The following is a 143,053-nucleotide window of genomic DNA, read 5'->3' on the forward strand; positions in this document are numbered from 1 at the left end:
TGAAGTTTCCTTTTAAGTGAAAAGGCAAAATTTCTTAGGAAAAAAAATAATTTGCCAGGATTGTATAAAACTGCAAAAAGGGAGAAATTTGTGCTAATTTTACTTCTAGCTATAAAAGCTATGGCCATGGTGCATAGGTTGTTTCTTTCTTTCCCTTTCTTTCTTTTTCTTTTGGTTTTTCAAGACAGGATTTCTCTGTGTAGCCTTGGTTGTTCTGGACTAACTTTGTAGACCAGGCTGGCTTTGAACTCACAGTGATCCACCTGCCTCTGCCTCCCGAGTGCTGGGATTAAAGGTGTGCGCCACCACCGCCTGGCGGTTGTTTCTTTCTTTCTTTCTTTTTTTTTTGGTTTTTCGAGACAGGGTTTCTCTGTGTAGCCTTGGCCATCCTGGAGCCTGGCGGTTGTTTCTTAAAAACAAACACAACTAAAAAAAGAATCAACGGGAGAGGCTGGCGAGATGGCTCAGCAGCAAAGAACACTTTTTGTAGAGGTCTTGAGTTTGGTTCCCAGTTCCCATATGGTGGCTCACGACTGCCATAACCCCAGTTCCAGGGGCTGTTGCTCTCTTCAGACCTCCGAGGGCACCAGGCACACACGCAGTGCACATACCTAAATGAAAGCCAGCTACTAACACGCTAAGATTAAAAATAATAAAAAAGTAAAAATCCCGCCCCCTCCCCCCTTTGACAGAGTCTCTCTCTCTCTCTACATAACTGTCCTCGAATTTACAATATACACCAGGCTGGCCGCGGTGTCACAGTCATACACCTGCTCTGCCTCCCTAGTGCAGGGATTAAAGGCGTACTCCACTTTTCCCAGCAAAAGGAATAAATTACAAAACATTATGTGTGCATGTACGGGTATGTGCACGTGAGTGCAGTGCCCACGGTGGCAGAAGAGGGTAGCGGATCCCCTAGAGCTGAACTTACAGCAGGTTGTGTTGGGAACCGAACTCGGGATTCTCCTAAAGGGCAGAGATCGCTATTGACCGCTGAGCCGCCTCCCCATCCCTGCTTGTTTGTTTCTTTTCACTTGTGCGCCCGCACGGGACACGTATGGTATACTAGCACCGGTGTACCGCATCCCAGTTCAGAAGTGGAATCTCCAACATGCACAGGTGTGTGGCTGTACACTAACAGAGGGAAACCCCCGGTCATTGGTCCGGGGGGGGGGGGGGGGGCCGGGCAAACCGGAAGCAGGAAGTGGTGGCGGCGGCGGCGCACGTGTTGACGTCACGCCGGCGCCGGCGGCAAGGGGCGGGGGCGAAGGCGGAGCGAGCCGGGCGGCGGGGCGGCCGCGCAGTGTCCGGGATCCAGGCCTGGCGGGGGCTGTGCGCGCGGCTGGCCGGCTCTGCCAGCACCGGTGTCGGCTCCCGAGTGGGGCCTCGCTCGGCTCCCCCCATGTGACGGCACCCCGTGGAGCCTGAGCGAGCAGCGGGTCCTTGCGGAGCCGGAGGCGGGAGGAACATGACATCGCGGAGGTGAGCCGCCTGCAGGGGCCGGGCCGCGGCCTGGGTCCCCGCCGCCTCCGTGCTGCGTGGCCGCTGAGGGGTACACCGGGTCTCCTTGTCCGCCCGGCGTTCCCGCCGCTACCGCCCCGCCCGCAGGTCCCCATTCATTTCCTGCCTCCCCGAGTTCCTGCTCCCGCGGCCCGGGATGCCCGTGGAGACACTCGCGGCCCGGCTGGCCGCCGCATTCCTGACCCATTGCCTCATGAGCGTCGCCTCCCGGGGATTCCGAAATAACCCCGCGCGCTCGGGGAGGCGCCTGGGTCACCGCGGAGCCTTCACGCGGGACCCTTCCAGGTGCCCCCTTTCCGTGTGTCTTCACCCTCCCCCCCAAGTGCCAAAAGTGGGAAAACTGACGCTGTCTGCAGCCGCCGCCGGGAATGTGATCATTGCTTTGAAAGGTGGGAGGGAAGGGAATCTTATCTGGTCGTGGAATTCTTCCCTCCGGTTCCCGTTTTACGGGTGTGGAAATTGAGGTTCCGAAGTAACGCGCTCGTGACAGCGACAGGATTTGAAGCTAAGGTCGGGAGAAGGATTAGTGAGTTAATGAGCTTCTGTGAAACTTCAGGATAACAAGACTCAATTGCCGACATTGACTTTGCTCTTACTAGAAGCCAACTTAACGCATTTTGTACCTCAGTGGTATGAGGTCAGTGGTGGTCTCACCTCCTAAACACGAGCAAATTGAGTTTTCAAAATTAAGTGCATTGTCGTATGTTACCCTTGTATGTGGTGGAGACAGAATCTCGAAGTTAATTACCATGGTGCCATTATTATTTTCTAACTGTCGCTAATTATTTGTAAGCTATAATTTTGTTGCTAAACACTAGTGTGACCTCTGCTTTTATAATAAGGATGGTGCTGTTTTGTACCCCTCCCAGACCACTCTCAACACTTGTCCCATTGTCTATTCTTTTCCATGACGATTCAGTTTTATGGCCACCAACTGAGACATTTGAAAAAAATAGTTTCAAGCAGTTGGCATGTAGTTGAACAAGAGCCCTTTCAAAATATTAGCTCCTCAGAAATACACCTGAGTGGTATTCCTTCATGGTTCAGGATCCAAAAATGGAGAGGAAAACGGAAGAAAGAAAGGAAGGAAGGAAGGAAGGAAGGAAACTGAAAACTTGTAGGAAAGGAGTGTCTTGGACAGGTCACTTGGCATGTGCTTGCAGGTCCGGGTAATACCTCACTGTATTTCAGCAGAACAGTGTATGGCTTCGCATGGGAGTTTTAAAGTAACACAGTTGTCTATTCTTTAATCTGCCAAATAGTCATTCAGCCTTTTGTCCCTTTTGTCTGCACTTCCAGATTAGTAAAGATCTGCTGTTTTAGGAGACAAAAAGCTGGCGTTGGGGGTGGGGAGCAGGGCGAGGAGTATTGGACCCTGCATTGTCGAGCCTCTTGGTGGAGAAGCAGGGCAGTGTGGGCACAGCCTCAGTAGTAAGTGGTCCAGATGACAGTTTGGAATAGAGTTGTGCCTTCTCCTCAGCCAGGGTGCCCGGGTGCTCCCTGAAGACTCACTCTGTGGAACCCAAGGCACAGAAAGTGCCTGTTGTCTGTTGTTTTTAAGCAGCGAGGTTGATGGACTGCAACAGAGTCTCACTCTTACTGTTTCGGCCAGGTTAGCCTCCAGCTTACAGCCCCTATATACCGCAACCTCCTAAGGTGCTGGCATTACAGGCTGGATCACTAAAGGGCTTTGTTTTATTTAGTTTTAAAATCAGCTTTATTGCGATGGAGTTGCATCTGATTCAGCTGACAGTTTGATAAACCTTGACTTCTGTGTGCACTTGGGAGACCATCACAGCAGTCAAGAGAGTGGAGTTATCCACCACTCCTGGTGAAGTTTCCTCAGCACTCTCTTACCAGCCCTTTGTTCTCCACAGCTCTGTTATCATCACTAGTTTGCATTTCATCGAATTTTACATTAATGGCATTAGACAGATAGGGACTTATTTTTTGGGGGGGTTTCAAGACAAGGTTTTTCTGCTTAGCCTTGGCTGTCCTGGATTCCCTTTGTAGGGTAGCCTGGCCTTGAACTCACAGCAGTCCACCTGCCTCTGCCTCCTGAGTGCTGGGATATGGACTCTTTTTTTTGGTGGGGGAAGAGTCCTGATTTTTTTTTATTATTGAAGGTTTCTTCCCCCTTTTTTCACATGAATTTATTCATCGTGTGTGGGCCCGTGTCATTTGTACATCAGAGGACGACGTGTGGGAATCGGCTCTCTCTACCACACAGCTCCAGGGATTGAACTTAGGTTGTCAGGTGTGGTGACATCTGCCACCACATCCCCGCATAGCATAGGTATTTAGAGACCCATCCATGTGGTGTGTCTGACAGTTCATCACTTGTCACTGCTTAGTTGTGCAGCATCCCGTTGCAGGGCTGCTTACTTACTTACCCTTTTTGATGGGCCTTTGGCTGCTCCCAGAACTTGTCACTCACACTCACATGCTGTGAATGCTCCTGGACCGGTGTCAGCATCGTTCCGTCTCTCTTCATTAGCCATCCACAAGTTGAACGGTTGAATTTACTATTTACAGACACTTGTAGCCTGTTTGCAAAAGTGCTTTCCCTGTTTACTTTCCAGCTATACTCTATGAGAGATGCACACAAACTTGTCCATATCTTTGACAAACTTTGTACAGTCAGTCCTTTTGATCTGAGCCATTTTTGTGGAATGATATATGATATTACAGTTCTGATTTCCTTTACTTTTTTTAAATTTTGTTTCTTGAGACAAGGTTTCTCTGTAGCCTTGGCTGTCCTGGACTTGCTTTGTAGACCAGGCTGTCCTCGATCTCATGAAGACCCACCAGCTTCTGCCTCCCTAAGTACTGGGATTGCAGATGTGCACCACCACGCCTGGCTGCCTGATTTCCTTTTTGTTATTGTTGCTGTTGTTGTTTTAAGATTTATTCCCAGCACTCGGGAGGCAGAGGCAGGCGGATCGCTGTGAGTTCAAGGACAGCCTGCTCTACAGAGTGAGTTTAGGACAGCCAAGGCTACACAGAGAAACCCTGTCTTGAACCCCCCAACCTCCCAAAAAAGATTTATTTTTATGCTGGGCATAGTGGCACAGGCCTTTAATCCTAGCACTTGAGAGGCAGAGGCAGGTTGATCTCTGTGAGTTCAAGGCCAGCCTGGTCTACAAAGTGAGTCCAGGACAGCCAAGGCTACACAGAGAAACTCTGACTTGGGAGAAAAAATTTTGTTTTTATATTGCATGTATGGTGGTTTTGCAGGCATGTGCAACATGTTCCCACAGAGGCCAGTAATTTATTATTGTATAAAGTGTGGGTACCTGCTAGCTCTTTCTTCCTTCCTTCCTTCCTTCCTTCCTTCCTTCCTTCCTTCCTTCCTTTCTTTTTTCAAAACAGGGTTTCTCTGTTACATAGAGCCTTGGCTTTCCTGAGCTCTCTTTGTAGACTTATCTGGCTTCAAACTCAGAGAGATCTGCCTCCTTCTACCCCCAAGGCCGGCATTAAAGGCGGCATGTGCCCCCGTGCCCGGCAGCTCTTTCATGCAGCTGCCCAGCCTCTGCAGGTAGTCCTCCCCACTGTTGAGCACTGTCCAGCTCTTTCATGTAGCTGCCCAGCCTCTGCAGGAAGTCCTCCCTACTGTTGAGCACTGTCCAGCTCTTTGATGCAGTCTCTGCAGGTAGTCCTCCCCACTGTTGAGCACTGTCCAGCTCTTTCATGCAGTCTCTGCAGGTAGTCCTCCCCACTGCTGAGCACTGTCCAGCTCTTTCATGCAGTCTCTGCAGGTAGTCCTCCCCACTGTTGAGCACTGTCCAGCTCTTTCATGCAGTCTCTGCAGGTAGTCCTCCCCACTGCTGAGCACTGTCTAGCACTTAGATGCAGTCTCTGCAGGAAGTCCTCCCCACTGTTGAGCACTGTCCAGCTCTTTGATGCAGTCTCTGCAGGTAGTCCTCCCCACTGCTGAGCACTGTCCAGCTCTTTGATGCAGTCTCTGCAGGTAGTCCTCCCCACTGCTGAGCACTGTCCAGCTCTTTGATGCAGTCTCTGCAGGTAGTCCTCCCCACCGCTGAGCACTGTCCTCGTGTGAGTTTGTGTCTTGGCTTTGTTCTCCTCCACGCATAGTTCTCTATCTTTATGTCAGTTCCATTTTTTTCCTTCTTCTTAATTTTCTGTTTAAGTGTCAGAGGAATGTGTCAGATCCCTTGGACTTGTATTTAAGTTAAAAGTGGTTTTAAGTTTCCTCACATGAGTGCTGGGAACCAAACTTGGATCCTTTTCAAGAATAGCAAGTGTTCTTAACTGCTTAATGGTTTTCCTATCCCCATGATCTCGATTATTGACTCTTAAAAAAGTGTGTGTGTGAATGCGTGGGAGAGAGAGAGCGTGTGTGAGCGTGTGCTAGAGCATGCTGAGGGTGTGTGCTCACATGTGGAAGTCAGAAAACAGTTGTATTCTAGGGATGGAGGTCAGGTCCTTAGGCAACTGCGTTTACACACTGAGCCATCTTGCTGACCTTAGGAGCTGAGAACACTGAGTTTTGATGGGGATCCAGGGAAAGTCTTTTTGAGGAAGTGATTACAGGAACTGACACTTGAATGACAAGCACCACATTGATGTTTGTTTTACTTAATTATCACAGTAAATTAAAAAAAATTTTTTTTTGAGACAGGGTCTCATGTCACACTGGGTGTCCTAGAATTTGCTATGCAGAACAGGGTGACCTTGAGCACACTTCACCTGCCTCTACCTGGTGAGTGCTGGGATTAAAAGTGTGTGCTACCACCTCTAGTCCTAAACTAGTTCATTTTGATTAGTATCTGCAGGCTTTACTTTTTTTGTTTTGTTTTGTTTTTTTGTTTTTCAAGACAGGGTCTCTCTGTGTAGCCTTGGGTGTCCTGAACTCACGGGCTTTACATTTTTATAACATCCTGTAACCAGCATGTTGGTGTATTCAGCATGTTGCCTTCTCAGTCTTGAAGGTAGGGAAACTAAAGCACGGGATAATTAAATGACTGGTCCAGCTGAGAGAATGATGAATTTAGATGTTGAAATTGCTTTGTGCCCTATCATGCCCTCACCCAGCTGACAAAACTGCCTGTCTTCTCAAGTCTCCTTCCTTCAGTCAGCTTTTGTTCCTCCAAAAGATACATGTGATGACTTGAGCTGAGAGTGGAACGTTGAGCTTGCCATTGCAGGTCAAGTACATTTTGTCCCAGGTGCTCCATGGCAGCCTAATGTGGCTAGTTTATCTCCCGGGGGAGTAAGTAAGCTTGTGCTGCTGAAAACCAGCAGTCTCGTCAGTGCATCTCACTCTGCTTCTTTATTCCTGTCATGGCCCCACAAAGAGCCAAGGTTTGGGCTGGAGTTGCCCAAGGGCACGGGCTGTACCAATTGCTTTCCATTCTTGAACGTGCTCAATGTGTACACTGTTAGGAGATGCACATGATCTTGGCAAGGCAGGGCCAACTCATGTTTGTAATTGTCACTAGCAGGCCCTGGTGGACATAGCTAGGCAGCCACATAACAATAGGGACACTGAGCGGATTGCTCTTTGCTTTAGGAAACACAGGCAGCAGTTGGCATTTTTAGGGGAAGGATAAACACTGCTGTTTGGCAGGTACCAGGGGAGTTTTGATTATACCAGGGCTTGAGCCTCCTCAAATGGGTTCAGATTTTCTGGAGCACAGCTCAATTCAGATGGTGACTTTGTGAGTGTTTGTGTTCAGCAGAGCTGTTGTGGTGCTTAGCAGTGCTGACATGGGAGAGGGCCTGTGGGCTGTGCATCTTTCCCAGGATGGTTGAGTTTATGGAGGAGACTGACTTCTTTACCTCCATCAGATGAGTTTGATAAAACTAATACCAAGTTGAGATCTGCAGTTGGTTAGTGTGTGAAATAGCGTATAGAATACATTTGTTTGACTACATTGTGATGAACACATATATGCAATTGTATGTTTATATGTACCCAGGAAATGTGTGTGACTCTCTGTAAGAGGTCAGTGTCAGACCCTTAAGACCAAGGTTTTTTGTTTTTTGTTTTATTTTAAAAAGATTTATTTATTTATTATTTATACAGTGTTCTGCCTGTATGTGTGCCTGAATCCCAGAAGAGGGCACCAGATCTCATTGTAGATGGTTTTGAGCCACCATATAGTTCCTGGGAATTGAACTTAGGACCTTTGGAAGAACAGACAGTGCTCTTAGCCTCTGAGCCATTTCTCCAGCGCCCCCTCCCTTTAAAAACCAAGTTCTTAGCATAAAGGAGATTTATTTGCTGCAGAGAGCCAGAGGGCAGAGAATAAGAGACAAAGAAATGAGATAGAGGGTGAGGAAGAAGGGGTGGGAGCAGGGAAGAGCAAGCAGGGGCATTGTCACAGGGGACTGCCTCTGGATAGAGAGGACACCGCTGTGACCACTAGGCAAGTGTTAGTTTATAAAGGCAGAAGGGGAAACCCCATGTAAGGGTGTTTATTTTTAATTGGGCATGTTAATTAGGTAAGCCAAAGGGGGCTTTTGGTTGCTGGGCTACAATATTTTGATAGCTGGACCCTGGTAGTCAGCCTCAAGAGGAGGAAGTGGCCAAATAAGGGAGTAGACCTTGTTCCCTAGCTTTAAGAATATAAGCTAATGGTTTTGTTTTGTTTTTGTTTTTGTTTTTTAAAGCAACTCAGAGGAAATGGGGAGAAGGAAAAGGCCTGCCGGAGCTTGGCTAGAGTTCCTTCACTGTCTACACACAGTCTGTTTTAATAAATTAGTTTAGAGACAGGGTGTCTCTGTGAAGCTCAGGCTGGTCTCAAATTTAGAACCCTCCTGCCTCAGAGTCTCTGTCTTGAGTGCTGGCATTACAGGCTTGTGCTACTACATGCCACCTTGGTGTTTGTAGTGCTGGGCTTGGACCCAGAGCCTTAGCTAAGCAAACACTGTATCACCAACCTGCATCTTCAAGTCTACAGTCTTTGTTAAAGATAATTCCAGGTTTGGTGATGCACACCTATAATCCCAGCACCCAAAAGCCTGAGGCAGAAATATTGCTGTGAACTTGAGGCCGACCTAGGTATAGGTCTTAAGGAGCAAAACCAGAAACAAATGCAGTAACAAGTCCTTCTTATTGCATCAGCCCAAGTAAGTAATGAAGTGTCTGTCTGTTCACTGATGAGTTTAGTTTGTTCATTGTGATGGCTCTCATGTAGCCTGGCTGGTCTAAAACTTAGAGGTAGCAGAGGATGCCTTTGAGCTCATGATCCTCCCGCCGCTGCCTTCATAGGGATTATAGGTGTGTGCCAGTGTGCCTGGCTTATTTATTTATTTAGAGACAGGGTCTCCCTGAACCCATGCTGTTGGGACTCAAGATCTTCCTGCTTCAGCCTCCTGAATGGTGTGACTGCAGGTGTGCCCTACTGCTGGTTCACTGGACTCAGGGTGGGATCCCCAGCTCCTATGCTAGGCACTGTGCGTTCCAGGTACAAGGAAACAGTGGTGTGAAAGTGCTGAGCTGGGGAAGTCCCAGGGGTCTCTGGTGAGCAGGAGGTAGCATGTATAAGGCCTGTGGAACTGGGGATGCATGTAGGGTAGGGATTGGGCCATACAGGAATCCTTTTAAAATTTTTTTAATTTTTATTTTTTTGTAATTTTTTCCCTTTCTTGTGCTGGGGCTTCATGCACGCTCAGTCTGTGCTCTGCCACTGAGCTACACCCCCAGCCCTGTGGGGGCTCCTAAGGTCTTCAGTGTCATCTGTGCCTCAGAGCAATGAAAAACCATAGAAGGATGTGATGGGGAGTGGCATGAGGTGATCGGGTTAAAAATATCTTTCTGGCTCCTGGGAAGGCAGGATTGCAGGAGGGGTTCAGAGAGATCAGAAAAGCGAGCCTTTGAAGTGGGTGAGAAGCACTCTGTGCAAAGAGGCTTCTGGAGGCGGTTTCTTTTATTGTCTTGTCATCAGAATGGAGATGCTGACCATGAGATGCCAGAAGACAGTGATTTATCCGGACAGAGTGTCTGCTACTCCAGAAGAGCTGCTCTCATGACTTTTTGTTCGTCTTGCTTAGATTGCTCGACCCTAATGACCACCTTTCTTCGTGACATAGCCTTTCCTGTAGAGTACACACAAGGAACTAGGGAAGACGATGGATTCTTGTTATCTGCACAGAGTACTAAGCTGTAGCACTCCCTTTGCAAGAAACGTGGCTTTTCTTGGGGCCAGAGGTGAGAAGGGTAGGACAGGGTCACATATTTGCTTCAAGAAGCTGAAAGGAGGCTGTGGACCTCCAACTTTGACCCCTCTTCACTGCAGCTGCTCTTCCTGTGTCCCTGGGGGTGGGAAACACTCAGAGAGCAAATGTCAGCACTGTCATGTTGCCTGTTGTTTCATCAACATTTGTTTTTATTAAATTTTATCTATTATTGCTGTGCAGTAGCTTGGAGCTATATCCCAGCACTTGCGAGGTAGAGGCAGGAGGATCTCTGTGAGTTTGAAGCCAGCTCTCAAACTCACATAGCAAGCTCCAGGACAGCTAGGACCACATAGACCCCGGGTCAAAAAAATTGTTTTTTTTCACTTGACACAAGTTCCTAGCTACAAACAGGAGAGCCCTGTGTTTTAAAGATTTATTTATTATTATGTATACAGTACTCTGCCTGCTTGTACCTCTGCAGGCCAGCAGAGATCATTAGATCACATTATAGATGGTTGTGAGCCACCATGTGGTTGCTGGGAATTGAACTCAGGACCTCTGGAAGAGCAGTCAGTTCTCTTAGCTGCTGAGCCATCTCTCCAGCCTGAGAGCCCTGTGTTTTAATTAATTAATTAGTTAATTAATTACTTAGTTAATTAATTAATGTAGTGCTGAGGATTAGATCCATGGCCTCCTTGTGTTAGGCAAATGTTCTACCACTCACTGAGCTACGTGCCTGGTCCCTAACCCAGGATTTAGATTCTCTTTGAATTCCTTTTAAATAGTTTTGATTTGTATATTTAATTTTTAATTTTTGAGGCATAGTCTCATACAGCTCAAGCTGGCCTCAGCTTCTCCTGTGTAACTGAGGATGACTCTGGATTTCTCATTCACCTGCCTCTACCTTGTGCATGCTGGGATTATAGACATGTACTCTCATGCCAGGTTTTTTGTTTATTTGTTTTTTGTTTTTTTTCCAAGACAGGATTTCTCTGTGCATCTTTGGCTGTCCTGAACTCACTTTGTAGACCAGGCTGGCCTCAAACTCACAACGATCCGCCTGCCTCTGTCTTCCGAGTGCTAGGATTAAAGGCATGCACCACCACGCCCAGCCTTGTTTGGTGTTTTGAGACAGGGTCTCCTGTACCTCCAGCTGGCCTCCAAGACTTACTGTGCTGTGTAATGGAACTGGCCTTGAACTCATGGTTCTGAGAGCTGGGCTTCCACCTGGCTTGCGTGTAACCTTAAAGGATTCTGCCTTTTATTTCTTCAAGCCTTCCTAGCAAAGGGCTTCTGGGTAATAGATTCTGATACCTGTTTCAGATGCTGACTTGAGGCTCCTTTTCATAAGTACTTCTGCTGGGATACTTGGGTGCCCAGCCATCATGTAGCATGCCCCAGCCATCCTCAAGTGTCTTCTTGCTCACTAAGTATCAGGCACCTCATGTTAAACTCAAGTGGAGTCATTCCATGTGCCTTTCTTCTTCGGGTGATAATGGACACAGCTCCATGGTGGTGCTGGTGTGGCTGGTTTCTGGGCCAGTCCCTACTGTGGTAAATTCTGCTAGGTACAAGGTGTGAGGAAGAGCTGTTTGGAGAATTGTGTTTGTTTGTTTCAGTACTTGAGCTAGAGTCTTGGGTGGTCTAGGCGTATAATCACACAATACTTGGGTGGTAGGGGCAGGAAGATCAGGTTTGAGACTGGCTAGTTTGGGGTACGTGAACTCCTGCTTCAAAACAATAACAACAAAACCAGAAACAATCCTTCAGAACAAAAAATAAGTGCAGGGCCTTGTAGATGGTCCTGGCTGCACACGCCTGACCAGCTGAATTGCGTCCTGGCTCCCGCTGTAAAGGAGAGCACTGACTCCCAGAGTTGCCCTCTGGCCCCTGTACTGCACACTCATGGTATGCACATAATAATAAGTCAGATACTTAAAGGAGCAAAGAACTTCATGAGTGCATAGAGCCCTGGAGGCCAGCCCTGGAAATAAACATTCCTCTTAGTCCCATCCTTTCTGTATATCTTCCCAACCAAATTCTCGGCAGCAGGTTCTGTCTGCACTGCTCCTCACTAGTCAGCATCCTGCTGACCACAGAGCTGTCCTGTTACCTGTCCATGTACTGGAGGGAAGCACTTGGTCATCACAAGTGCTTTTTCAAAAAATTAGCTGAGTGTGGGGTTGAATGTCTATTCAGGCTCAAGGAGATGGCTGATGGCATGGAAACTTCGATTAGTAAAGATCTGTTTGAAATACCATAGGGACAGCCCCGGAGCCACACCGAAGCGAAGTGCCTGGAAAGCCAGTGGAAGTGAAATGACACACTAAACAGCTGTGGGAAATGATCCTAATTATGTAGGAGAGCTCTGTCCCTCAGGGCATCCACCAGGAACAACAACGGGAAACTAATGCTCATTAAACCTTTTCTCTCTTGGGCCTCTGCACTAAATACTGGTTTCTACGGTTCCCCTGAAAACAGCACTCTCATCTGCTCACTCTTAATAACAGGACAAGCATAATTATAAGTTGTAAATGAAATACTGCAGTTTACTTAATAGAAGGGTAAGGAAGGGCAACCTGCCTTATCGCCTGCTGATACTGCTGAGGGGTAAAGGGATGTTTACTGGACCTCACCTGAGGCCCGGAAGCAGCTCTCACAGCACCCCCCCAACACCTACCTCGGTGTCTATAGTGGATGCTCTAGGGAAGAGAGGAGACTGAGATAGCCAGGGTGAGGACCACCTAGTCCTGAGTTAGAAATAAGTAGAAGCCTAATGGTTAAATTTGCTTTCAGGCTGCATGTGGCTGCTGACTATAATACTAGCAGTATGGAGGCTGAGGCAGGAGGATTGCCAGTTGTAAGCTAGCCCGGTTTACACAGTGAGACTATGTCTCTAAAAACTCAAAAAGGTAAACTTTTTTCCCCCTAGGCAGTGTCTCATTGTGTAGCCCTGGCTGTCCTGGAACTCACTCTATAGACCAGGTGGACCTAGAAAAAAAGTTATAGTGTTTTAAAAATATACAAATCTGCTGTGTGTGATAGTGCATGCCTTTAATCCCAGTGCTGGGGGAGACAGAAGCAGGTAGATCTTTGTGAGTTTGAGGCTAGCCTGGTCTACAGAGTTAGTTCCAGGACAGTCAAGGTTACACAGAGAACCCCTGTCTTGAAAAACTAAACCAAAAAACCAAACCAAACCAAACCAAATAAAAAAAACTTTAGAAATTTATAGTTTATATTATTATTAAGTTTTAAAAATGTATTTTCTTTGGCATTTAATTTTGAACTTAAAAGATTTCTGTTTTTGTTTTTGTTTTTTCAAGACAGAGTTTCTCTGTATCCTTGGCTGTCCTAGACTCACTTTGTAGACCAGGTTGGCCCTGGGATCACAGTGATCCCAAGTGCTATGATTAAAGGCGTGTGCCGCCACCACTCGGCTAAGATTTTTATCTTTTTAAATTATGTGTGTGTCTTTAATGTGGTTATGTGAATGTGAGCACAGGTGCCCACAGAGGCCAGAGGTGATAGGTCCCCTGGTGTTAGCATTACAGACTGTTGTGAGCCGCCTGCTGCTTCTGTGGCTGCTGGGAACTGAACTCAGGCTCTCTGCAGGAGTAGCCCATGCTGCCCACACCTGTAATCCTGGCACTCTGGAGGCAGGCAGATCTCTGTTCGAGGCTACAAAGTGAGTCCAGGACAGCCAGAGCTGTTACACAGAGAAACTCTGTCTTAGAAAAACAAAACAAAAAAGAGTAGCGCATGCACGCAGTGGCTGAGCTCTCTCTCCAGTCTCCACAGTGTTAACAGTTTAATGCCATTTTGTTTTATCATTTCTTCTCTTCCTCTCTATGTGTGTGCATATCTACAGATGCAAAGTATATTGTAATACTTTTCTGAACATTCAGGGTAAGTTCTGTAGCTCATAACTTTTTGTTGTTTTATTTTTCAACACAGGGTTTCTCTGTGTATACTGTGGCTACTCTGTAGACCAGGCTGGCCTCAAACCCCCAGAGAGATCCACCTGCTTCTGCCTCCCTCATGCTGGGATCAAAGGCGTGCGCCACCATGCCCGGCTGCTCATAATTCTTTATTACTAAAAATACTTAATATAGTTTCCTGTTTAGTTCTGGTGCTTACTACTTAGGTGAGCTTTTTACTGTTTACCTACCTCATTCCTTTGAAATATTAAAAAAAATCATCTATGTATATGTGTTCTACATGTATGTGTATATACACATTTGTACAGGTGCTTTGGGAGGCCAGAAGAGGACATTGGTTGCCCTGGAATTGGACTGACAGATGGCTGTGAGCTGCCTGATGTGGGTACCCACATGTTAGCTACCGCGTGTGCTAGGTTTAGGAATCCAACTTCAGTCCTCTGCAAGAGTACAAATGCTCTTAACCACTGAGCTGACTCTCCAGACCCCAGGTTTTCTCAAGGTGTAATTTAACCTGTAAAGACATATTTCAATGTATATAAAAAGCAGCAATAATTCCATGGGTGTTTATTCCCAGACAGCTAGGGCTACATAGCAAGTCACCATCAAAAAAGAAAAGAAAAGAAAGGAGCTGGAGAGATGGCTCAGAGGTTAAGAGCACTGGCTGCTCTTCCAAAGGTCCTGAGTTCAATTCCCAGCAACCATATGATGGTTCCAAAAATATGCATTTTTAATTGTTAAATGCACTTAGTAGAAATAATGGCTTTTTTTCATAGTTTAAGGTCAAAGGTGAGATTTATCTCCTGTGTCTGTACTGACCTTTGGAGAACCCTTATGATGCTGTCTTTTCCCGTCCTGTTGAGCATGGTAGACCTTCCCAGTTATGTCAGAGGACCTTCCAGGCCTTTGCCATGGGATCTCTTTGGTGCTTTTCACCATGTAGCCCACTTCAGCTGCTGGTAAAGAACCTTGGCCCTGTTGTTTTAAGTCTGTATTGGTTACCAGTATACTCCACGTTACAAGGCTGGGCTTGGGACAAAACCGGGTCAAGTGCTCTTAGGATGCCAGTGTAGCAGCAGCAGAGGGAGATGGCTGAAGACTTCTCTCTACCAGCAGTGTTAGTGAAAATAGGGAGATTTGATATTCCTAATGAGAACCGTTGAACTACCTTCTAGCTTGTGCCGAGTCCTTAGATAGTCACTTTCTAAATCTGTTTTGTTTTTGATTTTTTGAGAAAGGATTTCATGTAGCTCAGGCTAGCCTCAGACTTTGTTCATACTGAGTGAGGTTGGCCTTGAATTCCTGATCTTTCTTCCCTCACACCCTAGGTTTGAGAATTACAACTATGTGCCACCACACCTGGCTGAGATGGTCTCTGCAGTGGCCTGTAGATGGGGAACTTGCATGTGTGAGCATAAGGGATGCTCTAGAGTCACCATCCATTCTCTGCCATAGTGGAGAACTGCTGGCTCCCTTGAGTACGGCACTTCTGTGTTCCAGTGCTAGGGAGACTGTGGCCTCCTGGGCTGCAAAGGGAGGCTCTGACTCCAGAGTACCTTGCTGTGTGCTAGCTCTTGGCAGGTTTTTGGGGTCCACTGAGAAAGAAGTAGCCACATCTTCAGTCCTCTGCCCCCATGGAATTGCTGGTCCAGCCTTGAACATGGCGGCTATGGTGATCTGGACTAGGCACCGAGCTGTGTGGCACCCAGGGGAAGTGCAGGGCTCATTGAGAAGCTGGGGGGGATATCTGGGGCTGCAGAGGGAAACCATGCTCAGAGGCCACAAGTATGTACGTGTTAGAGGTTACCAGAGTACAAGGGGCAGTAGGGCCCCATTAAAACCTGTGACTTCGCTTTCTCTTTAAAATTTTATTACTTTTATTTATTTTAAAATTTTGCTTATTTTATGACTGAGAACGTGAGTGTGCTTGTCTGTGTCTATCTGTCCCTGGGTGTGGCTAGAGGATAGCATTCAAGAAATGGTGCTCTCCTTCACCATGTTCATTCCAGGGCTCTAACTCTGCTTGCCAGATCAGCAGTACATGAGCTGCCTCACTGCCTTAGTATTTATTTGCTTATTAGGGGTGTGTGTGTGTGTGTGTACATGTGTGTACATGTGTGTACATGTGTGTACATGTGTGTACACACATGTTTGGGGAGGGCGCATGGGTACCATGACACATGTGAAAGTCAGAGGACAACTGTGGGCATCTTATTTTCTCCCTTCTCCATGTGTGTTCTGGGGATGATCAGCCACGATGGCAAACACCTTTACCCACTGCGCCATCTCTCCAGCCTGTGAGAGGTCTCTTCTCACTAAAATCAGTGCCTGGTTCCGACGCTGAGCCTCTGACCTGGCCTGTGCACGATGCTGTCCTTATGCTAACTCCTTACATTAACTTCCATCACATGACTGTTCACGAAGGTTCAGCTCTAAGCATGGCAGGAAACTTCAAACTCACAATGGAAAATCTTTCAAATTTAACTCATCAGGAGGAACTTCTATAGGAAAAAACAGCAGAGGAAGAGGCGGCAAAAGCAGGAGGTACCTGCCACGCTTGTAGCTAAGGACTATTTTCTGTTTATGTCACAAGCTCCTACACATTAGTAAGAAGAAACTTCAAAAGGGAAGAAAAGTCCCAGCACTCAGGGTGAAGCAAGAGGTTCAAGATTCAAGGTCATCTTCAGCTGTATAGTGAGTTCAGAGCTAGCCTGAGGCCCTGTCTCAAACAAATGAAAAGAAAGACGAGGAATTGGATGAGAAGTTGACAGCTCAGAAAGGAAATCAGCGGGCTGGAAACATGAAAAGGTGTCAAAGATGCAAATCGAGGTGGAACTGCTTTCCACTGGTCAGAGGCACAGACGGCTTGATAATTTATGCAGTGTTGGAAAAAGAGAGAGATGAAATTTCACGTAGAAGGTCTGCTTTCTCAAGGTAGTCAGCAGTATTCGTCACCATAGAAGTTAGGGGCTGGGGATACAGCTCAGTGTTTAGCACATGCCAGTGTGGTTCAGTCCAGTACCACATTTGTTCATACACAAAAGAATCCCTTAAAGTGGAGCCTGGTGGCACATGCTAGTAACTGCAGCTCTTGGAAGATGGAGGCAGGGAGATCTTTTGAGCTCAGTGTTGCCTGGCCATAGGGCAGCATGTCTCAAGACAAAAAAAAATTGAACAATTACTTACATAGGTTAAACATTTTATTGATAAATTATTTATTATTATTGTGCAGGGGAGCAGGCTTGTCATGGGGCAAGTGGAGATCAGAGGGTAGTTTTATGGAGTCGGTTCTCTACCACCTTTTTTTTTTTTTTTTTTTTTGAGACAGAGCCCCTGGCTGCCCTGGACTCTCTGTGTACCAGGCTGGCCTCAAACTCAGAGATCCACCTGCCTCTGCCTGATAGTACAGATGTGAGTAGCTACAAGCAACTGCATAAACCTCTTAGATCAAGGCTTAGAGTGCGGTGGCGCATTCTTATGGTGGAATGTTGTATACTCATGACAAAGAATATACTCCTACAGGGAGACTTTCAAGGTCAGGCTCCCACCTGTGCGTACACTGCTGAGTTTCCAACAGGCGATACGGAGAAAGCATGTCCAACACATGTGCACACATTTTCATCTTGCATGAACATGGAGATGTACGTGCACAGGCTGCTTAAGACCTTGAAACCCAATTAAAGTTATTTACTCTTATGTATTTGTGGGGGGGGGAGGGTTCAAAGAGGAGTGGATTCTCATTCCACCTTTGGGTCTGGTCCTCAGGCTTGGTGGCCTGCCTCTTCCTGCTCAGCCCTCTTCCAACCCTGACTAGTTACTTCTAACAAGTTCAATTGAGTGTCTAAAGGGACTTGTCTCTTCCTTCCTTCCTTGCTCTCTCTTTTTCTCCTTGAGACAGAATCTCACTATGACACCTTTGCTGGCCTGGAACTCAGAGAGATTCACCTGTCTCTGCCTTCCAAGTGCTGGGATTAATGGCTTGTGCCACCATGAACAGCCATCTCTTCCCTTCTCTTGTGGTACTGGGCACTGTACTAAAGGACTTGTGTATGCACGGTACTACCATGCATTACCACTGATATATGCTGATATAGTCATACAAGCATCGCCACTGATCCACAACCTGAGCTCCGTTTACATTTTCTTTTGGACAGAGTCTCATTGTGTTGCTCAGGCTGGCTTTGAACTTACTTGGAAATCTTAAACTTGGGTTCTTCTGAGTAGCAGAGTTATAGTCTTGTACCACCAGACCTATCTAGTTCCTGTCTGAGCTGTCACAAATGAATTAAAAAGATTTTACAAAGTATGTTTGTCTTCTCATTAAGATACTCAAATAGTGGTGCACACTTTTAATCCCAGCACTTGGGAGGCAGAGGCAGGCGAATCGTTGTGAGTTTGAGGCCAGCCTGGTCTACAAAACGAGTCCAGGATAGTCAAGGCTACATAGAGAAACCCTGTCTTGAAAAACAAAAACAGAAAATAAAAAATCCCCAAATATACCAGGTCTCAATGGTCAGAGGGACAGGGGCTGTGGCTGGCTCAGTGGTCTGTAGAGAGCTGTGTGTAGAGGCTGAGGGCTCAGTTCCCAGCATCATGTACACACATAGATACAAAAGCTGGCAGGGATTGGCTACCTATAACTCTAACTGCTCAGGAGGCTGAGGCTAAGGAGCAGTGCCTACGCCCAGAGTTCAGGGACAGCTTGGCAATGAGGCATAGTTTCAAAAAGGAAAAAAAAGAAGTGTTGGATAAAAGCAGTTTCTAAATTTCCCCTCTTTAAGAGCACAAGGACCTTAGTTCAACTCCCCAAACCCATGTTAAAACAAAATCTGGATGGGGGCTGCAGGCCTGGGTGAAGAGTCTTGGCAGCTCTTGCAGAGGCCTTGAGTCAGTTTCCAATGGAACATAGGAAATTACATGGCAGCTCATAACTGTCTCTAACCCCAGTCCCAGGGGATCTAACCCCCCCTTTTCTGACCTTCATTGGCCCTATGCAAAGATACAGTGCACATACACATGTAAGCAAAAAACTCATAAAGTAAAAATAAATACACCTTAAAAAGAAAAAAAGCTTGAAGTGGTGGCATGTGCTTGACGTAGCTTCAAGGTGCAGAGCCCTAGAGCTTGATGGCAGGCCAGCTGCTGACTTCTTTCGTGTAACCTGGACAAGCGAGAGAAAAGTATATGTGTGTGTGCTTACCAGTATCAGGGCTGGCGCGCGCGCACACACACAGACACACACACACAGACACATACACACAGACACACACACACACACACACACACCCTACACCCTAGAGCCATAAAGTATAGCTAGGTGGGATGAGGATTGAGATTAAATATGGATGAAAATATGATGGATTTTGCCAGCCCAGTTAATAGTACTTGAGGGTGCCATCATCGAGAGGTTGAGGGCAGAAGTCTCACTATATCACTGGTTGGCCTGGAACCTGCAGAGAGCTGCCTGGCAAATGACATTTACCAGCAAATTTCTTCCTTTGCAAACTTTAAATTTTTCTTCTTTTGGTGTGTAGTGTATACATATGTGTGTGTGCAATGTGCAGTTACATATGGAGGCCAGAGGTTGAGATCAGATGTATTCCTCTATTCCTCTCCACTTTATTTTTATTTTTTATTTTTTGTTTTTGTTTTTTAAGGCAAGGTTTCTCTGTGTTGCCCTGGCTGACCTTGAACTCAGAGATCTACCTGCCTTGGCCTCTCAAGTGCTGGGATTAAAGGCATGCCCTACAATGGCCCAGCTGTCACCACTTTATTTTTGAGACAAGGTTTCCCAGTGATTCTATAGCCCACACAAAAGAACCATCCCCACAAGGTTTTGGCTAGTGTATCTGGCCAGCAAGTTCACTGGGTCCTTCTGTCTTTACCTCTCCAGTACTAGGATCATGCCACTGGGGGATCCTTTACATGGGTCCTGGGGATCTGAACTCAGGGCGCCATGCTTGCATGCAGGCACTTTACTAAGCCATCTCTCCAGCCCTGATGTACTGGTAAACGCCCACACATATCAAATACAAGTAAGTCTTCAAAAAAAGCCCTGCTTGTAGGCTTAAGGGTAATTTTTCAAATACTGTAAGATTTTTATTTTTAAAATAGGAGGAAGAGAGGACAGTGGGGACAGCACAGGCCAGCAGGCAAATGGTGAGGCCCAGGCTGGATAACTAACTGCACAGTGAAGCAACTGCTGAGCCTGCCGTGTTCATCGCAGGAGGACTATGGGCCCTGACTCCAGAGAGCGAGGCTGGGGTTGTTTCACCACCCACATGGAGGAGGCACCATTTTCTCCTTTAATAACCTGATAATTTGGGGGCCAGAGAGGTAGCCTAGTGGTTGAGAGCAGCACTTGTTGCTCTTCTAGGGGACCTGGGTTCAATTCCCAGCACCCTTGTGCCGCTCACACCTGTCTACCTTCAGAGGACCTGACATTGTTTTTGGCCTCTGAGTGTGCTGCACATATCTGATGCAGCAGCAAAACACCATACACATAAAAATAAATCTAAACTCTCCAGTTGTAGGCGTATAGGCAATTTTTCAAACACTACTAGGATTATATCCATCATCATAATCTAAAAATAATTAGGGCAGTGAGATGGCTCAGTGAGCAAAGCACTTGACCCCGCTGACTTGAGTTCCATCCTAGGACCCACATGGTGGAAGGAGAGAACACCTCCTCCCGCTACTCTGCACATTCGTGCCGAGGCAGAACATAGCCACGTGAAAAAGTTTACAAAGAAAATTGACTCTTACTACAAACAGGAAAATTCTGCAGATCATTTAAGTGCTAAAGTGAAAGTTGAAGATGACGGCCAGAGCCAGGCATAGAGCCACACCTAGACCCAAGCACTGGGCTGCGACAGGAGGAGTTTGCGGCCAGCCTGAGCTACAAAATGAGACCGAGTCTCTAGAGAGTGAAAACAAAAAGAAGCTAGTCAGCCGCTGTGCGGCCAAAGCAAGCCGTGCCCCACCCTACTGAGCCCAACTGTTTCGGAGAGAACTTTACAGTCTAAGCCTCTGCTTAGAAAAGATGGTGGCGCACGCCTTTAATCCCAGCACTTGGAGGCAGAGGCAGGTCGATCTTCATGAGTTTGAGGTCAGCTGGACTACAGAGCGAGTTCCAGGACAGTCAGAGTTGTTACACAGAGAAACCTTGTCTCCAAAAACCAAAACCAAACCAAACCAAAACAACAACAACAAAAACAGGCAGACTGGTCCAGGAGGAGCAATCATGGCTAAGTCACACAAACAGGCAAATAGAGTCTGATCAGTTCCTGAGAACAGGACGGGCTGTGAGCACTGCACCGGAAGTATCTCGTAACCTGCAGGCAGAGAGACTGGGGCAGCCGTGCGGCTCCTTTGGTGCCTTGACTCACCCCAGACCTGTGAGAGGCAGGCCCTGTCACCCACATCATGCACATGAAGGGAGTGGAGGCGCAAGGACTGAGGAACTTGCCCAGGCTGACCTTGAGTTTCTGAGCCTCCTGCCTCCACTTCCTGAGGATCAAGGTAGGCACCTCTGTCCACCACAGGGATGGCTATGCACGGTTCTAGAAAGTTCTATACTCTGTGAACTCCATTTACTCATCCTCTCAAGTCCCTGTGCCATAGGGGACAGCTACTCTCTGCTTCATAGATGGCTTAATAGGGGTTAAATAAGTAGCTGAGGGCACTAAGCTGTTATTGAACCAAGAACAGTTGCATGAGGTTCTGGGTTTCCACCGTTGAAACTTTGCTCTCCAGTGATTTTTTTCACCCACTGGTGGTTGCATTCCACAGGGTTTCTTGTGTAGCCCTGGCTATCCTGGAACTCATTCTGTAGACCAGGCTGGCCTCAAATGAACCCTGGTCTTCTGGAATGACAGGTGAGGTGGCTTTTTTTTTTTTTTTTTTTTTGGTAATAGAAAGGATTCATACTTCTCAGGTTTAGACTACCATGCCAAGTGACCATGGTGGTTTGACAGACAGGGTTTTGTAAAAGAGAAATCAGTTGATGTAATAAGGCAAGAACGTCATCATACTTTCTGAAAAACCGAATAGCTGGAAGCCCACTGTTATCTACTTTTTGACTTCCTGGGGCTCTGAGCCCTTAGATGGGAACAAAGATTTAGGAAGTTGCAGCCAAGACCTTTGTTTTTTGAGACAGTTTCTCCGTGTAGCCCCGGAGGTCCTGGAACTCACTTAGTAGACTAGGCTGGCCTCCAACTCAGGTATCTGTTTGCCTCTGCCTCTGGGATTTGACCAGCTCTCAGAGGATAGGAAGTCAACTCTTTCATTCTTTTGACTTGAGTCTTGATCCTTTTCTCAGACATGAGGTTAGTCAGAACAGTGGTTCAAGCCCTCTGAAGCTGGTAAGATGCTGCAGTGATGTCCATGTCAGACTGCTGCGGCTTTTCAGCTCTCAGCTTGCGTGCTGTTAGAACAAAATGTGCTAATTGTGATTTTAAAGACTAGCTCCTAAATTGCTGCTTACTGAGAACAGGCACCTGAGTGACGAGCAGGCGGTTCAGTTGGCTCATGTCTTTTGCCTCACTCTTCATTCTTTCAGGCTGCTCACCAGTTGTTACTGTATTTTTTGGACCATAAGATACATTTCACCCCCAAAAGTGGGGGCGGAAATTAGGGTGCTCTTATGGTCCGATTGCTGTTTGTACTGTTTTTCTTGTTTTACTGCTCTAAAAACTGGGTGTGTCTTCTGGTCAGGTGTGTTATTTTAAAAAAATATTTATTTATTATTATGTATACAATGCTCTGCCTACATATACATCTGCAGGCCAGAAGAGGGCATGAGATCACATTATAGATGGTTGTGAGCCACCATGTGGTTGCTGGGAATTGAACTCAGGACCTTCGGAAGAGCAGTCAGTGCTCTTAACCACTTGAGCCATCTCACCAGCCCCCAGGTGTGTTTTATAGTCCAAAAAATATAGTTCCTCAGGGACTGGACATGTAGCTCAATGGGAGAACACATATTTAGTGTGTGTAGGGCCCTTAGTCTCATTCCCCCACAGACACACAAAACCCCCCCTTTTTTTTTGAGACAGGGCCTCACATAGCCTAGGTTGTCTTCCCACCACCTGTGTAGCCAAGTACGACCTCTGCTTCTGCAGTGCTGGGAATTTGGTGTGTAATGTGGTGTGGCCCAGGCCCCATGCATGCCAGGCAAGCACTCTGCTACTGGGCTCCTAACATTGCTCCTCTGAAGACTATGAGTCTCCATTAGAAATCTTAAGTATTTTATTTATTTATATATTTGAGGACAGAAGAGGGCATCAGTTCCCAGGAACCTAAGTTACAGATTGTTGTTAGCTACCATGTAGGTGCTGAGAGAAGCTAAATTCAGGTGTTTTTTTTGTTTTTTTGTTTTTTTGTTTTTTTTGGCAAGAGCAATACACACTTTTAGCCACTGAGCCATCTCTCCAGCCACATGAAGAGAACTTGCTGGAAACTGGGGAAATCCTCTGAAGTGAATGCCATCCACAGTGGCACCTTTGTCTTCTAAAGGACATTGTATTTGAAGTGTGAGATGGGGAGGCATGTGATTTGCTACCTGTAACAGGTGACGCTGCCAGCTGAGGAAGACAGTGTCTGCTGTGGGCATGCTGTTCACCTGGAGAGGCTAGAAGTGGGAGAGTCCCAGGTTCGAGGCCAGCCCTGGTACATAGTGACACCTGTTTCAAAAAATAAAAAAAATGATGTAAAATTGTTCTTCTGTGATGTTTATTGGTTGTTGTTTGTTTTGTTTTTGGAACACGTATTTTGTGGGGAGGCAGCTTACATTTATTTCTGGACGTACGTTGTTTTGTTTGTATCTTTCTTTTTCTTTTCCTTTTGCTTTCTGTTTTTTCTTTTTTAGTGTTTTGAGACAGGGTTTCTCTGTGTAGCCTTGGCTGTCCTGGACTCACTTTGTAGACCAAGCTGGCTTGGAACTCACAAAGATCTACCTGCCTCTGCCTCCTGGAGTGCTGGGATTACAGTTGTGTGCTATCACGCCTAGCTATTTTTTTCCACATATATATTAGAAAGCTGAGTTCACACAGGTGTCTCCCTTTGCAGTCTGGTACCCTGCAAGTCTTCTGGTTCTTTCTCTCCTTCTTCAGAAATGAAACCTGGCTCTTGTGGGCCTTGGTACCTGTCCTTATTCATGAAGTAGTTTGTTTGTTTTTGCCTAGTGTCTTTGCATGCAGATAATTCCTTGACTCTGTGGGTGATCTTTTGGGGCTGACAAACCCACCAGTACACTGTGTTAACAGCCCAGCCCCACTGGCCATGCCCCTCTCACACCTTCTGTGTCTTCAGGGTGCAGGATCCCAATGTCCCACCCAGGAAAGGGGGCTAAGGAGGGAAGAACAAGGGCTGGCTGTCAGCGCTGTTCTCAGGCTTCACCATGGTGGGGTAAGGGTGCTCAGTGCGCTCTGGTTCTCAATGTCCTTTTTCCTCCCTCAAGATGGTTTCATCCCAACATCACTGGTGTGGAGGCAGAGAATCTCCTGCTGACCAGAGGCGTCGACGGCAGTTTTTTAGCACGGCCCAGTAAGAGTAATCCCGGAGACTTCACTCTGTCTGTTAGGTAAGTTGAAAGGTAAATAACTCAGGGTATTTCCAGAGGAAGGGGGAGGACACATTTGTCTGTGGCGCTGTGGAGATCCTCAGGGCACAACTTGCTCCATAGACCAGGCTGACCTTGAACTCATATGGATCTGTCTGTCTCTGCCTCCTGAGTGCTGCCCAGTATTTGTTTGTTTGTTTGTTTGTTTTTTGAGATGGAGTCTCTCTGTGTTAGCCTTGGCCATCCTGGACTCATTTTGTAGACCAGGCTGGCCTCGAACTCACAGCGATCCGCCTGCCTCTGCCTCCCGAGTGCTGGGATTAAAGGCGTGCGCTACCACGCCTGGCTTATTTTTTTAAGATTTTATTTTATGGCCAGGTGTGGTGGTGCACACCTGTAATCTCAGCTCTCGGGGAGGCAGACTCAGGGCTCTCAGAGTCACAGCCTTGGGAAGTAGTGTTCACTTCCCCAGTGCTGTGCTCACAGTGATGACTGGGGATACCTTGGGAAGAGAGATGTCCCTGGAGCCTCCAGGTCTGAGTCCTGGCTCCTCACCTTTGACTTGCTTACTGTGCTTTTTTTCTGCTTTGGGTTTTGTCATGGGGAACTGGCTTTGTAGGTTCTTCACATCACTTTGCTTTGTCAAGAACGAAAACCTCTTTGAGGAAGTTGTGGTCCCCTTGAGTCCCCTGCCCAGTCCCGTTTCCCTCCTCCACTTGCCAGAGGAAGCCATTGTTTAGAGGTTGGCCTGGATCCTCCTCATGTGTTGCACACTTGACTGTCTAGTGGGCTTTTATATTCCCAGCACATTAATAGTTTTGTGCTTCATGTATAAGCTGAAGTGCTATTTGAGTTGCATGCTGGGATATCCAGCTGTTCTTTGTGATGGCTACTTGGTGGCCATATGGTACCAACACACCTGCCTCTCCATTTTTCTAATGATGCACATTGGGTGGCTTTGGTTTGTTTTAAAATGTCATGGACAGTGTGCTGCACTCTCATGGTCCCTTTGAGCAGATGTGGGAGATTTTCTAGATGACATTTTCTATGTGTGTGTTCTAGCTGTTCAAACTAAATTGTGTGGATTTGACTTTGTAGACATTAATTTTCACATATAGAGACAAATAAGTCATGTTCTTGAGAATTTATTTAGAATCCCACGGAGACTTAGGAAGTCTTTCTGTCTGTCTATCTGTTTACTTATTTGTGACATAGGATCTCACTAGGTAGCCCTGGCTGGCCTGGACATGATATATAGACCAGGTTGGCCTTGAACTCAGAGATCTACGTGCTTGCCTCCATGTTAGGATTAACAGCACACTCTACCACTTGGGCTCCTTTGAAAGAAAGTTGTAAGGACTGTGACATTTGTCCTTGAGATTAAGGAACATTCTGACCCTTATGTAGAAGAGATGCCAGTTGGACAGTATTACCTAGAGGGTGTGTGTATTAGACTTCCCTGGTAGTTCTTGCTAGTTGGGACTTTTCTCATCAGTCACTGGAGTGTGTGATATGTGTGCTTGTCAGTTCCCTCCTACTGTTACAGTTTCTGTGACTGCCAGGGTCCTGGCTTAGGTTGTCAACTTTCCTCCTGAGCCAGCTTAACATCCCCAGATTTACTTTTATTTTTAAACATTTAACATTTTCAATGTGTTAATTAAAAAAATAATTCCTTTACATTTATTTATGTGTGTGTGTGTGTGCGCGCATGCAAGTGTCATGGCATGAATGGCAGGTCAGAGGCTAGCTTTGGGAATTGGTTCTCTCCTTCCACTATGTGTGTCCTGGGGATTGAACTCAGATGTCAGATCAAGTTTGCTGGTAAACCCCTTTACCCACTAAGTTATCTCACTGGGTCCTGTTGATTTTGTTGTTGTTGGGTCTTTTTGGTTTTTTTGTGTGTGTATTTTTGAGACATGATCTCATATAGCAAAGGCTGACCTTAAACTTTTGACCTTCCTGCTGTAGCCTCCCAAGTGCTGGGACCTTAGGTGCGCAGCACCATATTCTTGAGGTGGTATTTTTATATTTAAAAGCAAATCTTTAGAAATTTATTATTTATTTTAAACATATTCTTGCTCTGAAGCCCTGTGTCTTCCTGTAGCAGCCTCTCAAGTGCCTGGCTGTTGATACATTTTTGTGGTAAATATTTTGGGTTTCTATCTTTTTATTTGCTACTTTTGAAAATCTTTTGGTACCTATTCAATTTCACTGCCTTTGAGCAAAATGATCTGAGTGGATTTGATGGATGACAAGGTGAGTGGGTGCTTCAGTTTAACTTTAACTGTGTGTCCTTAATTATTAAGGACAGTTGTTGTCACTTAACTTACACCATAAAATATGCCAGCCATTCAAAACAGAAGCGCCACAGGGCACAGGCGCAAACACTGCCATAGTTGTCGGGGTTAGTTGACCTCCGGTTTCAGGGATGGGGTAAATCTTTTCCTGGGTTTGTTCTATTGTTTGGGTGAAAACTTCTCCCGAATGTGATGCCTTTTTCCAACTATTGCTCTCTGACACCCCTCCCCACAATGGACTATTTTAGAAGAAATGGAGCCGTTACCCACATCAAGATTCAGAACACTGGGGACTACTATGACCTCTATGGCGGGGAGAAGTTTGCCACCTTGGCAGAACTGGTCCAGTATTACATGGAGCATCATGGGCAGCTGAAAGAGAAGAATGGAGATGTTATTGAGCTCAAGTACCCGCTGAACTGTGCAGACCCTACCTCTGAAAGGTCAGTGACATCTTAGTGATGCAGAGCTGCACTCCAAGGCTGCACGCTGTAAGCCTGCTTTGTGGGGCACATAGAATCCGTTTGACTCTAAAGGCTGGTGTCTGTCCCTCATGCTGTCATTTTTTTAAAAATGTGTTTTGTTTCTTTGTCACGGGGTCTGACATAGCCCAGGGTGGCCTGGAACTCATTGTGTAGCTGAGGATGACTGAACCCCTGATCCTCTTGCCTCTGCCTCCCAAGGGCTGGGGTTGCAGACATGCTTACCATGCCTGCTTATCTGGTGCAACAGACTGAGCACAGGCTTGCAGCATGGTGGGGAAGCACTCCACATGCTGAGCTGCATCCCCAGCCCCACGGTGTTCTTAAAGTAAGACCGACAGGGTCAGAGTGTTCACAGAGTGCCCTTCTCCTGCTGCAGCTGTAGTCAGTGTTCCTTGCACAGATTCTACAGGGATCCTACATTTTCTACATGTAGATTTAGGATGTGCTTTAATTGTAAGCTTTATTAACAGCTGATGAGCTTTGGGAGTCGGGAGAGAACTTGATGATAGAAATGCGGAAATGGCAACCATGCTCCATGGTGGTTGTGACCAGCTATTTAGCAGTACTACCAACAGAGGTCAGGCTAAGCCCAGAAGTGGAAAAGCAGAGGCCGGAAGGACCTGCTCTTCATCCGCTTTCTACTGTTGTCTCGGAAATGTGTGATGTCCATGTCTGTGCAGAAGTGCTCTTCCCGTCTGGTTGGAGCCCAGGAGTTGAGCTGGTGCTGGCTTTATTTGCCCTGGTATTGGCTTCTGTATTCTCCTTTCTTCTCACTGCAGATCCTGGGCCTGTATATCTTGCTTTTCCCAGCTTTCTGTCTTTGTTTCTCTGGCTACCACTGTAGCCTCCAGTTGTCTGCACCTGCTTTAGATGTGCACATTCCTTTCCAGTGGCATGTGGTTGGAAGAATGCTGTCCAGGTCTCTGGTGATGAGTGTTACCTGCTTGGATATGCCTCTTCCTTACCTAAAGCCATGGTGTTCCTGTGACTGTGTCAATTTAAGAGCTGTGTTGTCTCACAGTCAGCCATGTGATGGCCCTGGGCGGCCTGTATCTAGACTCTCGCACGCTAAAGTATGGATTTCTGGGTTCCATGTAGACTTGTCTCTCTGCTTGTGGGAGCTCACACTGTTAGGGAAACCCCTGTCCCTGCTCCAAGAAAGCGTGACTGGATAACCTAGTGTAGTTGAAGAACCAGACAGCAGATAGAGAGTCCTTTAAGATTAGCTTGGAAATACAGAAAAATCTGAAATGCTTTGAATTAATTTATTACAGAGATTGTCCTCCCACTTCCTCTCGAGACAGGGTTTCTCTTTGTAGCTTTGGCTGTCTTGTACTTAGACCAGGCTGGCCTCGAACTCAACAGAGATCCACCTGCCTCTGCCTCCCTGAGAGCTGGGATTACAAGTGTGTGCCACTGTACCCGGCTACAAAGATCCTCTTTTATCTAATGCCAAAAGAAGAGCAGATTGATGATTATTTTGTATGTTTCGTCACTTGTTGATTTGTTGTTTGAGTAAAGTCTCATGCAGGTTGAGCTGGCCTCCAAATGGCTCCTCGTCTTCTGCCTCCACTCCCCAGTGGATGGTGTCCCAGCCAGGGTTTTTATTGCTGTGATGAAATACCATGACCAAGCTGGGCGGTGGTGGCGCTCACCTTTAATCCCAGCACTCAGGAGGCAGAGGCAGAGGCAGGTGGGTCTCTCTGAGAGGCCAGCCTGGTCTACAAAGCGAGTCCAGGACAGCCAAGGCTACACAGAGAAACCCTGTCTCAAAAAACAAAAACCAAACCAACCAACCAACCAACCAACCAAAACCCAAAATACTACCATGACAAAGCAACTCAGGAAAGAAAGGGTTTACTTCATCTTACAGCTTGTGGTCCATCATCTAGGGAAGTCAGGGCAGGAACTCAAGCCAGGAACCTGGAAGCAGGAACTGATGCAGAGGCCAGGAAGGAGTGCTGTTTACTGGCCTGCCCCCTTTGTTTGCTCAGCCTGCTTTCTTATAGTATCCAGGACCACAAGCCAAAGAATAGTATTGGCAAAAGTGGGATGGGCCCTCCCCCATCAATCATCAATAATGAAAATGCATGGTAGCCTCTCCCACAGACCAGTCTGGTAGGGACATTTCCTCAGTTGAGGCTCTTTCTTCCCAAGTGACTCTAATGTCTATGAAGTTGACCTAAAACTAGCCTGCACACATGAATTATAGGCATGTGCCACCACAACCAGGTTTGTAACTCAGTGGTTGGCTCTTTTAGGGTTAGGTACTAAAAAAAAAAAGTCAAAGTGTATTTTTAAGAGATGGGAGACGTAAGAGGAAATAAGAAGCATTGAGGATATTGGTTTTGTTTGTTTGATTGATTTTGAGACAGAGTTTATCTGTGTAGCCCTGGCTGTCCTAGAACTCATTCTATAGCCCAAGCTGGCCTCGAACTCACAGATCTCTACCTGCCTCTGCCTCCAGAGTGCTGGGATTAAAGGTGTGCGCAACCATTTTCTGACTGATATTGTTTCTTTCTTTCTTATTTTTTTTAAAGATTTATTTATTTATTATGTATACAGTGTTCTGCCTACATGTACACCTGCAGGCCAGAAGAGAGCACCACATCACATCACATTACAGATGGCTGTGAGGCACCATGTGGTCGCTGGGCCTCCAACGACCTTTGGAAGAGCAGGTGGCACTCTTACCCACTGAGCCATCTCTCCAGCCCCTGACACTGTTTTCAAATGATCATGAGCTCCTTTAAAAGATTTAGTGGAGGCTAGGTTTGGTGGCAATGCCGGGGATCTCAGGAGCCTGAGGCAGGAGGATCTACACAGTCATCCTGCGTCACACAGTGAGGCTGTCTCAAATAAGGAAAATGAACTTTAATTGTCCTTTTTAACATATCTTTGTCATTTTTCTGTCTGTTTGGGATGTGGATTCTTCTGGTCAGACACTCTGCCCCTGGAGGATGTTGCCTGTTAGGAACCTGTGTTGAGAGCTGACATGAAGAAATACTGCACACTGCCGCTGAACTCAGCTTATTTCCTTTTCAAATACTAGGTGGTTCCATGGTCACTTGTCTGGAAAAGAAGCAGAGAAACTGCTAACGGAGAAGGGTAAGCATGGCAGCTTTCTTGTCCGAGAGAGCCAGAGCCACCCTGGAGACTTCGTTCTCTCTGTCCGCACTGGTGATGACAAAGGGGAGAGCAACGATGGCAAGTCCAAAGTGACACACGTCATGATCCGCTGTCAGGTAGAGCACTACGGGGGCTGTGGGTCCACTGCAGCCGCAGTTTGGGGGCTTCTTCTGAGAGAGGACTAGGTACAGGCACATACAGATTGTCCTTGGTGACTTGCTCATGGCGTTCTCCCTCTATGTGTCTCCTCATTCTGAATTACTGTCACTTTTGTTGTTTTTTTTCTTTCCTTTTGTTGTTGTGTTTTTCTGTTGGCTTTGTTTGTTTGTTTGTTTGTTTTTCTGAGATAAGGCCTCTCTATGTGTCTGTGTCTGTCCTGAAACTTACTGTGTAGATCAGACAGCCCTTGAACCTATGGAGATTTGCCCTCCTAGTTCTGGGATACAGGTGTGTGCCACCACATCCAACTTCCCCATTCTAGTTTTTCTTTTGGGTCCCTCTCTGACAGATACCTCAATGTACATAACCTCTGCTCTGTGAGACCAGTTCTGCTGAGGAGTATCACAGGCTGGTGGCACTGTGCACCTCACCCTCCATGTCTGTGGGTCCACCTGTGGTGTCAGCAGCCTTCAGAAAAGCATCCTGTGTCTGTCTAAACATGTGTAGGCTTCCTTCTTGTCACATCCCCTTGTCACATCACAGCTGTGTATGTGACATTATGTGAGCACTGGTGCTGTACTAGCCACCCTGAGGAGTCTGGAGGTGATGGGAACTGTGCTGCAGCATGTAGAGTTTACATTTGATTTTGATTTAATTAATTTTATGTCATTTCGTGTCTTTGGTCCTGTTCCACCGCTGAGCTGCAGTCTCCAGGCCCCTGCCTCACCTGCTCCATCAGCACTGTTGCTTCCTTCCCTTCACAGTACTATGGGTGTCGGGCCTACTGTTTTTGGGAGTCAGTCTCTAGGTTTCAGTTGAATACAGTTTAGTTTTTGCAGTTGGGCTGGTTACATATACCCATTACCTCATAATCCTTGAGATGCCTTACCAGCAAATCTCCAGCATGTAACACTGTTCATTGCTGTCCCCCTGCTGCTGACTGGGCTCCTGAAGCTGTTCACCATACAGAGAGGGTCTGTGTGTGTCACCAGCACCTTCCTGCCCCCAAGCCCCTCAAAGTCACCATTTGATCTCTTGTCACTGTGTTGGACTTTTATTTTTTTTGGATGCTACATATAAATTGTATGTTCCTTTCAGCACTTGGCTTATTTAATTTACTGGGAGGCCTTCCTGCTTCACCTAGTTGTCACCGATGACAAGGTTCTCTTCTCAGGGCCGAGGGTGCTCCACTGTGATGCCATGGACATAATGCATGTTAACATGATACATGTGTGTCTTGTTCTCATCATACCCTCTAGACAGATGTGTGGCTTGTTTCTGTATATAGGTTAGTGTCACTAAGAACACTGTGGTGGCGGGATGGTGGGGAGGCAGTAACCTGGCATGAGGTAACCAGGCCATCTGTTTGGTCTTGAAAGGAGCTGAAATACGATGTTGGTGGAGGAGAGCGCTTTGATTCTTTGACAGACCTGGTGGAGCATTACAAGAAGAACCCCATGGTGGAGACCCTGGGGACAGTCCTGCAGCTCAAGCAGGTTAGGAAACTGAAGCTGCCTCCACTATGGATTGTGAGAATCCTATCCTGGCATCTCCCACAGAGTGTATCAGTCAACTTCCTGTCTCCATGACAAGCTATGTGAGGACTGGCTAATAGAGGAAAGGGTTCAAGGAATCAGCCTAGTTACCTGGCCCTGCTGCTATGGGCCTGTGGAGACACGTTTACCATGGTGGGAGCACTTGGGGTTTTACCACATGGCTGAGAAACAGGAAGGGGCCCTGATCCGCTTTAGCAACCCCCTTCTTCCCCCCAGTCTTCCTCTAGGTATCCCCTACTTTCTAAAGGGTTTGCTACTTCCCAGTAGCATCTAGGGTTGGGGCCAAGCCTTCAACATGTGGCCCAAGATCCATAGTATAATGCAGAAGTAGACAGAACATTAGCCGTTCTCCTGCTGTGCCCGTCTTCAGTCACAATCAGGCGTGCAGTCTCTAGTTTCTTTACTCATGGAAACAAATTCTAGATGCTGCATCATTTCCACATCTTTGAAAGACCTCATAGAGTGTTTTGGGTTGGTGGTGAGCCTAGGACACACCACACTTGAATTCTGGGATAGATGACCGGCCTCGTTATAGAGTTTTATTTTTTCCTTCAGTGCTGGAGAATCAAACCCCAGGGCTTCATCATGCTAGGCAAGTGCTCTGCCACTCAAGCCCACCCCAGCCCACATGTGTAGACTTTTCTTAGTCTTTAGTCTTGCCATGCAGCCCTGCTAGTCTCATGACCCTCCTGCCTCAGTTCTGGGCTTACCCACATGTACCCTTTAAAAGAAGTGTTTACTACAAATTACTATTAGTTCCCTGTAAGGACTTAGACTTTTTGCTGTTTCACTTTCTGACAGTGGTCTCATCTGGAAATGATGCTCGGATGTAATTGTATAGAAATTTAGGTTTGAATTTGTACCTGCTGAGTTCCTAAAATGTTTGTAGGATACAAAGAAGGGCATTTCCTGATAGGACAGAAAAGAAAGTGAAAATACGCTTCCAAGTTTTTGGTGTTGGGCTTCAGGGTGGCTCAGGGAGAGTGCTGGTGCTTTTGAGTTCTAGCCCTGCAGCCCACCTAAACAAGGAAGAGGAAAACCATCTCTCAACGCTTGTGCGCACTCATGCACACATGGCACACTTATATACATAGGCACTCACAGGCGCACATACACAAACAAACGTGTGTGCAAACTCATGCACACTTGTACACATGGGCACACATACATGCTTGTGAAGACATGCATACTTGTATGCATAGGCATATACAGGCACACATATACACACTTGAACACACTCATGCACACAGTTATACATACACATGCTTGCGCATACTCATGTACATATAGGCATAGGCATATATGATGTGCCTTCTCTCTTTGCTTTTGTGAAGTCTTTTTCTTTCTACATTGACATTGTTTAAAACATGTTTTCTTCCTTTCCCACCACTGCTGAACACAACAGCCCCTCAACACAACTCGTATTAATGCTGCTGAAATCGAAAGCCGGGTTCGAGAGCTAAGCAAGCTAGCCGAGACCACAGATAAAGTCAAACAGGGCTTTTGGGAAGAATTTGAGGTAAGTCACTGACAAATTGTTTTTATGTGAATTATTAGATGCTGTTTTAACAGGTGAGAGAAAAGCCTTGTGCTGGGGCCTGGCTTCCTCTGTGTGTGTGGAGCGGGCTGCTGAGGGGACTTCTTTGAAGCAGAAGGACATTGTGTTCCCGAGAGCAGTTGGCAGCTGTCTCAGATGGATGAGCCAGCAGCTCCATTTGTTTCTCTGTTTGGACCACTGGCAGGACCCCAGAAAAACAAAAGGATAGGATTCCTCTGGCATCCAGGGGGCTTCATTGGTATGAGTGAGGCCAGGCCAGGAAAAGGACCCTGGGTTGGTTTTAGCTGTGAGTTCACACTGATTATTGGGGAATTAAGAGGCTAATAATGTCTGTCCTGTGCCCTGTTCAGGTGTGAACCTGTCCCGTGGCTCCGTGTGCTCATATGCTGCTGACCCCCTGTGTCCTCTGCTTTGCTTTCTTTCCTTGCTCGTTTGACCAGAGCGTTTTCACAGACCAAGCATTGGCCTCTTTGCCTCAACAGCCACGCTCCTTATGTCACTCATGCCTGCATACAGGACAAACCCACGAACGCTTGCTCATTGTCTATATTTATATTGTGTTTTTGCTTTTCAAGACAGGGCTTCTTGGGGCTGGAGAGATGGCTCAGGGATTAAGGGCACTGACTGCTCTTCCAGAGGTCCTGAGTCCAAGTCCCAGCAACCACATGGTGGCTCACAACCATCTATAATGTGATCTGGTGCCCTCTTTTGCATAATAAATAAATAATAAATAATTTTTTAAAAAGACAGGGCTTCTCTGTGTAACCCTGGCTATCCTGGAACTTGCTCTGCAGACCAGGCTGGCCTCAAACTCAGAGATCTGCCTGCCTCTGCCTCTGCCTCCCTAATGCTGGGATTAAAGGTATGCGCCACCGTGCCCAGCTTCGGGAATATTTTTAGTTTATTCTTTGATAGTTGAATATACAGCTGTCTTGCTGACTGGCACCCACCCTTCTCCATCTCCCCCTCCCTCTCCCTGCTTTCTGCTTTTTCTTTTTAATTCTTTTTTATTAATTCATTCATTTTATATCTCAATAGTTATCCCATCCCTTGTATCCTCCCATTCCTCCCTCCCTCCTGCTTTCCCCTTATTCCCCTCCCCTATGACTGTGACCCAGGGGGGGCCTCCTCCCCCTGTGTATGCTCATAGGGCCTGCTTTCTGTTTTACAGGAATGATTAGTCCAGGCTTTGGTAGGACTTGAGGACTGACAGCTATTGGTGCCACCATGTGCCAGACAGCTTTTGGAGAGAGGAGTGTGAGGTCAGAGAGGTCGTGCATATTGTCCACCTTAGCATAGACACTGATAACCCCAGCCCTGGAGATGGGTTCTTTCTAGAGTGTTCCTGGTGCTTGCTCTGCAGTGATGCATAGAAACTAGAGGTGGGTCTGGTCTCATACCAGGCATTGGGTGGGCTCTTCGAATACCAGGATGAGGGATTTCCACCATTTAGAAGTTTCTTGTGGCGAGAGGAGGAACAGGCATGTGGGTGTCAGTGAAAGTCTGATGAGAATAGAATGAGCCATGAGGTCATCTTTAAATTATTTATTTATTTATCTTGTGGATCAAATGCAGGATTTTGTGCAAGCAGAGCATGTGCTGTCCCATTAAGCAGTAACCCATTCATATTATCTTTTTCTTTTCTTTTTGGTTTTTCAAGACAGAAACTTTGTGTAGTCTTGACTTTCCTGGACTCACTTTGTAGACCAGGCTGGCCTCAAACTCATAGCAATCCTCCTGCCTCTGACTCCCTAGTGCTGGGATTAAAGTTGTACACCACTACTGCCCAGCTCTTTTTCTTTTTTTAAAATTTGAATATATCTATGAAGATGAGCCTTTCGTCACCAGTGCATCACCAGTAAATACATGCTTGGTCACCATAAAATACTGGATTCATTTCATTTTATTCAGTTTAAACAATAATGTTCGCCAGCATATTAATTACTGTAAAATAAAGGGTATTTTAATACAGACTTCAACATGAAGGTTGAAAGAAGGAGGAGCTGGGGAGATAGCTCAGCTGTTGAGTGCTGATGGCTCCTGTGGAGGCCCAACACTCTTACCTGCTGAGCCATCTCTCCAGCCGCCAGCCGTGGGTCTTCTAAGAGTTTTAGTGGTTGTCTTAGTTAGGGTTTCTATTGTTGTGATGAACACCATGACCAAAAGCAAGTTAGGGAGGAAAGGGTTTATTCAGCTCACACTCCCACATCGTAGTCCATCATTGGAGACTCTCAGGGCAGGAACTCAAGCAGAGCTGGAACCTGGAGGCACTCTGATGGTAGTGATCCCACCTTTCTCAGCGCACTCTGATGGTAGGGATCCCACCTTTCTCAGCGCACTCTGATGGTAGGGATCCCACCTTTCTCAGCGCACTCTGATGGTAGGGGTCCCACCTTTCTCAGCGCACTCTGATGGTAGGGATCCCACCTTTCTCAGCGCACTCTGATGGTAGGGATCCCACCTTTCTCAGCGCACTCTGATGGTAGGGATCCCACCTTTCTCAGCGCACTCTGATGGTAGGGATCCCACCTTTCTCAGCGCACTCTGATGGTAGTGATCCCACCTTTCTCAGCGCACTCTGATGGTAGGGATCCCACCTTTCTCAGCGCACTCTGATGGTAGGGATCCCACCTTTCTCAGCGCACTCTGATGGTAGGGATCCCACCTTTCTCAGCGCACTCTGATGGTAGGGATCCCACCTTTCTCAGCGCACTCTGATGGTAGTGATCCCACCTTTCTCAGCGCACTCTGATGGTCGGGATCCCACCTTTCTCAGTGCACTCTGATGGTAGGGAGCCCAGCTTTCTCAGCGCACGCTGATGGTAGGGAGCCCACCTTTCTCAGCACACTCTGATGGTCTTTCAAAGGAGCCTGGATTTTACAGCTTGAGTTGCTTTGGGTGCTGTTATTAGAAGGAGGTTGGAGGAGCAGGTTATGAACCCATCAGCTCTTACTTAGGACATGTTAAGACCTTTTCTTTTTGACATCTCTTCAGGCTTCAGCTCTCCCCCGCCGTGCCCACCCCCCCCCCCGGGGTTTTTCTCAGGGGTGCCTTCCCCATTCCCCATTGGAAGCTGGATACTTCTATTGTATGTATGCTTACAGATTAATCTGTGTAGGTATTGGCTTAACACACCACACATCCACAGGAACAGGTTCCTTTCGTTGTTTAGAAATGAAATCTTTCTAAAATCCAGAAGGATCCTCTCCTCTGTTGGAGGAAGGAAGTGCTTTGCCCAGATGAAGCTGCAGATACAACAAGAGGGTGGTGCATGTTCATCTAGGAAAGTGACCAGTGCAATGCGGGCCCCAGGACACTTCTGCTTGGTTCTTTGTGCCTCAGGATCCAGCAGACAGTCCCCACCTCCTGACTCCCAAGTAGGCTTCAAATAAAGTTTGTGGATGTGTTGAACCTGTGCTCCTTTAGAAGACTGCGTTGGCCTTAGACTGCTGGTCCAGACTCAGCAGAGGAGCTGCCAATGTGTGATGCTTCGGTGGTGAGGAGCAGTGTGCTGGGCTGGGCCTCACTGGCAGACTGAACCCGGGGATGTGCATAGCTGAGACTTTGAGATCCCTAGTCACACATGCCCCAGGCACTCTGATTCAGGCTCACAGGGCTGAGTTTTAGAAAGATTTTAGTTTCTGAACTCAGTGTTTCTGATCAAATCTGTAACATGGCAAAGGGGAACAAATCCAACAAAAGCCCCAGATCCCAAACAGAACCATAGACCATCTGATTTACTGGGATTGCTTTCCCCTGGGTTTTTAAACTCCTTTTCTAGAGTGCAGTCTCTTCCTGTCCTGTCTTGCAGCTCTGCTGGCCAGTGGCTGGGAGGAGCCTGGGGCCTTTAGCAGCAGCTTCCTCTGATTTCTCCTCTGGGACTCTGTCCTGCTTGTAGGCACTGTGTCTCTCCTCTGAGGCAGTCATGCTTTAAGGAAACAAGCCTTGAACTGTACCCCAGGGTGCTGTCTAGAGTGATAATTCTTACTGGTGATCTCTGGCAGACATCCTCTCCTGGTGACTAAGCAGTCAACATCGAATGACAGCCCCTAGTCAGGCTCCACTGCAGGCTCCAAATACTTTAGGTTGCAGGCTGGTGTCAGACCAGAACCTTCCCTGGAGGTCCCAGCTTGAGAAAAGAAGACCCTCTCCCAGGCAGAGCAGTGTCAGGGGCTGAGGATGCCTTCCTGAGTCTAAGCACTGTCCTGTTTCTGACACCACAGTGCTCCCTCATGTTTTTCTCATGTTTTTCTCTTGAGGGTTTTGTTGCGTGTGACTCTGGAACTACACATGCCTGTATGGTCTTTCCCTTCTGCTACCCTTTGCCATGGAGGACCTCACTGCTTCCTCTGAGGTCGTGAGTGGTCCTTCCCCAGCTTCCATTTCTTTTTAGTGCTTTTCTTCTTGAGCTGTGAGCCTAACTTGTTTAGTGTGCTGGCTCCCTGTGGACTGAGATGACACACTGGAAGGATACCACTGCAGTTTTTTGTTATTTGAGTCAAGATCTCATGTAGCCCAGGCTAGCTTCAAACTCACTGTGAGGCAGGAGAGACCTTGAACTCTTTGCTCCTTCCTTCCTTCCTTCCTTCCTTCCTTCCTTCCTTCCTTCTTTCCTTCTTTCTTTCTTTCTTTCTTTCTTTCTTTCTTTCTTTCTTTCTTTCTTTCTTTCTTTCTTTCTTTCTTTCTTGTTTTTTGAGACAGGGTCTCTCTGTGTAGCCTTGGCTGTCCTGGACTTGCTTTGTAGACCAGAATGGCCTCAAACTCAGCGATCCCCCTGCCTCTGCCTCCCAAGTGCTGGAATTAAAGGTGCACCACCATGCCCGGCCCCCTACCTTCTAAATGGCCAGTTCTTGCAGAGTTCGGGATTTGATCAAGGGCTTTGTGTGTGCTGCATCAACGCACTACCAACCAATGTGTACCCTCAGCACCTTCCCTCCTTTTTCAGTATTTGGGACAAACCTATACTGACCCGGAGCTTGCTAAGTACCAGCTTCACAGGCATTCACACACCTTGCTTTTTTTTTTATTGACAGGATTTCCCCCTCCTCCTGCTCCCCCACCCCCACCCCAGGCTAGCTCCTCATTCCTTCAGTTTTCTTGTGTCTTTCTGACTCCCCCTGCTTTGTTCCTTTCCCTTCCAGCTGACTGTCCTGCAGTTCTTGTATTCTTCTCCTGCCCCTGACCCAGCATCCCCAAGTTGCTTTGATGCTCTGACTTCATGGTTGGGTGGTTTCCCACTCTGCTGCTTATTGTCGTTGCTTTTCAGACTTGTGCCTTCCCAGCAGGTCATTTTCCTCTCGAGACCAAGTGATCCTTTTACTTCTTGTCTTTCAAAGTCCTCCATTACTCTGGAGCTTAAGGCTGGGTCTTCAGTGGCCCTTGATGCAGTTTCCTTCTCTTTATCCCATGGTAGGCATTCGAAGTCCGATCGGTCCCTCCTAGTGTCTGCCTTTCTCAGGAAGGAAGACATGTCCATCCTCTGCATCCTGCTGAACATTGGGCCTCACTGAGCTTTGAGCCAGGTGGGCATCTATTTTATCTCCAGATGCTTGGAGAGATACTGTGCCAGTGCAGGATGGCTCAGGTGGGCAGAGGATGGAGACAGGAGTGTGGCCTGAGGTTCAGGTCTCCTGCTTGAGAGGACTTGAGCTTCTTCTCTGTTGCAGCTCCTGCCTCTGTCCCTGTATGTACCCTTACAATAATGTCAGCATTTCTCACATGCCTTTCTGGTCAAGAACCCTCAGTGGCTCCTTGTTTCCTTTTGGAGATGTGGCATTTTCATTTTGAAGAGGCAAGAGTCTGACTCTCAAGAAAAGCTAGGAAAATGCCCCAAATGGTTTCGACTTGGGGACTTCTGCTTTCATGTTCCATTCCAAGTTGGCTATGCTGTGTTTCTGTCTGCTGTCCTGATTGTTGTGCCTGGTCCTCTTGGTCCTCTGCCATTTTCCCGACTTCGGTGTCTCCTCATCCTTCCTCTTCCTAGTACAGTGCCTGGAAATGCTGTCCAGTCTCACCCCTGCCCTTCTCAGTGTTGGAGTATCTAGTGTTCCCTTCAATGTTGTGTGGCTCTGTGACTTCTTCAGGAGGGCTGCCCCAGACCCAGCACAGATGAACGAATCGTTGGTGTTCACAAAACTTTTTGACTGTATGGGTGTCTTCTTTGCGTGTATGTCTGTTCCACATGTGTGCAGTACCTGGGAAGAGAATATTAGTTCCCTGGGACATTGTGAGCTGCTGAGTGAGTTCTGGGAACCAAACCCTCCTCTGGAGGAGCACCCAGTGCTTTTTGCTGCTGGGCCATCTCTCTAGTCCCCTCACCTCTGGCTCTGTTTGGACCTCTGCAATCTGTCCATCAGTTGCCTCTGCTCTTTCTGAGAGCTCATGCGTTGGTTGTAATTCCTGGGGAAATGCTGTCATCAGCTTGTGTCCCAGTTTCGCTTTTGCTGCCTGCCTTCCTCAGGACAGCTGCTGAGTGACAGTGCATGTCCACAGGCCTGTGGTGAGTGGGACAGTGCAGAACACAAACTTTGGAGTAGGGCAGGGTTACTGGGTAGAATCGGACTCATGTCCCCATTAGCCTGGTGTCCAGAAGGAAGTGGTTCTTGGCAAAGGCTAGCTGCTAATCTTGGGCACAGCCCGAGTACCTCTGGGGATAGTGACAGACAGTCCTAACTTCTGAGTTCTTTGTTTTTTTTTTTTGTTTGTTTGTTTTGTTTTTTGTTTGTTTGTTTTTCGAGACAGGGTTTCTCTGTGTAGCCTTGACTGTCCTGGACTCACTTTGTAGACCAGGTTGGCCTCGAACTCACAGCAATCCGCCTGCCTCTGCCTCCCGAGTGCTGGGATTAAAGGCGTGCGCCACCACGCCCGGCCAACTTCTGAGTTCTTATTGGATGGCCTGCTATCACTGTGGGAATGAAAAGGTCTGGGCAGTTTGGGCCCTGGACATGTGTGGGGATGGGCTGCAGAGTAGTGGAGGGAAAGCTGGGGCAGGCATTATTAGTCATTCGCCATCTCTGGAGGCTACTAGCTGCTGGCCATCAGCACCCAACTGTTTGAGTGCAGGGCCTGGGCTTGGCCTCTCTGGGGCCCTTCAAGCTCACAGCATGTCAGGACCTCTACAGCATGTGTAAGAGGCGGTTGGGAATGTTGTACAGAGCTCCTGATGTTGTCCAGCAAACACAAGGGGTTGTGTTGATGAGGGTGCTCTGACCTGGAACTCTCAAGTTTACTCTGCAAGGTCATTCTTAGTGGCACCCCCATTGTAGGAGCTAAGGTGAACCAGGGAGGCACAGGACCACACCTTTTACAGAGATGACCTGCCACATGCTCTTACAAGTAAATGTCACATGAAGTTTGTCCCATAGGTGACGGTCCTAAGTTTAAGTAAAGCTGCAGATCCTTACCCTCTAATGCCTCTGCCAGTGCCCTCCAGCTCTTCGCTCTGACTGCTTTTGAAAGGGCAGATCCCCCTCAGCACTTGCTGCTGCTGCCTCCTCCTCCTCCTCCTTTTCCGAGACAGGGTCTCTCTGTGTAGCCTTGGCTGTCTTGGACTCACTCTGTAGACCAGGCGCTTGCACTTCTTTTTGAGCATCATCCCTTTGTGGCTATCTTGATGCCTGAGAACAGCAACTCCTAGAAGGCAAATGGCTTGACCTGAACTCATTTAAACAAACAAACAAACAAACAAACAAACAAGTATTGGACTGTCTAAGTTCTGCACACTTTGTTTTCTTTCTGTTCAGGGCCGCACCAGCTAAAGACTTTTGTTGTCAGCCATGTAACAAGGCTGAATGCCATATTTTGAGACTAAGAGTCAAAGACTTATTTAAATCCCTAACATTTATACCCCCATCTTTGAAATTTCAGATAAATGAAGCGGAAGTAGCACAGGCTATGGAGTTGTGCTGGATAGATCCTCTTCTCCTTGCAGAGAGCTTTCGGGCGGCTCTTTTGACATCTCCCAGAGGAACTGCTTTCCATTTTATATGCCTTTCACTTTCTTCATTTGTCTGTTTGTGATTTTCTGTCAAAAATTAGCTTACTGGCTCTGTGGCAGATCATGGGCCTAGCGTCCACCAGAGGCTCTGTCCTCCACCCTCAGCATCACAGGACCAACAAGCTAGGCCTGCTGAGAGACACTTCTTTGTCATTTTGAAAGTGAAACTTTCAGCTTGGCTTGTCTCCCTCTGGGCTGGCCTCGCAACTTCCCCGCTTTTGGCTGGGCCAGTTTCACTGTGGCTGCCTGGTTTTTGCTTTCCTGTGGTTCTTATTCGGGAAGCTGGCTGAGAACCAAATGGAGGCTGATGTCTTAGGTGTAGAGAGCCCTGGGTTCTGCGAACTGGTCACACAGGGGCCAGCTGGGGAAGGCTTGTCCCCCAATCTGATCATGCAGAGGGCAGAGAATGGAACAGAGGTGGATGTGGCTGCCTGCCCCTATGTGTTCTCAGGCCGAGCAGAGGGAGTCCAGGTTTTCAACTTCCTCTACAAGGACTGTGTCATCAACCCCCACCCCCGCTCCAAGGCCCCAGGCTTAAAAAAGCACAGGATAGCTGGCACTTAGCTGAAATAAAACACCTGGAATCTGTGTCTCTTCTAGCAAGAGAAGGGAGCCCTGGCCTTAGGAGAAAACCACGCCTTAATCCCAGCACGCGGGAGGCAGAGGCAAGTGGATCTTTGGAGTTCAAGGACAGTCTGGTCTACAAAGGGAGTCTAGGACAGGCAAGGCTACACAGAGAAACCCTGTCTCCACCAAAAATAAAAAATAATAAATAAATAAATAAATAAAAAAGAAGAAGAAGAAGAAGAAGAAGAAGAAGAAGAAGAAGAAGAAGAAGAAGAAGAAGAAGGAAAGAAAGAAAACCAAATAGCAGAGTATGCTAAGTCAAAATTAAAAACAGCTGGGAGACAAATAGCTAGGTTCTAATTCAGGCACAGAGTCCTATGTATCTAGTCTAGAAACGAGCATCCGAGCTGAACTGACCAAAGAAAAACTTACAAGAGTAGGGGAAAGGCTTGGTGTTGAGAAGACAGAAAAAAGGGTGAGGGAGTGAGCCAGCTCTCATTTGGGAACCTCGGGGGCCTGACTCCGGGTCTTTTGAAGTGGTCGAATGGAGCCAGAGTAATTATACCTTTCCCACCAAATGGGATTTTATGAGTTTTCTCCAGGAACAGAAGGGAGTCTGTTTCCTCTTATCCATGCACAGGTAAATTGGCTTTCCTGAGAGGAGCTAACTCAAGACTTTGTCCAGAAAAATCCCACACTTCCTTGTTGGTGTTCTCAACTCTTGCCTCACAGAACTGTCTGCCACGGTCCTCTTGAATCCATCTCCCTCCCTGCCCTGCCCTGCCAACCGACTTCTTGCATCTTCCCTGGGGGAAAGTGTGGGGCAGTGGCTTTGGACATGGCTACCATTGAGGTGCTGCCTTGGGTGTGACATAAGAAGACCCAAACCTGGGCTAACAGTTGACATCCTGTCACTTGGTGGCACCAAGTTGCTTCTGCCTTTTCCAATGCCCACATCTAGGGCTGCCATGGGGCTCACTCCTGATTGAACTGAGATGGATTGAGCAGACCCCAAGCTCTTGAAGAGCACGACCGCATGCTGTTTGCCTATCCTGTCCCAGCTCTCACTAGCACTGTCCTCGTGTCTAGAAAGGCCTTTACACATATTGCAGCAGGTTTTTTTTAGGGGCAAAACAGCAAAAGAAGCCAGGTGGTAATGGCGCAAGCCTTTCATCCCAGCACTTGGGAGGCAGAGTTGGGCCAGTCTCTTGAGTTCAAGGCCAGCCTGGTCTATAGAGCAAGTTCCCGGGTACCCAGGGCTATGTAGAGAAACCTTGCCTCAACAAAACAAAAACCCAGAACAAAGCAGCAAAAGGAAACAGACTAAAGTAGTCAAACAAAAGAAGAAGGCAAGGATTTCTGCACTTCATCCCATTCCTGGTATGTGTGTGCTGCCATTGTGCAGGTACCCAGACAGATGTGGTTCACATCCCACTCAGAGTTAGACCAATTGTGGCCATCTTTCCAGGTGCTCAATAGTCTCTAGACCAACTCTGTAGAATGGCAGAGCCACAGTTCTGTATGACTGGCTAGTAGAGAAGTAGCCTGTTCCCTCCCTCCCTGCCTCCCTGCCTCCCTGCCTCCCTGCCTCCCTGCCTCCCTGCCTCCCTGCCTCCCTGCCTCCCTGCCTCCCTGCCTCCCTGCCTCCCTGCCTCCCTGCCTCCCTGCCTCCCTGCCTCCCTTTCTCTCTCCTTCCTTCCCTCCCTCCCTCCCCTGTGCTGCCCCTTGACCTGGGTGGAGCATGATGACTTAGGAAGCCTTCTCCTGCTGGCATAGGTCGCTGTGCTGTGGGTGGGGATGTGCATTCCTGTCCCCATGGGCCTGACTTGTGTTCCACAGGGTGAGCCCCTAAAGCAGACCACAGGCTAGGCTGGATTGCTTCTCTTTCCTCTTTTTCTTTTCCTTGCCATTTTTCCTCTCTCCTTCTTTTTCTTCCCCCACATCTCCGTTTTTTCTTTTCTTTTTTCCTTTTTTTTTTTTTTTTTGAGGGATCACTTTTTATATTTAAGTTTATTTTTTGCATTTGTTTTTTGTGTGTGTGGAGGTCAGAGGACAACTTTCAGAATTTCTTTTCTTTCACCATGCGATTCGTGGGGACTGAACTCAGGTTGTCAGATGTGGCAGCAAGTACCCTTACCCACTTAGCTTTCTCACTTTTCTTTTGGGCGCATTTGACATATGGTAATATCTACTTTTCTTTGCTTCTAGACGCTACAGCAACAGGAATGCAAACTTCTCTATAGCCGAAAAGAAGGACAGAGACAAGAAAATAAAAACAAAAATAGATACAAAAACATCTTGCCCTGTGAGTATCAATCTCCTGCCTCAGTAGCAGTCACTGTGCCCCTGGGACACATGCTATAATGGGGACCGACACCAGGAAAGCTGCAGTAGGAGGCCTTCTGTGGTCATCTCCTGTTCATTTACTCCTGGTCTGCCTACATGTAGCAACTTCAAGGCTGGTTGTGACACTCAGTGTCAGACTAAGGCATGTGCCTCAGAGTCTGAGAGTTGTGTCTTTAATCCTCATGACGTCTGTGAGTTAGAGGTAGGCACACCTCTTCTGGGCCTCAGTTTCTCATGTGGACAAAGGAAAACAACTGGGCTCATCACCTCCTGGCTCATCTCCTGCAGATAAGGAAGGGACTTTGTGCATACCCAAAGCTGGGCCCCATTGTAACATGCACACTTGGGCAGGGAGCAGAAGCCTTCAGTGAGGACCCATCACTTCACGGGCTGGAGCTCACTCCATGGGGCTGCCTCTGCCATTGCACATCTTGGTGTGACTTAATCTGGAACTGTGTGGACACACAGCAGGGTACTTTGTTTTGTCATGGAGTGCTAAGGATGTGAACCACAGGCCTTACACGCTCAAGGTGAGCGAGCATTCTGCCTCCATGTTATATCCCCAGCCCTCCTTGTAGAGTTACTCAGTTCAGAAATCTGTGTGTATGTACCTTTGTGTTTATTAGCATGCAGGTATATGTGCATACAGGCGGACTCCATCTCCATCCTTCTTTCTGTGTTTGCTTATTTGTTCATTTATTAGTTAGTTTAATTGGTGTGTGCCTTTGTGTTTCTATATACAAGTGTGCAAGTACATGTGCATGTGTGTGGAGACCAGAGGATGACCCTGGGTGTTGGTCCTCAGGTGCCATCTACTTTGCTTTTTGAGACAGAGTCTCTCACTAGCCAGGAGCTCGTCTGTTAGGCTAGGGTGGCTTGTCAGGAAGCCCAGGGACCTGCCTGATGCAGGGCTGAGCTTAGAAGCACAGGCTACAATGCTCAGTTTTTGTTTTGTTTTGTTTTGGTTTTTTTCTGAGACAGGGTCTCTCTGTGTAGCCTTGGCTGTCCTGGACTCGTTTTGTAGACCAGACTGGCCTTGAACTCACAGCAATTCACCTGCCTCTGCCTCCCAATTGCTGAGATTAAAGGTGTGCGTCCCCACCCGCCAGGCAGTGCTCAGCTTTTTAAAGTGAATCTTTGTTTTGTTTTGTTTTTCAAGACAGGGTTTCTCTGTGTAGCCTTGGCTGCCCTGGACTCGCTTTGTAGGCCAGGCTGGCCTTGAATTCACAGAGATTCACCCCACCCCCACCCCCCAGCATCACCCAGACAGGGAACTGCTAGGGCGTGCTTGTCACGTGTGCCGACTGGAGGGTTGACCTTGTGAAGGACTTGTGACTGGCTTTTGCTGAAGCTCTGAGAACTGACGCGCTGCTGTCTCTTTCTCCTCAGTTGATCATACCAGGGTCGTCCTACACGATGGGGATCCCAACGAGCCCGTTTCTGATTACATCAATGCAAACATCATCATGGTAAGCTTGACTTTCACTGTGCTTTCTGCCCGTAGGTTGCTAGCCTCTTTATACCCGTGACACCATCTTCCAAATGTTTGAATGCTTTTCCATCTTCCAAATGTTTGAAGGCTTTTCTTCCTAATTGCAGCCTGAATTTGAGACCAAGTGCAACAATTCAAAACCCAAAAAGAGTTACATTGCCACTCAAGGCTGCCTGCAGAACACGGTGAATGACTTCTGGAGGATGGTGTTCCAGGAGAACTCTCGAGTCATCGTCATGACCACAAAGGAAGTGGAGAGAGGGAAGGTGTGCACTGTTATCCTTTCTGACCACCCCTCCCCCACATTCAGTTCTGGGCTCTGTGTGTGCTCAGCACCAGATAAAATACTCTTTTTATTTACTTATTTATTATTTGTATAGTATTTGGCCTGCATATGAGCCAGCAGGCCAGCAGAGGGCACCAGATCTCATTCTAGATGGTTATGAGCCACCATGTGGTTGCTGGGAATTGAACTGAGGACCTTTAGAAGGTCAGTGCTCTTAACCTCTGAGCCATCTCTCCAGCCCTGATAAAATATTCTTAAAATATTGGTTGTGTTTCTGGGTGGTGGTGGTGCATGCCTTTAACTCTAGCACTCAAGAGGCAGAGGCAGGCAGATCTCTGAGTTTGAGGTCAACCTGCTCTGCAGAGCGAGTTCCAGGATACCCACATTCCTGTCTCGAAAAGCAAGCAAACAAACAACAAAATATTGAATATGTCAGGTGGGTTTGGCTTACTCTCTGGAAAAAAATGACTCTTGACTGAAAGTGTCTCAGTGTGCTTGCTGCCTCCTCTTTTTTGAATTTTTTTCTTTTTAAAGATAGAGTGTCTTATAGCTCAGCCTAGTCTCATGCTCCATATAGAGAAGGCTGGCCTTGAACTCCTTAATGCTCCTGCCTCTACTTTCTAAGTGCTGGTATTGCAGGGCAGTACCCATATGTGGGTCCAACTTTGTGATTGGAGCCCATGGAGCATTTTGGAGTTATGGTTTTATGATTTTCCTATGATTCCGTTACCGTTCACTTTTGACATTTAAAAACTGTGTCCCCACTCCCCTCAGTTCTACTTGAGAGAGCCTTGTGCGAGACGCAGTGCCATCTCCCTACCCCATCTACATGACGTTGTTCATTTCGGTTCTCTGTCCTGCTGTCTGAGCCAGGACAGCTGTTTTTGCTCAGCCATGTCTTCTGTGCAGCATGCTTTGTTCCCAGGCCTTGGGTGTTTTTAATATTTTCTGTGTTTCCTTTCGACGTGATGCTTCTGTTTTGACCATAGGCTTATGCTTATAGTCATTGTTTTAACATCCACATGCACTAATTCTGTCATTGTGACAGGTAAGGTGTTACCCTGCTGGGTCCAGAAGCAGAAGGGGAAGTGGGGGGAGGCAGGTCTGGCTGGGACCTATAGGAGCTAAGCACATTGATGCCACAGTGAGGTCCTCATGTGACGAATTTGCATCATCCCAGCTCTGCACTCCTGGAGCTGCTGAGACACACAGTACCGGTTACAGCTGCCACTGTCCCACTATCCCCTCTCTAGCATAGAGACCCTGCTGTCACATTGCTGTGGGCTCTTCTGCACAGGGCTCTGCCCCAGCTGTGCTTTCCTACAATAGCTCCACTCTGCTTCTTGGTGGTGCTTGATCAGACAGGTAGTGTCTTCCACTGTTAATACACATTGGCCTGTAGCCTGTGTTCTGTGCAGTGGGCAAACCCATCCTATTCACTGGAGTGTGGTTTTGCTCAGCTTAACAGTTTTATTCTTGCCTTCACAGGCTGTGGCCTATGTTTGTCTAGATTGGGTGTTGTTGGCCCCTGTGTGTATGTATTGCTTATGATCAGCCACCTAGCCACCATTGTCATCTCCCAGTCCCCTTATAGCCTTGAGCTGAGCCCCATGCACTTCGGATGTTGTGGGTTCCTCAAGCTCTCATTGTGCCACATCTTCAGGAAAGCGGACATCTCCTGGAAAGACTGTGTTATCTTTGCATCATCCCAAAGTGAAATCAATTTATAGGTTTAGATTATGGAAATGTCTTGGATTTTATTTCTGTTCTGGCTAGAGTTTTTGTTTTGATATCCTTTACTGGTTTCTATAGAAAGTGAGTGTAATTTTACAATTACATATAGAAGCTGACCTGAGGCAGACAGGACTCTTGGGAGTTGAGCTTGGCAGCTGAGGGGCAGCTGTTTGTGCAGAGATTTGCTTGGTGCACTTCTGCATTCCCTTAGCAGTGATGTCAGGTGTCCTGAGTTCTGGGCAGTTACAGCTCTTCCCACTTCCTGCTTCTACATGATGGAGGTGTAAGAGGTCACCTTGCACAGAGGACATGGGCCTAGAGCGGAGGAATCAGGCTAGCTGCTATTGGAAGCGCAATTGGAAACTCCAGAGCAGACTGGGCCTGTGCATGGTGCCTGTTACTCTGTTCTAGTCCTCACATCCTTGACCCAGTCTTCACTTGACCCTGGGAGTCCACCCAGGCTGCCATGATAGGCTTCTAGTCTCTTGACTGCCCTGTGACAGCCTGTGCCCCCACTACACAGAAGGGAAACCAGACTGGGACAGCTCTCCTAGGTTGTGGCCCTGCAACATGGGGAAACCTAGGCAGACGGGGTTTCTCTGTGTAACCTTGGCTGTCCTGGACTCCCTCTGTAGACCAGGCTGGCCTCGAACGCACAGAGATCTGCCTGCCTCTGCTTCCCAAGTGCTGGGATTACAGGCCATGCTGACATTAGTAATGATGTGTGTTTGTCCCACCTTTTCTTGAAGTCAGCAGCCATTGCTCAGTTGCTCAGTTCTGGGAAGCTGGTGTGTGGTATCTGGCTGCAGCTCTGAGTGAGCTGCTCACTCTTGGGTGTTGGGGCATGCATGGTCTAGGGCTTTGTATTTGTTAATTGCTTGGCCTGAGATTCTTTTTTTTTTTTGCCCTGAGATTCTTATCTTTTACAAACAGACTGCCATGCGCACCAAGTATTGCTGTTTAACCTTGCCTCCCTATTTGACCAATAAAAGGCCTACACCTGGGCGGGGCAGGAGAAAGGGTATAGAGAAAGTTTGTGGGCTTTGGAGACAGAAGGATCTTGGGTAGGAACTAGTTACCAGAGGAGGAGGAAGGGGCAGAGTCACCGTGGGATAGGAAGAGCAATGTGGGCCAGCAGGAGGAGCTCTGAAGTTCTGCATGGAGTGGAAACCGCGCAGATGAAGAGCATAAGCAAGTATTTTGGAATTATGGATGGAAGTATCCCAGATAGAAACGATTAAAGCAGATGGCATGGGATGGGGGCTGGAGATAATGGAGGTACTTTATGGGGTTAATATCTCCCCAGCCCCAGAGAAAATAAGGCTTATTCTAAAATACAACAGGTGTCTATTGATTAGGATATTTGATTAGATAATACCACTGTAATAATTGTAAGTATCTAATAATAAACATTATTAGCCTTTTTTTTTACAATTTTTATTAAATAGCTTATATATACATTTATATTAGCTATTTTAAAAGTTTATTTATTTATACATATGAGTGTTCTATTTGTATGTATGCCTGTATGACAGAGGAGGACATCAGATCCCAGTGTAGATGTTTATGAGCCACAATGTGGTTGCTGGGAATTGAACTCAGGACCTCTGGAAGAGTGACCAGTGCTCTTAACTGCTTAGCCGTCTTTCCAGCCCCAGTTATTTTTTTTATATTTACTATAACACTTGGGTCAGACAAATGATGGCACACGAATGATAGGACAGTGTCAGCACCCTGACCATTCTCAGAATGGCTGCTGGAATGCTGGGGTTGGAAGTTCTGCTTGCCAGGGGACAGTCTTTGATTGGCTGGTCTCTCCCACTTTGCCTCTTTCATCCCCAGAGCTAAATAAGCAGATGTCCACTCTGCTGGGGGTTAGGGGTGTGAGGTGGGGGTGCTGATCAGGCCGAACTGCCACACCTCACACCTCCTTTCCTCCTCCCCATTTGGCCTGTTTTGCTTATTTGAACCACCCCTTTCTTTTCTTGGCAGGCTAGAGGATGGAGGCAGGCTCCTTTTCCTGCTGGTGTCATCAGCAGGCCTGGTGATTGTTCCCTGCTGGTTTGGGCTTTCACTCAGGGTTTGGACATTAACAGGCTCCTTTTGGCCCCTTCCAGAGCAAATGTGTCAAGTACTGGCCTGATGAGTATGCACTCAAAGAATACGGGGTCATGCGTGTTCGGAACGTCAAAGAAAGTGCTGCTCATGACTACACTTTAAGAGAACTCAAACTCTCCAAGGTTGGACAAGTAAGTATATTGTCGTATTCTAGAGACTGTGTAGCTAGCTGTCCATGGTTCATTGTTATTGTGGTGTTCCTGCCTGCATTTAACCTTTGTCCTGTGTCCTGTCACTCACTGACTGAGTGGCCACCTTGAGTGTCTCATAGAGGCTGGGCCCTGTTTGGCACTGTTGTACCTGACAGAGCCTGGGGAGATGAGGGTCAATGGAACTACCAGCTTCCTGGTGCTGCTGGCCATCAGCTCTTGTGACGTGTTCGTGAGTGCAGTATATGAGCCGGTGAGGAGGAGGGCTTCTGAGGCATGACAGTTGCCGAGTTGTCACATGCAGGAGCCATGCATGCAGGCAGGAGAATGGTTCCCAAGCAGGGGGAGTAGCAAGTGCCCCAGGCCTGTCTGGCATCAAGGTTAGTGCAGTAGCTCTTTTTCATGCATTGTGGCTCCCGATTGGTCCTGGAATGGCTGGGTCCGGAAAAAACAGGGTTAAGTTTGGAGTCATTTTTGTTTCGTGTTTAGATTGGCTTAGTTTGATGTCTTTGGGGACTCCTAGATGAGGAAAACCACTCTTGTCTTCGTGCCTCACAGCCGGGTACACAGTGGAGCTCTGCATACAGACAGCTGTGCTTCAGGCTGATGTGCCCTGGGTGTGCTTCTCTAGCTGGAGTGAGGTTGGGCCTCTGGGGCACAAGTGTTTTTTCAGTCACATACTGTTGTCCTGACTGCAGGAAAATGGAGTGTAAGGCAGGAGAGGTGGGGAGGGCACTGAGAAAATACTTGTGGGTTAGGCCATGCTGGAAAGAGCCTTAAAAGTCAATAAATTAGTAACATTATCCTAATAAAATATTAGAAAATATTATAAATAAATACGATTGCTACTATTGTTTTGAGACAGAGTCTCACTCTGTATTGACCTAGACCTGGCTACAGAGACAGACTGTCTTCAAAGTCACAGATATCCTCCTGCCTCTGCCTCTGTAGTGCTGGGATTGAAGGTGTATGCCACCATGACTGGCTGAGTATTCTTATTTTATTTATTTGGCTTGGTTGGAACTTATAATATAGACCAGGCTAGGCTCAACCTCACAGAGATTCACCTGCCTGTCTCCTGTGTTCTGGAATTAAAGGTGTACCCCACAATGTTCCTGGGTATTACAATTTTTTATTTTTACATTTAGTGTGTGTGTGTGTGTGTGTGTGTGTGTGTATGTGTGTGTGTGTGTGTGCGCGCGCACACACACACGCGCGCGTGCGCATGCATGTATGTATGTATGCAAAGATTAGAGGACAGCTGTGGGCTTGGCTCTCTCTCCCATGCGGTTTGAGGGTGTTGTACTAAGAGCTTTGGGCTTTATCCACCACAGGGAACTTGCCTCAGTTCTTGTACCCAGTGGCCTGGGGTAAAGCTGTGTGCAAGGAGGTCTCTGCAGCCCTGGAATGGACAGTGGGCTGGGGTAGAGCTGTGTGCAGGGAGGTCTCTGCAGCCCTGGAGTGGACAGTGGGCTGGGGTAGAGCTGTGTGCAGGGAGGTCTCTGCAGCCCTGGAGTGGACAGTGGGCTGGGGTAGAGCTGTGTGCAGGGAGGTCTCTGCAGCCCTGGAGTGGATAGAGCGGATGTGACTACTGGCCATCAGGCCTACTAGGAGGCCCCTGTGTTGGTCTAGGCCTTTGGTCTGGCCTTCATGTTTCCAGCAGTGAATGAGTCATTCCTGCTGTGCTTGTTCCTTTGGTTGGGAATGGGCTGGAAGAGAAGCAGTGAGTGTCAGGCCCCTGGGAAGGCATTTGCAGGGCACTGGGGACAGTTTGGCTATTGGAAGGAAAAGAGACCAAAGAGATTTAGAGTTTTGAGTCCGAGTGGACAGCGTTGTTGTGGCCAGTGTGAGAAAAGCCAGAAGCAGAGTGGCTATGGATGCATTGAGCTGAGCCGTTGAGCAGGCATCTCCATCAGTTGTCTGGATAGAGTGCACACGTGTCCCCAGCACTGTGCTGCTTGCTGGGGACAGAGCTAGGGAGCAATATAGTTGTTGACCCTACTCTCTCAGGTTGCACTCCATTGCCCTGAATACTTTGGATTACATATCCTGATATGTCATGATAGAGTGCAGTTAGGGCCAAGTCAAAGGATGCAGGGTGTTGAGGAATGGGTCAGGAAGGGAGGTTGACATTTATCCTAGTGACGTAGGCAGCCACTGCTGGAGCTGAACACTCACCCTCTGCCATGGAGTACTGGAGGGAGATGATGCCCTTACAGGTAGAGCTTAGGACCAATTGGAGGCTGCTGCCCAGGATAGTGAGCTGAGATGGTGGGACTAGGCTGGGGTGGTGGCAGGGGAGCCACAGCAGAGGCTGCCTTGGGATCCTCGTAGCAGAAGGCGATGGGTTGGGTGGTGGTGAGCACTGGATGACATGCAGCCTCTAGGTTTCAGGGTGGACTGCAGGAGGAGCAGCAGGGGTCCTGTGGAAATGCCTTTGAGCCGTGGAAGTGCAGGTATCAAGGAGACTAAGCAGAGGGCGTGACCCAGTGTGTTGCGGGTGGGCTGGTTCCCCTGTGGTGCTGGGAAGGCATGAGGAGCAGAGCCTCGGGCTGTGGTGAGTGGAAAGGAATCTGTTTTGTGTGCTCGCTGAGAAGTGTGTACATAGTGTGTCCAAGCCATGGGAGGGGTGTTGATCATGGCGCACATGTAGAGGTCAACATCTTTCAGGAGTTGGTTCTCCTCTTCTACCATGAGGTTTCTGAAGATGGAACTCGGCTCCTCAGGTTTGGTGACAGGTGCCTTCACCCACTGTGCTGCCGTGCCAACCCTCTTGTGACATTCTATGATGAACTGCCAGGCTTGTCAGTGTTTCTGAGTAGCAGGCAGTTTCTTTTTTTTTAGTGCTAGTAAGAAGCAGTTGTCTTGCTCAGCAATCCCCTCCTCCTTTGAAAGGGGTGATGGTGCTGTGTGGCTTCTCTCTGGGCACAGAGACAGTGCCACAAGTCTTGCTCCATCTTGCCTACCAAAGATTTTGAGAGGGAACTGTGGGAGATGGTGGGGCCCTTGTGCTTTTATCCTAGTGTAGAGGCTGACATGGACCCTGCCTTGATCTGACAGATCACCCAATTGCACAGCACTGATATAGAGATACCCTGGCTAAGAAGGGGTGTTGCTGCAAAGTGAGGCCACATAGGCTCTATTTCTCTTGGTGGTCTGTCTGTGACCCAGGAAGCTGCCTGAGTTTCAGGTCACTTAGTAACAGCAAAGCTAGTTTTCCATGACATCAGCAAATTAAATGCATGTAGCACACGGGAAGTTTTGATCACAGCAAGAGTGCGTGGATGTAAGAAAGTCACCGTTGTCAGTCATTGTTGACTTCCCTCCTTCCTCTCCCCTTCACAGCTTCTGCCCTCCCTCCCTCCCTCCCTTCTCTTTAGGACTGTTTCAGTGTCTCCTGGCTTGTCTCCATGGGAAATCACTTGGTCAGCTTTGAGCTGCTGTGCTTACAGTGGCCCTGGTACCTCTGTTGGTCCCTGGTCATTGTCACTCAGAATGGCCAGGATGTTCTCAGTCCCCAGTTTCTTCCTGTTTTCTGGGAGAGGCCCAGCTACTTATTCCTCTGTGTGAGAACAATTTCTTTGCAAATGGGATTTGAGGGGTTGAGTGATGCAACAGTGGCTCTACAGTCAGGTGCTGCTTGGGATTTGAGCCCAAGTCTCACCTTCTAATTCACAAAGCCAGTTCTTGCAGCGGGACAGTGCTGTGATAGGCATTGGTGCCCTTGTGAGGAAGCAAGGGCAAGGGTCCAAGATGATGCGGAGTACATGCTTGAGGGAGGTCAGAGTTGGCCAGGCTGCTAGTTGGGAAGACAGGCCTGTGGAGGGATGCTGAGTGAAGGGGTCTGCCATCAGTAAAGTGCTATTTAGCCAGTCAGCTGGACAGAAGGGCCGGAAGTGAAAGGCGAGGCTTGCTGGGGGAGGAACAGCAAGTTTGACAGTTGAAGGAGAGAGATACATTTTTAATGTAACACAGGCTGCAATCCTGAGGGACCTCAGTGGTCTCTGGAGCTGAGTGCCCCCTAACTGAGGAACATGGCCTGATCCGATGACTCAGTTAGCCAGAGGAACAAATCGATAGGCTGGATGTCTTAGATCACCTGACAGGCAGGTGCTACCTCCAGGCTGGCCCATTAGCTCTCGGAGAAGCACTCCTGGGAGCCAGAGAATGGCGTATGTAGAGATTCTGGGCTTTCCCATTCTTTAAGTTCTAGGAAATCTCAGTAGCCATGATTCCTTAACCCTTGATTTATTTAATTCTGTTCTGGCTTTTCTTGGCTCTACTCCAGGGAAATACAGAGAGAACCGTCTGGCAGTACCACTTTCGGACCTGGCCGGACCATGGTGTGCCCAGTGACCCTGGAGGTGTTCTGGACTTCCTGGAGGAGGTCCACCACAAGCAGGAAAGCATCATGGATGCAGGCCCTGTCGTGGTTCACTGCAGGTGACGGCCTAGCTTGGTTTCTTTTAAACTCAGGGGTTCTGGGTCTGTTGTTCTCTGTGGATACCTGACACACTGTTCCCAGCAATCATTCATAGGCCAGTCCCTTCCCACATGTGACTTTGTAGATGCTGCCCCAGGGTCATCACAGCAGAGTGCATGGGCTTCTGGTACCCTAGGCTGGGCTCCATGGTTGTATTAGGGATGTTTGGTTTTTTAAAGTCTCATTCATATGCTGAACGAATGAGTGAAGAAATCAATGCAGCTTTCGTTGTTCAGTGGTTTGCTCTTTGTCTTTGTTTTATGTTTTGTTTTTCGAGACAGGGTTTCTCTGTTTAGCCTTGGCTGTCTTAGATTGACTTTGTAGACCAGGCTGGCCTCAAACTCACAGAGATCCTCCTGCCACAGAAATCCTGTGCCACCGCACCCGACCTGTTGTTATTTTGAGATAGGATCTCCATATGTAGTCATCCAGGTTGGCCTCTAACTTACAGTGATCTCCCTGCCTCTGCCTCCAGAATGCTGGGGAAAGAGGCTTGGGCCACCATGGCTAGCCTGCTCAGGTTTTTTGTTGTTGTTGTTTTTGTTTTTAAACCACCATTACCGTAGGCTTTGCAGGTAGGTGGCTATTTAGGAAAGAAATGAGCACACATTTCTTCCTTTGACTGTCAGCTGTGGCCTTGAAGACAGGAAGCCATGAGTCCATGTGCAAGTTTCTAATAGAACCATAATTTGTCCAACTGTTTTCAAGTAAAATTGCATGAAACTTAGGAGCAGAGGAAAGATGCCTTGTGTTGTTCAAGGCCTTCAGGCTCAGCACTGTGACCCCCATGGCAAGCCCGCAAGAGGTATTGTCACCCCCTCCCCAACTCCACAGATTAGGAAACAAGGGTACCTTAAAGGCCTGAGCGGAGGGATGCTGATGTGCAGTTGCGACATGCAGCATCTTCTAGACATTCAGAGAGGAGCTGTGGACCGCAGTAGCTTGGTTCTGAGTGTGAAATGCATTACTCCAGCGCCCTGCTATTTATTCACTCTTCTACCTACAGTGCTGGAATCGGCCGCACAGGAACATTCATTGTGATTGATATTCTTATTGACATCATTCGAGAGAAAGGTAGGTCATCTGGAGGACAAGAAGCTGCAGTTCCTGTTTCTAGTTTGTGAAAGGAGGGTACCAAGGAAAATAGCCTGGAGAGAAAATTAGCAGGAGAAAGAAACAGTCATGGAAATGAGGATGGGATTCACTTTCAGTGAGTTTTCCTGTTCAGCTGTTGCTATAAAATGGTGTCCTAGAGCTCTGGTCCCGTCACAGTGCCTTCTGTTCCCCGGGTCACAAGGCCCCTCCAGCCAGTCATTCCCTGCCTGTGGGGTGGGGTGGCATTCTTGGGAAGCGAGGGGCTTCTGACCCTAGGTGCTTCGTCCTAGTAGCCCCTTCCATTGATTGTTCTGATCATTGGACTGGCTCAGGAGTCCTGCCCTGCAGCCCCATGGCTATGGGAAGGACTAGTTCCCTGTCCCTCTCTACTGTGGAAAGTAGGTGCCCAGCAGCTCACCCTGCAGCTTTAGGGTCTCTGCTTTGCAGGTGTGGACTGTGACATCGACGTTCCTAAAACCATTCAGATGGTGCGGTCCCAGAGGTCAGGGATGGTCCAGACAGAAGCACAGTACCGGTTCATCTACATGGCCGTCCAGCATTACATTGAGACACTGCAGCGTAGGATCGAGGAGGAACAGGTATGCAGTGAGGGGCTAGCAATGGGTTCAGCTCCTGTCCAGGCCACCTGGTCTTGTTCTCTTAGAGCCAGAGCACAGGCTCCCTTAACCTGAAAAAGGTTAAGAGATTCCTACCCCAGTTGGCATTCCTGGAAGTCATCGTCTTCTGCTCTCATCTCAGGGAAGCGTGGTGCCATCATGAGCTGACAGTCAAGGCTCTGCCACACAGAAAGGAAGTGGCGTTCATATACCAGGCTTAGAACTCAGGGCCTGCAGTTTCCAGCCCACTTCAGCTTTGATCTAGGCTGATATATCCTGATTCCATCTTGTAAAACGACTGCCTTGTTCTTAATAGAGCATGGCAGTTTGAGCCACTAATTTGGCTGCATTGAAACAGTGAATTTCAATTTTAATAAGCTGTGCATAATGAAGAGTGTGCAGTTGGAGCCCTTCCATGTAAGGCTATTCATAACAGACACAAAGCTGAGTTAATTAGGATGCACTGAGCTGAGGGATATGCAGAGAGCTGTTCTTTTGGGGAGCTTCACTTATTCCCCTCCCGAACCCCATTGTGCTGCAGCAGATGGGTAGCGTCTAAACACCAACTACATTTGTCCTTTTTACTGCTGTTGCCTTCCAGAAAGCCTGGGAATAGGGACTCAGTGTGTGTCACAGTGTGGCAGGCTGTCTCTTAATGAGTAGCTTAAAAAAAAAAAAAAGAAAGAAAAAAAAGAAAATAGATCGTCTCACTGTGTAGCCTTGGCTGGCCTAAAACTCAAGATGTATACCAGACTGGCCTTGAGCTTAGAGATGCACCTGCTTCTGCCTCCCAAGCACTGGAACTAAAGGTGTGCCTCACTGTACCTGGCCTTGGGAACCAGAGGGAAGTGCCCCTTTCCCGAGCTTAGGTACTCACCCAGACACCATGTCAGGTAACAAAAGCATGTTGAGAAACCGAGTGTGCATATATATGTGAGGTCACATAATTGAATGACTAGCAATTCAACTGCAAATTGAGTGTTTTAAATCTGAACGTAACATAAGCATCTTTTTATGGTGCTAGAGAGCAAACCTAGGGCCTTCTGCATGCTAGACCAGCGCTCCACCACTGACTTGCACTCCCCGACCTCCCAGTGTGGATGGTCACACTGAGGTTCTGCTGTACACGTCTTCCAGCTACACTTAATTGGGGCCGTCAATAGTTTAAAAAGAGGTGCTAAGAGTGATCAGGAACGACTCAGGAGCATCCTGTCATCTTACCCGAAGAAGTCCTCAGTTTCTCTTGGAATTGTATTTGAGTTAGAATTGAGGGCCTCTTGGCTGCTCCCCACAGCGTTTACTTGGTGTTATCTCTTACCGTGCAGTCTCCCTGACACTGTGACTGAGGCTGTAAGTTGGATTTGGGAAATATTTTTGAAAAAAAAAATGTACTTATTAATTTGGTTGCCTGGGGGAAGGATTGTTTACTGGTAGAGATGCAAAGCATGCTCCTCAGTCACGTAGATGTTAGAGTACAGCAAGTGAGTGCCCACTGATCTCACCCCAACAGTGCTTGGTTGCACTCATTCACCCGTGCGTGCAGGCATTCATTCAGCTAGACCATTTTTGATACTAGCATGTGTTAGCACCGCAGAATAGTATTAGCTCTCATTTTGGAATATGGAACTTTGGTGTTTTAAAAAAATTATATATATATATATTGGCTCATGCCGTTAAGCCCAACACTCAGAAAGCAGATCTCTGTGTGAGTTCATGGCCAGCCTGGTTTACGTAGTATGTTCTACAACAACCAGGGATACATAGTGAGACCCTGTCTCATTAATAAAATACATTTCTGCATATATAGGATTTGGACTGGGGTTATAACTCAGTTGGTAGGGTACTTGCCTAGCACACACAAAGCCATGTGTTGGAGCCACAGTACCATGTAAACCCGAAATGGTAGCATGTGCCTGCAATCTCAGCACTTGAGAGGCAGAGACAGGTGGATCAGAAATTCAAGGTTATGTTTGGCTGTGTTCCAGGTCAGTGTGAGCTGTGTAAGTCCTTGTCACAAAAACAGCATTGAAAAAGAAAACCACCACCACACACAAAAAAAGAATCAACTGTGTGCACCCCCCCCACACACACTTATTTTTAAATTTAATTTTAACTTTGTGTGAGCCTGTGTCCTTGTGTGGGTGTGTGCATGTGAGTGCAGGTGCACACAGATCTCAGAAGGAGGGCATTGGATCCCTTGAACCAGGATGTGAACTGCTCAACATTGCTGCTGGGAGCCGAGCTTCCCTCTGGAGGATCACTTTATACCCTTGACCACTGTGCTGTGGCTCCAGCCCAAGTCCAGCAGATTCTTCTTACATTAAGTAACAGGACAAAACTCATTTAGGATAATGAATTATTTTGAAATGTAGTAATCTTCCAACTGGGGAAGAGTTAAGCCCTTTGGGAGTAAAAGATTTTGCTAAAGAAGGCTAAATGAAAATAAGAAAGTGACAGTTGGGTGGACGCCATGGGAAAGGAAAGGGATAGATACACAGACAGAGACAAACAAAACACACACACTTGCCAGCAAGAAAGAAGCACAGAGGGGAGGGTGGGTGGGAACAAAGCCATCATGAGTGTCTTTTTTTGTTTGTTGGTTGGTTTTTTGAGACAGGGTTTCTCTGTGGATTCTTGGCTGTCCTAGACTCACTTTGTAGACTAGGCTGGCCTCGAACTCACAGAGATCCGCCTGTCTCTGCCTCCCTGAGTGCTGGGATTAAAATTTTGCACCACCGGGGCTGGAGAGATGGCTCAGAGGTTAAGAGCACTGTCTGTTCTTCCAAAGGTTGGGAGTTCAATTCCCAAGAACCACATGGTGGCTCACAACCATCCACAATAAGATCTGGTGCCCTCTTTTGGCATGCAGGTTTACATGTAGACATAATATTATGTATATAATAAATAAATGAATAAATAAATCTTTGAAAAGTGTGCACCACTACCACCTGGCATGAGTGTCGTTTGTAAGAGTGCCTCTTGAATGCTGCAAGTTTTTGTTTGTTGGTTTGGATTTTTGTTTTTCAAGACAGGGTTTCTCTATGTAGGCCTGGCTGTTCTGGAATTCATTTTGTAGACCAGGATGGTCTTGAGTTCAGTTCCTGTCACCCATGTGGTCCTGGAGGTGGAACTCAGGGCCACGTGTGGTAGGCAGGCACTCTACAAATAGGGCTACATCTCTTGTTCCCGAAGTGACTTCCTGTGTTTAAAATAAAAGTCCATAAGCTAGAGCTCAGCCGCTAAGAGCCCTTGACACTCTTCCAGAGTTCCTGAGTTCAGTTCCTCCCTTTACCCTTGTTGGCAGTTATAGCAACAGCCTGTAACTCCAGCTTCAGGGGATCTACTGCCCTCTTCTGCCTCCCAGGGGCACCTGGTCATACATAGCATGCACACAGACACACAGGCACTTATATAAATGACACATAAATACAGACATCTTGAAACCACAAAGACCATTGTTTACTAGTTCATATGTTGGCCAGGGGGATCCTGCTGCGCTGTTGTGCTCAGCTCGTGTTTCCCACTTAGCACTTGATATGAACGTTGGCACACAGTGCCCTCCTCTCCTCTGCTGCACACTGTTTCGGTCTATGAATATATGACGTTCTTTGCTCTGTTGGCAGCATCTTTTCTTTCTTCCAGTGCCAGGGCTTTAGCCAGAGCCTTGTGGAGGTTGGGGAGGAAGCGTTTGTGTCCTCAGTTTAGCCTCCCACCAGCAGCTGATGGTGGCTCCTAGGTGTGCGTCAGTGTGGCCACACTTCCTTCCTAGCAGTGCCAAGGTGCAGGCAGTTACGTCCACTGCTCCCCTGATGGATTCTGAAAGTAAAAGCCCTTGCTGTACAAACCTGGGGAACCAAGCCCAGTTCTCACCGCCATGGAGAGAGCTGACTCTACAGGGGTTCTGCTGCTCTCTGCACATGGGTGGCATGTGTCAGCAAATATGTCATGAGATGAGATTACTATTGAGTTTCTTTGGTTTCCTTGCCTCACTATTTCATTAGATCAAAATAAATTTTGTTTTGTTTTGTTTTTGGTGTTTGGTTTTTTGAGATAGGATTTCTCTATAGAGCCTTAACTGTCTTGGAACTCACTCTGTAGACCAGACTGGCCTCTATCTCCGGGATTAAGGCGTGTGCCACCACCGCCCAGCCTCAAAATAACATTTTAAGGTGCTGTGGTCTTTTCTGATGTGTATTTAGGGTGTATGTTGTAGGGTTGGGGGTATCTCAGTGGCAAGCACATGTCCAACCATGTGCAAGGGCTCTGGGTGCCCCCTCCAATACTGCTAAATAAATACAGTGCATTGTTGTGCCTTCCATCCCTGCATGCCTTTCTACTTGAAGTAAATCCTTCTAGAACTCCTTTCCTATTGTCTACTGAACAGCAGGCACACACATGCAGTGATGAGAGCTCTGTACAGAAGCAGTAAGGACCCTGTGCTTCGTACAAGGCCTCTAGCCTAGTTCAGTGGGCACTTCCTGCATGCCTCCAGCTCTGCATGACCTGCACTCCCTCAAGTGCTGGGCCGAGGAGGAGGCAGCAAGCTCCTGACAGTTTGGTCAGCATGTTAGTATTCATAAGAGTCTGGCCTTTCCATCTGTCTCTCTCTTTTCCTTTGAAAAAGTAGCTTTTTGTTTCTGTCCTCCTGACCTGTACATTATTTTGATTCTCAGAAAAGCAAAAGGAAAGGACATGAATATACCAATATCAAGTATTCCCTGGTGGACCAGCCGAGTGGGGACCAGAGCCCTCTGCCACCCTGCACCCCAACACCACCCTGTGCCGAGTAAGTAAGTGGTGACCAGAGCCCCCTGCCACCCTGCACCCCAACACCGTCCTGTGCCGAGTAAGTAGTCATGCAGCACTAGCGCTGGTAGAAGCTTAACAGCAGCTGTTTGCAGTCCTTCCCCTGTCATACTGGCTTGCTGCACTGACAGTGCATGGGGGCTCCCTATGGACTGTGTCTAAAAAGAGTTTCATGGCCCCTGACCAGTAGGCAGATGCTGGGCTCTCCAGGATCCCATGGGGCCCTAAGCCTGTCAGGCCAGGGCTCGGGGTGGCGTGGGGAGAGGAACCTCATTTTCCTTTTGGGGGGGGGCATTTTTTCAGTGAAAGGTGCTGTCCCTTACAATGTGTTGTGACTCTTTGACAAGTAAGAATAAGTAAATTTTCTATTCATGTGTGGACATGATTATGATCTGCCAGTCTTCATGCAGTCAGGGTTTTTAAACCAAGGGTCAGAAAGCCAGAGCCCACAGGCCTAGCTTTGCTTTTTAAAAAGGAGCTCTTATTTAAAAAAACAAAAACAAAAACAAAAACCAACTCCAAAGAGACAGTGGAGAATGGCAGGCAGTTGTGAATAGGCATGCTGCAGAAGAAACCACAGGCGCCGGGCATAGTGGTCCACAACTGTAATCCCAGCACCCAGGAGGCAGAGGCAGGTGGATCTCTGTGAGTTCGAGGTCAGCCTAGTCTACAAAGTGAGTCCAGGACAGCCAGGAACACACAGGGAAACCCTGTTTTGAGAAAACCAAAAAACCAAACCAGACTAACAAACAAGAAGCAGCAGGCTGCTTAGGGACGTGCCAGAGAGGATCCTTTTCCAGCAAGCACACGGGGAAGCTTAACACTCTTCCTGAACACCAAGTGAAGCCTGAAGGGCACTGTCCAGCACTAGTGAGGATGGTTTATTTTCAAGGAGCAGCTGTGGCACAGTTCAGCTTCGCAGAACACAGCTTGCCCCATAACTGCAGCCAGAGCCTTAAGAGCGTGGTGACCTCTGACCTTGCAATTTGGAGAATTCCTCTCAGGGAAGTGTTTGGATCTCAGGAAAGATTTTGCACCAGAGGCATTCAGAATGATGTTGTCTTGACAGTTTGGGAATTTGGAAAGCACTTTAATAGTATTTCTGTGACAGGAAGCTATGTGACATTTTCCGCATGTGAGTTAACTAGAGACACACTGAGAAGCAGAGCGGGGAAGGACCCATGCTCTGTCAGTCAGACTTCAAATAGGACTGAACTTTGGATGAAAAAAGGAAATTAGTTTCTGATTTTCACTATTTTTTTCTCTGATGCCAAATACTGCAAGGGTTCACTTGAATCCAGCATCTCTGGAGGCCTTAGGTGTAGGAATTTAGTATTTAGTATGTGTAGTCTACAGATCGTCCTCTGTGTCTGTTAGACAGTCTTGAACCTGGAAGCTGTGGGCTGATGCTTACAGCTTTCTTGAAGGCAAAGCGTCCTCCGTGCTGGTTCTCTGTATCCTGCCGCTGAAGACTCCCAAGAGAGGCAGGATTCTAGTAGAACCCACATTTACATTCCAGGGGAACCCACGTTGCACATCCCTGCACTTTAAGCGACAGTTTCCAGGGCCATTTGGCCAGGTTAGGACTAAAGTGTACTGTGACCTCTCTCCCTCACTGTGCTCCTCCTAGCTCCCCAGTCCTCGATGCCACACCACACCCCTCTGCCCCTCATGCACTATGGCCTGGGGAAGGAAAACCTGAAAGTGTAACACACAGAGGGACTAGCTGGCCTATGGAGTCGTCACATGCTGGTTCTTTCCAGAGGGCTTTGCCAGCTCCTGGTTTAAAGAAAAACACACAGGGCAACATTTGTTAGTTGGCTAGCAGCTGTGCTGTCTGTACCACAGGGTTCACTGTCCGCCATAACATTTACCTTTTCTTTCCCCTGGAATCCCACTTATTTGCTTCCACTGTGGGCTTTTAAAGCCCTGCTGACTTTAGTATTGGCTCTCTCTATGCAGCTCTGAGAGCAGCTAGAGGCCTGTGTTTACACTCTCTTCCTGTTAAACACGGAAATGAAATCGTGTGGCAGGGGTGTTCTCCCGAGTCGCCTTCCCTCCTGCGGCTTCCCTCTGCCCCAGTAGGCAGACTGGGGACACTGGGGACGCTCCTGTTTTAAGTTACTAACTGCAGTAACTTGCTGGGGAGCCAGCACTCTTCTCTCACACTGCTGGGTGTGTGCCCTTCCAACAAAGCTCACTTGTGACTGACAGACTACTCTGCCACGCCCTTCATGTTGTTCTCATATCCAGGGCTCTGGGGCTGTTCAGAACTCCCATTCTGGCGTGCGCACACGATTCTGATATGCTTCTGATAGTTTGTGTTTTGAGACAGGGTTTCTTTGTAGACCAGGCTGGCCTCGAACTCATGGAGGTCTGCCTGCCTCTGCCTACATGAGTGCTGGGATTACAGGTGTGTGCCACCGTGACTGGCTCCTAATACACTTCTTAACAGGAGGAGGCTGGGCCCTCCCTTGATTGCTTTAGTTCTTCATCCCAGGCTCTGAAGGTGCCTGGGGCCCTCACCTGTTCTTACACCTCTGCTGGAAATGGCCATAGGTCCTGTCTGTGTGCACATGACCCAACTCCTTCATTGCCCTCGCAGCCATCTTCCCTCTACCCACACTCCAGAAGGCACAGGACTGACGCCCCTGCTGCCTTTCCAACTTTGTAATGATATGTGTCTGATGTCCATTTTGAGACTCTACTCCTGAGTGGGAAGGGGGTCCTGTCATAGCTGGGCCAGATGGGGCATGGCAGTTCAGGTAAGTGTCGTCCTTCTTCTTCTGTTTACAGAATGAGGGAGGACAGCGCTCGGGTCTACGAGAATGTGGGCCTCATGCAGCAGCAGAGGAGTTTCAGATGAGCCCCATGGAGGCAGCACGTAAGTATTTAAACACCAGGGCTTTTTGTGGGACTGTGTATCCCAGAGCAAGATGTACTGTGATTGAGGTTTGCAAACCAGCTTCTTTTTTCTTGTCTTGTCCCTCTCTAGGCTGGGTTTGGTTTCCAGTTCAGTGAGCATTAAAATCAGATCAGCTAACTGTGCATGGGGGTGGGGTTGGCACTTAGAACAGTTGACAGGGATGAAGTGCAGCCATCACTGTTCTGCATGGGACTTGGGTGGTGTATGCCTGGCATCTCTTGGCATGAGGAGCAGAGGTGCCTCTGAGGGCATGGGGTCCTGGGCTCACCTGGCTTTTGATTGGGTTCATTTCTCTGGGAGGTGCCGCCCTCGCAGTTGCATGGTAGACCCACATACATGATGCAGGCATTTGTGCTAAGTTAGGAACATACAGTATGGTATCACATGTTGAAATGTCTCAGTGACGGTGTAGCTCAACAGAGAGCATTTGTCCAGGGTGTGTTTGTGTGTGTGTGAGATGTGCTAGTTTCAGTGCCCAGCATCCCCCGAAGAGAATGTAAGGCTTGCCTGGTTTTAGATGTGTGTTCCCTGAGAATTGCAACTTCTTTCTTCCTCAGATGCGAACGTTCACCCCTTCCCTAAAAATGTCAAGAATAGACAGAAAGTTTCCAAGACCCACGCGTTCAGAAGCTTGCCGGGGTTGACTGACTGCCTTTTGAGAAGCGAAGTTTGGAACCATTTGAAGAGCGCGTGTCTAATCAGCACCTTCTTTCCTTGGCTAAGGAGAAAACACTCTACGTTGTCGACAGTGCTATTTTCATAGAATTGGTTTTGAGTTGTGGAAGCAGCTAAATTGTGCTCTGTATTTTACACATTATGGGACTCAAATTCTAGTTATGGGCAGGATTTTGTTTGTTTCTTTTTATGACCTTAACAGATCTGATTTTTTTTTTTCTTCCTCTCTTTTCTGGGAATTGTGGGCCCCTCTTAAGAAGAAAAGATTTGGGGAAATTTACGAGCAGCGTCCCCGAAGAGCCAGCAGTTTGTAAAGCACTGCTCATCTTGCTGCACTGCACTGGGCTCCTAGTGCGCTGGCCAGTGGTTGCTTAGGGTCACTTATCACCACAGGGCAGGGAGGCCAGGCTGTAGAGTTGCACCTGGTGAGGGTCTTCTGGCTGTGCCACACTGCATGGGAGAGCACAAAGGCAGGCCTCACTTTTACAGCAAGTCATGACAACAACATGAGTTCACTGTACCCTCAAGACCCAGCCATCCCTTAATGTCCCATCTGTCAACACCATGGCGTTGGGAATTCTTTGTGCTCCCTGCAGATGCATGCTGGGAACATTCAACACAGACTGACCCCATCAAGACGGTTCACTTTGGTGGCTTCTTTAGTGAAACGATCGTTCAGCCATTGCATGAGGGAGTCACGGGATAAAAAGTCATGGCTGGAAGGCCGTGGGAATTGGCATGTCTTTTCTCTGGAGATGACCCCTTGGCTTCAGGTGTGGACAGAGAAGCTGTTCTGGGAAAAGTGACCATTTGTCTTTGCACTGGAGTCACCGTCTTCTATTAGTAAGACCCCTGGGTAAGAGGCATTTGGTCCTCACTTGTTCCTGACTGATGCCAGCCCACCCTCATTCTTCAGTCTGATCTGGGTCGCATGAGCCCCATTCTCCTGTGAGAGTCACTTGGGAACTTGGTAACATGGCTGAGACACTGGGCTTCTGTCTTAATGTGGTATCTTCTGGGTCTCTTCTCCTAGGTGTCTCACCAGCAAGGTGGTTGGGCCCTTATGTGTTCCCCAGGATGCAAAGGCAGAGGTAGCCAGGCCTTATTCAGACTTAGGCCTGGAATAGCCGTGACTTCTGTGGGTGCCTGTGAGGGAATCAAGCCCAGCCTGAGGTGGAGGTGCCATTCTCTGGGGCTACCAGACAGCCCCAACCTGTGCCATGCAAGCAAGTGGTTGTAGCTAGCAAGAGCTCAAGCTGCTTTTAATAGCTGGTGTAAACTGTCAGATGAGAAATGTACAGCAGGCCTTCTAGAAGCTTCTGAGCCAATTTTTCTGTCACTGCACGTGTGCTGCACTATCCTTACCTGAAGCCCTGGTGTGGTAGGGTGGGTGTGTTGAGGGCACGTGGAAGCTCATTCCTGCAGCACCAAAGATGGGTGAAGGTGAGATGCTTCCTGGGCCTTGCTGAGTGTGAAGAGCAGCAGTCCTGGCCAGGCTTCCTGTCAGGTCCGGTTAGCCACTTCTCTAACCAAGCAGCAAGATTTGCTAATGTTCTGCCGTAAGTGCCTTCTCCAGAGACGCCCCTCAGCCCTCATGTTGATCCTTGAGAGTGTGTTTCAGCGAGAGCTTCTGGATTGATGCTCATGACCAAACAACGGCATGGTCTCCTCTTTCATCCCGCTTTAGTTCCTGAAAAGAAGGACTGGACCTTGCCCTGCAGTTGCTCCTTTCTGAGGCCTCCTACTCCCTGGCAGCCTGAGGTAGCTGGGGAGAACAGGGGCCACCATTTTCTTAGAGCTTGTGTGTTGATCCTTACCCCTTCTCCACTGAACTCAGAGTTGCTCAGAGCACAGCATGGCCTGGCGGTGTTCCCTTATCAGGAATGTGGAGACTGCAGTCTTCTCGGCCAGCCTGTAATGAACAGTGTTCACAGCCAGGGTCCCAAATCCTCTTCTTAGCACATTGTCACAAAAGAGCCATGTTAGGGTTGGTGGTAATGTCCAGACTCTGGAATTTGGGGACAAAGTCTCTCACCAGCACACACAGGTTCCTGACCAGCTGCTCTGCTGAGTTAGCATTTCTGCCTGCAGCTTGAGAGCCTAGAGCAGAAAGGCCTGCTCTTGGCCTGCTGTGTTCAGTACAGCAAGTGCTTTCCTTCCAATCCCCGTCCCGGAAGCCAGCCAACTGTCTCCCCAATAGGGAAATGGGTTCCTAAGAGTCCTTAAGTCTCACAGATCTGTCAGAAGTGGTGGAAGGTGGTAGCATGGTCTCAGGAGAGGGTACTCGGTGTGTTGGAGGTAGGTGCAGTGTTTGGTGGTGTGGATTTGAGAGAGGAAATGAAAGTTGCACAGGTGGTGCATGAGCAAGTTGGAGGGCACAGGGCCAGAGCAGCCAGTGTGCGAACATCGGCTTCCTGGGCACTCGGCACTGGGCACAGCACTGAGCAAGCTGGACATGACACACGCACACACAGTCCCCTCACTGCTGAGCCTTTTAAGTTAGAAGCATAGAATTTTTGTATTTGGGGGGAGAAGTTGCCTAGCACATGTTTCTAGAAAGCTACACTTGAGAGTCTCAACGGCTGGTCACATAGGTGTGCAGCCCTCTTGATGCCCCAGGTTGCCTCTGCCATTGCAGTAGGTGCCTTTCTAACTGCAAAGTTGGGGTCAGAAAATGGTGGCCTTGAACAGCTCAGAAGTGATCAGCTTTATTTCTAGGGGTTTTTCTGGGAGCTTAAGAGCATAAGCTTGGTTTTCCTGCGCTGGGACTGAGGAAGGTGCACTTGAGAGGGAAACAGACTGCAGGCAGAGGCTCGGGGTCTGCTCCTGGCCCTCGTCGGATAGCACAGTCACCTGGTTTCAGATGCCTTTCTAAGGGTCTGAGCTAGCCTGCCATTTTGTTGACTCTTTCCCCCCTTCTTGGGAAGATAAGCTCCTGAATAGAGTTTATTGCATCTGCATCACTAGCAGCTTGCAGTTTGGCTGGGCATCAAACTAATTTTGACAACTCCTCCTAAACCTCAGTCATGGGATTAATAATTTGCCTGTTTATTTATGACCTAATCGTGACTCTTATTAATAAAAGCTAATGGGAAAGGCCCCTCCCTGAAGCTGATGACTAGACTTACATTTAACTTCCCCATGGCGTATGAAGCATCAGGCAGAGTATTAAAGAAATATAATATTTTATTGATGAATCTGTCCTTTAAAAGGAACATGTTTTGGGTGTCATCATTTTGGTGTGAATCATGTAAATGTTGGCTGTTTGCTGTTTATTACACTTTAGTGTCAAGAGACGCACTCAGCTGGCTTTCTGCCCACGCATATCGTGTAGTCTGCGGTTTTTTAAAAAAGTGACATTAACAGAATAGTTCATGTAGAGAAACCTCAGAGGTTGTCGCCTCCCCACTTGTGTCATGAGTGTCAGCTGCTTTCTTAGCTGAAGTCATCAGAGTATATCTGCATATACTCCGCGTATCCTCAGAGGCAGTGTATTTGTGAGCTGTCTGGAACTAAAAATTAGAATAAAACCATTTTCTTGTATCATGGTGTTTGCTGTTTGCTCTGTTGTCATATCTGGGGGAGAAGTGGTGAGATGTAGTAGCACAGCAGCTCAGCTGGCTCTCACACAGGAGCGCCTCAGGCAGCAGGGTCTGCCCGAAGGCCTGTGCAGTGCAGAGTAAGTGGCTTCACACCTGAGGGTCCCTTTGTGGCTTCCAGGGACCCAAAACTGCATGTGACCACTATGGGAATGTCAAGGAAACAGGATAGAGTGGTGTTCGCGTGTTGCATGTCAAGGGACAATACTGCACTTGGGGACTTTGGTGCTACCCCATACGAGCCATGTCCAAACAAGGGTGCTGTCTTTATTTTGTAACCTTGGAGGGCGGATCCTGGGGGCTCACTCGTATTAGGTGTGCATTGTAGCGCTGAGCCCACCTGGACCTCTCTCTGGGGGAATTTCAGAGAGGGTTTCCACAGCAGAGCCCTGACCTCCAGCTCTAGTCATGTTCCTCCGACCACCACATGTATTGGAGAGAAAGAAAGCATTTCATGACCACCCACACAGGGCGGGAGGGAAAGGCATTGGGGTACTTACACTGTAAACCGTCACGACCCTTAGGGCCCAGCCCAGGCATATCATGAAGATTATTGGATCCAGCCAATTACTTGGTTCTCCAGAAAACACAGAATGCCTTTTTAATGCCAGACTCTAAGCCATGCCAGACAGACAGTAACCAAAGCCACCTGGGAGCTAGAAGTAGCTCCCCCTGACATATGCATGGGTGTGCATGCGCGCACGCGTGCGCACACACACACATCAGAGGCAGCTGATGGCATGTTACTACTAAAGGTGCCATGGGGTAAGGAAGGAAGAGGAGCCGGGAGACTGGCTCGATGCAGGGCACTGCTGGCCTCTCTATGCCTCTCACATCCTCCTGAGATCCCGGGCTGTACATGGTGGGCCCTGGTGATGTTGTCCTTATAGAAAGCCTACCAGTGCCATACCTCTCCAGAATGGGCAGATGAATGCAGTTCTTTCCCACTGGAGACACAAGCAACAGCTGTCCCTGTCTCTTAAGGTCCCAATGGCAAACCAGAGTACATGTTCACCAGAGTTCACTCTGGGCAACAAATGAATTTACTGGGTACCTTACAGAGTGTGGGTAACACTCTAAAGTCTACACCCAGCGTGGATGGTGGCTCTCAATAGCTGCAGAGATGGGGCCCCACTCAGTTAACTCCCCCCAGCCTTTAATACCCTACCAGCTGCTGTGGCCCTAAGGCCATTTCCAGTAACGGAGGAACTCCCTACAGAAGGCTAGAGAGACTTGGCACCTCCTCACACATTCCCTGTGAGGGAGGGTCAACAGCCCATAAGTCACACATGAGGGACTTGCAAGCAGGCACAAGCTGACCTAAGGAAGATGGCTACTGTTCTGCTTGAAGGACCAAATTCTCCATCATATTCTTCCATCTTCTGAGGACCTTGGTCCTAAAAGCTTTCACTGCCGACACCCCTGACACCCCTCCCACAACTGGCTCAGGTTCCAAAGACTGAGCTTGCATAATAACAAGCTAGAATTTTAGTGCTAATAGTGGTCCTAGTTTGCTTTTTCTCTTGCCGTGGTGCACGCCTTGACTGAAAACAACTTGGAAGGGAAAAGGGGTTTGTTTGGCAGACAATTTGCATCATCAAGAGAAAGCAAGGCAGGAATTCCAGAACCTTGAAGATAGGAACTGTAGGAACACTTCACAGTCCTTCAACCTCTGCCTTGCCCAGACCCACCTGCCTAGGGATGGCCCAGTGGACTGGGCCCTCTTGTAGTCCAGTCTGCCCACTGTCCAGACTGATGGAGGCACTTCTTCAGTTGAGGTTCCCCCCTCCCAATTGTGTCAAAGCACAGTTACCACAGCTTGTTGTTCATGTCACGTGAGGACCCAGCTATTTAGAACCCCAAGTGCCATCACGATCAGACGTATGCATACTGGGGAGGACGGGGAACGGATGATGAATGAGCTCAGGGGTGCGGTTTGATGGGAGCAATAAAACCTAATGTTCTGTAGCACAGGGGGATGATTACGGTTGACAGCAATTAATTGTGGATTTCAGAACAGCTAATTGTGAGGATTTTGAGTGCTCCTTAACGTGAAGAAATGATAACTGTTTAATGTGATGGATATTCGGCCTATCTCAATCTGACCACACAATGTACACTAGATTGAAATGTCACCGCAACCCCAGAAATATGTCATTTCTTTTAAACTTAAGAATATAGCTGGTGAAGCCAGGTGTGGTGGCACACACCTTTAGTCCCAGCATTTAGGGAGGCAGAGGCAGGTGGATCTCTGTAGACCAGGCTGGCCTTGAACTCAGAGATCTGCCTGCCTATGCCTCCCCAGTGCTGGTATTAAAGACGGGTGCTGCCATGGTATCAGGAACAGCTGTATACTGAAGTCTATAATAACTAGACTGAAAATAATTTGTTTGGGGGTTTAGATCTACTCAGCACAGATTGCATCCCAAGACAGGCTAGTCTTCCCTGCCTTCGAGAGGCACAACGCAGTCATGAAGATATGACTGGAGATTCTGTCACGTGGTTGGAGCGGGAGGTTCTTGGCCAGGGGAGATACCCCCAGCTGGAGCTTCAGGGCTAGAAGGGGTGGCAGGGAAGGGAGAAAGAAGTACCCATGGGTTCCTTTTTCCATTCCTAACTCTAGCTACATCGTCCTACCCCCCTGGCAAGTCAAGAAGGCCAAACGGCATAGGCACTGTGGTCAGAGGGGCTTGAGATCTGCAGGGGCTACAGTCTACTGTGATCCACAGGGCTCAGGTTCCCAAAGCAGAGACAGCAGAGGGTGATGGTCTTGGGTGGAGGCTTATTGGACCCTCCCATCTAAAGAACGGCCACTCTCTTCTGGACTGTGGCCAACACAGTTTCAGGATCCAATTCTGCCCCTTGTGATCAGGTCTATCTGCCTGCCTGCCTTCCCTCCCTCTCTCCCTCTCTCCCTCCCTCCCTCTCTCCCTCCCTCCCTCTCTCCCTTTCTTTTCTTTCTAACTTTGGGCTGGCCTCAAACTCACTAAGTATCTGGGGATGACCTTGGATTCCTGCCTCCACTCCCCAGATGCTGGGATTACAGGCATATGATACCACAACAGGCTCAAAACTTCCTTTTACGGGGCTGAGGGTGGAACCTGGGCCCGTGGGCAGGTGATTAGAGCACCCTACCACAGAGCAGCAGTCCTAAGCATGCAGCTTCTTGAGGCCATCAGGACACCCATCTGTCCTCCTGTACTCTGAGAACAGCTGTATGTGCAGATTTCCCCAAGGAGATAAATGCTCTTAACAATCATGGCCAAGGCTGTGTCAGTTCCTCTGGAGGGGAGACTCTGAGTTCTTCTTTTACACAGTTAAAATTAATTAATGTTTTGAGACAGGTTCTCACTATGTAGGCCAGGCTGGTCTCCAAATCTGCCTGTCTCCGCCTCCTGAGTGCCACTGTGCCCAGCTTATTTTATTTTTTTTTACAATTTATTTCTATACTCTATAGCCTATAGCTAGATGTGGTGGCTCACACTTTTAATTCTAGCACTCAGGAACCAGAGGCAGGTGGATCTTTGTAAGTCTGAGGCCATCCTGGTCTACAGAGCGAGTTCCAGGTCAGCCAGAACTACATAGAGAAACCCTATTTTGAAAAACAAAATAAAACTTATTTTAAACTTTCATTTATGTGTGTATGTGTCCGTGACATGTCTGCAGTGCCCATGGAGGCCAGAAGAGGGCGTCAACTCCCCTGGAGCTGGAGGTACTGGTAGTTGAGGGCCATCAGGTAGGTTCTGGGAATCAAACCCTATCCTTGCAAGAGGGACCTGGGGTCTCAAACTCTGAGGCATCTATCTCTCTGACCCTTATTTTATGTTGTACATTTATTCATGTGTGTGTGTGTGTGTCTTAGTTAGGGTTTTGTTGCTGTGAAGAGACACCATGACCAAGGCAACTCTTACAAAGGAACACATTTCATTGGGATTGCCTTACAGTTCTAGAGGTTTAGTCCGTTATAGTCATGGTGAGAAGCATGGCGGCACGCAGGCAGACATGGTGCTGGAGAAGGAGCTGAGGGTTCTGCCTCTTGAGGAGACTGTCACAGTTGGCGTAGCTTGAGTTTATATCTGAGAGAACCTAAAGCCTGCCTCCACGCGACACACTTCCTCCAACAAGGCCGCTCCCAAAAGTGCCACTCCCTGTGGGCCAAGCATTTAAACACATGAGTCTATGGGGGCCAAGCCTATTCAAACCACCACAGTGTGAATGTGTGTGGGGGCAGGGAGCACATGTGTGCCATCACATGCATGTGGTGCTCAGAGGACAATTTCTGGGACTCAGTCCTCTTCTGCCATGTGAATCTTTTTTTGTTTTGTTTTGGTTTTTTTTTGTTTGTTTGTTTCCATTTTTTTTGAGACAAGGTTTCTCTGTGTAGTCTTGGCTGTCCTGGACTTACTTTGTAGACCAGGCTGGCTTCGAACTCATATCGATCTGCCTGCCTCTGTCTCCCGAGTGCTGGGATTAAAGGTGTATGCCACCACGCCACGCATGCTGTGTGAATCTTGGGGATCAAACTCAGGTCATCAAGCTTGGTGGCAAGCTCCTGTAGCTTCGGAGCCATCTTGCTGGCCCTCGGATCTGAAGCCTGCTTAGTATCATCAGCCTACCAAGTGGCCAGGCTATTGAGCAGACAGGGATCCAAAGACAGGGTCTAAAAAAATTAAAAAAATAAATTAAAAAAAAAAAAGAAAACCCAAGGCAAACAACCTCACAGATGCTTGGGAAGCAGCTGCAGATATTCTTAGACATCACGCCTGTCACCCCAGCGTGTGGAACCCCAAAGCACTTGCCAGATCCTTGTAACCATGGGAAGAGATGGCAACGGAAAGAGGAAGAGGCTGAAATTAGTCTCAGGAGCTGCGGGTGTCTGTGTCCTGACAGATTTCTAGGCTCGAAGAAAGTCATGTTCGGCTTCATTCATAGAGCTTCCGCTGTTGCTCTCGTCACACTGAACTGGGTTCCGAGTGGCAGCCTGGGAACCTTCCTTCCCGGTGCTGCCGTGTGACAACACCCCCCACCTCCCGCTCTCACGCCCTGAGCATTGGGAGAGCATGGAGCAGCTATTGGCATAAAGTTCTGTGACTCCATGCTTGGGGTTGTACCCTGAAAGGTGGGATGTGCCCTATGTTTGGTGACACTGTGTCCTTATAATGCATCCCATGAGCAGACTGATGTGGGATATTATTGTCCTAGTGCTAATGATGCCCCGCCCCCACCCACACCCCTGCTCCGAGCCATGGGCTTTTGACCAGGTTTGCAGCCCAGACATGGTGTCTGGAGGGATGGCTCAGAAAGTAAGAGCATTTGCTGCTCTTGCAGAGGACCAGGATTTGGTTCCCAGCATATCTGTCTCTTCAGGTCCAGGGGATACAGTGTTCTCCTGGCCCCTTTCTGGCCTTCTCGCCTCCTCTGCACTGCATGCACACAGTGCACATACATACATGCAGGTAAAACAGTCAAACACTTGAAAATGCCAGCTGGGTGGTGGCACACTCCTTTAACCCCACACTTGGGAGACAGATGCAGGCAGATCTCTTTGAGTTCAAGGCTTGCCTGGACTACAGAGTGAATCATAGGACAGCCGGGGCACACAGAGAAACCCTTTCTCAAAAACAAAAAAACCCAAAACACAAACAACAAACAAAACATGAAAATGCTCCTCTTCTTCCTTCTCCTCCTCCCCCTCCCTCCTCCTCCCCCATTTCCTCCTCCTCCTCCTCTTCCTCCTCCCCCTCCTCCTCCTTCTTTCACAGACTCCATGAGGTAGCCCAGGCCACTCTGTTCTCCTGATGTTCTCTTATCCTCTCCTCTCCAGTTCTAGGATGACAGGCTTGTACCACCATGTCCAACTTTAATTCTTTTTTTCGGATGAGGAACCCAGACCCTGAGAGAAGAGGGCTAAGTGGCTCACTCACTTTCTGCCAGAGGCAACTCTATCTACTGGTTTCATTCCCACAGCCTGAGCCTGTATTTGTATTAAAAATTGTGTATGTGTCTGTCAGTGTGTATGTGAGTGAGCATGTGTGTGTCTGTGTATGTGAGTGAGTGTGTGTGTGTCTGTCAGTGTGTATGGAAGTGAGTGTGTGTGTGTGTGTGTGTGTGTGTGTGTGTGTGTCAGTGTGTATGGGAGTGAGCATGTGTGTGTCTGTGTATGTGAGTGAGTGTGTGTGTGTGTCTGTCAGTGTGTATGGGAGTGAGTGTGTGTGTCAGTGTGTATGTGAGTGTGTGTGTCTGTCAGTGTGTATGTGAGTGAGTGTGTGTGTGTGTATGTGAGTGAGTGTGTGTGTGTGTGTCAGTGTGTATGGGAGTGAGTGTGTGTGTCAGTGTGTATGTGAGTGAGTGTGTGTGTCTGTCAGTGTGTATGGAAGTGAGTGTGTGTGTCTCTGTCAGTGTGTATGGGAGTGTGTACGTGTGCAATGCACACATGCATACACCTCAGGTATTATTCCTCAGGAGCTGCCCACCTTGGTTTTTGAGACAGGGTCTCTCTTGGGCCTGGAGCATGCCCAGTAGGCTAGGCTGGCTGTCTTGCCAGACCCTCCTGTTTCTGCCTCCTCAGGGCTGTGCTGTGGGGGTTGCTGAAGCAACTTCAAGTAGGAAGTGGCACCCCTCCTTGCTCTAGGGGTTTGGGACCCTCTGCCTGTATTTTTTGAGGTCTCTCCTTCCTCCTCCATGGTCTTCCCCACCTCCTTTGGAGCAAGTTCACCCCACTGAGAGGAGAATGTTTGCATAATCTGAATAGCAATTTTGCATAATAGCAGCTGGCATGTAAATGGTGCCAACGGCTTTCTCCCCAGATTATTAATCATCCACTTATCCATCCAGTAAGAAAGAGCTAAATGGATGGGACAGAAAACATTTACGAAAGACAGAAAGAATCAAGCACGGGCTCCCAGCATTTCTAACAGAAACTTAATTTTGAAAATGATTCTCTGGCCCTGCCAGATGGATCAGCAGGTAAAGTTGCTTGCTGCCAAACAGGATGACCTGAGTTTGAGCCCACATGGTGGAGGGAGAGAATTTCCTGGAAAGTTGTCCACATGTTACATACACACACACACACACACACACACACACACACACACACACTCATGCACACAAACAGAGGCAAAATTATGCAATAAAACAAAGAAACATTGTATTTTTGCTAGACATGGTCGAACATGCCTGCCATCCCAGGACTCCAGAAGTTGAGGCAAGAGGATCATATGACCTGGCCTATATGAAATCCTGTCTCAGGACAAATCTCTCTCTCTCTCTCTCTCTCTCTCTCTCTCTCTCTCTCTCTCTCTCTCTCTCTCTCTCTCTCTCTCTCTCTCTCTCTCTCTCTCTCTCTCTCTCTCTCTCTCTGTGTGTATGTGTGTGTGTGTGTGACATGTGGAAGCCACATGCATATATATGTATATATATATTGATTATTTGGGAATTTCACATCATGCACTCACACTTACTTCCCAGTCCTCCTAGGTCCGCCCTCTACCCATTAACACTCCTCTACCCCCCAAAAGAAAAAGAGGAAGAGGAGGAGGAAAGGAAGAAGAAAAACCAAGTCCAGTTTCTGTTGCCCATATACTCACTAGAGCATGTTCAAACTTCTGGTAGCGAGCCCCTTAAAGAAAACAGAGTTCATCGTCACCTGCACCCTTGCCAGAAGCCATCAGTTGTGGAGAGCTACACTTCAGTATCCTTATCACAATTTTTAAGAGTTCTCTTCCATGGCTTTCTGTCTAAGCTGGGGGTTTTTGGGGGGTGGGGCAGGGGGTGGAGGGGTTGTCATGGAAGCCTTCTATGTCTGTATTTCTCAACTGTGATTCTGCAGTCATCAATACCACTGCAAAAGTCACTTACTTGCCCTTTACAGTCGGTGGGAATATGGACCACAGACATCCACACGGTCTCCAGTGTCAGCATTGCCATGGACCTCAGCAAGGTCTCTGGTGGCAGTCCAGACCACGATGCTCTCTACTGTCAGCATGTGCCATGAACCTCAGCGTGGACTCTGGTGGCAGCCCAGACCAGGGACATCAACACAGCCATCTGCTACAGCACAGGCCATGAGCACCAATATGGTCTCCAGCTGTAGCCTAACTGATCATGTCTGCTGTTTTTTGTTTGTTTTTGTTTTTTTGGTTTTTCAAGACAGGGTTTCTCTTTGTAGCTTTGGCTGTTCCTGGACTCACTTTGTAGATCAGGCTGCCTCAAACTCACAGAGATCCACTTGTCTCTGCCTCCCGAGTGCTGGGATTAAAGGCGTGGGACACCACAGCCCAGTGATGTCTGCTGTTTTAAGTAACTTGCTGGGTCTGATTGGTGTTTGCCCTGGATCACTGGGGGTGGTATGGAGGAACAGTGGATGGGACTGATGGGTTTAGGTGTGGAATAGGCTGTTAAGAAGCAAAGTGTCCAGCCTGTCCTAGGCTGTCCTGGCAGCCACACTTATGCCATGAAAGCTCCTTGGGCTTCAGCTAAAAGCCATTAGGGAAGACAGGATATAATCACCTATCCTATCTTATTGACCCACCCATCTGTCTGTCTGTCTATCTACCTATCTCACATGATTGGTATGTTCAAAGGCCCTGGGGCAGTCTGAATCCTTTTCAAGGAACCAGAGACTGCAGTTAATAGAGGGGGACGAGGAAATGGAGAAGCAAAGAGAAAGGCTGAGACTGGGCATCAAAGGGAAGGCCAAAGTTGGATCAAGGATGGTCCTGGGCTATGACCCACCCTGCTTCCATGGTCCTGGCCTCATTAACTCTTCAGAGTCCATCTCTGATTGGACCCATTTCTCTTTAGCTCTGTGAAGCCACAGGAGATGGACACAGGAGGTTGAAGAAAGCTTTGACACACAATAGCCCCAAGGGAAACAGTCTCAGGGAGGTTCTGTGATGTGCCCAAGATCAGGAACGTGCTAGGATTTGAACTTGGTCCCATCTGGATTCAGCTAATTCTGACTACATCCAGAGCTGCCTCCAGCTGCCCAGCCACCTCTACCCTGTGCTCAGACTATTGCCAGTCTCTTGCCTGCTCCTGCCCTCCTTATCTCCATCCACCCCATGGGCCTCTCAGCCCAGCAGCCCTTAGGGATACTGGGTCCTTATCCCTCAGAATTCTTCTGTGACTCCCATCCCCTCTTGGCTGTCAAGCTCCCTTGGCCACCCTCTGTCCTTACCTCCTTCTGTATGTCCCTTAATGTCCTTCAGTCACATGGGACTTTTTACCTTCCTTAATCAGACCAGGCATGCTCAGGGCCTTTGCTCAGTCTGTTCCCTCTGCCTAAATACCCTTCCTCAGATACCCTTAGGCTTATTTCCTGTCAGGTTCAGGCAAAGCATCAGGCCTCATTGGCTCTGTGGTACCCCAGAACAAGGAGCAGTTGGTGCCTGGCATGGCTAGGGCTCAGTCCAGACTCATCACAGGGGGCTTCAGAGCCCTTGTTCCCCTGACATATGCTCACTGACACCTTCCTAGATGAACCTCTTTGTTTGTTTGTTTTTGAGACAGGGTTTCTCTATGTAGCCTTGGCTGTCCTGGACTCACTTTGTAGACCAGGCTGGCCTCGAACTCACAGAAATCCACCTGCCTCTGTCTCCCAAGTGCTGGGATTAAAAGATGTGCACCACCACAAATGGCTTGAATTTTTCTTTCTTTTAAAGGATTTGTCTTATTTTTAATTATGTGTGTGTGTGTATGTGTCCGTGTATGTATGTATGTATGTATGTATGTATGTATGTATGTATGTATGTGCATATGAGTCCAGGTACCTTTGAAAGCCAGAAGAGGGCATTGGATCTCCTGGAGTTGGAGTGACAGGTGGTTGTGAGCCCCCAGCGTTGGTGCTGGGAGTCAAACTGGGGTCCTCTACTAGATTAGTCTGCACTCCTAACTGCTGAGCATCTCTTCAGGTCCCTCTTGTGGTTTTAATATGTGTTTCTTTTTTTAAAAAAATATTTATTTATTATTATGTATACAGTGCTCTGCCTGCATGTATGTATGCCACCCACCACAGGAGATCATTAGATCACATTATAGATGGTTATGAGCCACCATGTGGTTGCTGGGAATTGAACTCAGGACCTTTGGAAGAGCAGGCAGTGCCCTTAACCTCTGAGCCATCTCTCCAGCCCCTAATATGTGTTTCTTGATGAGCTAGGGAACTCAGGTGTGAGAGACAGTGATCTCACATCAGCTAAACTCCAGAGTGCTGAGGAGAATCTGCCCACGTGTCCTGAGAAAATGGGAAATAGTCCTTTGATCTGGAATAAGATCAGACAAACAGCTCCCACAGAGCAAACACCAGCAGCTGCTCTGTGCCCCCAGTTTGATGTTTGGGGCTAATTTAAACCCAGGAAATGGCAGGCTTATTAATAAACAGCCATGGGATGGTGCGACAGCAGGGGCGGTGGTGGCAGCGTTGGTGGTGGTGGTGTATGTGTGAGTATGTGTGTGTGTGTAACTGTGTGTGAATGTGTGTGTGTGTGTGTGTGTGTGTGTGTGTGTGTGTGAGAGTGTGTGTGTGTGTATGTGAAGACAGCTTTAGAATCTTGATTGAAAAGGCCATATATTTAGCATCCAAAATAGGACCCTGCTTAGCGTTCTGCTGTGCTCATTTGCAAACTAAGGGAGGCATTGTTTTAAAAATAATTGAGTCTAATTTTGCAAGTTTGGAAGATGGCTCCGCACTGGTTTAAAGCATCGTTATGATGTGCCGAATGCGGCCTGCTCTTGGCTGCTGAGCTGGGTTGGCTGCTTGTGAACACTCAGATGCTCAGTGGCGTGAGCCGCTGCTGGAGCCGTCTTCACAGAAGAGTGGCATCGAGCCAGCGCATGCCTGTCATCCCAGGCCTCAAGAATAGCCTCAGCTATATAACAGGTCTGGGGCCAGTCTAGGCTTACGTGACAACCTGTCTCAAAAAAAAAAAAATAAGTGATAGCTAAGGTCTCCAAGTTATTTGGGGCTCTCTGTGATCCTTTAGAGTTCTGTCCTTTAGAGGTCATTGAAGCCGTTTTACTTAACCCCCTCCCTCCATCTTATGGATATGAGAATGAGTGCTCAGAGAGGTGAAGCAATTTGTCTAAGACCACACAGCAAGGCAGTGACAGAACTCAGATTAGAACTCATCCCTCATCCAGCCTCTCGGCAGTTGTTTTCCATTAAACCCATCGTGTTCCATATTTAATCATGCGTTTGAGTGTAGCTTCTATGCACCTGCCTTAACACTGTTTGGTAAATATTATTTCCTTTTTTAAAAATCAATTTACTTTTGAAAATGTAAAGACACAGGGGCTGGTTGGATGGCTCAGTAGGGAAAGGTGCTTGCTGTCAAGACTGACAATCAGAGTTGGATTCCTGGAACCCAGCCGGCTCCTGAAGGCTGCACTCTGACCTCCAGCACACGCACAAGCAGCACACTCAATAAATGTAGTAAAACTTTTCAAGAGACATCTCCTGAAAACAAACAAACAAACAAACAACAACAAACAAACAACCCCACAAATATAAGTGGAAAATTCTGATTGCTCACCACACTAGAAAGCAAGTAAAAATTAAACCAAGGTGAACAAACAGCAATAGTAGGCTCTAGCCGGACAACTGTGATGGCTAAGGCCCTGTCCTAGTTGGCTTCACCTGTCAACTTGACACAGCCTATAGTAACCTGGTGAGGGAGTCTCACCTGGGGGATTGTCCAGAAAAGACTGACCTGCGGCCCTGTCTGTGAGGTATTATCTTGATTGCTAAACGATGGAGGAGGGCCCAGGCCACTCTGGGCGATGGTGTTCCTAGGCAGCGCTCCTGGGCTATGTAGGAAAGCTAGCTGAGTAGGCTAGAGAGCGAACAGGCAAGCAGCCTTTCTCCACGGCCTCTCCTTAGCTTCTTTGAGTATGAGTGACTTCCTGCCCTGACTTCTTCAAGGACAGATTGTGTGACAATATGGCTGTACCACAGATAGCATTCATGAGTGTGCAGGGATGCCTAGAGCTCAGGCTCTCTCTTTGCTGAAAGGAGAACACTAAGCCCTTGTATGGTCTGGCTGACCCTGAAGACCGGAAGGGGAAGGAGAGGGTGGGTTTTCCCTGGTGACTGTACCACATCGTGTGTCCGTGTAACCAGGGATTCACTCACTCCTGAGGACTCCTTCCCTCGCCTCCTACTCGACACTGATGCCACGTGGGGGCAGTTAGGACCCTATTATAATTTGACAAATTGAGCTCTGTTTCCTGATGCATTGAGGTGGGAGGGGCCTCAGCCTCCGCTTCCCACCTCCCACCTCCCACTCCGCTGCTGCTGTAAGCTCTGCAATGCCTTTTCCTCCCGCTGGCTGCCGTGCTGCTGCTGCTGTGGGATCCCTCCCCTCTCAAACTTCGAGTCAAAATAAATGGCTCCCCTTTTAATTTGCTTGGTGGGAATTTTGTCACAACAATGAGAATAAGTGACTATCAGATGGCTCACACAGGCCTGTAGGAGTCAGCATCATCCACCTTGGGCCTTCAGAAGATGACAGCCTTCTGAGGTGGCCAGGCCCCAAGGTTTTCCCAAGAGGGCCACTTGGAGGCTCAGTAGGGTCCTTTGGTCACTGCTGTGCTCAGAGCACTGGGAAAGCAAGCTTCCCCAACAGGCTAGGTGTCTTAGATGATGCAGATGGGATGTCAAGGTCTCCCAGAGACCTTCTCTTAAAGGCTGCTGGGAGAACCTTGCTTTTTGTTTCATCTTGCTTCCCTCTGGAGCTTGGATGCAATGGCTGGAGTTGGGTAGTCCTATCTGATAACAAAGTGACCATGAAGACGGAGGTTTTGTTTTGTTTTATTGGTTTGTTTGCTTGTTTGTTTGTTTTTTGTCTTTGTTTTCAAGACAGGGTTTCTCTGTGTAGCCTTGGCTGTCCTGGAGTCACTTTATAGACCAGGCTGGCCTCGAACTCACAGCGATCCGCCTGCCTCTGCCTCCCAAGTGCTGGGATTAAAGGCGTGCGCCACCACCGCCCAGCAAAAAGGGAGTCTTTACATGGTGGCCGAATAACATAGAGGGAGTCTGGTTTCCTGAACGTCTGCAGTTGTGTTATTTATTGATGTAGTTTTCGGAGCCAGTCTTATTATGTAGCCCTGGCTGTCCTAGGTAGACCAGGCTGGCCTCCAACTTGTGGTGATCCTCCTGTCTCTGTCTCCTGAGTTCTGGGATTATAGACGCCCTGCCTCGTCATCTCATTAAAGTCACTGCTTTGTTGGTTTTTACTGTTCCCAGTGAATATTCTGGTACGAAAGGAGGAAAAGTGAACTCCGAGTGAGCCAAAAGCTGCCCGAGTTCTGTCGGGACATTCCGAACTACTGCTTTTCGGTGGATTTCTCTCTAGCTCCCATCCTGTGAGAACCACCGGTGCGGAAGGAGATGGAGGGCCCAGTGTGGCCAGCTTTAGGTCTCCAATAAGGCCACATCTTGACAACACTGTTTCTAAGGAGAGCTTGTTTTGATTCTACGGATGTGGTTGAGGAGGGGGCTGCTGGGAAAGAAGCAGGCGTGGACTGGGTCCACCACAGGTGTGATGCTGTGGAGCAGGCCATGGAGATACAAAGGGACCCAAAGCATGAAAGGGCTCTTTAGAGGCGGCCCGGCTTCTGCTCATTGCTTAGGGCTCGTGCGCATACTCAGACTACCTTGTCTTCTTTGAACAACCCAGGGCTGCAGCCATCCGGGAGCAGACAGTGCCCGGTTCCCCCTCCTCGCTTCTCAGCTGTGTGTGCTTGCTACACACACTTTAACTAAAGCATTTAAAACCGCTCAGAACCCAGCGCCCATCACCATGGATACCCATCACTGAAATCCTTGTTGCCATGGCAACCTTCCATCCTTCACCCACACCCCCCCCCCCCCCCGCAAGCCATGCTCCCCATCTTGCTGGTTTCCTCTGAAACCAACACACTGGTTTGGGTGAATGATAGATACGTTTAAAGAGGCTTCAGAGAAGCCTGGGCTGTCGGGCCAGAAGACGGGGGTATTTTTCCATTATTGTAATAAATCCGTACCACTCCCCTGTTTGGGCAGGATAGATGGCTGTGATTACAGGGACAAAGACGTAGATCAATGCTGAATTAAGGCTGCAGCAAGCCCTTTTGTCATCCTGCAGGTGATTTTTAATAGCCATCCTTGGGCACTGACAATGCAGCCGGGAGCAATCTAGAAGCGTGGAATGGCAGGCTCCCTGCCTGCTGCGGTTCCCCAAACCATCGCTCTGGTGTGTTTTCAGTGGTATCTTACCACTGAAGGGGGGGATAAGAAATTGACACTTGCTGACATGAAGGGACAAGGTGGAAGATGAGGGAAGAGAGGAAGAGGAGAAGGGAGGGGAAGGAGGGGGTAAAGGAGGGAGGGGTGGGATCAGGGACGGAGGGCAGGGTGGGATGGGAGGAGCTGAGGGAGGGAAAAAGAGACTAAGGGAGGGATGAATATTCCCCCAAGGTGCAATTCTTGGCTGCACTGTGAGGACCAGGTCCAATGTGGCTGCATATTCACCTGCTTATGAACTAAGGTGATGTGACCGAGAGGAGATACAGTTGACAGCGATGACAGTGTCTGTGCCTGGAGCAGGACTGGGCAGGTGTGACGATTTCAAGAGACTTGGAAAATTCTCTGGGCTAGAAACATCCAGGGATTCCCGGGATGATTACATTTTGTATGAAATTCTGGGAGATCTGTGGCTATCCTTATATCCAATCAGGGCCACCCTTCTCCAAAAAGGTTCTTTACTTCCAGGTGTAAAACAATATGTGCCATCTTCCTTCCTTCCTTCCTTCTTTCCTTTCTTTCTTTTTTATTTTGAGATAGTGTCTTTGTAGCCTGGCTGGCCTCAAACCCCTGAACACTAGGATTATAGGTGTGTGCTATTATGCCCTGCTTTTCAGTTTTGGTCTTCAACATGTTAAGTTCCATTAGATCCCGATGTCCAGGGCTGGAGATAGCTCAGTTGGCACAGTACTTGCCCAGCACGCACAAAACCTTCGGTTTGGTCCCTGGCACCACATAAAACCAGCTGAAGTGACACAAGCCTGACATCCCAGCACTTGGGAGGTGGAGGCAGGAGGACCAAAAATTCAATATCATCTTTGGCTACATAGTGAGTGTGAGGCTAGCCTGGGCTACAGGAGACCCTATCACATGCAGTTCAACATCTTCACCAGAGGCTGGGGAGGGCGGGAACAAGTCTGAGGATGGCTTCGGTTTTGCCCCTGATACCAAGGTTCCTCACATGGGTATTCTTGTCCTGAAGACACACACAGGACCCCGTGAAGCTCAGACCAAGCCTGGGCGGCCGTTGGCCAAGGAAGCAGCAGTTAATACAGTCTGTCCGTGCTGCCTCCGCCTCACAGGCACCGAGATTGCATACGCGCAGGACCACTTCCGGCTTTATTTATTGAATCCCTCAGTGACTGATTTAGTTTTTTCCTGGCACGAATCCCAAGCATTTGCCATCCACTTATTATTTTTAGACCCCGTTTAGGAAGAAAGTTCAGAACGATTTTTAAAATATGGAAGCTCTGCACCAGCAGGAAGTGACCACACCCCTCCGAAAGCCAGCTAGCGTGCCAATGTGGCCGGCTGGGGGGAAGTTCACAGGCAACTCCAAGACTGAAGGCATTTTCTGGAATCTCACTGCTGTGGTGGGCTGTGAGCACAGCCTGTGTGGTGTATTATTCCCCAGAGGGGACACCTTTCAGCCCATCATTTGTCCTGAGTTCCAACAGAACCACGCGAGGACCTGGCAAATTGTGACACACATCACATCGCTTTTAACTGAGTTCCCAGATGATGCTGTGCCCTCAGGGAATGCCACCTGCAATTACCATTGCCAGCAGTGGACTCTGGGGGCTGCTCTTGCCGCTTCCTCTCTCTTTCCCCGTCTACCTACCCATCATCCACCTCTCCCCCACCCAGACCACTGACATGCCATGCTGCGGGGTTGGAGGCTGGGTGTCCCCATTCCCATGTCACCTGCACTTTATTCTCCACTGACAGACCAGGAGGACCCCCAGAAGCTCCCGGCAGGAGATATTGTGGGTGCCCTGTCAATCCCCTTGGTACCCTTTCCCTCCCCCTTTCCCGTTCTCCTCCTCCTCCTCCCTCCCTTCCCTTCTTCTCCCTTCTCTTTCTCTCTTTACCAACAGAGCCATTCACACAGGCCTCCATGGCACACATTTCCGCGCCTGCAGATCTATGACCTTCAGTGGCATCACCTTTGGCTGGCAGCCTGAAACCCCCCCCCCCTTTTTTTTTTTCAGTATTAGAGCTTGATTCTAGGTCCTGGTGGATGCCAGGCAAGAACTCTACCACTTACCCACTTTAACTTTGTCGATTTGGGTAGCTATCTATTTCGAGGCAGGGTCTCACACTACAGCTGTGGCTGTCCTGGAACTCACTCAGTAGCTCAGGCTGGCCTTGAACTTGAGATCCTCTACGGGGGGTTATCGGCGTGTACCACTTGGATGTGTGCCACCCAGATTCAGCCTAGACCTTTATCTGGCCACCTAAAGGGTACACTTCTTGCAACCCGTGCATCCACCAAGGATGCCACTGACTGGGGTTAAACTAGCTGGCCAGTGGTGGCCCATGCCTTTAACCTCCGAACTTGGGAGGCAGAGACAGAGGCAGATCTCTGAGTTCGAGGCCAGCCTGGTCTCCAGAGTGAGTTCCAGGACAGCTGTAGCTACAGAGAGAAACCCTGTCTCAGAAAAACCTGAATTAAACAAACAAATGCTAAGCGAGTGTTGCCAGAGGTCATCACAGCCGGTGTGACACCTTGCATGAACAGAGTTTTGTTGCCCAGTTCCCTGGGCAGATTCCACAGCTTTCTCTATGAGTGGCGCCCCCTGCAGGTCGTCATCTCAGTCTGATTTGTACAGGCACCACCTCCACTGGGCAGTGCTCTCTGTTCTCTGGTAGGGTTAGGAGCTGCCTGAAAATGGAGCTTTAAGTTTTGGCTCCAGTCAGGAGTTCCTGCTGACTTTCAGGCAGCCCAGCTGCTGTTTCTTGCAGCATCCAGGCCCAGGCTGACAAGGGTCTGTCAAGGGTCTCTGTGAGGAGTGCTTGGTCTGGAGCAGGGGTTGCCCACCTTCCGATAACCATACGTGCGGTGCTACTTCTCGTAAAACAAAAACAAAACCAAAAACAAAACCAAAACAACAACAACAACAAAAAACCTCTGCAATGTTGTGTGGTGAGCAAGGGAGGGCGGCCAGGCCTGCACAGGTGCAGTATGCAGGACACTCACATGCCCTCTGTACCTCTTGCCGTCTGCAGTTTCCACTTGACCTGTGCACAGCTGGGACAGGACCTGGCATTTAAAAATAATCTAAGTCAGGCATGGTGGACCAGGTGTCATATTTCAGCCTGCAGGTTTGAGAGTCTGAGGACAGCCTGAGCTACAGAGAAGACTTTGCCTTAAAAAAAAAAAAAAAACAAAACAATCATCCTAGGTGGCTCAGTTAGCAAAGGGCCTACTGCTCAAGCCTGAGGACCTAAGTTCAAATCCTCAGCACCCCTGTGGAAGCCAGCAGCAGCCAGGGCTGGGGTTGCAAAAGCAAGCACTTTATCGACCGAGTGGTTTTCTCAACTCTCAAACAGACACCGTTTTGATGGGTGAGTGTCAGGTCTAAAAATACCACTGGCGACCATGAGACCTGGAGAGACCCCGAGGACCGCTTAGGAGTGGGAGTGGGAACTCGAAGTAGAAGGCGCCGGATGGGCACAGCTGCTCCTGGTATGTGGGCTTTCTGAGCCCGGAGCTGAGCGCAGCCTCACGCGAACTCTTCAGCTCAGGGCTTTGATTTCGCAAGCGGCTGCTCACAGGGTATTTACCAACTACAAAGAGTAAAATAGAAAGAAAAGCGGCTTAAAAAAAAAATAAGAGGGGAAAGGAAAAGCCACCCACTGTTGCCAGTAACTAGGGCTATATGAAACAGGAGACATTTTCACTTTTTGTCAAACTTTGGTCTTTTTTCCAAACTGCTTAAATGAGAAAAAGGAGGAGGCGGAGTGAGTGTGGGAGAGGGCGCTGCCAACCCAGGTGAAGGTAGAGGTTTAAATTCATGTGAAACCCAACAAACTGGTATTGAAAGTGTGCTATTAATAAAAAAAAAAAACCTTCCTTTCAGAAGCTGGCTTGGCACAAGCTCTTGCTGGGCAGAGGAGCTTGGAGCATAAATGGCCAAACAGGAGGGTCAACTTTCCATTCTGCCTTTTATGAGCTGGGTGACTTTGGGCAGGTTACTAGGCATCGCTGGTCCTCAGTTTCCTTACCTACTCAATAGGATAATGACAGCTACTTCTGTCAACCAGAGAAAGCTCAATATTGCTCTCCAGGACCGACTTAAAGGGGGAGGGGGCCCAGGAGATGATTTAGAAGAAAGGTCAGCTGGGTAGTCATCTGGGAGGAGGGAGTCTCAACTGAGAAAATGCCTCCATAAGACTGGAGCTGTAGGCGAACCTGTAAAGCATTTTCTTAATCACTGATTGATGGGGGAGGGACCAACCCATCGTGGGTGGGGCCATCCCTGGGCTGCTGGTTCTGGGTTCTATAAGAAAGCAGGCTGAGCAAGCTGTGGGGAGCAAAGCCAGTAAACAGCATCCTCCATGGCCTCTGCATCAGCTCCTGCCTCCGGTTCCTGCCCTGCTTGAGTTCCTGTCCGAACTTCCTTCCGTGATGAACTGTGATGTGGAAGTGTGAGCCGAATAAACCCTTTCCTCCCACGTGGCTTTGGTCCTGATGTCCCATCACAGAATAGTAACCCTCACTAAGACAAGAGGGGTGCATGGACACGGACCTACCAGATAAAGTATCTCTTCTAGAGCGTCCATGACGATCTGGCAGGGGTACTCAGCCATACCCCAAAATGCTTACACACCTTCTTGACCAGAGAGAAAGAGAGCTTGAATCCATTCAGAACCAGCTCTGGACCTCTCTGTCCTGTGTTCCCCAGAGCAGAAGCTTGGCAGCCGCAGCTACCACCAAATCCTGTGTGGGGCTACAGGTCTTTCGGGGGGAAGATTGGAATCTAGGTGATTCAAGGCACAACCTGCCACTGACTGATCAGTACACTTGGAAGTAGAGGGTGGGGGTGCTTCAAATCTGGGGGACTCTGAAGGCGACGGTCACCGTTGGGGACACCAAATGAAGGACAACCGTGGAGGCTCAGGAGTGGCGACTGGGAAGAACTGAAACCAGGTCACATCCCTTGGTCCTGGTCCTGTCCCCTCCTCAGGCATTCCATCTGCACACGGGGAATCTCTGTGTGACCTAAGCTTGCAACTTGGCATCTCTCATCTTACAGACCAGGAGCCCGAAGCCTGCAAGGTACCAGTCACGTGCCCGCAGCTGTGTGGTTGCAAGTGGCAAGGCAGGATGCAAACTCAGGCAGGTGGCGCCAATCTGTGCAGCAGTGTTATGGGAAACTTGCTGTCAGGAGGGGCCTGTGTGACCAAATATCCTATTTCCTGAGAAACCAGAAACTGGGGCTTATAAGTTACAGTGATTTTATAGTTTGGTAATGAAAATATTGCTTGATAGATTGACAGGCTTTCCCTGCATATCTTGGCCTGTCCTCTCTGGCTCTGGCCTCCTGAGCATTGGGGTTACAGGCAGGCACCCCTTCCCCGCCAAGTCTATATAGTACCGATGGCATCAGGCTCTCTGTGAGTTGGCTTCACCGTGGTGTTATGCAGACGAGCATTTGGTAGGAATCAATCTTTGAGTTTTGATTTGGGGATTTGCTCCTGAGTTAGCAATATGCCCCAGGATCCTGTTTGTGGTGCTGAGTGGTGTCCCAGGGGACCATTGCAACACAAGGAGAAGAGATGGAGACTCTAGGGATACTGTGTAGCCAAGCAGTGACATCCACTGGGCTGGGGACTTTCAAAGGATGCATTTGGCTTGTGTTGGCTGTAAGTCTGGGAGGATCTATGCATCTTCCTCAATATCTGTCCACCTTGTTTCTGGAGACAGGGTCTCTCTCAGTGATTAGCTGGCCAGTGAAGTCCAGGACCCTCCTGTGTCTGTCTGCCTCCATAGTGCTTAACATCCTTATAGCTTGGATCTGGAGAGAGAAAGAGAGAGAGAGAGAGAGAGAGAGAGAGAGAGAGAGAGAGAGAGAGAGAGAGAGAGAGAGAGAAAGAGAGAGAGGTGAGTATCCCCCAGAGTATACTGTTCAGACATGAGTTCAGGCCAATAGCAAATCCTTTTTTTTCCCCCTTCCTGATACAGGGCTTCTCTGTGTAGTCCTGACTGTCCTGGAACTCACTCTTTAGATCAGGGTGGGTTAAATAGCAAGTCGTTATTAGCTGGCCAGTGACTACACTGGATGTTTGGGACCCTAGTGCAGTTCCAAGATCTGAAGGTATTGCCATCCTGGTGTCAGTTGTGCTAAGGTCTAGGGACCTGTTACAAGAGACAGAGTATGTGTGTGAGGGGTGGGTGGGAAGGAAGGAAAATACGTATTTTTGTTCATTTTGAGATTGTAGCTCCAGGGTTTGGGGATGCTTTAAGGCATGGTCAGATCTAGGTGTTCAACATGGCTTAGTTGACTTCACTGAAGGCAGGAGGAATCCCAGAAGCTCACTTATCTGGATAAGACTAGCTGAGATTAGAAGCATGATGATTTTTAAAAAGAAAGACAAGTGGCAACAAATACTTGAGGAGCTAATCAGATGTTCCTCAGAGTCAATGAGGTTTGAGATTTATTATTCTTTTAATTTTTTGTCTGGACCGCTATACTGTCTTGATTGACTCTGGCTTTTCTGTGTAATGGCTCCTCATAGTTCCTCTTTTTAATTTCAGAATCCCCATCTTTTCATTTTCCCTGTACTTACAGCCTCGTCAGTGGCTACATTTGTATTCTTGGGGACATAAGAACATGATGCATAATCCGCTGGCTTCATCAGTTCCGCCTGGACCCCTTTGCCCCCTGCAGCTGCATTTCTGTGTGTAGCAGAGGCCAGGGTTCAGGGAAAGGTCCTGCATCTCCACCGGTATCATTACCCCCACTTACCTGTTGTCATACTCCTTTCAGTACGACATCCTTTCATTGGTGGAATGGTGACATCATCCGGAAGCAGCTCTGTGCCTCAGTTTACCACCTATACAACGAAAGGGCTACAACATAGTATCCTACAACTTATTTATTTATTTTACTTGATGTGTCCGTGTATGTGTGCATGGCCACACGCGTGTATCACGGCACACATGCGGAGGTCAGAGGACAACTCGAGTGAGCTGGTTTTCTCCTTCCACCCTGTGTGGGATGGAACTCAAGTCACCAGGCTTGCAGAAAGTTTCTGTGTGACTCTCTTTCACTTGCCGCCCCAGTGGCACACCCGAGCTCCCCTGTCCAAGGATTCCCTGGACTTTCAGGTCTCTGGACTGAGCCAGCATCCTCTAAGTTGACTTAGGAAGTGTGGCATCTGCAGGTGGCTGAGGGATTCTCTCCAGAGACCCCACCCACCCAAGTAAAGCTAGCGGGGGCGGGGGCAGGGGGTGTCCCAACTGCAGAAAGAATCTCAGGGTGACTCTGTGCAAAGGAGACTTGGATTGGAATGTATCAACAAGAGACGTGAGTGTAGACTTAAAATCAGGGGTTTGTAGAAGGAGTGGGCTAGACGTACCCAAGTGTGCGTGTGGGCGTCCGATGAGATGGTCCCACCAAAGAGGTGCATGCAGGGGTTTGGAGGCCACTGAAGTTACTTTGCTCAAAGACTTTCCAAGGGACCATCACCCCCACCCCTCCCACCACCCCGTGTCCAATCTCCTTTAATCTTCTATAAATGAGATAATACAGCAGCTCAAGGTTCCCTGGGTGGGATTTTTTTTAAAAGCGATTTATTTATTATTATGTATACAGTGCTCTGCTTGCATGTACATGTGCAGGCCAGAAGAGGGCATCAGATCACAGTATAGATGGTTGTGAGCCACCATGTGCTTGCTGGGAACTGAACTCAGGACCTCTGGAAGAGCAGGCAGTGCTCTTAACCTCTGAGCCATCTCTCCAGCTCCCCCTGGCTGGGATTTGCACGGTGGTAATGTAAAACTATAGGTTACAGGGTAACATGGAAGGCTGGGAAAATGGCTTTTAACCCACCAGAAAACTGCAGCCATGCAACTGGGAGAGTAGAAAGGCCATATAGGGTTATGCATGTTTAGGCTTTAGGCATGGTTCATTGCTATTTTAAAAATTACACTTATTTGTGTGCCTGTGTTGTGTGCGCATGTGTGTTTAAGAGTGTGCATGTGAGAGTAGGGGTTACTTTCTGGGAGTTAGTTCTCTCCTTTTCCCACGTGAGTTCTGGCATCAAATTTATTTTACCAGTGTCTTTATCTACTGAGCAACCTATCTATACAGCCCTTTCTGATTTAAAAATTTGTTTCTTTTGATATAGGGTCTCATGTAGCCTAGGCTCGCTTGAATGCTCCATGTGGCCGAGGTTGACATTGAACTCTTTATTTTTATTTATTTATCTATTTATTTGAGACAGGGTTTCTCTGTGTAGCCTTGGCTGTCCTGGACTTGCTTTAGACCAGGCTGGCCTTGAACTCACAGTGATCCACCTGCCTCTGCCTCCCAAGTGCTGGGATTAAAGGCGTGCGCCACCACACCTGGCTTGACTTTGAACTCTTGACCCTTCTGCCTCTACCTTCTGAGTGCTGGCACAAGAGGCGTGTACCATGCTGGGTTTATGCTGCACTAGGGTGGGAACCTAGGGCTTTGTGCATGCTTGGCAATCACTCCAAAACCTGAGACATAGCCCTAGCCCATCACTGACAACATTTATATTATTTTACATTATGTTATGTTATAAATAGTTTTTCATGACAGGATTTCTCTGTGTAGCCTTGGCTGCCCTGAAACTCACTCTGTAGACCAGACTTGGCCTTGAACTCACAGAGATCCACTTGCCTCTGCCTCCCTGAGTGCTGGGATTAAATGTATGTACCACCACCACCCAGCTCTTTTATTTTAACATTCTTATTAGAAACATGGCTGTAACATATGAATGGAACATATCTTCATGTTGGCCAATGTTCTTAGCATTAATGGCGGTGGAATACCTGACTCATTGGTGGGGACCCTCTCCTGCCTCAAACCTTTGGAACATTTCATATCTGAGTCATAGGATGTCTGTCCTGGAGAGGTGCTCAATAGCCCAAGGACAGAATGTCTCCTCAAGGGGGCATCCCCTGGCGTGCCATTGCATGGCAAGAGCTTGTGTGGCTATTACCGATAAAACTTTCAGTTAGGTGTTGCTGTGGACCGTCTCAGTTGGGTATAGGTCCCTGGGAACAAGTGTTCTCGAAGTGTTGGTGGGCAAAGATAGGCAAAGTGACAAACAGACCAACTCAGGGGAAAGTTTAAGTCTGAGTGTATATTTTGCAGGCAAGCAAGCTAGGTTTTTATACACGGTTTTTGAAACGGGATTTTTTTTTGTGGTTACATTTTTTTCATACATTTCAAAATATAGGATGCAGAGTAATAATGTTGTCATCAGTCTCGAATCATCATTGCTAAGTCATAACCTTGGTATCAGTATGCATGTGCCCTCTTTATCAAAGATCAATGTTCTCTCATTATGCCAAACATCTGTGAGTCAGTTTTTTCTTAGCTCGTCTCGTCACTATCTGGAGCTTTCTTAAACACTTTATTTGTAAGTCATAATATAAACTATTAACTGGTGATTAATTTTTTAGTCATGTTTGTTTTAATAAGTGGAGCGGAGCCCGAATGACTCTTGGCTGTAGTACCAAGTTAGGGCGTTTCCTAGCAACACAGTTACGTTTAAAAAGTTCTGATAAGAAAGTGAAAACAAAGGCAGAATCTTCCAAATCAAGAAGGCTGCAATCAGTTACTCCTGGCAGGAACATCAGAACCATTCCAGGAGGTTCTCCCTGGGCTGGGGCTGTCGCCTCGGGTTGTGTGGTATCATTTGTCACACAGACTCCACCAGAGGGGTACCTCACTTTTATGTGTGAACCGGACTTCCCAGCAAGGAGTAGTAACAAAGTGAGAGGTGCAGGGGAGTCAATTACTGTAGAACTTGAGGTGTGTGTGTGTGTGTGTGTGTGTGTGAATATGTGTGCACAGTCATGTGTGGAAGTGAAAGTCTAGCCTCAAGTGTCATTCCTGAGGAGCTGCCCATTTAGTTTTTTTAGACAGGGTCTCTGATTGGCCCAGGACTCACTGATTTCCCTAGGCTGGTTGGCCAGTGAACCCTAAAACCCTCCCCACCTCCGAGGAACTGGCATTACAAGCACATATCACATCACTGCACTCGGCTTTTTTTCCCCCCCAACACAGGGTTTCTCTGTGTAGCCCTGGCTGTCCTAAACTCGCTCTGTAGACCAGGCTAGCCTCAAACTCACAGAGATCTGCCTGCCTCTGCCTCCCTGAGGCAGTGTGTCACTTGCCCCTGGCTTGCACCTCTGCTTTTTAATATAGGTTCCAGGGACTGAACTCAGATCCTTGTGTTTGTGCAGCAAGAACTTGATCCACTGAGCCACCTCCTCAGCTCAGGTCTGATCTTGACTCTGTGCCTTTCCCTTGTGTGGTGAGCTGGGTGCCCATCACAAAGCCTTAGGCCTTCTGAAAGTTTACATGGGTAGGGGCAGACACCTCATTCCTTCACCTTGATTGGGTGGCCTGGGATGGTTTGTGACTGGATCCCCCAGCCAAGATGGGGGATTGTGTCAATTTGAACAGCAATAGAGTGATGAGGGCTAGATAGCAACTTTTCTTTCCCTTCTTCCTTCCTTGCTTGCTTCTTTCTTTCTCTCTTTCCTTCCTTCTTTCTTTTTTGTTTTTGTTTTTTGAGACAGGGTTTCTCTGTGTAGCCTTGCCTGTCCTGGACTCACTTTGTAGACTCACTTTGGTCTCTGATTTCCACATGCACGACATCATGTGCGTGCATGCACATAATAATGATGACAGTGACAATAATGACAATAGCACACACAATAATAATAACAACGACAACAACAACAACAAGAAATTGGAAAATAGCTTCAAGCACCCACATCAAGCAGATTGAGAGCCACCGTCCCTTTAAGTGAGCTAGGGAATCTGTCCCTGTTTGTCCCCATGAGGAAAGAGGACATTTTCCTCCCTCAGTGGTCCCCGCAGGCATTTCTGTTCCAGGATTAGTCTACTGGATCTGCTCCCAGCACCAGCCCCGCAGGCTCAGGCTTTCAGAACAGGACCCAGATCAGTCCCGGGCAGAGAGCCACACCAAGTGGCTTCACGGAGCCCAGGGGAATCCTGTGGCCTTGTTTCCTGTGATTTGTTCTTTGAAACGAAGCCGTCGTCAGCCCAGTGGCAGCCGGCAGGGACAGATGACTTGCTGAACACAAGGCTGTGTGTGAGGACAGCCAGCCGCCTCCTTCTCCTCACCTGTGTGAGCTGCACTCTGAAGCCTTTAGTCAGGGCCACCTGTCTAAGTACGAGCTGGCAGGGAGCACCATGGTAAAGATGTTTTATTTATGCAACGATTCATGTTGCTGTGGCAGGGACACTCAGGAAGTAGTCCCCGTGTGGCAATTCTCAGTGTGTTGGGACTGTGTGGCTGGGTCTGGCCAAGGAGAGTACAGTCTGTTCCCCACACGTTCTGTTCTGCTGTGTGACGGATGGCAGGAGGCCTCCTGTTCTAAGCGCATGACCAGAATCATTTAGGGACTGGAGAGATGGCTTAGCAGTTAAGAACGTTTACTACTCTTGCAGAGAATCAGAGGTCCCTTCTCAGTACCCATGTTCGGTGGCTCACAGGTGATCTGTTGCCCCCTTTTGGCCTCCACTGGTTACCTGTACTCATGTGTACCTACACACATGTACATATGTATAATTAAAATAATAGAAAAAAAATGATGAGCCAGGCGTGGTGGTGCATGCCTGTAATCTTAGCACTCAGAGAGGCAGAGGCAGGATGATCTCTATGAGTTTGAGGCCAGTCTGGTCTACAAAGAGAGTTCCAGGACAGCCAGGGCTATTACACAGAGAAACCCTGCCTCAAAAAAAAAAAAAATTAAAATCATTTTATCAGAAATTGCGCTCTGCACAAGGTGCATCCACACCCCATTTGGGGGTGTTAGGAGGCCATTGGGTGGGGGTGATGAAGTCTGGAGAGTGACGTGACTTGAGTGGGATTGGAACTGTTATATGAAGAGATAACAACTTGTAGGGGGCGAGAGGGGGAACATGGCTGAGTCAGAAAAGCACCTGCTTTGCAACCATGGGGGGCGGGGTCCAAGGCCCACTTTGACAGGTACATAAAATGCCAGGTGTGGTGGCACAGCCTGTACTCCCAGCATTGGGGAGGCAGAGACGGGTGGATCCCTGGGGGCTTGCTGGCCAGCCAGCCTCACTTAATTGGCAAGCTCCAGGCCAATGAGAGAGTCCGTCACAAAGGAGGTGGACAGTGTTCCTTTGGGTCCTCTGCAAGGGCACCGAGTGTCCTTAACCACTGAGCCATCTTGCCAGCCCGCTAGTCAAGGTCTTATGAACTGTAACAGCTGTGGGCTCCCAGATTAAAAAAGGTTAATTGGGGATCTGGGTGTGCCACAGCTTCCCCTCAGATATTTGAGGTGCTGGTAATTAACCTCTGTGCCCCAAGGTGTGCCTGTGAGTCATTTGTCTTCCCAGCGTTCTGCTTGCTGTCAGCATCTGTCTGCATCTTTCCACGCCATTGCCTGCTGTATTGGTTTTGACACGTTACCAGGATGGCGGCGGCGGAGATGAGCAAAAGCGAGCCACGGAGTCTGTGGAGCAGGACAAAAGTGGCATTTTATTCCTGGGGCTGAGACGTCTGTGGGGAGCCATCCTGAGCCTCGGGAGTCAGGGTGGAAGATCTGTATCCTGCCAGGGAATCAGGGCCTGTGAAATACTGGAAGAAAAAAAAAATCCAAAGGGACACTCGGTCCACACTTACACAATGCAACGTTTCAGCAACTACTTCATGGCGGGTTCACCCAACTCTCTACTCTGGCATTGTAATTCTTTGCGGTTGTATTTTAATTTTTTTAATTTGGTTTCCCCTTCCATTTTATCTGATTTAAAATACGTTTTCACTGACAATTTCATACATATACACGTTCTATCTTGATCATGTCCACTCCCGTTGAGTCCTCTTCAGATATCCCAACACATCGCCTTCCCAGGGGGCCTAGAACTCCGTATGTAAACCAGGATGGCCAGATTCTCACCTGCCTCTGCCTCCCAAGTGCTGGGATCAAAGCCGCGCACCACTGCTCCCAGCCCTTGCCCGGCTTTTCCCGTGAGCTCTTTGCACTTTGAGTTAACTCCTCGGGTCTCCTGATATTTTCTTTTCTCTCTCTTCCTCCCTTCCTTTCTTCCTCCTCCTCCTCCTCTTGTTTTTTCCTTTGAGACAGGGCTTCTCTGTGTAGCCTTAATGGCTGTCCTTGAACTCAGAGATCTACCTGCCTCTGCCTCCCAAGTGCTGGGATTGAAGGCACGTGCCACCACCGCCCCACATATTTTATTTTCTTTTTTAATGTAAAGGTGATGTTCTAGCCGGGCACAGTGGCACATGCATGAAATCCTAGCAGTCAGAGAGGCAGAGGCAGGTAGATCTCTGTGAGTTCGAGGCCAGCCTGGTCTACAAAGTGAGTCCAGAACAGCCAAGGCTACACAGAGAAACCTTGTCTGGAAAAAACAAACAAAACAAATGAAAAAAAGGTGATGTTCTTGTGGTTCTTGCTGTTGTCCCTGGCACAGTGGTGGGCAAGTGCATGGTGTTTACCATTCCCTATCCAGGCAGCTTTAGTTAACTGGCTTTACCCCCAGCAGCTTCCTGGGTGCTGGGAAGACAGAGTTAATTTGCATAGAGGATTCAGGCAGATGCTCAGACCAGGGCAGCTTCCTCACCTGTTACCTAGCACCTGGCAAGAGAAGGCTGTACTCCCACTGATTTCTTTGTCCAAGTGGAGGCAATTTTTCAGAGTGCTTTGCAAGGGGAGGGGAATTAGAAATGGATTTTGGGAAAGGTGTGATCTCTTTGCCTCTTCTCAGTTTAATTATAGGTTACATTGCAGGCTACTGTCCCCAGGTGGCTGAAGAGTTAAAGCCAATTCTGACAGTCCCTCAGGACCAAACATGGCTCATTATGACCGATGGCAACAATGACCACTGAGTGGCTGAGGGCTTAGGCTGTGCCAGGTCCTACCCTGGGGTCTTTTCCATGGTGAGTGACTAAGTTAGTTTTTTGTTTTTGTTTTTGCTGCCATGACCAAAAAGCAAGTTGGGGAGGAAAGGGTTTAATCAGCTTACACTTCCGTCTTGCTTTTCATCATAGAAGGAAGTCAGGGCAAGAACTCAGACAGGTCGAGAACCTGGAGGCAGGAGCTGATGCAGAAGCCATGGAGGGGGTGCTGCTTACTGGCTTGCTCCCCATGGCTTGCTCAGCCTGCTTTCTTATAGAACCCAGGACCACCAGCCCCAGGATAGAACTACCTACAATGGGCTGGGCCCTTTCCCATCAATAATTAAGACATAATAAATTTTTGTTTGTTTGTTTGTTTTTCTGAGATAAGGTTTCTCTGTGTAGCCTTGGCTGTCGTTAACTCGCTCTGTAGACTAGGCTGACCTCAAACTCACAGAGATCTGCCTGCCTCTGCCTCCCTGAGTGCTGGGATGACAGGCCAACTATCATGCTTAGCGTTTTTGTTTTTTTCTTACTTTGTTTTCTCAAAGGCATGGTTTCTCTGTGTAGCCTTGGCTGTCCCTGGTCTCCCTTTGTAGACTAGGCTGGCCTCAAATTCACAGAGATCCACTGGCCTCTACCTCCCTGAGTGTTGAGATTACAGACATGAGACACTGTGCCTGGCTCTCAAGAAATAATAATTTTTAAAAAAATGCCCAATGGCTGAATCTTATGGAGGCGTTTTCTCAATTGAGGTTCCATCAGAACTCTAGTTTGTGTGTGAAGTTGACGTAAGGCCAGCCAGCTGAGTGAGTCTAATGTTAAGCAGAGCGAGGGGAACGTTCTGAGTTCAAATCCTCAGCTTACCTCCTAGAAGCAGGCATACCTTCAGGCCAGCCTCCATCCCTGACCAGTAAATGGGAACGCTGCTGCTGTATCAGTGAAGTTGAACTGAAGGTTAAATGCCTCATGGATACAAAGTTTTTCCTGAGGGGTTGTAGGTGGTCACATGATCATGGTAACTTTTGAAAAAAATAATTTTTTTAAATTTATTTTTTATGTACATTTAATATTTGGTCTACATGAATGTCTGTATGAGGGTGTTGGATCCACTGGAACTTGAGTTATAGACAGTTGTGAGCTGCCATGTGGATTCTGGGAATTGAACCCGGGTCCTCTGGAAGAGCAACTAGTGCTCTTAACCACTGAGCCATCTCTCCAGCCTCCAACTGTAAAGATCTAAAAATTGCTGAAGGAAGACCACAGACTCAAATAGAATGTAAAAACAAAGAGTGTTTATTCTGTAGAAACAGCCTGCATACACACAAAATGGCGGCAATCCCAAGGAGGAGCTCTCAGGCTCTTTTTTTTTTTTTTTTTTAAGTTTCAATTTAACTTTTTATTTTATATGCATTGATGTTTTGCCTGAAAGAATGTCTGTATGAGGATGTTGGATCCTGGAGTTACAGACAGTTGTGAGCTGTCATGTGGGTGCTGGGAATTGAACCCAGGACCTCTGAAAGAGTAGTCAGTGCTTTTAAGTGCTGAGTCATCTCTCCAGCCCCCCACCCCCAGGCTCCTTTAAAGGCTTCTAGGGTGATCCTATTTGTGGCCACATGACTCTAACTGGGGCCTTTTAACATTGTCTAGTCTTCTGTCCCCCCCTCCAGGACTGTTCCATCTCAAATCCTTAAGTGGGTTTAAGGGCTGATTTGGGGATTTTAACACCCTGAGTTGAACAGTAGAACTTCAGTCAGGCTCACTCTGGCCCATCACGACCATGTTAACTTTTACCATCATTTCCTTCTCCGAATCTCCCAGAGGCCTCATGAGGTTGGCATTAAGGACACTTGCCTCATTTCAACACTCAAGCCTCCTTTACAGTCTTGGGCACAGTGGTTTTGGGAATTGGACGGAAATTTGGCCTTTATTGAGAGGAAAATCGGTACATACAGCATATTCCCCAGAAGCAAATGATCTGGGGCTGTGAATCCCTACAAACACACGAAGAGGATAAAAGTTGTATAGAAATACATAGAGCTGTGGGAGCGACTTGAAGTTAAAAAAAAAAGAATTGAGCTTACAAGATGGCTCAGCACCTACAGGGGCTTGCCGCCGCCAAGCTTGAGGATCTGAGTTCAACTCCTGGGATCCGTTGGTTGGCTTTGGCTTCATAGCGTTTCTGGTTATGCTTTGACACGAGCCAGATGGTGAGGTGGCAGCCCAGGTCTCAGGAGTGGAAGAGGTCCTGGAGGCCGGAAGAGCAATCGAGTGGCCCCTGTCAGCCTGAGATGGATGATGGGATCGGTGCATGCACCACAGGTTGAAGATCATTGGTTGATGGTTGTTTCCTAAGGGAATCCCTGGTAAATGCTGCCCAGGAGAGGCTCCACATGAATGTTTATTGAATTGAATGAGTAAACTCCTGGATTGTGCCTTGGGGAACATTCCTGCGCTCAAGGTTAATTGTTTGTTTCATTAATTAAGGGCTCTGCTTCCAATGGAGACATTAGGTAGATGTTTCCTGTGGTTTCAGCCACTGCTCAGATTGCCAGTAATAGTATTGACAAGACAGTAGAAAGCTAAGGCCCCTTCCTTCCCCTCTCCCTCCTCCCTTCCTCCTCCTTCCTCCCTCCCACTCTTTCCCTCCCTCCTCTCCTCCACTTTCTTTCCTTCCCCTCTTCCTTCCTTTTTTTTCTTTGTAGCCCACACTAACCTCCAATTCACCCTGTAGCCCAGGCTATCTTAGAACTGCAATCCTGCCTTTGTCACCCAAGTGCTGAGGTTACAGACATGCCGTACCACGCCCAGCACAATTCTTCCTGCACTGTATTTTGAAATATCTGTGTATTTAACTGTTATAACACATGATGGCCAGTTTTAATTGATGCAATCTAGACTCATCCAGGAAGACTGTTTTAGATCAATATCTGTGGCATATTGTCTTAATTGACTTGAAGGGACCCAGCCTGAAAGTGGGCGGTGCCCTTCCCTAGGTAGGAGTAGAGAAAGCAAGCCACCTTGGCTTCCCTGCTGTGATCAGGATCTGAAAAGAACTTTCTCCAGGTGCTTTGGGTTAAGGTGCTTTACCACAGCGACAGAAGTGAAACCAGGGCACATCACACGTCAATTTGGAGACAGACTAAATTTTCATCAGAAGTGTTTGCTCTGGATTTGGTCTAGAAAATTTACAGCAGGTGGAGCAGAGAGCATGTCTATCACACTAGCACTGGAAGGGAACTGAGTTAGATGCTAGAATTAACTCCTTAAAACTCAACAGAACTAGGCTACATCTTTCATCACAGACCCATTTCTGGTCCAGGGTGAGTCGCCATCACTGGGCATAACAACCTAGCCACTACTAGGCAGGTTCCATCTTTCCCCCAGCCCATGAAGACTCATTTTATTCGCTGGCCTTACCATACAATTGACCTGAGGGTCGGAGCTTCCTTGATTCACCCCAGCATCTCACCAGGCTCCAGTGCTGCTGAATGTATCATTCCCAGTTCACACTCCCCGCCCCCCCCCCCCCCACCAGTATGAACCAGAACTCTGCTTTCTATCCTGAGAGTTGCTGCTTGTTCCTCACTGGGGACCCATCTCTTCAGTCTCTTCCCTTTCTCACATGCATGGCTGCTTTTGCCCATGACTCCGTGGACCCTTGGGGCCGCACTGGGCTCCTCAACCCGGCTTCTAAGGCTTCAGTGGCAGCTGTAGCCTCACACTCTTTTGTTCCAAATGAGTCTCACTGTTCCGTGGATTTCCTCTGTGACCTCTGGGCCTTTGCATGTGATGTTCTGTCTCTCTGTCGACCCATTCTTCTGCTCTTCCTCTCCCTGTCTGTTCTTCAGCATCTCTCTTCCTTTGAGGAGCCTTTGTAGGAACCACCCGCACCCCAGTTGGTGTCCCATGTTCCTTACTGGCCTTTCTACAGCCCCCGCCCATAACAGAGCTGTTTGTTCGATGTTGAATAAATAACTGGCCACGCCCATGTCAGTCTACCATCTTGAATCTTGTTGAGAGGCAGCCCTGTGGTGAGACACAGACCAATCCCACTTTCTAGAGAGACAACCCTGACCACAGTGTCTATGTCTTACCACCGTGCAACCTAATAGCATCATCCTTCTTCCCAATGGGACTTTAAAACATTTATTTTTGTTATTTTAATTGGTGTGACTATGTATGTCTGTGCACATATGTGCAGGCACCTGCCTCCTGGAGCCGGAGTTACAGGAGTTACAGGTGGTTGTGAGCTGCCTTAGGTGGGGGCTAGGAATCAAACTTGGGTCCTAACTGCTGAGCCAGTTATTTACACCCACACCCACACGATGAGATTTTATTGGGGGTTACTTTCAGGAACAGAGGCCACTCAGAAGCAGCAGCATCCTTGAAGTCCCCAACACTGGTGAACCCCCACCCCCAGCCAGGAAACCTACAACTCGGGAGCTCCCAGCCTAAGTCTTATGAGCCTCCTCCCTTCCTTACCATCCCTGGAGGAGTTCCGGTTCCGAGGGAGATGCTATGCAGCAGCCTTCCCAGGGCACTATCCACCTTGTTTCTGAGGTCGTCTCTCACCGACCTGCAACCCACCATGTAGGCTACGCTGGCTGGTGCTGAGCCCTAGGGAGCCTCTTGTCTTTGTCTCCTCAGTCCTAGCATCATAGTCACATATCACTCTGCCCTGATTTTATATTTATTTTTAACCTGGGTAGGACCATCTCCCCAGGCAGCATCCTGTTGTCTCATTGCTAGTTAACCATGAGTTTGGGGTGGTGACCATGCACTCTTTTATACTTATTTTCTAGTCAATTTTCTTGGTCCAGAAGGATGATATGTTTTCTTTTTCTGGAGAGCTGATTCCTGGCTCCTCTGTGGAATGAATCTAGACACTGTGAGTGTCATGTCCCACAGGATCCCACGCAGGCCATCCTGAGTTCACGTGCCTCCAGCCGAGGCTCAGGCATTCCCTATTATGAACCGGGCTGACATCACTCTTACCACTCTCCAGGAACCCTCTCGGCCCTGCCCAGATTCGCTCTCATCCTACCCAGCGTGTATGCTAAAACCGTAATGTATTCAATTCTGAATAATAGAAGTAGTCGTTATTACTTATAGAAGTTATTGCTTCTCTAGCTAGGAAAGGGGGGGAGAAGTAATGAGATTCCCCTTTATGAGATCAGCAGTCTGCAGGTAGGCAACAGTTCCTCTTGCCTCTTCATCTGATGGATGTGCCTGTACTGCCTGCCACGTACAGATCATCAACCACCATGCTAGCTGGCCCTGTCACAGTCCCCTTTCGGGACTGATGTACTTTTTGGATCATCATGATGTTTCTGGACTGTAAAGACTCCAGTTAAATAAAAGGAGGAGCTGTACAGGTGACTTGGCGGCTAAGAATGCATGCTCCTCTTGCAGAAGACCTGAGTTTGGTTCACAGCACCCACCTGGCGGCTCACAGCCATACATAATGTCAGCCTCAGATGATCGGATAGTTCCTCCTGGTTTCACACATGTAAATGCAAACGTGCTCCCATGCACACATATTCACATAAATAAAATAAATACATTGTTAATTTTTTTTCCAAGAGAGGGTTTCTCTGTGTAGCCTTAGTTATCTTGGAATTCACATTATAGACCAGACTGGCCTTGAACTCACAGAGTTCTTTTAAAAATATTTTTATTTATTTATTTTTAAATATTTTTAACAAGAGAGAAAGGTAAGTTGGTGGCTGGGTGGCTCTGCCAGCCACATTTGCTTTAAATAAGCACACTGTCTAGGGAGTAACTTGGCCTCAACTGTCAAAATAATTTTGGGGGGAGTGTGCTGTTTATTTGGAATAACCCCAGGAGGCCCTTAATTACAGCCTCTAGTGCCTGCTTGTTGCTGAGCTCCCTTTGTTTTATTTGTTGTGCCATGTAATTGGCTTTGGAGAGCTTGCTGGGTAATTGAAATTAGGGTATCACCCCTGCCTCCTGGGATTCCTTCACACTTTACATAGATAGGCTTTGAGATCAGAGTGAAGGATTGTGGTCATTTCCCTTTCAGGACGTCAGCAGCATACCTGGGTGTTCCATTAAAGCTTTTACTGTGATCAGGGCTCTCTTGATTGTCCCTGAGATGCCCTGAGGGATATATGCATTTGAGCAGTGTCCAAGGAGGGTGTCTGGGCTGTATTGTGACTCTTTGAAGTCTCACCATGTAGCCCAGGCTTGCCTCTAAGTGGTGACCCTGCTGTCTCAGTTCTCCTGAGTGCTGGAATTGCTTGTGATGACTCATTCCCAGTCTAAACTGCAACACCTTTAGTATGGAGCCCAACACCACGCAGGTGTGAATGCATCATTCAGGAAAGGTTGGCTGTGACAGGTGCCACTCACTTTGATGGCTCTTGTAATGACAACCACGACGATGACTCTGGCCTGTGTGGAGCTCAGAGTCCACACTCGCTGGCCTGTTAAATCCTTCCTCTCTATGACCTTATTCCCTCTGCAGGCAGTCCTGTGAGGTGGGTGATCTGATTATAGCCATTTTCCATCAAGGGCCAGGTGCAGCCCAAGGTCACTGTGATGATGGAGACTCTGGGGTGGGAAGGAATTTTAATCCAGCAACATGGGTGCTCTGGCAAGGGTTTGCATCCAAAGACCTAGGCCTGTGTAATTCGACTGGAATGCGGACACACCATACACCTTTAATCCCTCTGACTAGAATAAAGACATGCTGCTAGTACACACCTTTAATCCCAAACAATGCAGGTAAAGATAGTTTATAGAAGGAAGTGGCCATATTTGAAAGTAATGCCTACTTGAGGGGCAGACAACCTGATAAATCAGAGAAAGATTTATGAGTCAGATAGGATACATCCAACTCACATGAAAACAACATAGGAAGAACAGGTGGCTTGAGAGAGAGAGAGATAGATAGATAGATAGATAGAGAGAGAGAGAGAGAGAGAGAGAGAGAGGGAGAGGAGGCCGTTCTTATTGGGACCAGTTTACAGAGACAGGTTGCAGAGAAAAAAAAAGCTAGACACAGGTGAAGAAAGAATGAGACAGAGAATGAGAAGGAACCAAAATATTAGAACAGATTGCCAGAGTTAAGTTTGAGGTCAAGCAGAGCAATTCAGTGAGAAGCCGAAAGAAACCAGTTTGAATCAGTTAGTTTGGAGAGGAGTTTTGAGCCAGAACGGCTGAGTTGAACCAGCCAGCCAGAGTTCAGAAAGAGCTAGAAAGGCTAAGCTTATTCAGCACTAAGCCTTTGAGTTGACAATTATATCTGGTGAATAGAAGAAGCTTTTACAGCACTCAGAGGAAGGGGAAGCAGGCTACCTGGATGAAACTTGATACACTGTGATCATATGGTGGGGGAATAGGTCCCCTCCTGTCACAGGCCTAGGGGAGGGGAATAGGTTGAAAGAGGGAGGGAGGGGGGAACAGGAAGATACAAGTGAGGGGATAACAATTGAAATGTAATCTGAATAAAAAAATTTTTTTAAAAAAAGCTTTTACACTGGAGTGTTGGCTGCAAGGCCTGCTATTTACTAAGGGTGACTCTGTGAGGCCCCTCAGTGAGCTGACCGTACAATACAGGCCCTCTCTTCCTGGGAATGAGGCATGCAGGATGACACAGCTCACAGAATGGACTTGACAGACAGACTTCAAACTCGGATCCTGGCTTTGCCACTACCAGCTCAAATTGGGTGAATAACCCCAACATAGTCTACCTCTTCATACCCTTGTCATTTTCCATGGCAAAAGAGACACAGCATATGAGGTCCAGTTGAGGGTCTTGATATGAGAGAGGGTTTGGGTTATTTGTGGAAGATGCCATCATTAGTGTCTTTGTAGGAGGGCGGGGTAAAGGGCAGACAAAACGACAGACCTATGATGCTTAGGTCTCCACTGTCAACTTTGATGGGATTTAAAGTCACCATGGAAACACACCTCTGGGTATGCCCATAAAGATGTTTCTAAAAAGGCTCAACGGAGCAGGGGAGCTCTGCCCTGAATGTGGGCTCCACCATCCATGGGCTGGAGTCTTGGGCCGAATAAGAAAAGGAGGCAGCGAGCCGAGCCCCGGCATCCATTGCTTTCTGCTTCCTGACTGCAGACGTGGTGTGGCCAGCTGCCTCATGATCTTGCCATGCCTTCTGCACCATGATGGTGCAGAAATAGAAATAGAAACTGCAAGTGCTGGGTGGAGAGAGAAAGGAGTGTGGCCAGCCTCGGCACTGGTGAGGCAGAGAGATGGACGGCACCTGGGAGCCTTCAGAGAGAGAGAGAAGCAGGTTCCCCTCACCACCAGCTCCTGTCCAGCCACACTGACTCAGACATCTGAATCTCAGAGCTGTGGCAGAGTCCATCTGAACCAAGCTACCAGCCCACCCTTCTGTTGTCTCTCACCCTGCCACATACTTTAGCAGAAGTCTGTTCTTGGGCTGATGGGCAAAGCTCTTTGAGCCTCTGTTTCTTCTCAGTGCAAGGGGATGACAGCAATTGTACTAACATTTTATCCAACGATGAAAATGGAAGGAGTTGGTATAGGCTAGACCTTTCTTGATACGTGATGACCATTGGGTATTATTACTATTGCTGTATCATCAACACGGGGATGAAAGCAAGCTGGTCAGTGAAGGACCCTAAAATATATCCTACCTAGGAGTGGCTTCTTTTTGATCTAATCTATATCTTCTGCTTAGAGTGGGTTTGTTGATTTGCTTTTTGAGACATGGTCTTATGTAACCCAGGCTGTCACTTGAACTTGCTATACAGCTAAAGATGTGGTTGAACCTCTAATCTTCTTCTGTTCTAGCTTAATTTGTATCAGAGTGATAAAACACCTCGATCAAAAGCAACCTAGAGAAGGAAGGGGTGCATTTGGCTTACACCTCTGGGTTACATTCCATTTTGGAGGGAAGTCAAGACAGGAACCTAAAGCCGGGCCTGGTGGCTAGTCTGTAGTGCATTATTTCCAACCAAGGAGCTCCTTTCACAGCCAAAGAAGGATGGCAGGAATCATGGGGTTGCTGCTTGCTTACCAGGCAGGTTTATGATCAGCTGGCTTTCTTATACAGTTCAGGGCCACCTGCCTAGGGAATGGTGCCACCCATGCTGGGCCGGACCTTCCTGTATCAATCAAGACAGTCCCCCACAGACACAGCCACAGGCCAATCTGATCCAAGAAGTTCCTCAGTTGGGGCTCTCAGATGACTCTAGGCTGAGTCTAGGTGATGGTTAAAGCTCACCAGGACATCCTGTCTCCAACCTCCTAAGTACTGGTGATCCTCCTGCCTCCTGCCAGGATTAGAGTTGCTCAACACTATACCTGTTTCCTGTAGAGGTTCTTAATGCTGTTTTTACTGGGGATAGGTAGTGATCTGTGCTTTCCCTGAAATTATATCCTGGCACCCTGGGGAGATCTGGTACACAAAAAAACCCAAGCAAGATTAAAGAGAGAAAATTGGGTTTCTCAGGTCTAGACCAAGGCTATGGCTCACTGGTGCTTGCCTAGCACTCAGGAGACCTGGATCTGAGCAAAAGGAAACATGTATTTATCTGTACTTTCTTTCTTTTCTTTTCTTTTCTTTTAATTTTTTTTCCGGTTAGGTAGCAGCATCGACATTTTGAAGAGAGCCTGGCAGACTGGGATCACCTGGGACTCGTGCTATGGAGTGTGCTGGCCTCGGGCCCTGCAGCCATCTGGTGACCCTGTCTCTACCTCCTGGGCCCCCAGCACTCACTCCTCAGCTGTGTGCCAGCTCCTTCTCTCAGCCTCCTGCCACTTGGCCTCAGCTCCTTGCCCTGGACCTGGGGAGAAGTGGTTTCCATGGTAACAGTTTCAGGGGACAGAACTGTCTGCAATTGGAGGGAGGGAAGGTGTTGCAACAGCTAGCCTCCCTCAGAGACCCAGAGTGCTCACGCTAAGGCCCGCATTATCAGTGTCCGTGTAGAGGAGGGCTGGGGCTTGTCACTGAGCCCTGACTCCTGTACATTCCTGATTTCTCTTTTGTACCTGTCCCCATGCTCCAGCCCCATCCAAGGACTCACGCTCATGTCTTTTAAGAACCATGAGATGTCCACAGGGCTCCGAGACCTCAACACAGTTCTCCCACATGCTGCTGGGAGACCCAGAGTGGGCTGCTTCATCTCTTTGACCTCAATTTCATCATCTGTAAAATGGGCTTTGTGGGAACAGGAACCAGGGAGGCAGATGGAAACCTTAGCACAGTCGAGCTCGGTAAAGTTTTGTTCACACCATCTGCTGCTTGCATGGGGGAAAACCGAGGCCTGGATCCTCTTCCTAGGATGCTGTGTTACTTGTTCTGGGAGCTTCTTGATCTTCCTTCCCTAGTCTAAGCTCATCTGCCTGTTGTCACTGTTACCAGGGCTCTGCTCAACACCTGCTTTGTCTGTATCTGGTAAACAAAAGTCCGCTTGTAAATCTTTGAAGGCTGAGTTTTTCAAGGAATTGATAGTAATTCCAAGACAAAGTCTCGGGAGGAGAAAAGTCATGAGGCACTAGATGGTGGGGGATTTAAAGAAGTGAACTAAAAAGACGGTGTCAATGAAGTCTGAGAAGCTGAGCAATGTGCCTAGGGTCACACAGCAGCTAAGTGGTGAGGCTGGGATTTAAAGTTCCGGGATGGCTCTTTTGTACCACTCTCCTCTCTCCCTTCCTCATCTGATCCCAGGATGCACAGCAGGCTGCACCAGTCAGTGGTCAAATGCACACTGGTTTGGTTTTTTGAGACAGGGTTTCTCTGTGTAGCCCGGCCAGTTCCTGGACTCACTTTGTAAGCCAGGCTGGCCTCGAATGCAAAGATCCACCTGTCTCAGCCTCCAGTGGTCTGGGGATTAAAGGTGTGCGCCGCTACTGCCCAGCTGATGGCTTAAATGTAGGAGGTTGTGCCTTCCTCAGAGACTGAGGCAGCTTTAGTGTGTCTCAGCTCAGCTGAGCAGACTTCACTATAAAGCATGACTTTCTTCTAGGTAGATCTGGGAGCTGGGCAAGGATCTGGCTCCCCAGCCACCTTTGACTTCTTCTTCTTCTTCTTCTTCTTCTTCTTCTTCTTCTTCTTCTTCTTCTTTTTAAATATTTATTTATTATGGATACAGTACACCTGCAGGCCAGAAGAGGGCATCAGATCACATTATAGATGGTTGTGAGCCACCATGTGGTTGCTGGGAATTGAACTCAGGACCTCTGGAAGAGCAGTCTGTGCCCTTAACCTCTGAGCTATCTCTCCAGCCCCTTGACTGCTTCTTAAATGCAAGAAGAGGAAGGTTAGGGAGGTGGCTCAGGGCTTACACCCTGAGTGCTTGCTATGCAAGTGTGAGGGTGTGGGTTCAAATCCCAGCACACATGTAAAAAGTCTGAGCATGATCACAGGCACACCTGTAGCCCTAGCTTTTTGAGGAGCAGACACAGGAGGGTGGTGGGCTTGTTGGCTGCTAGTCTGGCTCAGGGTACAGTAAGAGAGCCTGGCTGAAGGGGTTAAGGCAGGGAGTGACAGAACATGGCATTCACTGTACTTTTCTAGCTTCTGCACATGTGCACATGGGTACACACAATTGCACACCCATGTCCTCCCACACCTTCCAAACTATAAGAAAACAGATTTTTTTTTCTTCATGAGCTCTAAGCTCTGAAGCCAAAGCAAGAAGAGACAATATGGCCAAGCCATCCTTCCTCTTTTTCTCCTTTATGTCCTCTCTTTGCTCAGGGAGGAAAAAGAGAGAAAGAAGGTGAGAGAGATGATGTCCAGCCCCTGCAGACAGCATTCTGGCCCACCTCCCTACCCCCTGCCAGCTTCCTGTGTCCAGCAGGTTTGCAAATCCCACTGCGAGGTGTTGCCATGACTGTCATCACTCTTGGGTACCTGGGGGTCGCTCAGCATCCCCCAAATGGCTACTCCTGTTCCTAGGCCAGTCTCCTAGGATGAGTTTGGGAAAAAGCAGGTGGAACTTATTACTGCCTGGGGGTGTGGCCAATACCACCCACAGAGTCCAGACTCCTTTGCCCCTTCACTCACTCATCTGTGTATCATTTGTCCACAGATGCTTCCAAATACCTTTTAGAGTGCTGGGATTGCAGGCATGAGCCACCACACGCCATTTCCTGTGGTGCTGGGGATTGAATCCAGGGCTTCATGTATTCCCTCTACTGAGCTTTGTACCTAGCCTCTGTGACTTACTTTAAAAAAAAAAGTTTATTTAATATTTATATAGTATTCTGTCTGCATGTATGCCTGCACACCAGAAAAGAGCACCAGATCTCACTATAGATGGCTGTGAGCCATCATGTGGTTGTGGGGAATTGAACTCAGAATCTTTGGAAGAACAGCCAGTGCTCTTAACCTCTGAGCCATCTCTCCAGCCTCGTGCGCATGCGTGGCTGCGGGTCAAGCACTGGCAGCCATGCCTGCTAATGTGCATTCAATTACAAGAACCCACGTACAGAAGAAGGAGAGAATCAACTGCAAAGTTGCCATCTGGCTTTCACACACACACACACACACATTGTGGCACACATATGTACACTGTGGCACACACACACACATGCTAGCATACACATACACTAATGGCACATACTTACACTGTGGCACACACACATACACGGTGGTGGCACACATATATACACTGTGGCATACACACACACACACACACACACACACACACTGAAACACACATACACATACACTGTGGCACACACACATACACAGTGGTGGTACACACATTGTAGCACACACACATACACTGGTGGTATACACAAATACACTGTGGCACACACACATACACAGGCATGCATGTACATATAAAAATAAATGAAGTTAAGTTAAAAAACAAAAATGAGCCAGCAATGACACACACCTTTAATCCCAGCACTTTGGAGGCAGAGGCAGGTAGATTTTTCTGAATTCAAGGCCAGCCTGGTCTACATAGTGAAATCCTATTCTTTCTTTGTTTCTTTTCTTTTTTAAAAATTTAATTTAATTTTTTATCAAGACAGGGATTCTCTGTGTAGCTTTGGCTGTCCTGGACTTGCTTTGTAGACCAGGCTGGCCTCGAACTCACAGAGATAACTCTGCCTCTGCCTTCCTGAGTGCTGGGATTAAAGGCATGTGACACCACACCCGGCTTGAGACCCTGTCTTAAAAAAAGAAAACACACACACACACAAAGAAAAAAGAAAAGAAAACACAAAAACCAAAAACAAGAACAAAACCCCCGTGTCCTGGCTATTTTTATGCCAACTTGATACTAGCTAGACTCATCTGAAAGGAAAGAGCCTCAGTTTGAGAGGGGGAAAAATGCCTGCTTGAGATCCAGCTGCAGGGAATTCTCTTAATTACTGATTGATGGGGGAGGGCCAAGATCACTGTGGGAGGTGTCACTCCTGGCCTGATGGTCCTGGGTTCTATAAGAAACCAGGTCGAACAAGTCACGAGGAGCAAGCCCGTAAGCAGCACCCCTCCGTGGCCTCTGCGTCAGCTCCTGCCTCCAGGTTCCTGCCCTGTGTGAGTTCCTGTCCTGACTTCCTTCAAGGATGGACTACAAGGAGGAAATATAAGTTAGACAAACCCTTTCCTCCCCAACTTGCTTTTTGGTGTTTTTCATCTCAGCAATAGTGACCCTGACTAAGACAGTGTGTATGAGGGGGGATGATCAGCAGTTAGGGAGCAGGAGGATGGCGCTGTGTGTCAAGGACAGAAACAGAGGGCTGTTGATTCTCACTTGACCTGGGAGGAAAACATCACGCCCAGCACTTCACACTTCTAGAACTTTCTGTGTTACGCATCACAGGCCTTTAGGGACAGAGTGAAAACCAGGGTGAGAGGACAGCAGCCCACACAATGAATCTGTTCAAGAGCCAGAGAAGGTCCTGGGGACTTGAGTCACTGGGCTCCAGATGGAAAGGCAAGGATCCTAGATGCTTCCTTCCCTATAAAGTCTCCTCAGGTCCAGACTCACTTAGCACTCAGGGCCATTCATCTCCCTGAGATGAGCGCCTCTCTCTCTGCTTCCATGAAGAGGGCCTGTGTGTGTGTGTGTGTGTGTGTGTATGTGTGTGTGTGTGTGTGTGTGTGTTGTCATTTACCACAAAGGAGCATGTGTTTCCCAGAGCCCAGTCTCACCCTTTGGGGCAAGTCGGTAGTGGTGTTTGTGTTTTAACGCTTTGCTTTTCTGCCTGGATTGTGATAATAAGGCAACGTGCTTTTGTTTTTTACTTTGAACTAAGATAACAATAGAAATAAAAAGGACAGGAATATGAACAATTGTTAGGTGCTCCTTGGGAGGCTGGTCCTCTGTGCAGGGCTTCAAGTGTGCAGGCACTCACCGGCTTACAGCATATGAGCTCCTGATATGTCTGAAGTTGAGATGCTTGATCTAAACATCTGACAGCATGTCAAATGGCGCTCTTACCTCTACGGCTCTTTTTAGATTCTCGGAGTGCATACCAACCTGGCACTTAATGGGTCTGCTCTGTTCATCATCAGGAAAGCTTGCAGTCCTCTGGAAGGCATGTTACGTACCAGAGGAAGGCCATTCGAACTGTGTTGTAGGACCGTCAGCAAGTGGGGAAAGCAATTCTACAAGTGGTGCTTGAACTAAATTGGAATCTTGCTTTGGGGAGCAGGCGGAGTGTACTTCAGAGCTGAAAAGCCTCTCCTCCCAAACTCCATCTCCACACTTAGGCTGTGGCTTGAGTGGCTGTCCTTGGGCACCCGCCATGTCACAGCTCGCTTGGTTTTCACAGGGGGGCTGGCTGTCAAGGATCTTCAGGGGAGTGTTTCAAGATTGCAACACGAGGGGGTGGTGGGGCTGGGGAGCTGGCTTGTTCAGTGAGACACTTGTCATGCAAGCATGAGGGCTTGGCTCAGACCCTCAACTCCCATGCGAAGTCCAGCATGATGGTGTGCACCTGGGATTCTGGCACAGGGAGGACCCCTGAAACTTGACGGCCAGCCAGGAAAGCTATATGGGCAAAGTGCTAGGTTTAGCAAGAGACTCTGTCACAAAACATAGGGTAGAGTGGGACTGATGAAGACATCTAATATCAACCCCCGATCACCACATGCATGTGTGCGTGCTCTCACATGTACATGCACACACTACATACACACAAGATCACAGGGACTTCTGGCAGAGCAGATTCCTAACTTGGCAGGAGCCACAGCTATTATTTTGGATCTGTCTGGAAATCCGAGCAAGGTTAGGGATGGATATGGAAGGTAGTTGAGACACAAGGACTTCCGTCCCAGGCTCTGATCCTAGCTCTGCCTTGAGCCTCTGACCCAGATTTCTCTGTCTCTGTCTCTGTCTGTCTGTCTGTCTGTCTGTCTGTTTGTCTGTCTCTCATCCTCTTTGGAAATGAAGTTAAAGACATCACCAGAGTTGGAGCACCAGCATCCGAGCAAAACAGCCAGATGTGGCAGCATGTGCTTTTCATCCCAGAGCTGGGGAGGCAGAGACAGGCAGGCTCCTGGGGTTTGCTGGCCAGACAGCCTAGTCTAATCGGCAAACTCCAGGCCTAACATCTAATGAGAGACCTTGCCTTAAAAGAAAAAGGTGGACTTCACGCCTGAGAAATGACGTCAGAGGCTGTTCTCTAGCCTCTACATGTGTACTCGATCTCTGCCTCTGTCTTTGTGTCTTTGTGTCTGTCTCTGTCTGTCTGTCTGCCCCCCCTACATACACAGACACACACACCATCACATACACGTGAGTGGCACTTGTGGCGGTTGGTGTTTCAACATGGCGCTGGCCCATTCATGTATTAGACGCTGAATCTTCAATTTCAGACATTGATAACTATTGCTGTTTTATTTCTGTTGCAACAAAATACCCTGACAAGAAGCAACTTGTGTGTGTATGTGTGTGTGTGTGTGTGTGTGCGTGCAAGCATTTATTTTGGCTTACCATTCCGGGTTACACTCTGATACTGTAGGGAAGTCAAGGCAGGGACTTGGAAACAGCTCTTTGCGTCACACCCAGAATCCAGAGCAGAGAGAAATGGACGCAGGCATGCTTGCTGTGCTCAGCTACGGTTCAGGGCCTCCTGCCTAGAGGGATAATGCCGTCCACGTTGGCTGGATCTTCCCACGTTGATCAATTTAATTAAGGTACGCCCCCTCCCCTAGACATGACCACAGTTCAACCCAATGTAGAGAGAGTCTAACTGAGACCCTCTTCCTCAATGTCCCCACTGGCAAACATCTCTGGATCCTTGGTTCCCAGCTGGCGGCAGTGTTTAGGGAAGTTGTGGAATGTTGTGGCGGTGAAGCGTCACGGAAGGAAGTGGGCCACTGGGGGCGGGCATGAGGTGTTATAGCCCTGCCCCACTTCCTGTCCACTCTCTGCTTCCCCCTCTCAGAAGATTGAGGTGATGGATGAACAGCCGCAGCCGCACACTTTGGTTGCCATGGAGACACCTGTCTCCACACCACCTTCACCAGACCCTTCCTTCCAGAAGTTTCTTGTCAGGTGTTTGGTCTCTCTCACTATGACCATAAAAGGAGGGGTCAGGGGTCAGGGAAGCTAGCCTCTGTGACTCGCTTTAGATCTCCAGCCCTCAGAGATGCACAGAAAAACAGCAGTCCTACTGTCCCAGCAGTCCAGGCGTTGGGATTCTCTTATGGCCACCCTAGTGGATGGATAGAGTAGGTAATTAAACAGACGAGACGTGGGTGTTGTTCACTGAACCGCCTGCAGGTTGTGCAGGGAGCTTCCAGGATGCCGCCTTACCTTAACAGAGCAAGAGGGAAATGGACTCTAAGCATCTGCTCCCTGGGGAATCATTAAGAACCGCTGCACTCAGTAGAATATTACTCAGCCACGACAAATCCTTATGACCCAAGGAACCAGCCAAGTTAAAAGAGAAAAATATAAAATTGCCTATGATCCAGAGAGTGACCACGGTTGTGATAATTAAAAACTCCACATGTAAGAAATACCAGTGGGAGACCCACAGCAGACTTAACCGAGACAGCCTCCATCTGTCCCTACTCTACTCTCCGGATTACCTCCTGTAATTACAGACGTCTTTTTCTCCACACAGAGGAAATGAAACCGACTTCTTAAATACACTTGTGACATCAGGAAGATGTGTAGCCCAAATTTCCAACCCCCCCCACGAGCCTTCCATTCTTAAAACTAGCAGCAAAACAAATAAAGACAGTGACATTTATTAAGCAAGTATACCCTGTGATATCCTAAAAAGTTGATTTTTAAAGTTTAATACAGGGTCTCTCTACATAGTCCTGGAACTTGCTATGTAGACCAGGCTGGCTTTGAATGCACTGAGATCCACCTGGTTATATTTCTCCGAGGGCTGGGATTAAAGGTGAGTACTACAGAGCCCAGCCTGACTTTCCTTAATTCACCTAAACCTAGGCTCCCTCACAGCTGTCCCTTCCTCCTTGATAGGACATTCCTGGGGCTCTTCACTGCCCTGGTCTGGGTCTAGGCTTCAGGCAGACACAAAGGAAAGAACAGATGAATGAATAAATGAACGGGTTCGTCACCACCTAAAGATTCAGAGGATGAAGCCCACATTTGGCCAGAAGATAGTAGGCCAGCGAGGTGGCTCAGTGGGGGAAGCGCTTGCTGAGAATGCCTGAGTTCTATCATCAGAGTCCAAATAAAGCTGGAAAAAGACTGACTCCACAAAGTTGTCCACTGATCTCCACACTTGGGTCATGGGCTACACGTACTTTATGTGATTTCACGAGTGTACAGACACTAGAAAAAAAGTAGGCAGTGATTAACAGGGTCTGCCGAGATGGCCCAGTGGTTAAGAGAGCATACTGCTCTTGTAGAGGACCCAGTTCCAGTTCCCAGCATCCACATTAAGAGACACAATTACCTGTAACTCCAGCTCCATGGGGAGCTGATGCCCCCATATGGCCTCCACTGGCATTGCACTCACATGCATATGCCAACATGCCTGTACAAATAAATAAAATAAGATAAAAATTTAAAAATCTTATTTTTTGAGACAATGTTTCTCTGTGTACCCTCGGCTGTCCTGGACTTGCTTTGTAGACCAGGCTGGCCTCAAACTCACAGAGACCCGCTTGCTTCTGCCTCCTGAGTGTTGGGATTAAAGACATGAGGCACTGAGCCTGGCTAAATTTTTTTTTCTTTTTAATAAGAAGAGATGATTAGTGAGACAACATCTCCATCAACAAGGACTCTAAGCAACAGAGAGGAATTCAAGTCATATTTATGTTTTTACCTAACTCCTGAAACACTGATAAATAACCAGGAACTACCAAACCAGGACAAAAGTTTTGGTATAGTCTAAACATGGACACTTAATAGGTTGATGCTCTTTGGCCGTACTTACAATAGCTGTGCGCATAACCCGATCTGGAGAGAGTGTGAAGGTGGCCTTTGAGGTGTGTTTCTCTGCTGAGACAAGAAGTTAGTTCCAATTTTTTGTTAGATGTTCTGTCCCCATCTCTTCCTGCCTCTTTTCCTCCTGCGAAGCTCCCTTGGTCCAGGAATCCCTCATTTGCTCTGGTTAGCTCATGCTATGGAAAGTGCTTGCTGTTCAGACATAAGGACCTGAGTTTGCTACCCCAAAACTCATATAAAACGTAAGGTACAAGTGAGCATGTGCCTGTAATCTAGGTTCTGAAGAGACAGAGCTTATAGATCCCCTGGCCAGCTACTCTAGATGAACAGTGAGTCCTGTGTTCAATGAGAGACCCTGTCTCAAAAAATAAAGTGGAGAGTGTTTGGGGAAGATGACTTATGCCAGCCCCCACCCAGCAAATATTATGCTTATTACTTTGAAGCACAATAATTAAATTTCCTTTATTACTATTTATTTCATGTGCATAGGTGTTTTCCCTACATGTTTGTGTGTGTACCACATTTGTGCCTAGTGCCCACAGAGCGCTGAAGAGGCCTTCAGATCCCCTGGAGCTGAAGTTACAGATTGTTATTATTCATCTCATGGCATTGAGAGCCGTACCTGGGTTTTCTGGAAGAGCGGCCAGTACTTCTAACTGATAAGCCTTCTTGCTAGCCCTGGAAGTAAATAAATTATGATGTTTCAGGTAGTAGAGGTTGCTATGGGGAAAATGACAGTAGATCTGTGGGGAGGGAACTCTGAGCTGATGAGTGCAGTGATTTTTCAGTAGGGGCAAAGGCATACAACACAGAGAAGGTAGCGTGTGAGTTAGGACCTGGATGGGACACAGGGGAGCTGGCTTAGTGGAGAAGGGGCCAGCATTCCACGCCAGAGGGAACAGCCAGTGCTGACACTATCAGGTAGGAACTTCCTGCTGAGAGAAGGTGGGAGGGAATCTGGGAGGAGAGCAGGCTGTGCGGAACCTTGAGGGCCATGGGGGAGCCAGCAGCTTCTATTCTGAACACAACGGGGCACCACTGGGATGCCAGCAGCAGGAGAGGCAGAGCGTTGTTTCTAACTTTGATTTCATTTGTAATAGTGTCGTGTAGGCTTCAGGGGACTGAGGGCAAAGGTGGTGAGGGAGATCAGCGAGGAAGTGGCTAGAGTGCTGGGCATGGCAGGACACTGCCAGTGCATTAGCTGTGGAGGCACTGAGAAACTTCTGGATTCTGGGGGTTGTTTTGGAGAGCCAAGAGGATGTTGGCTGATGGATTGTGTGGTCTGTCGGTAAAATGGTCTAAGGAAAAGGGACGGCTGCTGTATCGGCAGGAATGGCTGCTAAGTGTTTGATGGATTGGGACAAGATCCACTTAGCGATAGGATGTAGTTCTCACTGGGCTGGTGCCCAGATGTCAGAGGAACTGACCTGCAGCTGCTGGTGCCTGTGGTCCATCCATCCTGGCTTGGATGGATGTGGATAATGAGGACATCCATGTTGGCTGAGGACGCACGTAAGCTGGCTTTTGTTGGTAGCTGCGGCGACTCATTGTGTCCAGAGATACTCTTTGTTTTGTGTTTAATGCTTTTTAAAACATCATTTATTTAGTGTATCTGTACACACACACACACACACACACACACACACACACACACACACACACACCCCACTACATGGACTTCAACTACACAGGCTTTGAGGACCAAACTCTGGGTCATCGTGTTTGGTGACAAGCACCTTTACCCATTGAGACACCTCACCAGCTATTTAATCCTTTTAAAATGGGCACATGCCGGGCCTGGTGGCACACACCTTTAATCCCAGCACTCGGAAGGCAGAGGCAGGCAGTTTACTGTGAGTTCAAGGCCAGCCTGGTCTACAAAGCTAGTCCAGGACAGCCAAAGCTACACAGAGAAATCCTGTCTAGAAAAAAACAACCAAACCAAACCAAACAAAAAGACGAAATGGGCACACATTTAAGGGAAGTTTGGAGTACAAGTTTTATTTAGTTTAAACCATTGTCACAGGCTAGAAATTGCCCCCTTTTCTTACAGACAGGAACAGCCTACTGCTTAACCTCAATGCTCCCATCAAAACCATCAGCTGACAAGAATGCGTGTCATGCCATACAGCCTGGTATCTGGTTCAGTCATCTAGCTCTGAAAGACTTAACCCAGAATCCAGCATCACATTTACTGGCCATGTGTCTTTAAAATCCTTGTCACTCTGGAATGGTTTCACACACGTTCCTTGGCTTTCAGGACCTTGACCCTTTGTGTAGGTCACAGGCTGGTTTTCTGCAGAGCATCCTTCTACCCAGGGCACATGTTCTGATGTTAGGATCAGGCTGTGCATCTCTTCTGGGAGAGGTGCAGAGTATGCTGCCCTTCCTTTTATACGGACTGCTTGTGGGCGGGGCACTGAGTCTGTGAAAGTCCTGTGTACCTCCGTTTATTATCCATCATCTGTCTATTAAATCTATCTATCCACTTACCTATCTATCTTCTTCCCTCCCTGTCTACCTTACTATCAATCATCTGTCTGTCTTTAATCTATTATATGTCAATATTTTTTTGTCATTTATCCACTGTATGCGACCATTTCTCGTAGACTGTTTTCCCTGTGTGGTGAGACACATGGCCTCCCCACACTGAAGAGAGGACTCCAGGAGGAAGGACAGAAAGGGGTCAGGCCTTCCAGCAGGGAAGGGGTCCCCTCCAGCTTGGGATGGACGTCAGCAAGATGGGCGGCATGCTTCTTGCAGATGGTGTTTGCGTTCTATCTGGCATAGTTTCAGCATTGCCAGGAGGACAGTTCCCTCTCCCCCAAAGCATTATTTCAGCACTTGGCTTTGGACAGCTCCTTGGAGTTTGCTCAAAGGCTCCCTCCCTCCTCTGCCCTAAGAGCCCTAGAAAGGCTTTGGGGAGTTGGGGCTGACCCTTCTCCATGGAGGAAGAAAATTGGTAGGTAAGTTCCCAGATTCCCCGAGATCCCTAGAAGCTGCCCTACAAGGCTGAGCCCTGGTTGCTTATGAAGGTAACCAGCTTACCTTCACATAAAACACCTTTCCTTCTTTCCCCACCTCACTGTCCTGTTCCTCCAACTCTGGCCCCAGGAGTACCTCCCAAGTTAACTACACCCAAGACAACCTCTCAGACTTCATGTCGAGAGTCCCTTAGTAGAGTGGCCCCCAATTTGGAAGCAGGGGTGACTGCCCTGCTTAGCTAGTGGCCTCTAATGCCATGGGGCTCACATATACAGGGTGTGCCTGCAGTAAGGAGTCCCTAGAAGCATGGGGCAGCAGAGGCAGGAGGATCAGGAGTTCAAGTTCACCCGTGCCACCTGACAGGAACCTATCTTCAACAAGAAGTTTGTCCTACCCAGTTCTGAGCCTCATATGGCACAAAGGGTCTAGAATATCCAGGTCTGAACCCTGGCTGTTTTATTTACTAGATGTGAACAGCCCACTCAAGCCTCTTGTTTTCTCAGTTTCATGTGTGTGTGTGTGTGTGTGTGTGTGTGTGTGTGTGTGTGTGTGTGTCTGTGTGTGTCTGTGTGTCTGTGTCTTCGAGGTAGTTGGAATATTTTAATTTTTGCTTTATTTTTTATGATGACAGATAAGTTTCAAGTTTATTTCCTTTTTTTGTTTGTTTGCTATTTAAATACAAAGTTAAGCCACAAACAGGTACAACCAAGACTTTTTAATCTTAGGGTTACACCCTCCTCTCGGATCTTCCTCCAAGTCTGGCTGCTGACCGGCCCAGCAAAGGGTGTGGGGAAGACTTTCTCAGGTAGCACCATCACGAGGCTCCGGATTGGGGAGGTGGCAGGGACAAGTAGAGTTTTGTTGTTGTTGTTGTTGTTTTGTTTTGTTTCAAGGCAGGGTTTCTCTGTGTAGCCTTGGCTGTCCTAGACTTGCTTTGTAGACTAGGCTGGCCCTGAACTCACAGAGATTCACCTGCCTCTGCCTCCTGAGTGCTGGGATTAAAGGCGTGTACCACCATGCCCGGCCTAAGGGGAGGTTCTTATACCTGGCTCTTGAGCCGCAGCCCCTGGGCTGAAGGTGGATGGTTAGAACTAGCTCTTCCTAGGGAGGGGGAAAGGCAGCCACCTACTCTTGCTATCATAGGTCAGAACTGAAGTATCATCCTGGCTCTCTGGCTGCTAAGCACCCTTGTGTGGAACAGAGCTGATGCCTGATGCCAGCAGGGGCCCTAGACTGGCAGCATCTTCACGGGATACCAGGAGTTCTGCCTTGACAGCAAGTAGTGAACTTCCATGCAGCAGAATTTGGGCATGTGTTGGGTGGGAAAGGCTTAGTAATTTCTGGTCCCACTACAAAACCTCACTTTTGATTAGAAGAGGGTAGCATCTCAAATCGACTCTACATAAACCAGCCAGCCAAGCCAAAAAGATAAATAAAAAGAACCCCAGGAGGAAAAGAAAAACACATTCATTTCACTCCCTTTAAAACTTCTATGCATAAAGCCGGGCATGGTGGTGCACACCTGTAATCCCAGCACTCGGGAGGCAGAGGCAGGCAGATCACTGTGAGTTTGAGGCCAGCCTGGTCTACAGAGTGAGTCCAGGACATCCAAGGCTACACTGAGAAACCCTGTCTCGAAAAAGCAAAAAAAAAAAAAAAAAAAAAAAAAAAAAAAACCAAACCAAAACAAACCAAAACAAACAAAAAAACTTATGTGCATATAAGTTGTTTTCTGTGGTTAAAAAATTAAAAAAAAATGTTTTGTTTTTTATTTTTTAAAATAAAATCAGCATTCACGTTTATATAAAGAATTAATTCAGACAACAGTACTTTCCCCAGCCTGCCTCTAGTCTGACTGCCCACCCTCAGTTCTCAGTTTCCTTTTTGTTTTTTGTTTTGGTTTCTCTGTGTAGCCTTGGCTGTCCTGGACTCACTTTGTAGACCAGGCTGGCCTCGAACTCCCAGTGATCCATCTGCCTCTGCCTCCCAAGTGCTGGGATTAAAGGCATGCACCACCACGCCTGGCCCAGTTTCCTATTTGTAAAATGGGAAAAACCACCGTCCCTGTCCCTTAGCTGCTAACAAAGGTGGAGGAACAAATGCAGAAAAGGGCGCACAGTAGTTCTCTAAATATGCTGATCGTTTGTATGGTTCTTGGTTTTTGGTTATTTGCTTTGTCTGTGCATGTGCTTTGCATCTTTTGTTTGCTTTTGCTTTTGAGACAGGGTCTTACACATGCCCAGCTGGCTTTTAAATGGTTACGTAGCTGCGGGTGACCTGGAACTTCTGGTTCTCTTGCTTCTGTTTCCCCAATGCTGGGGTCATGGGTGTGGGGTACCACACCTGGTTTACGCAGTGCTGGGACGCTGAACCTGGGGAGTCTTGCTCGCTAGGCAAGCGCTCTGCCACATCCCAGTCCTTAGTAACGAGTAATCTCTTTTCACTTTTCTCTTAGTGCCCTTTCCCCAAACAAAGCATCTCTGCTCAGATCTCTGGACCATAAACAAAAGCTTAATGATATGAGATTAGATTCAAAGTTTGGAGCCCACTGGAGGAAACATTGTTGAACGACGTGTGTGGCCTCCCACTTGCTATTTTATGACATTTCCTGAGGCTGCTATGCCCTCAAAAATGTCTTCCTGGCCCTTGTGAACTCTTTGGAGGTGGGGATGGGATGGGGCAAAGATATTACAAAGCAGTAGCTCTCAACCTGTGGGTCAAGACCCCTTTGAGGGTTCTCAACCAGGGGTCACCTACGACCATCAGAAAGCATGGATATTTGCATTATGATCCATAACAGAAGCAAAACCAGTTATGAGGTAGCAACAAAATTTTTTTATTTTATAGTTTGGGGGATCACCACAACATGAGGAACTGTATGAAAAGGTTGCAGCAGTAAGAAGGCTGAGAACTACTGTGGGTGTGCTTGCTGGGAAATGTCTAGGTGGATTCCTCATAGGCCTGGGGACGATCCAGCATCCTTGCCGCTCACTAGTCACATGCATGGACACCCTCCATGGCTGCTGTAGCTGCTTGCCTCCACCTCATGGAGCAGTCGTCTCTGCAGCGACAGCCCTGGTGGCCATCACAATGTAGGTCACCGGTGGGGAATTAGCTCCCTGCCTTTTCAGACAGAAATGGAACTTAATGGCTTACGTCTTTTCTCTGCCCTGCAGCGCCGAGAGGCATTTTTAATGGCTGTGAGGTGGGGGAAGGGCCTGCCTGCTCTACCTTCTGGGCCCATGTTTTATGCACTTGATTGATGTCTGTGCACCGTGGCTTCTCCCTGGCTTTTTCGGAGCCCTCATTGGTGCTCATCTTCCCTTCTGGAAGCAGCCTGTGCCTCCTATCCCCAGCACCCCCAGCTTGTGTGAGAGCCACCTGAAACCCCTCCTGCCACTGCCACAGTCCAGGGGGCAGCAGAAGGGGTGAAAGTCCACTTTCTTCCTGTTTCCCTTCACATGTTAAGACCAGGGAATAAAGAGACAGAGGGGCTATTTTTCTTTTTCAGCTGCAAAATTTCTTCTTGAAGCAAATCAAACAAGAAAGCAGTCACTCGAATGGCAGAGAGATGCCTGAGTCAGAGATATGGGTGCAGGGAGTACCTAAACCTTAATGGAAGGTTCTGGAAGGTGAAATGGGGTGGGAGGGTATTGTTGCTTCTCCATGTTTTTAACACTATGCTCAAAGCAAAGATCCTGGGAAATAAACCAACCATGTTTTTTTTTTTTTTTTACATTTATTGATTTATTTACTTAGTTGTGTATGTGTGTGTGTGTCCCCAAGTGCCACTTGTCAAGGACAGAGGACAACCTCAGGTGTCAATGCGTGTCTTCTACCTTGTTTGAAACCTGAGCTCTTGTATTTCGTCCACTGTGAACTGCAGGCTAGCTTGCCTGTGAGCTTCTCTGGGGAGTCCCCCTTCTCTGCCTCCTGTCTCCCCAGATGCACACTACCATGTCCTACTTTATATGGGTGGCAGGGACCCTGACTCAAGTCCTATTTGTTTTACCTGCGGAGCCAGCTCACTAGCCTGTGATGGACATCATCACCTGTGCTCAGCGTATCTCCTGGTACACAAGTGCTCTGCCCCCATGCTTGTAGGAGAAGACCCTGAACCATCTTAAGACTGTCCCCACTGCCCAGCATGGTAGAGGTCTAAAGAGAGTTCTTGGTGACCAGTAATGACTTTGGAAAAGGCTGTGAGCCCTCAGCCTATCATCTCTGTGGTCGGTTCACAGCGCTACACCGAGGCAGAGATGGAGACAGCCCTGTCTTTTATTCTGGACTTCTCTCATGCCTGCACTGCTCTGTGTGGCTTTTACTTTCTTATGGGCAGAGCAGGAGACCGGCACGGAGTTCTGCAGAGACGTGTGTCTTCCCTGTAGCCTCAGGAACAATGGAAGCAAAGGAGACCCCTTCTCTCTCTTTCCTTTCCATGCAAACCCACCACAGATGGTGCTACAGCAAGCAGTCAGAGCTTCCAAGGCCACTTGTGTAGGTTGTTTATTGCCCAAGGGGAGGTGAGGCAGACAGAGATGAAGCTGTTACCCTGATTACCATGGAGGTGGGCTAGGAAGGTATAGACACTGCAAAGGCAACACAGGCCTCTGATGATGCTGTATGAGTCTAGGTTCTGTGGTTATAACAACAACAACAACAAAAAAACAACAACAACCAAGGCTAGAAGCTTTATTTAGCTGGCAGTTTTAGAAACTGAAAGCCCAAGATTGACCAGTGAGGAGCCTTTTGGCTGTACCCCAACATGACACCATTGTGGGAGTGTGTAAGAAAGGCACAGAGGGCCTGGAGAGATGGCTCAGAGGTTAAGAGCACTGGTTGCTCTTCCAGAGGTCCTGAGTTCAGTTCCCAGCAACCACATGGTGGCTCACAACCATCTATAATGAGATCTGATGCCCTCTTCTGGCTTTCAGGTGTACATGCAGGCAGAGCACTGCATATATAATAAATAAATATTAAGAAGAAGAAGAAGAAGAAGAAGAAGAAGAAGAAGAAGAAGAAGAAGAAGGAGGGCATGGTGGCGCACACCTTTAATCCAAGTGCTCAGGAGGCAGAGGCAGGCAGATTGCTGTGGGTTCAAGGCCAGCCTGATCTACAAAGCAAGTCCAGGACAGTCAAGGCTACACAGAGATACCCTATCTCAAAAAAAAAAAAAAGCCATTAAAAAAGAAAGAAAAGAAAAGAAAGGCACAGAATAATCACAAGGCAAGACAGGAAGCCAGAGAGGAGGAGTTAAGTGGAAGGTGGTTAAGTCATGGAGGGGCCTCATAGAATCCTAGCTTTTCTCAAAAATTAGCTCCTCCTCTTAAAGGCCCCCCATGTCTCATTAGTGGCACACCAGGGACCCAGCTTCTAGGATACAAACTTTCCAGGGAATACTCATCAAAGCCACTGCAACAGGCCACCTCTACCAGGGTCGCTGCAGCTCTGGGTGATTGTGGTTTGGGCTCAGCCACCTTTTGCATTCATCACTGTCTAATACGAGGGAGGAACGACTTCCTACACAGCAAGGGGAGGGCTGGGTTGCTACTGGCTGCCTCCCAGAAGCATCTGCTGTCCCACCAATCCACTGAGATGTGAGGATTAGGGTTTTTACCCCAGCCTCCTGATCAGACCAAGTTTTTCTTTAAACAGGCCTTGTCCAAAGAGCCACAGAACAGAAGGATCAGCAGCTGTAAGCAAGGGGTGATTTTTTTTTTTAAATTGAAATCCTTTCCTGCTTGATCCTTTTTCTCACTTGAAGCACCTTTTCTTGCTTTGGGCTTTTTACTTCCTCGGCTTATTTCAAACATCCCCAGACAGAGTAAGGAGTGGTTTTTCAGCTCCTGTCATCACAGCAGTGACAGACAAGGATTTCTGAGGACTCTGGGTCCCCTGGGGGAAGCTTCCAAACTTGTAAAGCCGTATTGAGCCTTCGCTGGCTCTAAAGAGATGGTGTCAGCGAGCTGTCTCAGGCGAGGCTTTCTTTCTCGCACCTCCTCCAATGCGGTGCTGAGCCCACACAGGGCTGCGTGTGTCAAAGGCTTCATTCTTCAGAACCCGAAGGTGTTACTTTTATGCTTAAGACCTCCCTGACACTGATGAATTTCTTATTTCTAGAATTTCCTTGAGAGATGCTGTGCCTCCCCGTCCCCTATAAGTGGACAGAGGACGTTATTTCACGCATCCCAGAGGCTCACAAACGACTGAAAATAACACAGCAGTCGTAGGGCTCTGACTTGCCACTTCTCCTTAGCTTCAGCCATCACCTTGACACAGCCCAGAGTTATCCTAGGGGGTCTCTGCTGAGCACTGCTTCCAGCAGATTGTCCTGTAGTGTATATGTATTTTTCTAATTGATGTAGGAGAGCCTAGCCCACCTCAGGAGGTCCTCACCCTGACAGGAGGCCCCAGATTATGTAAGGAGCAGAAGCCAGAGAGAGCAAACACCTAAGTAATATCCCTTCATAGTTTTTGCCTTGACTTCCTGCTCTGACTTCTCTCAGTGATAGATGGGGACACAGAAGTGTAAGCCAAGCAAGCCATTTCCTCCACAAATGACTGTTATCACAGCAACAGAAAAGCAAAGTAAGGTACCATCCTTGAGTGTCTTTACCAGGCTGTGGTGGCGCACGCCTTTAATCCCAGCACTCAGGAGGCAGAGGCAGGTGGATCCCTGTGAGTTCGAGGCCAGCATGGTCTACAGTGTGAGTTCCAGAACAGCTAAGGCTACACAGAGAAACCCTGCCTCAAAATAAATAAATAAATGTGGTGCTGGGCGTGGTGCCACACGCCTTTAATCTCAGCACTCGGGAAGCAGAGGCAGGTGGATCTCTGTGAGTTCGAGGCCAACCTGGTCTACAATGCGAGTTCCAGGACAGCCAAGGCTACACAGAGAAACCCTGTCTCGAAAAACCAAAAACTAAACCAAGCCAAATGTGGTTTTGGGAGACTGGGTAGGTAGTTCGGCAGGTGAAGTGCTTGCCACAAAAACACAAGAACCTGAGTTCAACCCCCAGCATCCATGTAAAAAGTCAGCCGTGATGATGCTTGTAATCCCAGCTCTAGGAAGGCGGAGCTAGAAGGATCCCTGGGAGTCCCAAGTCCCAGTGAGAAATCCTGTCTAGGACAACTAGGCAGAAGGCTACTTGAGACTGACATCTGACCGCTACACGCGTTCATATACATGTGCCCTCACATCCCTACACATGAACACAGGCCCCTCACATGTATATATAAACCCATATATCCCCTTGTGTGTGTGTGTGCACATACACACTGCGTGGATCCTCCTGTGATCATTGGCTTTCACTGGCAGTTTGACAAACTCAAGACTCACCTGGAACAGAGTCTCAGGGAGGGATTGGCCTGTGGGCATGTGGATGGAGACTTCCTTGCATATATTAAAGTGGGAAGATTCCCCTGTTGTGGGCAGCATTATTCCCTGGGTTTGGACCTAGGCTGTAGAAGTGAGGGGTGCCAGACACATGCAAGCATGCATGCGTTCACTGCTCTCTGCTCTCGAGTGTGAGTGTGATGTGACTGGCTGCCTTAAGTCCCTCTCACCTTGACTCCTCCACTGCAATGAACTGTGACTGGCAACTGTAAGTTAAAGTAAACCCCTTCTCCCATAGATTATTTATGCCAGGGTGTTTTTTTTTTTTTTTATCAATATCAAGAATGAGATGAGACAGCCGTAGCTACTCAAATAACCCTACAAAAAACTGAACGGCATTCTCTCCATCTGGCAGGTGTGAAGGACAGAGGTAGGATGTGAACCCAGGCCCTCATGTGTGAAAACTCACCTTCCATGCTTTCGTTTTATTAATCCAAGAAGGGCGGAGGCCTCATTGTAGTTTTTATGTCCTGTTGGGCTTTGATCCCCGAAGGCTTGATTTCCAGCTCTGCATGGCTCTGAAGGGCTGAACTCTCGGTGTAGGAGCACATGCACTGCCTGTTCTTCTGATTCTGAGTCTCAGGTGTCCCCAGAAAGCATCACCCTGCATGCTGGGGTGACAGGCATGCCTCACCATGCACAGTTAATTTGGTGCATGGGGATGGAACCCAGGGCTTCCTGTATGCTGGGTGAGCGCTGTACCAACTGGGCTATATTCTAAACCCCAAGACTGTGTCCTTGAGGATCTTCTGTTTCTGGGGCTGAGTTAGTCAGCAGAGGTGGCTTCCCAGTCAGAGTCCTATCAGAACAGTGAGAAATGGCTGTGAGATTTGTAATTGGAGACTCAAAAGCAGGTGTTGGCTAAACAGGCCACCGTGGTTCCGATGTGGCTTGTCTCCCATGCTAGAACCTGGGTCTCCAAACACATTGAGGGCCGCGTACTTTAAACAGGTAAGAGGGTGGTTAACTTATAGAGACCCCATTCAGGAAACGGGTGGATGACTATTTCATAGACAAGTCCTAGGGGTCACATAACTGGATTAATTACTGTGATGATAGAAGGTCTACTGTGAAGTGAGCCCAGATAGACCTCACTAGACACCATGCTGTATGGACTTCCAGCTGACCCTGTGAGCAAAACCTTTTTTTCTCGATAAAACACCCAGTTGCAGGCATTCTGTTATAGTAACAGCAGCAACAATCACAAACTAGACCAAGGTGATGATGATGGAATCAGAGCTCAGCAATGATATCAGGCTGCTGGGACAGAGAAAATGGAGGTGATGGTAGAGTCTGAGATCTGAGTTCTTTGTAGGGAGCAAAAGCCAGGGCTCCTTGCCCAGCAGGGACAGTTTCCGGGGCTGGGGGTGGGGGTGGGGCAGTATATTTCTCATCTCTACCAGGATGCCCATTTGTCTGAGTCATCCTCATATAAGTTAGCAAGGGGGTCTGGGTACCAAAGAGCAGAGTGGTGCCAGCTGGCTCTAAGAGCAAAGGGGTCCAAGAGTGGCACAGATGTTGCCCAAATAGGCCTCCATCAATCTCTCTCTCACCAGCTTGTTTCTGCACCTCCCTTCCCCCCATTCTCCCTACCCCGCTTTTTCCTAATTGCTAACAACACAGGCACCAGGACTCTTGGCTGAGGCTCCTCATCAGAGCTGCCTTCTCTCTCTCCCCAGCAGAGAGACAAATGAAGCTGCAATTTTGGTGTGACTTTGATTTCAAAATTGGATTCTGTCCCGCAATAATACACCTCAGATCCTCGCCCCTCCCTTCAGGACGCCACTTTGTCCCCTCCTGTCGGCAGACAGATGGGAGCCCTGCAGAGGAAACCTGAAGATGAGGGGGAGATGAAATTGCACGGGGAGGGAGGGGCTTCTTTCTGTGGGGTGGTGAATTATTCAGGCGTTCTAATGGCTTACCCAGCGCCAAGCCTGCCTCCTGCCCGGCGAGCGCTGTCCGCAGTGCTGAAGATGGCTGCAAATACCTGGCGCTGTTTGTTGGGAGAGAAGCCACTAAAGGCCCTGAGCTGTCCTTAGAGGCTCGGGAGGACAAAGAGGGCAGCTGTAAATCAGATGGTTCTGGGAGGGAGGGAGGGAGGGAGGGAGGGAGGGAAGAGATGGGAGGGATGAGGGGAGAAGCAACCTGGCCTGCCCTGCTGAGGGGGAGCTTTCCCACAGACCCCAGGTTTTGATTTGTCTTGTGAGTTCTTTAGCCTAGTGCTTGCTCCTGGCCACAGTGAGGCCTGCAGTGCTTTCATAGAACCTTACTGTAGATTTGTAGTTACTTGGTGCCTCTCTACAAAAGAGTCTTGGAGCCTGGGCACCTGGCAGGGAAAAGCATCTTCATAGTGCATGGAGGCTGCCCTGCTATTGACCAAACAAGCCTTGCTTGCAAGCGAAGTGGGCAGGTCTCAGGTCCTACCAAAGAGACTGCAAAAAGCAAAGCCTGGTCCAGCACAGAGGGTCCCAGTGCTGAAATCAGGGGCTTAAGCATTGGCAAGTCATTCAAGGGTAACACGCCTGCCCTCCCTAGGCTGATGACTGTGCACCGGCTATTTGATCTTTCCCAGCCTCAGTTTCCTTTTCTGTAAATTAGAAACAGAATAATCCCAGGGCCTGTGAGAGGGCTCAGTGGGCAAAAGTGATTGCAGCCAAGGCTGTTGACCCAATTTTGATCCCTGGAACCCACAGTGAAAGGTTAGAGGCAACTCTTGCAACTTGGTACATGTGTGCTCGCACACCCTAATAACAAGGAAAGAAAAGATTTTTATATCTGCAGAGTCCCTTTGTAAATGAGTCAGCAATGTTTATATGAACACAGCCAGGGCTAACAAGCTGGGCTCAGCACTCCGTATAATTAAACAAACCCCAGAGAAAGTTTTTCTCTCCAGGTGACAGACTTGTCACCTCCCCACACCCCAAATCTATCCTCAGAGATCAGAACGATCAGGTCAACATGGGGACAAGAATGAAGGGTGCTTGAAAGTTGATCTGCCTGGGTTATCTTAGATCTTTCCTTGCTCTTGTTTAATGCAGAGATAACAACAAATTCAATTCCCAACAGCTCCACTGGAAAAAAAAAATCAATGCGCAGGGCGTCCTGTTGGACAAAACACCTGCCTGACTTACCTCCTGCTAAAGTCTATAAAATCTCCTCCCTCCTCCCTCCTCTGTGTGTGTGTGTGTCTGTGTACTTGTGTACTGAGGCCAGTAATCAGTTTAAATGAAATTTAAAGCACTAAACACACACATACAGGTAACACACATATGCAACTATATGTGTTTGTATGTATGTTTATAATAGCTCACATACTAGAAGATTAAAAGTATAGATAAGAGCCAACTTCAGCCCCTTACCTTGCTGACTTGTAAGCTAATTTACTTACTGCAAGGGCATGGAAAACTGATCGTTATCAATTCTAAGGCAGAGAGCTGTATCAATGTGGGTCAGACATTTGTCCCCTTCACCCTGAGGTTTGAAATCGCTGTGGACAAAGGTACGAAACCATGGTGGTACTTGAACAGGGCACAATCAGCAACGAGGAGGTACATCCACCTCTGCTCAGTGCTGATGATGGCCCCAGGCCTTTTAAAGGTGCTCGAGGACAGGGAGAAGGCAGGTAAGGGGAGAGGAGTCAAAGCAGAGCTGTGAGAACAAAGAGGCTGGGATCCTCAAGCATGTCTCCTCTGAAAGAGATTTATGTCTTTCTGAAAACCAAGAAAGGAATATTTTCCTCTAGAATTTTCAGTTTTCTCCCTCCCCTACAAAAACCCAGAAATGTCCTAGTATTTGGGGAGAGCATTCTTTTCCTTCCCCTTTCTCTGCCCTTCTTCTTCTTCTTCTTCTTCTTCTTCTTCTTCTTCTTCTTCTTCTTCTTCTTCTTCTTCTTCTTCTTCAGACAGGGTTTCTCTGTGTATTAGTCCTATCTGTTCTGGATCCACTTTGCAGACCAGGCTGGCCTTGAACTCACAGAGATCCACCTGCCTCTGCCTCCTGAGTGCTGGGATTACAGTCATGTACCACCAGACCCAGCTTTCTTCTTCTTTTGTTATTTCTGAGACAGGGTCTTATGTATCCTGGGCTGTCTCCAAACCTGCTATGCGGCAGAGGCTAGCCTTGAACTCTCAATCTTCTTGCCTCTACCTCCTACTGAGACTGCAGGCAAATGCCATCATATCTGCCTGCTTCAGTGGCTTCGTAGGTCACACTTCCCATCTCCAGCAGTCCAAGGACCTGTCCAATAGGCTTAACCTTGACCTTGGATAAACTTTGACATCAGGAACAGGGGGTGAGAGCTTGACACTGCTTCCACTCTGGATAATTGTCATGCTGGACGATGAGGGTCATCTTTGACTTCTCTTAGGTCCTGTACATCATACCTGTAGCTCTACCTTGTCTCGATAGGCTGTGGCAATAGAACCATTCTGCCACTATGGCTCCATCAAAGGCTCTTACACTTGGGCGTTCTCTCTTTCCTTCTCTCTACTCTCTTTCCTTCTCCCTCTATTCCTCCTTTCTTTTATTAGCCTATATTGACCATGTGGCAATTTTTGTAAAGATTCACTTGTGTGTGTGTGTGTGTGTGTGTGTGTGTGTGTGTGTGTGTGTGTATGACTCTGTGCACATGAGTGCAGGTACCCACAGATCCAGATGAGGGCACTGGATCCCCTGGAACAAGAATTATAAGTAGTTTCCAGTCACCTGATGTGTGTGCTGGAAACCAAACTCGGGTCCTCTGTAAGAGCAGCAGCTGAGACATCTCCTGTCCTACACGGAGGCTTCCTAATGATACACACACACACACACACACACACACACACACACACACACATACACACACATATACACACACATACACATACACACATACATACACACACATACACACATACACACACACATACACACATACATATACACACATACACATACATACACACACATACACATACACACATACATATACACACACATACACACACATACACACATATACACATACACACACATATACACACATACACACACATACACATACACACATACATATACACACACATACACACATATACACATATACACATACACACACATATACACACATACACACACATACACACACACACACACACACACACACACACACACACACACACACACTCTGTAATTTGCTCCTGTTCCCCTCTACTTACTGACTTTCATGCTCTTCTTCCTTCTCTTCATACAGGATGCGGAACATCCATCCATGTATTTGCCAGCCATTTCTGATCCCCCCCCCCTTTGCAGAATTTCCATTCGGTTGCTCTTTTTGTATTTAATGTTTTCTGTTTTTATATATTCTGGATATGAATTTCCTGCCAGATATGTAGCTGGCAAAGACTCACCAACCCTGTAAGCTGCCTCTGCAGTCTGGTAATTCTTCCCCTTGTGGTGCAGAAGCTTTTTATTTTGTTTTGTTTTTCTGAGTTAGGGTTTCTCTGTGTAGCCCTGGCTGTCCTGGACTCCCTTTGTAGACCAGCCTGGCCTCGAACTTGCGGTGATCCGCCTGCCTCTACCTTTTGAGTGCTGGGATCAAAGGCGTGCGCCACTCTGTCTAGTGCCCTTTGTCAATTCTTGCTATTGATTGCTGAGCCTGTGAAGCTCATTCAGAAAGTGTTTGCTATATCACTTTGCTGCTGCTTCAGGCTTTTGCTCCAGTTGCTTTTATACAAGATGAGAAGGGATCTTGTCTCTTCTGCAGGTCTTCCTCCTCATCCTCCACCTTCCTTCTCTCTCTCTCTTCATCCTCCTTCATTCTTTGTCTTCCCTTTTCCTCCTCCTCTTCCTAGATAAGCTCTTACTTTGTAGTTAAAGCTGTCTAGAGCTCACTATGTATGCCAAGCTGGCCTTGAACTCACAGCAATCCTGCATCAGCCTCCTGGGTGCTAGAATGGCAGATGTGAGCCGCCACTTCCGGTCTTGCCAGCACGGCTTCCTGCCTTGGCCTAAAGGCCTCGGGAACTTGACCTCTTCTCTCATCTTTGACTTTAACCCCAGTCCCTCCCTTTCTCAGCCCCAACCCCAAGTCTCTCTGTCCTCCATCTCTTCCCCTCCCCACCAACACTGAAATATTCTCTGTATTCTCATCTGCTGAATCTTGGCATGCCTCATCCATCTACAAAGATTAGGGATAAATGTTCCTCTGATGACTGGTCCTGTTCTCCATGTGTGTCCTAATGGGGGTAAAAGAAAAAAAAATCTATCGGTTCGAGAGGCTTGCCCAACACCATTCCATTTTTGGGGACTTGATTTGAAAAGGTTAACCATTTTAAAAGAGGAAAATAAAAAAAAAAAAAAGAGTGTGCGTTCTAGAGTAAACAAACTAATCCTTCTTTAAAGATTGGAGACATGGCCTACAGAAATAATGCGGCCTGATCTCAGAAGCATGTCAACAAAGGAACAAGTGGTAGCTAGCTCGAGGGGAAATCGATTTGCAGGGGGGGAAAAAAAAACCCCACATGAATCTTTAAACTGGGTTCTGATTTCCACATCCAGCCACAAGCCTGATTTTAGTTTGTAGCTCTGACCTTGACATGTATTCCCTGGCTCATTTCTGTGTGATCTTTGGAGGCAGACAGAGGTCTCCCTAGTTTGTCAAGTGCTAGGTGGGTGGATGCTGTACTTGATCCCCTCCCCCCCCACCCCCACCCCCCCCCCCCCCGTTCACCCCACATACTGCGTGTCCATGTTGCCAGCATCCTGCTTAACAGCTGCGCAAATGGAAGCTCAGAGCCCTCACAGTGTTAGTAAGAACAAGCAAAGTGGTCACCACTTGAGGTTCAACTCAAGCTCACTAGTCTATTTTCTCACCTCATCCCCCCTGACCCCATGAGCAGTATGTCTGTCCCCTGCATGCAGCCACACAATGTCACACACGGATGACTCCTCATGGAAAGAGGGAGTCATTCAGAAGAGTGTGGCTCTGGGCAAAAGGCCATTTTCCTTTCGAATGATGGGTTAGCTTTGTTCCTCTATGGGTGGCGGCGGCGGCGGGGGTGGGGTGGGGGCTCTTGTCTTTGTTCTCCACTTACCCCTCTCTCTTGGTCTTGGTCTGTCTCATTTTGTCTTCAAAGAATCACGATCCTTACCTCTGTGGAGGAGGCTGGTGGCATTAGCCCAGCAGCCTTTGCGGTTTCGTGTCCAATCTTTTGGTCTTGTTCTTGTGTTAACTCTTCCTGATATTAATGGTAACAATGACATTATTTATGATTTTTAAGAAAGGACACAGGAGGGCGTCTATGAAAAGTCCATAACCAGTCTCATTGTTAAACAACAGACACACAAAAGCTTTGCCCCAAATACCAGAACAAGCCTGATGTTCCCTTTGGCCATGCCCAGCTGGCATGATATTTAAAGGTCTTCCCTGTGACAACAAGGTAAAGAGAAAGACCTTCATTTGAGGAAGAAAGTGTTTTGTTTCCAGGTGGTGTGATGATGGTTGTAGATAGCCCTAGCTGTAACCCAGAACTCACGAAATTTGCGGGGTTGTAGGAAGCAAGGTGCTATAAACACTTCAGTGGTGATTTACTAGTGGTAAGCAGTCTAGGGAAGGTGGGTGGGGCTTAGCCTGTGTGTGGGGTTGGGTGGAGGTGAGTGTGGCTTAGCCTATGGGAGGTGGGTGTGATAGTCAGTGGGGAGGTAGGCGTGGCTTAGTCTGTGGAAGGTGGGTGTGTTCAGCTCTGAGACTGCCTTATAGCTGCAGGCGCTGCCTGGCTACTGCTCTCTCTCTCTCTCTCTCTCTCTCTCTCTCTCTCTCTCTCTCTCTCTCTCTCTCTCTCTTTCTCTCACCAGTTCAGTAGAGCTGGGAGAATGCTTGCCAGGACCACAGAGGTGATCCCAGTTCTGGACTGGAGAGTGACAGAAAGCACAAAATGTGGTTAGCTGAATAAGTTCTGATGTCCTTTTCAGTCTCAAAGGACTGACTGGCCTGTGGCTCCAGGCCATGAGACAGAGAATAATGAAATCCAGAGAAGAAGGGCTGCAGTGCTAGAAGCAAGGAGAACCAGTGAGCGAGATCCAGTTTACATTAATTATTTTGACAGTGTCTACTCAGAAAGGCACGGCAGGCCCACACCCCTGCAGCCAGGGCTGCACCTCATTTCTTGGTGGCAAAGCAGATGCTGTTGGCCAGAAGCAGCCTTTTCTTTGCTCTGCCTCCTGTTTGGGCAGTAAGAGCAAAGCCTTAGGGAGGGAGGGGATGCCACCTGGGGTGAATGCTGGAGCTTGGTCAGGCCCAGCCATCCCATGAATACCAACTAAGCTGCCTGAGTGTATGGAAAAGTTTGGAGGTCGAAAGTGGCTGTGGGATGCAGATGCAGTTTCTGGACTCGGTGCTTCCGGCTTGGTTCCCTTCCCACCTCAGAAGCTGAACTCACAGGACATGGAGCTGTGAATATCACGGTCTGGTGCTGTCCCGGTAGGAGACTTTGTTTTGCTCAGTTTCAAAAAGCACAAGTGGGCGCTGGCTCTTGGGTGGTCTGAGGGGACTGCCTCCTTCCCTGGAGCTTTTGGGGGGACAGAGCTGATAGAAGCCACTGGCTACAATGGGAGATTTTCAGCAACATTTTGAAACAATTCTATCTTTTCAGAGACCTTTTAAGTCTTAAACTAAAGTACAGTCCAATCCAGAGGATTTCGCATCAGTTTAAGGTTGAGTGCTATAGGCTCAAAGTCACACCTTTAGTTGGGTGGACTAGATAGATCTCCCATTTCTTGCTCACAAAAGCACTAGCTAGGGTAGAGACCTATGATTTTGGAGGCAGCTTCCTCTCGTGTGTCTTTTTAAATGTTTTGTGAGGTTTTCGTTTATGTGTATCAGGGCTTGTCTGTGCACCATATGCATGCGGTACCATTCATGGCCAGAAGAGGGCATCAGATCCCTTGGAACAGGAGTTACAGTCGTATGTGAGTCACCATGAGGGTGCTGGGAATTAAACCAGGGTCTTCTGCAACATCAGTCATTGCTCTTAACCTCTGAGCCATCTTTTCAGCCCTGTGCTTTTGTCTTGAGTGCCTGACCATTTCACACGCCAGTTAGTTAAAAGAGGAGGGGATAGGTAGACTTATTTCTTCTCTTAAAGGACTTGGCTCAGGTATTGGCTGCATCACAAATACTTACACCCCAATCAATGGCAGTGATTACTTTCCTGATTATGTTTAGCAGCTAGGGACTTTGGGAAATGTAGTCTTTCTTACAGCTGGCCAACTGTGGTGGTTTGAATGAGAATGGCCCTTATAAGCTCGTGTATCTCAATGTTTGGTTCCCAATTGGTAGACTGTTTTGGAATTATTAGGAAGTGTGGCTTTGTTGAAGGAGGTGAGTCACAGATTGGGGTTTCAAAAACCCATGCCAGGCCCAGTCTAGAGCGCTCTCTCTCTCTCTCTCTCTCTCTCTCCCCCCCCCCCCTCTCTCTCCCCCTCCATAGAAGAGACTAGCTCTTTAAAACTAGAAGCCTCCAATTGAAAGCCTTGGTCATAGTGTCTCTTCACAGAGGCAGTAACCAAGACACACATGACCTGAACATCTTATCATAGAACGAAGTGGAAGAGAAACTGTGAGACAGGAGAGTAGAATTTCCTGCAAGTTATTCTGAAGGATCAATTCTGCCTCTAGGGAAATATCCTAAGACAATTCTTAAAAGAAGGAAATAGTTTGTGCATGGTGCCTAGGGTTAGATGGGGCTACCATACAGGTCTGTCGTGACTTAATAAAGTTTTGTTTGTAGCCACAACAATGATAAATACAAAAGTGACTTAGAAACATGGAAATTGTACATAAAAAGTAGAACTCAATTGCATACACAGCAAAATTAAGAACCATGGGTGCCAAGGGGCAGCCGTTCATCCATCCATTGACCTATCTATCTATGTGCTCAGTTATCTACCCATCTATCCATCCAATCCATCCATCTACCCATCCATCCATCCATCCACTCATTTATCTATGCCTTCATTTATCTACCTATCCATCCATCTGTCCATCCATGCACCCACCCACTCATCCATCTACCCATGGCTATGATTGTCAGGGCCAACAACCCACCCATCCAACCATTATTCAATCAACGTGAACTGAAACTATCTTATCTGGCAGAAGAAGGACAAACATAATCCTTACTCTTTTGGAACTTTTGCTTAGTGGAGGTTAAGAACCACATTTGAGAGTGTCCTGACAGCCTCTCTAAGTGTTATGAAGCATGCTGTGGCAGAAACAGCAGAGCATCCCCATCCCCAGGTACTGAAAGGACCTTTTGGAGCCCTCTCACTCTTCTTTTCGTGGGAACAATTTCCTTAGGTACCAGTGACATCCAGCTGCAGACAGCCCTCTCTTGGCTCTTGTGGAAGTTCTGTGGAGTTTGTATACCCTAGGAAGGCCTCTCCAGCAATGACTGATAAAAGTCAAGGGACAAGCACCACTCACTAGGAATATATCAAGACAGGGCTCTCTCTCATGCCACTGACTGGAGCCTGGTGATCGCGGAGGTAGGTTGTTTATGAAGCCCCTCCCCTGTCTTCCTTTCCCGCTCTTGTTTTCCACTCTCTGACTGAACATGCTGGATGGCCTCCTGTGATAGCGTGGGGATGGCATGTTCACCCAAAGGCTCAAGGGTTCACTTGTTGAAGCTGGTCTTCAACGAGGTGGTAGAGTTTTAAAGAGAGGAAGCCTAGTGGAAGCCACTGGGGGTGCTGTCTTCCAAAGGCAGTAAGGTCTATCCATTGACGCCTGCTGCTTAGTCCTCTTACTGCATAAGGAGCTAGCCTGGTCGCTTCTCCTGGCTGGTTTCCTACCTAGAGATGGAATCTCTGGTTCCTATAGATATTTCTGTCACAACACTATACATTGTTAGGCCCTTCCAAGAGGCCATCCTATCTTTGACTTTGAGCCTGTAACCATTTTCCTTGATAAAAGGACCCAGCTCTAGGTACTGTGTTACAGTTATGGGAAATGGGCCAATATATCCTCCAAATAAGTCTTTATACCTACATCTTGTGTCTGTTTGCTTGTTTGTTTGTCTGTTTGCTTGTTTGAGACAGGGTTTCTCCGTAGCCCTGGCTGTCCTGGAACTCAATGGCTGGCTTTGAACTCACAGAGATCCACCTGCCTCTGCCTCCTGAGTGCTGGGATTAAAGGTGTGTGCCACCACTGCCTAGCTATACCCATACCGTAGCCTTCTGCTCAGGCAAGCAGAAAAGGCTCCTGGGAGTAGCTTCCACACAGCCTTGAGTGACGGTGGAGAGGCTCTCTGGCCTTTCCCACTGGTGGCCCTGCTGTACTGGGAAGGGCAGGCCTGATGTAAATGGAGAAGAAAGATGACCAGTGGGGCTGAGTGAATCAGTGGGGAAGGCTGGGGCCGTGGGACAGGAGGATTCTTGGTTAATTGTTGCATTTTCAATAGCAGAACGATTTCACAGTCACTTAGAAGTTCCTGGTGGAGTGAGAGACGGCTGTAGTCTGGAAGAGGCCCACTTGTCTTGGAGTTTGAGCAGAATGATGCTCAGCTGTTGCACCATGACGTGGAGGCCTCTGGGCGATCATTTATGGAGACAGGGCTGGAGGGCGGAGGGATGCTGTGCCTTGGAGAAGCGCTAAGAAATATAAAAATGAGTGGAAACTGGCCTTGAGTCCCTTCTTTGCCTCGCAGTGGCTGTACACCCGCCTTAGGTAAGTTAATGAGTGCCCTCGTTAGTTGTTGTTGTTGTTTTTTGTTTTGTTTTGTTTTTTTGTCAAATTGACACAAGCTGGGATCTGGGAAGAGGGAACTTCAGCTGAGAAAATGCCTCCATCAGATTGGGCCATAGGCACGTCTGTGGGGGATTGATTCTCTTGATTGGTGATTGACTTGGGAGGGCCCAGCCCACTGTGGGCGGAGCCACCCCTTGGCAGCCTGTCCTGAGATCAGCTTAGAAAGGTGGCTAAACACTAGGCTGAGGAATAAGCCAGAACAAGGCATGGTACAGTCTCGCCCCCTCCCTGCCCTCCCCCCCCCCCGACTCCCCCCTTCAGTTCTTGCCTTCAGGCTCCTGCCCTGCTATCCCCTGAGGGATCGACTACGACCTGGGAATTGTAGGAGAAAATAAGCCCTTTACTCCCTAATTTGGTTTTGGGCGCAGAGTTTATCACAACACAAAACAAACAAGGACAATTAACTTCCCTGGAGTTTTCTTTTCCCTTCTCTCCCTCTTTCCCTTCCCTCCTCTTCCTTATCTCCCCCACCCCCACCCTGCCTTGTTTTTTGTTTGTTTGTTTGTTTGAGACCAGGACTCACTCTGCAGCTGTCGTTCTTGAGTAAGAAATGACTCCCTCAGGCACGCATGTTGAATGTTTGCTTCCGAGCTGGTGGCGCCACTGGAAGTTTCTGGAGCCTTTAGGAGGTGAGAGCTAGCTCAAGTGGGTCACTGGGGAGTATGCTTTGGGACATCTCATGCTTGGCCCCTGGCATCTTGCTCTCTGCTTCCTGTTCACCACAAAGTGAACGGTTAACTTGGGCCACCTGCTCCAGTTTCTGAAGCATGTGAGGCAACACAGCTGGGATCAAACCCTTCCTCCCCATCGGTGTCGATGCCACAGTGGTCTCTGACTTGAGGTTCTCCTGCCTTTGGCTTCCTGAGTGCTGCTTGTGGGGAGATCCAGGTTGAAACCCACACAGGCTTCTCTCTCTCTCTCTTTCTCTCTCTTTCCCTCCCTCCCTCCCTCCCTCTCTCTCCCTCCCTCCCTCCCTCCCTCCCTCTCTCTCTCTCTTTCCCTCCCTCCCTCCCTCTCTCTCTCTCTTTCCCTCCCTCCCTCCCTCCCTCCCTCTCTCTCTCTCTCTCTCTTTCTCTTTCTTTCCCTCCCTCCTCCCCCTCCTCCCCCCCCCCCCCAGAGACCGGTACTCCCTTCATCAGCTCTAATAGCTCCGGCTTTGTACATCACTTAGGAATATTCTACCCTTCCCTTCCCTTTTATACTGCTCTATGTTAGGCTCAAGGCTACTGGCCAATTAGGCCCCACTCTCCTGCTGCAGCCTCTTTCTTACATCAGATGTGAAAGAAATAACAAGCTTCCACCCAGAGAGCTGCCTGTGAGTCTCCAGCAGACTCTCCAGGCACCCACAGTCCAGAACAGCAAGAGCCTTTCTCTTTTCCCCAAGGGAGCTTGTAGACCTCAGGTGGCCAGACTCGGGGACATCAGAGGGCAACAGGCAGTGACACGTACCGGATCTGTATAATGGGTACATTTGGACTAAATGTGCTGCTCCTCCCTCTCATTCTGGAATGAAAATCCGGATTCCTGCCCCTGCTGGCCAGGGGTCAGGGCCAGCCTGGGACAGGATGAGCTGTGGACTGCTCATCAACCATGTGAAATGGAACCTCTCCCGTCCCCTGAGACCTAAAAGAAGTGAACCACCACTCTGCCTCGTAGGCTGGAACTCTCATTAGAACCCGTGCCCTGCTGTCAGTCAGTCTGTCTGTCTGTCCATCTGCATGCCTATCTGTCCATGATGTTAATAACTATTCTAAGGACTCTCTCACCTCATAGATGCGAGTATCCCCATAGGTCCCAAAGCCTGAACCCTTCCAGGTAGTTTTACCCCCATTTTATGGGCAAGAAAACTGAAGTCATAGAAGACACGTCACCTGTTCAAGGTCATGTGATGAGCCACAGAGCAGGAACGTCATCCTCAGTCTGTCAGCTTTACCCAGCAGCGGAGTGGCTGCCAGAATAAATGAAGATGTACAGGTATTGCCCAGCTCTGCCTGGCCTGTAATCCGCGGTTAATAAAGTATAGTAATTATGACATTCACCTTGGATATTTGCAATCCCAGAATGTGACTAGGTCCTTGGAGACCTGTGCATATATCAGGGAGAGGTTTTATATAGAGCCAAGCAGAAGGTCACCGATCCTACCTTCATTCGCCTTTCCCTTTCTGGGAGTGGGGGCAGGGCAGGCATATAGTGTTGATGATACAGCCCTGCAAAGCCTGGGCCCTGTAGGTAGATGGCTGCCTCTCCAGGACTGTTATGCAGAGAGATGGGACTGGCACCGGAAATGACTTCAAAGATGGCGATTTGCCCTTAAAGCAACATGGGGGTGGGGTGGGGTGGGAGGAATAGATTAGAAGTGTTTGTGGTGAATGCTTGGCCTGCTTGGCACGTGTGGGGGAGGGGCTGTGGGCCCGGCTGCCTATTCAAAGCAGATGTTGAGCACCCACCATGTGCCAGCACTAACATTCTGTGCTGTAGATTGAATATAGAGCCTGAGATAGCTCCAGAAGTACGCTGTTTAAAAAGAGTGGTGACAAGTGTACACCGTCCAGGCCATCTCGCAGGGCCATAGAGAAGATGGCCAGCAGTTTGAACAGAGGTTCATTCAGTCTTCACAGTAGCACAGAGGGGTGACTAGTCTGCCCATTGTGCTAAGGGGAAAACTAGGGCACAGGCCTGTGCAATCATTTTTGCACACTGCATGCATATGTACACAAACACACGCAGGCCCACGTGTCATGAATTTTTAAAAATCTTAACAAAAAAAGAACCTCGTTTGAATTGAGTAGTGTGTGAACGTACATATGTGTATGTGCGTGTTTGCATATGCATGTGTGTGTGTTGGCACATACTTGTTGTTCCAGGACTCAGTTGAAACAGGAGGATGGAGATTTAACTGCCAGCCTGGGTTACATATTGACACCCTGTCTCAAAGATATTGTCCCTTTAAGGCTGCGAAGATTGTACGGAGATCCCTGGGACTCCCATGGTAGAAGGAGAGAACTTCCACAAGTTGTGCTCTGACCTTAACACACGCACACACATGCACATTTAAAACAAACAAACAAACAAAAAACAAATAACAACAAAACAACCCTCCACCCAAATCCCACATTTCTGCCAGGTGTAATCCCAGCACAGATGGCAGAGGCAGGAGGACTACTGTGAATCCCAGACCAGCTGGTCTACACTGTAAATTCCAGGGCTACACAATGAGACTTCTGTTAAAACCAAAAGTACACAAACAAACAAAGAAGCACACCGCACACCTCTGGGGCAGGGTGTGAATCTGTGTGCTTGGGAATTGGGCGCAATCTGATCACCCCTGGCTGCTATCTCGGGCCACCTCCCCAGCTAGGCACTGTAACCTCCTCCTCCTCCTTCCTCTGTTCTGGAATGTTCTATGATACATGACATAGATTTCTTTTCACCTGTTTAGTGAGTGTGTAGTGTCTTTAAAGTCTTGAAAGCCACATGAACCCTTTAGACATGTGGCCAGTGCTCTCATGTCAGCCACCCCCACCTTGTGATTTTATTGGCCACAGACCTCAGACCACTAAGAACCACTGGTGTGATTTATTCTAGGGGCCTCCCCTGTGTGATTGTTTCATGAAGGCTGGGAATGCTGCATTCGCCGGGTTTCTACTGAGATCTCCTTTTTCCTTCCTTTGTCTTAGGTCTTAGATTAAACCTAATCCTGTATCCTGAAGAGTGTCATCAATGAGAGTTAAAGGAAGTGCAGATGCACACTCGTGCACGCACATGCACACAACATACGCACACACACACACACACAAGTGCGCACGCAAATACGTTCTTACACATGCATTCATTTTCTTTTCTTTTTAATTAATTAATTAATTCCATGTAATAGCCTTTGTTGCTCTGGAACTCGCTCTGTAGACCAGGTTGGCCTCAAACTAACAGAGATGTGCCTGCCTCCCGAGTGCTGGGATTAAAGGCATGTGCCAACATTGCCAGGCATATTTTATTTTTATTGATGTGTTTGCATTTGAGTGTAGATGCCTGCAGAAGCCAGAGAAGGGCGTTGGAACCCTTGGATCTGGAGGAGTTGCAGCTGGCTGCTAGCCTCCATGTGGGTGCCAGGTATTGAACCAGGGTCCTCTGGAAGAGAAGCCATTGCTCTTAAATGCTGAGCCACCTCGCTGGTCCCCCATTTTTTCGTTCTTAATTATCCATGACTAAGATTATCAGAGTAGCTGGTTTAGGGCAAATTGACTGTAGGTCTAAATTCTGTAATGAACACATAAGTAGGTCTTTGGAGGGCAGAAGCGGGGCAAATGTTGGCAATTTCTTATGACTCAACCATATGGAAAACACAGGCCACCCTAGTATGTGTCTGAAAGTTGGGGTCTTATGTATACAAAATATTTAGCCACATGGAAGTTCTAAAGAATAAGACTACACACACACACACACACACACACACACACACACACACACACACACACACACTTTAAGAAATAAATTATATAGTTTATAACCATATAGTTTAAGAAACAACACGCAGGGGAGGGCTGAGGCTGGGGGGATAGCTTTGTTGGTAAAGTGTTTTGTTTTGTTTTGTTTTGTTTTTGTTGTTGAGACAGGGTTTCTCTGTGTAATAGCCCTGTCTGTTCAGGCTGTGAGACCAGGCTGGCCTCAAACCCACAGAGATCCTCCTGCCTCTGCCTCCCAAGTGCTGGGATTAAAGGCGTGCGCCACCACCTCTTGGCTGGTAAAGTGTTTGTACACGTTTCAGGATATGAGTTCAGATCCTCAGCACCCATGGAGGAGCCAAGAACGGTGGCATATAATCTCAGTGCAGGGATGGAGGTAGCAGGGGCGGAGACTCAGATCCCTGAAGCTCTCTGTCAGCCAACCTTAGCTGCATCGATGACCTTTGCATTCAGTGCGAGTCCTTGACCAGAGAATAAGGTGGAGAGAGATTGAGTGCAGTACCTGATGTTGACCTATGGCCTCCACACACATTTACACACTCATTTGAACATGTTCACATAACACATGCATGTACATGCATGCGCGCGCGCGTGCACACACACACACACACACACACACACACACAGGAAAAAAAAAACCCCAAAACAGTATTGTGTCAAAGCAATGGGTAAATCTCGTCCCATCAGGTGTCCCTCATAGCCCACCCACACTCTCAGTAGCATGTGATGTCTCCACAGTGGCTTGTAGCTGTCATTTCTGTTTGTAGTGTTATTTTGCACGCACCTTTATCTCAATAACCGAGTGCCACACCCGTTCGTGTCTCTCAGCACAAGGCTGAGATTCGCTCATCCTTGTCTGTGTTTCTCAACTTCATTGCCATTTCAGAGACCGAGCAGCTGAGAGCATCTGCAGTGAAAACGACAGCCACGAGCCTCTTCTTCTTCTTCATCTTTCCTCCAATCAACCAGGGCTTGTCCCGAGTCCTATTTTTGGAAGATATTTGTATGGAGAAAGATTCCCTAAGATTTGCAGAAAACACAGAACCAGCTGCAATGAGTAAACAAGACGTAGCCATCTTGAAGATTACGTTTTTGTAAGACCAAAAGGGAGTCATAGCACAAAAACCCCAAGGCAGGCAGCTGTTGGATAAATATTCAGTTTACGGAAGAAGATAAAGAGATGTTCACTTGACTTGAATGCCTTTGAGGGACAGTACAAGGTAGGCATGAGTTATAACTAGTTTTAATTTATTTTTTATTTTATTTTATTTTATTTATTTTTAATTAAAAGGTTTTTGGACAGGGTCTCTCTTTGTAGCCCTGGCTGGTATGGAACTCAGTATGTAGACTAGGTTGGCCTCAGATTCACAGAGACCCACCTGCCTCTGCCTCCTGAGTGTTGGGATTAAAGGGGTGCACCATTTCTGGCTCTTGGTCTTTGCTCTGAGTGAAGCTTGTGGGGTGAAATTTTCTAGAGAGATACAAGCAGCTATCAATTCCCTGCATCCCCAGATGATACTGATGAGAGACCAAAGTCCAACCTGGGGAACCAATGAGTGTCTAGGAGTGTGGGGGACCTAAAAACCCTTGCCTCACTAGAACATTTCACTCAAGTGTGCATGAGGACACCTCCATAGCTGCACAGAGAGAGTTC

The 143,053-nt window shown here is 48.1% G+C and overlaps 1 protein-coding gene and 1 long non-coding RNA gene across 3 annotated transcripts; both read left to right on the forward strand.

Moving 5' to 3' along the window:
• The first annotated feature begins 1,254 nt into the window (after positions 1 to 1,254).
• On the forward strand, positions 1,255 to 68,183 carry PTPN11 (protein tyrosine phosphatase non-receptor type 11). Of its 2 annotated transcripts, none has more exons than XM_084762117.1 (16): positions 1,255 to 1,482; positions 24,064 to 24,186; positions 26,711 to 26,905; positions 30,000 to 30,192; positions 31,615 to 31,731; positions 33,197 to 33,310; positions 44,122 to 44,218; positions 45,649 to 45,728; positions 45,859 to 46,017; positions 49,889 to 50,020; positions 54,315 to 54,481; positions 55,528 to 55,595; positions 56,064 to 56,215; positions 60,907 to 61,019; positions 63,836 to 63,923; positions 64,523 to 68,183. In XM_084762117.1, exons 1-15 carry the CDS (start codon positions 1,469 to 1,471, stop codon positions 63,903 to 63,905), a joined length of 1,794 nt encoding a protein of 597 aa, XP_084618243.1. In that variant the 5' UTR covers positions 1,255 to 1,468; the 3' UTR covers positions 63,906 to 63,923; positions 64,523 to 68,183. The 2 variants fall into 2 exon arrangements, with proteins under 2 accessions (XP_084618243.1, XP_084618244.1); XM_084762118.1 differs by having other exon boundaries at positions 1,256 to 1,482; positions 54,327 to 54,481.
• A 65,315-nt stretch (positions 68,184 to 133,498) lies between these two features.
• Positions 133,499 to 136,796, forward strand: LOC311586267. Its single transcript, XR_014775502.1, has 3 exons — positions 133,499 to 133,612; positions 135,491 to 135,678; positions 136,596 to 136,796. It is a non-coding gene; the product is annotated as an uncharacterized lncRNA (long non-coding RNA).
• Positions 136,797 to 143,053: the final 6,257 nt, after the last annotated feature.

This window comes from Acomys minous, assembly GCF_964271855.1.
Source record: "Acomys minous genome assembly, chromosome: 16".
Taxonomy (NCBI): Eukaryota; Metazoa; Chordata; class Mammalia; order Rodentia; family Muridae; genus Acomys; species Acomys minous.

Excerpts from the sequence above, each read along its gene's own strand:
- PTPN11 (XM_084762117.1), top strand. Across the intron at positions 26,906-29,999 it reads GCAGACCCTACCTCTGAAAG|GTGGTTCCATGGTCACTTGT; the intron begins GTCAGTGACATC and ends TTCAAATACTAG. Across the intron at positions 55,596-56,063 it reads TGACATCATTCGAGAGAAAG|GTGTGGACTGTGACATCGAC; the intron begins GTAGGTCATCTG and ends TCTGCTTTGCAG.